The sequence below is a fragment of the Phascolarctos cinereus genome, unplaced genomic scaffold (genome assembly GCF_003287225.1).
Source record: "Phascolarctos cinereus isolate Bilbo 61053 unplaced genomic scaffold, phaCin_HiC Scaffold_3;HRSCAF=262, whole genome shotgun sequence".
Taxonomy (NCBI): Eukaryota; Metazoa; Chordata; class Mammalia; order Diprotodontia; family Phascolarctidae; genus Phascolarctos; species Phascolarctos cinereus.
The window spans coordinates 114113589-114257767 of NW_027555736.1; positions in this window are offsets into that span (position 1 = coordinate 114113589).

Sequence of the window (144179 nt, forward strand, 5' to 3'; positions counted from 1 at the left end):
TCTATCCACTGTGTCACCTAGCTGTCATCATGTGTGTGTGTGTGTGTGTGTGTGTGTGTGTGTGTGTGTGTGTGTGTATGTGTATCCCCTAACTCCTACTTACAAGCTTTTAATACTTTTAACTGATCATCTGAGGCTTTCCAATGTCACCATTTCCATTTTGTAGGTGTTATTGTAGAAATATAGAAAGTAGGCATACATTCAGGCAAAGATATAGTATAAATAAATCAATGGAAGAACAGGGATTTAAACTTCTATCCCTTTAATTTTTTCCCCTTAGATTATTGAGGTACACTGCTTTGTGGGTGTGTACGTGAACTGGATTTGATACTTGTCTTATAATATAGAATGGCCCATTTTTCTTCCTTTAAATAGTTGCCATTACCTTTCATTCAGGGTCAGGGAGAGGAAGATTTGAAAGGGAGGTAATAGGTTCCCTTGACTGGAGTTCTTCCTGTCCACTTACTTGGTATGTTGTAGATTATTTTCCAAGTATGAATTGGACTGGATGAGTTGCCTTCCTACTCTGAGATTCTTTTTGATTTCAAATACATTAGGTAGGTAAGTTAATAGCATGCAATGTACTTCAGATAGAAATTTCCTTTCAGTTCCCACCTGTTTCTTCATTTGACTAATTTCTATGATTATATCTTCTCTCTTGATTGTCCTTTATTCATAAAGCTATGGGAGAAAAGTTTCAGGAAAGGTCAATAAAGTTACATACCTAATATTGTCACTCAACCTTTTTTTCATTCAAGAAAGTGCAGGGGGGAATGTTAATGAACAAGTTCTGCAGAGTAAATTAAATTGGGGCATGCTATATTCTTGCAGAACTTGGGAAAGTCCCTGTTAGGGATTTCCTTCTCTCCAAGATCCCAAGGGGCTACTCCTAGCTTCAATTATTATGACAAAATTCCCTAACAATGGGGAAGGGGAAGAAAAAATTGGTGAGACTCAGTGTAGTTATGACATTTCTCCTTCTTGTTCTATGAGTCAGAAATCATCCATTGTTCCTTTGCTACCCTTCCACTTTGTACCTCTTGTGATACTTAGCACATTTAATTAATCAAGGATTTATTAAGCACCTGTTTTATGCCAGGTACGATCCTAGGCATTGGGGTTATAGTTATAAAGAATGAAATAATTAATACTTCCATGTGGGAAAATTGGAACACTAATGCATTGTTGGTGGAGTTGTGACCTGATCTAATCATTCTGGAGAGCAATTTGGAGCTATGCCCAAAGGGCTATAAAAAATGTGCATATCCTTTGACCCAGCAATAGCACTTCTAGGGCTGTATCCCAAAGAGATCACAAAAAAAGGGAAAAGGACCCACATGTACAAAAATATTTATAGCAGCTCTTTCTGTGGTGGGCAAGAATTGGAAATTGAAAGATGCCTATCAACTGAGGAATGGCTGAACAAGTTGTGGCATAGGAATGTAATGGAATACTATTGTTCCATAAGAAATTGTGAGCAGGCAGACTTCAGAGAAACCTGGAAAGATTTACACGAACTGATGCTGAGTGAAGTGAACAGAACCAAGAGAACACTGTAAACAGTAACAGCAACATTGTGAGAGATGACCAACTTTGTTAGACTTAACTCTTTTGAGCAATGCAATGATCTAAGACAATTCTGAAAGATTCATGATGGAAAATGCTATCCACATTCAGAGAAAGAACTATGAAGTCTGAATGCAGACTGAAGCTTACTCTTTTCACTTTCTTTTGTTGTTTTTTGTTGTTTATTTGTTTCTCATGGTTTTCTTCCCTTTTTTTCTGATTCTTCTTTCATGACATGACTAATGTGGAAATATGTTTAATATGACTATACATGTATAGCTTATATCAGATTGCATGCTGTCTTGGGGAAGGAGGTATGGACAGAGAGGGGGAAATTAGAACTCAATATCTTATAAAAACAAATGTAGAAAAATAAAAATTAATTCATTCATTTAAATAAACAAATGGTGCTTCCAAGGAGCTAACATCCTAATGCGGAAGACAATAAGTACACATATAAGTATATATCAAATAATTATAAACAGAATCAACACAAATAAATAAAAAGTTGTTAAAATAAGGTGGTTTGTGAGGGAAGGTAGAAATCAAGAAAGGCTTCATCTAGAAGATAATGCTTGAGTTCTGTTTTGAGGGAAGAAAGGAATTCCATGAGGCATAAATAAGGAGGTAATGAATTCCAAGTATATGAACTCTTTAAAATGTTTTTAAATGCATAGAGTACATAGAACCACAAAAGTAACCAACTATATTGAAATGCAATTATCAGCATATATGCATATATTTCACAGTTAAGAACTGTAAGTTAAGTTAAGAACCTTAGTTTTAAAAGAAAAGTTTATATTTTAGTTATAGTATAGTTATCTGTGTTTAATATTATATTTAATATTATTCAGCATCATTCATTATGACAATGAATCGTGGAATACCATGGTGATCTCAAATGAATCAATCTGCAGGTGTTGGTCCTGAGGCTCATTATTTCAGCTTCAATTCATGCTGGGATCCTGGATCCCAGAGAGTGATTAGCTATACCTCCACTCGCAGAGTTCTGGGGGTGGGGGTGTCATTTTCTAATAACATAGCCTATGAACCTTAAATGGTGTGCTTCTTCCCATGATTGTCATTTGATAACAATGAATCAGCTATACTCCACTAGCATTTAGAAAGATGTATTAAGGTGATATATGATGAAACAGTGGTACAAAAAATTCACAACTACCCTACCTCTTCTCTTAAGGTTGTGATACACTCTCCTACTAGTATATATAGAGTACCTGAGAAATAGGCTGGAGCTTAGAGAGCACATATGCCAAAGAGGTAACACTTACTGATTTCTAAAAGTCTTTCCCCTCCATTTGTGGAGTCTTTGCTATGTTCCCCTTAGATATGGTGTAGCTTTTTCCTGGACTCCTTATAAAATCATGAAACCATCTTTCTTCAGTATGTCTCTTTTGACCTTTTCTCCTAGTGTAGGCATTACTTTTAGCCGCTATTGTTGCTGTTCCAGGGACACCACTAAGTCCAAACAGAGACTGATAAGAGAGAGGGAAATTGAGGCTTTTCTCTTTCCCTACTCCCAGGTGATCTGCTCTGAGGGGTTTATCTAGAGCTCTTCTTTCCTCTAAGTTGCAAGTCACACAGATGCCTTAGTTCTTAACTAGTTTGCTATTTTATACAAAACTCAAACAATATGATTGATATACGTCAGGTTTAAAGCCTTTGATTGACTACAAATATTCTCACCTGACAAAGGTGTCAGAGTCAAGGTATGTGGCTAGTTACTTTAAGTGGAATAGGGGGTGATTAATGGACTAAATTGACCCTTACCTTTCCACCTGGTGTAAGTAACACATAGTATAAAACCAACAATGGCTTGCCTGTAAGAAGCAGTATAAAGTATATAAAAAAAAGATTAGAAGAGGAAATGGGAAAGTATTATAGTCAGAATGAAAAACAATGGATGCACAGCCTGGTTTCCAGATTGGTCAATACCTTTGAGACATTAAAAGGACTAGAAAAAGACTTTAGCATGTTGTTTGGTTCCTCTAAGAAGGATTTCTAAAAGGCATAGCTGAGAATTACACAAAATGATCTCATGGAGGTAGATGTGATTTTTACGGTGGAAGAAATAGACTTGTTCTGCTTCCGGGAGTCAAAGATGGCTGAGTAAAAAGGTAGTTGCTTTCATCCTCCCCTATAAACCTCTGAAAACCCAGAAAATATCACTCCCCCCCAAAAAAACCCTGAAACAGCTGAACTAGAAGAAAGACAGGGAACAGCACTGCAGCAGCCCAGCAATCGGGTCTCCCAGTGCCTCAGCAAAAATAAGGGAAGCAGCACTACAAAGGGCCCCAGGCAGCTAAGCACCCTGCAGCATTCATCCAAAAGGAGCCGAAGAAACCTAAAGGAAAGGAAAAGCAGGCAACCTAGAATTTCCTGAAAGTTCGAGCCTTGCTGATTCCAGGGCAACATAAGCTAAGCTGCCAGAACACTACAGCCTCCAATTGCCAGCATAAGAGGCCCCAGCATACAAAGCCAGGGACCAAGACCCATGCTCCCAACACAAGAAGCTTGGGTCAGTGCCCTCTGTTGCCCAGCAGGAGACCTCAATCTCTTTAAAGGCCAGGGAATAAAGAAATCATGAGTAAAAAGAAACATACCATAGATTCATATTACGAGAAGAGTGAAGATCAAGACAGAAATTCTGAGGAGGACAACATTGTCAACAAACCCAGGTCTGCAAGAACAAAAAGGAATATGAACTGGTCTGAAGCCCAAAAAGCCTTCTTAGAAGAGCTCAAGAAGGATTTTAATAGTCAAATGAGAGAGGTAGAAGAGTCCTTCAAAAATACAATTGGCCAGTTGGAAAAAAAATACACTGAAGAAAACAAGTCCCTAAAAAGCACAACTGGCAAACTGAAGAAGGAAGTACAAAAACTAACAGAAGAAAACAATCTGTTGAAAACTCGAATTGGACAAATGGAAACTACTGTCTCTATGAGAGAGCAAGAATAAGTCAAACAGAAACAAAAAAATGAAAAAATAGATGAAAACATAAAATGCCTCATCAGGAAAACAACCGACCAGGAAAATCAACTCAGGAGAGACAATTTAGAAAGTATTGGACTACCTGAAAATCATGATAAAAAAAAGACCCTGGACAGTATCTTCCAGGAAATCATAAAGGAAAACTGCCCAGAAGTCCTAGAACCAGAAGGGAAAATAACCATAGAAAGAATCCACTGATCACCACCTGAAAGAGATCCCAAATTGACCACACCAAGAAATATAATAGCAAAATTCCAAAATTACCAGATGAAAGAGAAGGTGCTGCAAGCAGCCAGAAAGAAAGAATTTAAATATCATGGAACCACAGTCAGGATTACACAGGACCTTGCAGCTTCTACATTAAAAGACTGCAGGGCATGGAACATGATATTCTGTAAGGCAAAGGAGCTTGGAATGCAGCCAAGGATCAATTACCAGCAAAAATGAGCATCATTTTTCAAGTGAGGAGGTGGATATTCAACGAAATATGAGACTTCCAAACTTTCCCGATAAAAAGAGCAGAGCTCAACAAAAAATTTGATCTTCAAGTACAGGACTCAAGAAGGACTTAAAATTATACACCAATTTCTCTAATTAATATAGATGCAAAAATTTTAAACAAAATACTAGCAAATAGATTGCAGCAACTTATCACAAGAATAATACACTACGACCAGGTAGGATTTATACCAGGAATGCAGGGTTGGTTCAATATTAGGAAAACTATCAGCATCATTGAGCATGTCAACACCAGAACCAACAGAAACCACATGATCATCTCAATAGATGCAGAAACAGCTTTTGATAAAATACAACACCCATTCCTATGAAAAACACTAGAAAGCATAGGTATAAATGGAGTCTTCCTTAAAATAATAAATAGCATATATCTAAAACCTTCAGCAAGTATTATATGTAATGGGGACAAGCTAGAAGCATTTCCAATAAAATCGGTGGTGAAACAAGGATGTCCATTATCACCACTATTATTCAATATTGTACTGGAAACCTTAGCTTTATCCATAAGAGAAGAAAAAGAAATTGAAGGCATTAGAATAGGCAAAGAAGAAACAAAGCTATCACTCTTTGCAGATGACATGATGATATACTTAGAGAATCCTAGAGAATCAAGTAAAAAACTACTTGAAATAATAAACAACTTTAGCAAAGTTGCAGGCTATAAAATAAACCCACATAAATCATCAGCATTTCTATATATTACCAACAAAGCCCAACAGCAAGAGATAGAAAGAGAAATCACATTTAAACTTACTGTAGACATCATAAAATATTTAGGAGTCTACCTATCGAAACAAAGTGAGGAACGCTATGAACACAATTACAAAACACTTTTCATACAAATAAAATCAGATCTAAATAATTGGAAAAACAACAGTTGCTCATGCATAGGTCCAGCTAATATAATAAAAATGCCAATTCTACCTAAGCTACTTTACTTATTCAGTGCCATATCAATCAAACTATCAAGAAATTATAGAGTTAGAAAAAATAATAACAAGACTTACTTGGAAAAATGAAAGGTCCAGAATATCAAAGGAACTAATGAAAAGAAATGCAGGGGAAGGTGGCCTAGCAATTCCAGATCTTAAATTGTATTATAAAGCAGCAATCATCAAAACTGCTTGGTACTGGCTAAGAAATAGGGTGGTGGATCAGTGGAATAGGTTAAATATGCAAGACACAGTAGTCAATGACTATAGTAATCTATTATTTGATAAACCCAAAGACCCAGCTTCTGGGATAAGAACCCACTCTTTGAAAAAAACTGCTGGGAAAACTGGAAAAGTATGGCAGAAACTAGGCATAGATGCAAATCTCACACCATATACCAAAATAAAGTCAAAATGGGTTCATGACTTAGATATAAAGGCTGATACCATAAGTAAACTGGGAGAACAAGGAATAGTTTACCTATCAGATCTATGGAGAACAGAAGAATTCATGACCAAACAGGAGATAGAGAACATTATGAAAAGCAAAATGGATAATTTTGATTACATTAAATTGAAAAGTTTTTGCACAAACAAAGCCAATGCAACTAAGATTAGAAGGAAGGTAGAAAATTGGGAAAGAATTTTTACAACCAGTCTCTCTGATAAAGGCCTCATTTCTAAAACATATAGAAAATTAAGACAAATTTATAAGAACACAAGCTATTCCCCAATTGATAAATGGTCAAAGGATATGAACAGACAGTTCTCAGATGAAGAAATTAAAGCCATCTATAGTCATATGAAAAAATGCTCTAAATCTTATTAGAGAAATGCAAATCAAAACAACTCTGAGGTACCACATCACACCTATCAGACTGGCCAACATGACAAAACAGGAAAATGATAAATGTTGGAGAAGATGTGGGAAAATTGGAACACTAATACATTGTTGGTGGAGTGGTGAAATGATTCCAACCATTTTGGAGAGCAATTTGGAACTATGCCTAAAGGGCTATAAAAATCTGTGTGCTCTTTGACCCAGCACTTCTAGGTCTATATCCCAAAGAGATAATAGAAATGGGAAAAGTACCCACATGTACAAAAATATTTATAGGAGATTCTTCTGTGGTGGCAAAGAATTGGAAATTGAGAGGATGCCCATCAATTGGGAAATGGCTGAGAAAGTTGTGGTATATGAATGTAATGGAATACTACTGTGCTATAAGAAATGATGAACAGGCTGACTTCAGAAAAACCTGGAAAGACTTATATGGTCTGATGCTGAGTGAAGTGAGCAGAACCAAGAGGACTTTGTACACAATAACAACCACATTATGCAATGACTAAGATTGTTAAACTGAACTCTTCTCAGCATTTCGAGTATCTAAGACATCTCCAGAGTTCTTGGGATGGAAAATGCTGTCTACATCCAAAGAAAGAACTATGGAAGTTGAATCGCTATCACTTATTTTTACCTTCTGTTGAGTTTTGTTTCATCTTTCTGATGGTTCTTCCTATTGGTTTTAATTTTTACTTATAACTTCACTAATGTGAAAATATGTTTAATGGGTATGTAAATGTAAAGCCTATATCAGATTGTGTGCAGTCTTGGGGAGGGTGGGGGGGAGGAAGGGGGAGAAAAATTTTCAGCTCAAAAGCATATGGAAGTCGTTGTTGATAGATCAAAATAAATTAATAAAATTTAAAAAAATAGAATTGGATGAATGGAAATTAATAACTCAATGAAAGATCAAGAAACAAACAAAATCAAAGCAATGAAAACAATAGAAGAAAATGTGAAAGTTCTCATTAGAAAAAAAAATAACCTAGAAAATAGATTGAGGAGAAAAAATTTAAGAATTATGTGACTACCAGGGAAGTATTACCAAAAAAAAAAAAGAACCTAGACATCACATTTCAAGAAATTATTAAGGTAAGCTACCCTGGTATTCTAGGACCAGAGAACAAAATAGAAATGGAATGAATTCATTGATCACCTAATGAAAGAGACTGCAAAATGAAAACTCCCAGGAATAGTATAGCCTGATCCAGAGCTCCAATGCCAAGGGGAAAATCCTACAAGTAGCCAGAAAGTAATGGTTCAAATATTGTGGAGGTATAGTCAGTATTAAATGGAATTTACTGACATCAACATTAAAGGATCAGAGTACTTGGAATATGATATTCTAAAAAGGAAAGGAGCTAGGATTACAACCAAAAACCTACTTATCTTTTCTAGGTTCCTTGTACAGAATACTAAGTTCTTGGTCCCAGGTATCAGCAACTTGGTTCTGTATTGTACATCCTGTTATACTCATCCTGGGTCCCTGGTAGCTTATTAAAGATGAAAATCATGCAGATGCTTTCTTGAATATGTACAACTATATTTGCTAAGAGCTTATCCTCCTAAGGGAAACTAATGTCTGAGTGTCTGCTTGCACCAGAGAAAAGAACAGATCAAAGTTCCTGCCTACAACAGTGGCTACAGAATAGGGACTTAGAGCAAGCCTGGTCTTAAAACAGGAAATGTCATTTAAATCACTGAGACCTGAGTTCTTCCAATTTAATAAGCAGCAGAATCCCTTAAATACACTGGCATTTGGAACTCTTCACAATTTTGTTCCCACCTAGCATTCTAGACCTTCCCCTCCCCTCAATGCCAGATCATTCCATTTCACTTATTCTATGTCTAAACTAATAAACTACCTGGCTCGCTTGCTGTTCCATGACATCAATATTCTATACCTGGAATGCGTTCTCTCTTCATCACAGGAAAATAAAAGGCTTCCTTTCCGGTTCGGTTCACGTACCACCTCCTACAAGAAGTCTTTAAATCCCTTCATTTAGTAATGTTCTCCCCCATGTAAACTCCTAAAAAAAATGTTATTTTATTTTTGTTACTAAATATTCTATCATAGTGCTGTGTCATAATAGGTACTTAATAGATGGTTATCTAATTCCATTAAAACACATCATAGAGTTTGGATCTATATGGGGCCTTAGTTGTCATCTGATCCCACTCTTTTAATTTACAGTGGAGGAAACAAACCCTGAGTGGTAAAGTGATCTAATTTCAAATAAGAAGTGGTAGAACTTACTATCTGGGAGGATGAGGAGGTTTACACACCGGCCCATATCCAGTGCTTTTTCTGCTATGCCATTTGTGTTGGGGGAACAAATATTGCCAGTGACATTGGCTATTAAGTATTAAGTTTCTGAATTAACATCGAGTGCCAATATTTATTGCTGCCTTAGGTATCTCTCAGACCCACCTTTGGTCTTTTGAACTATGGCCTAAATTGTAAATGACCAAGAATAAATTACTAAGCCAAGAATATATTAGCATGTTTGAATGATATTCCATATTTGTGCACCATTTTTGAGCTATTCACCCAATGATGGGTGACAATTCTATTTCTAGTTCTTTGCAATGAAAAAAAAAGTGCTATCATGACCATTTTCGTATATATATATAGGATTTTTATGGGGTTTTTTTATGTCCTTAAGGTATATGTCTGCCACATATATGTCTAGTTAGATAAACAGGTTTAGAGGTTTAGTCAATGGTTAAGCAAAATAGTTTTCCAGAAAAGTTGGAACAATTGACAGCCCAATCAATGTTTGTTAGTATGCCTGTCTTTCCACAATCCCTCCAACATTAACTATTCCCATCATTTTTCATCTTAGTTAATGTTATAGGTGTGAACTAAAACCTAATAATTGTCTTAATTTGTATAGTTAATGATTTAAGGCAATATTTCATGTACTTTTAAATACTTTTAATCCTTCCTTTGAGAATTATTTATATCCTTTGACAAGCACATGTACGTATATGTATATCACATATATAGATATATATTTGTATTGCATACAAAATAAAATTTATAAGATGCAAAATATGTTTTTCTCACTAGTAATTCCCTAGAATGCTGTGACATTTTGTGCTAACGTATCAATAAAAATGATTTCTGACGATATTCACTTTTTATAACACATGAAATCTATGGTACCATAACTGTACAGAAAATACAATTTTGAAAACGAAAACATTTTTTAACCTGAATCTTATCTTCCACTGTGTCAGATGACGGCATAAGGGCATTGTATTATATACTATACTGCTGTAAACCTCTTTACCTTGGCTAACCTATGAAAACCAAGTGAGAGGTTTCTGGAACTTTAGTCGCCACTCTTGGAAGACATAGAGACTGATGAAGTTTTGCCATCACTTTAGAGCCTAAAGACCCTGAACTATGCTTTGGGGCCATAATTGCACCACAAAACTTGAGTTTTAAAGACAAACAGTGACAATATGGAACAAATGCATGGATAGTTCTTTACAATGATAAGGTGAACTAGATCATGGAGGTGCCCAGTAAGATACCAGCTGCTACACACACTTATACACATTGTGCCTCTCATTTTTTTCTCTACTGTATGTAACCACAAAGGTGCATGCACAGTTGACAATGAGAAAGTGAAAATGTGGTTACTAGCAAAATCATACAGATGCTTGCTTGATGTTGTAAAAGTTAAACATGCAAATGTTGAAGATTGACTATATGCACACATATGCAAAATAGATTTTCATCTTACATTTTGTGTTAGCTCTTCATGTCTTGAGTATCATACTTCTGTCAGAGATATTTGATGCAAGATTTTTCTCTATTCAACAGCTTCTCTTCTTATACTAGTTGCATGTATTTTGTTCATATAAATGCTTTTGAATGCCATTTAATCAAAGTGATCTATTTTATTTTTTGTGGTCATCTCTTTCCCTTCTTGGGTTGAAAACACTCCCCCAGTGATAGCTGTAAAAGACACTTAATCTTATTTTCTCCTGATTTTTTAAAGTTATGTAACTGTTAACATTCAACTCTTGTTTTAGTTTTTTATAGCATATGGAATATAAGTAATTGATCTAAACCTAATTTCCAGCAAACCACTTTCCAGCTTTCCTAATAATTCTTGTCAAATAAAGAATTCTCCAAGTATTTATTGTCTCTAGTTTATTGACAGTTGGTTATCAAGTTCAATTGTTCCCTATCTAATCTGTTCCACCAGTCTACTTTTCTGTTTGTTAAAGAAAGCCAAATAGCTATGTTTTTCAGTAGTTACTTTGAATTGGGATATCTGTTACTACCTCTTTCTACTGGTTTTTATTACCAATTTATATGGAAAGATTGACCATTTGTGTGGGCTTATTTTATGTTCTACTACTTTACTAAAGGTGCTGATTGCCTTAATTAATTTTGAACAGAGTTTTTCCAACTTGTTACCCAGACCCTGAGATCATATAATCCATAGTTATAACTAGGTGCAAGCAGAAATTGAACAATGACCTGGTGGTATTTTTTTTTAAATAGCTGAGTATGTCAGTGGGACTGAGGGAAGGTTTCTGTTATTTTCTTTCAACAATCTTTCCTAGAGATACTATCTAATACCCAATTAAACTGTCCTATGTAACTGTTTTGTTTTATTCATTTTTAGGAGCATAGTCTTCCTTTAATTCTGCCCAATTCTGTGGGTATTCTACCCAAAGGAATATAAATTTTGATCCCTGAAACCTCACAAGCTATCTTAGGGTGTATGTGCCAGATTTAGATTTCCTTCTTAAGGACCATGTCTTAAACCTCAATCATTCTGGCTTTCATTGATTGGCCAACAATAAGTCCCAGCCCAAGCCTCACTAGGTCCTTGTTGGGATCCTAATGGCTCAGAATGAATATAAATGGCAATTGTTTTTTGTTCTGACCAGAAACCCTGAGGGTCTTTCCCTCCCAGATTGTTTTTTTTTTCCTTGACTAGGTAAAACAGGCCATTCTTTGCCTCATTTCTTACGTAGCCTTAATCACTGAATGGTGGTTGCCTCAGTCAAACTGAAACCTATCAAAGACATTAGCTTAAAAAGGCCAAGGTCTCCCACTGAATCCAGAGGCATCTCTAGTAGCCCTGATCAAAATCTTCCTAGTGGACCCAGATGACTCTGGAGAAGAAAGTGATGCTGGTGACTTTGCACAGCCCTACCTCACTTAAATTTAATTCACTTGCAAGTCATGGCATTGCCTTCTCTGGATGTGATGGTCCTCTTGGAGAAGGAAGGACAAATGCCAACAACAATTTTGCTTACCAGGCTCTATGAAAACTTCTTTAGCCTTCCCTTTTCAGAATATTATGCAAATGTTGACAAGTAGGACAGAAACACATGAACTAGACAAATGATTTGCAGTCATACTGAGGGATCTGTGAAAATGTTTCTCTACGACATGTAAGCCCTGCCCAGCACATCTTGTTGTTATTAGATTATAGGGCTTGGATTGTGCATCTTGGGCTAACTGAGTTCCTTTCTTTTTGGAAAGTTAAGTGGCACAGAGCCAAAGAGGGAAATATGTTCAGCTAAATAAGTGCAGACTGACATACGATCCTTGTATGTTGGATCCTCCCTCAAAGACAATGCTTCAGTCACAGAAAGTTTATGGCTTCCACATGTTTCACTGATCTCAGAATCTCAGTGCTGGGCTCACCTGCCTTCAAGAAATGAAAGAACTAGCCAAGATTTAGCATGATGAACCTGGTTCTACTGTAGCCTGACTTACTTCCTTTTGTCATGGCATTTGGAATTTCACTTCTCATTTTTTTTAGCGCATTTTGCCATGTAACTAGATAAATGATCCATCTTCTCTGAACTTCAGGAACTTCCTCTCAAATACTATAGAAACTGTATCATATTGCGAGTTAACCTAGCTTTTAATCTGGGATTTGCCACTAATTATTCACTTGACTTTAGGCAAATTACCTCAACTGTCTAGATTTCAGTTTCTTTATTTGTGAAATTAAGGGTGTCAAGTAAGTGATTTCTAAAGCCATTATTGCTCTAAAAGTCCACAGCTCTAAGATTCTTCTCTTTCCCAGATGTTCTAAGAATACTGACAACTTGCCAAATACCAACTGATACAAGAAGGCTTTTTCATGGTGATTCATAGTAAACTCACATTAGACAGTGAACTCCTTGAAAACAGGAACCATGTTTTATTTATCTTTATTCTTCAGAAACCCCATACCCTGGAATATACCACCTCCTCACCTCCATGTTTTTGAATCCCTAGCTTCCATCAACTTTCCATACAGGTACACAGCAATCAAAAGAAATATCCTTCCTAGTTTTATTGTTATTTAATTCATAAAATTACTTTGAAACCCCATTTTGAGTTAATGGGAGGTATAGTTTCTCCTACATGGTAGGGAGAGAAAAGGTATTTGGGGTGTGGAAGTTGAGTGATGAGCTCAGTGGTGAGCAAGCGAGCAAGCGAAGGGTGCTTTTTTGCTAAATTGAATCTAAACATGAACAGTGGAGCCCTCTCTGACTCACTGAACCTCTTAAGGAATAATATTCCTGGGGACAGCTAGATGATGCAGTGGATAGAGCACCAGTGGGGTCCAGAGAACCTGAGTTCAAATCTGACTTCTGATACTAACTAGCTGTGTGACCCTGGGCAAGACACTTAACCCCAATTGCCTTAAAAAAAAGAAGCAAAGTAATAATATTCTTGGACAAAACCGGCTTTTTATCTGAATATACCTGTTTTGTTTTACTGCAGGGACTTGATAAATGTGTCAACTCTCCCCTTCCTCCTTCTTCTATTCTAGCAAATCATTATTTTATAAAGTAGTATGTGTGGGAGGGAAATGACAAGGAAGGAAGAGAAAAGGGAATCTATGAGAATAATAGTCTTACACTTTGTGAGTCTTTAGGAAGACATCTCTGGTGACACAAAGTGGGGGTGGGGAGCATCAATATTTTTTATGTAGCCAACTGAACTTCAATCGTCCTTAGTTTTATTAAGGGCAGCATCATCATTCCAATCACCTAAGTTTACAATCTCAGTCATCCTTCATTTTCCATCTTACCCCCACCCTCACCCCATTCAATCAGTTGCTGAGCCTCATGTATTCTATATTTACAATATCTTTCAGCTTAATCACATTTTCTCCACTCAAATGGCTAGGATAATTCCTAGTTCAAGTCATTATCTTCTCTTACCTGAAATATTGTAACAGTTTCTTACTTTGATCCCTAGATTATAGTCTTTTCCCTTTGCAATCCATCCTCCACACAATCACCAAAATAAACTTTCTTAAAGTACAAGTCTGACCATGTCAATCCCTGTTCAAGAACCTTCAATAATTCCCTATTTTTTTCAGGATAAAATATAAATTTCTCAGCTTGATATTTAAAGTTCTTCATGATCTGGCTTCAGTTTTCCTTTCCAGGCTTATTGAACATTACTACCCTTTACGCACTCTATGTTTTAGCCAAACTGGGCTAGTTTTGTTCCTTTAACTTAGAACTTCATTTCTTGCCTCTATGCCTTTGATCATGTTTTTCTTCCTTAGATATAAGTGCTTAATATATTGAGAATTTTTTGTGATTCATCTCTTCCTTTTTTAATTTTTTTTTTGGTATAAAGGATAGCTATCAGTGTGGGAGAGTGGTAAAGTGTGTATTCAGAAAAGAGGATCATGCAAAACAAAATATATAAACATAATATCTTTTAAAGTCATTGTAAAAATATTATCTCAATTTAGTTGATTGATTTCCCTAGAAAAAGTCATTTATTTGAGTTAAGAAATTACTGCAATAAGTCAAGTATAAGGTGATTGAAACACGAACCATAATAGCAATAGTAGAAATGGAAAGGAAAGAACAGATGTGAGAGATGAAAAAAGGAAAAATGACCATGGTGATTGATAAGATATAAAAATTGAAAGAGAAAAGAGGAGCAAAAAATTACTCCAAAATTTTGAGCTGAGGTAACTGGAACAAAATTCATCTGGAGTAACAAAAAAGGTCAATAATTCCATGTGAATTAGTGGGAAAAAAGTGAAATCCAGTTCTCAAGATAAACAGGAAATAATACATAGAAGGAAGACACTAGAATTAAGATGAGCTTTGAAAGGCTTCCTGTAGAAGATTGAGATTTTAGTTAGGACTTAAAGAAAGCCAGGAGGTAGAGATGAAGAAGGAAAACCTTTCAGAGAAGGGAGACAGCCAGAAAAAATAGTTGGAGGTGAGAGATGGAATGTTGTTGTTGTTGCTGCTGCTGTTGCTGCTACTGCTGCTGCTGTTGTTATTTTTGTTTTGTACAACAGCAGGGGGGCTAGTGTAACTGGAAAGAGGAAGAAGTTATGACCAAATAAAAGAAAAAAAGGGTAACAGAAGGTAAAATGGACAAATTTGATTATGCAAATTGAGAAGTTTTTGCACAAATGAAACCAATGCAGCTAATATTAGAAAAGAAGCAGGAAATTGTGAGGGAAGAAAAATAAAGAAAGAAAAACTTTTCAACAAGTTTGGCTGATGAAGATCTCATTTCTAAAACATATGGATACCTCATTCAAATTTATAAGAATTAGAGCTATTGCCCAATTGCCAAATGATCAAAAGATATGCACAGTTTTCAGAGGAAAGAATTCTGCTATCAATAGCTCTGTGAGAAAAAAAAATACTCTGAGTCAATAATTAGAGAAATACATATTAAAGCAACTGGCAAAATGGCAGTGTTGACAGAAAAATGGTAAATTCTGGAAGATTTGTGGGAAAATAATTACATTAATGTGCCATTGCTTGAGCTCTGAATTGATCAAGCCATTCTGGAAAGCAATTTAGAATGACCAAAACATTATTAAATGGTATGTACATTTTCAATCAGCAATGCCACTACTAGAGAAAAAGGAGAAGGTAATGAGCATTTATTAAATAGCCATTATGTGACAGGAACTATGCTAAGAGCTTTACAAATATATTTTCATTTGCTTTTTACACAATCCTGGGAGATATGCAGTCTTACCATGCAATACCAATGAACACTAACAGAAACACCTTGGCTCAGATTCAAGACTATTGTATGTTATGAATTGTAGTGTATTTACTGTACATACAAAGTTTTCTGCTCCTACAGAAACATAATAGCTTAATTATGGAAAATAAAGACTTAATGTATCAAATTAGTATATCTTTGAATTATATTACGTTAGAATGTTTGACTTTAAAAATTTTTTGTTATCTCATTTTACTGAAACATAGGTGTTTAATTAAAGCAAGTAAAGCCAAAAACTCTTAAATAATATTTCTCCACCATCACCACCATGTGTGTATATAAGTGTGAATATCATTTTTTAAAAATTAAGCTCACTAAAGCTAGCATTTATTTGAGAAATTATTAGCAATATTTTTTTATATTTTAGGACAAATATTTTTCAGGTTTGGATAGGTAGCTAAATTTAGGCAGAGGAGGTAAAAATACTGATAACAATGCAGCAGAGTCTTTGCTCTGGTTGTAGCATACCCAAATTGACAAGAAAAAGAAAATATGTATTTACCTCTAATAATGATGATGGTGTGGAAAAGCCTCTTTGCTTAATGAAGTTTTGGCTGCAGAGAGCATAAAACCAGCCATACTAAAATGGCATCTTAATTCCAAGCATGCAGAGTACTGCAGTAAATCAAAGGAATATTTTGAATGAATTTTAAACTTTTCAAATAAAGAAAAATAGTGTTTTGAGAAATTTGTTACTGTCAATGAAAAGTATTTACTTGCATCCTACAAAACTTCTTATTTAATTACAAAAACTAAAAAGCCTATCTTGTGCTATCTGTTGCTATTAAAATGATAGCAATAGTTGATAGGGAAAAGTATGTGGATAAAATTCATAAAATTCTTTTATTAAATGATACTATTTCCAAAATAATTTCTAAAGATTAATAATGACTAATTCCAGCAGCTTATTACCAGGCTTAAAGGCAGTCCAAAGTTTGTAATTCAGTTAGATGAAACAATTGATCTTTCTAATATGACACTGTTGTTACTTTATGTAAGATATGTTTATGAAGGAAGCATACATGAGGAATTATTGTTTTTTCACCTTTTGGAAAGGCACACAAGAGGGGAAGATATACATGCATGCATACATACATACATACATACATACATACATATGTACATGTATATATATATATACACATATACATACATATATACATATATATCTTTAAGTTGATGAATTTTTCACAAATGAAGGTTAACAGTGGAAAACTTGCATTGGAGTTTGTACAGATGGTGGTGGAAGAATTGATGGGCAAGAATGTTGGATTTGCAAAAAAAAAAAATTAAAACTAGTGGTAATGAATATATCAGGTTTACCTACTGCATGATCCATTGGAAAGACCTTGTAGCCAAAAGAATATTACCAGAGTTAGATGTGCTTCATGACACTATCAAAATCTTTAACTTCATTAAAAGATGTGCCCTTAACAGTCATTCATTTTCAAACCTTTGGAAAGACATGGATTCCAATTATAAAAACTTAATACTGCATGCAGAGATAAGATGGCTCTGAAGAGGGCAAAGTTTAAACAGATTATTGAAATTGAAAGACGAAGTTGTTATATTTTTAACTGAGCCAAAATTCAGTTTTGTTATTTTTTTTCATAATAACTTATGGCTTTTGAAACTGTGTTATTTGTTGGCTACTTTTGAAAAAACTCAATGATTTAAAACTGGTGTTTCAAGGAAAAAAATGTAACATACTTATGTTAAAAGATAAAATTGAAAGTTTTACTAAAAAATTTAACATATGGAAAAATAGGGTGGGAAATAGTTCTTTGGAAATGTTTACAGCTACAGATGATTTAATAATTGAAAATAACCTTCCCAAAGAATTAATTGTAAGAGTTATAATTGGTCATCTGAAATGCCTAGAGACACAGTTTTAGAAATACTTCCCTTCAAATTTTTATTCTAAAAAACTAAGTTGGGATCATAAACCATACTCAATTGAAAAAAAAATCAGTCATCTGCCATTAAAAATTCAGGAAGAATTTGCTGAGTTATCAAGTGACAAAGGTTTAAAACTTGAGTTTCCTGGAGGCAGAGCCAAGATGGTAGAGGAAAGGCAGGGACTCATCTGAGCTTTTCCCCAAACACATCCAAATAATTTTTTAAAATTACTCTAAACAATTTCTAGTGTAGCAGAACCCATACAAAGATGGAGTGAAACAAATTTCCAGCCCAAGACACATGGAAGGTCAGTCGGAAAGGGCTGTTGCACCAAGATGAGAGAGGAGCACAGTCTAGCACAGACTGTACCAGTGCAGACCCAGCCCCAGCAGACCTGAAGAAGCAGGCCTCATGTTGACTAAATTTGTGGCAGCAGTGGTGACTTCCAGACCTTTCAGCCCACAGATTCCAAAGACAATTTAAAGGTCAGAAGGAAGAGTCAGTTGCATCTGGGTGAGAGTAGAATGCGAGTCCAGTGCAGGCTATGCTAGCACAGCCCTGGCCCAAGTAAACCAGGAGCAGTACTTGAGAGTGACAGAATGAGTAGTGGTGGCAGCAATGACTGCTTTTGGAGCTCTCAGCCCAGAGACAGTAAGGGGGGCAGATAACTGTTCAGAAGGAGATTACAGAGGTCTTTTTGCTAGCACTGAGGCAAGACTCTGTTGCTTTGCCCATACTCTGATCAGAGTTGCAGTCCTAGGCAGCAGTCTCAGGGCAAGGAGGAGCACCAGCATAACAGAGCTTGCAGCCACAGTGTAAAGGCACCCTCCTTACAATTCCAGGGCAGAAAAGAATGCATGTGGTTGCTTGCAGATTAGAGCACAGGTCAGGGGAGTAGTAAATACCTTTCCTTAGATCATACCATCTTGGAAGGACTGAAAAATTACAAGTGCCTAGAAGTACCTCTGAAAACACCTGCACAAAACCCCTGAAGATTTGGAAAGTGTGCCCTCCACCAGGGAAGCAGAGCCCTACTTTAACAAAGTGTTAAAAGTCAAGTAATAGGCTAGGAAAAACGAGCAAACAACAGAAAAAAAACCCTCTGACTATTGAAAGTTACTATGGTGACAAAGAAGATCAAAACATTCACTCAGAAGAAAATGACAAAATCAAAGCTCCTACATCCAATGCCCCCAAGAAAACTATGAAGTGGTCTAAAGCCATGGAAGAGCTCAAAAAAAGATTTTGAAAATCTAGTGAGAGGCAGAGGAAAAATTTGGAAGAGAAATGGGTGTGATGCAAGAAAATCATGAAATACAAGTCAACAGCTTGGTAAAGGGCACACACACACACACACACACACACACACACACACACACACACACACAGAGGAATACTGAAGAAAAGGCCGAATGGTAAAAAAGGTCCAAAAAGACAATGAGGAGAATGCCTTAAAAAACAGAATTACCCAACTGGAAAACGAGGTCCAAAAGCTCACTGAAGAAAATAATTCCTTAAAATTTAGAATGGAACAAATGGAAGTCAATGACCTTATGAGAAATCAAGAAATGATTAAAGAAAACCAAAAGAATGAAAAAAAAAAAAAGAAGACAGTGTGAAATGTTTCATTGGAAAAACAATTGACCTGGGAAATAGATCCAGGAGAGATAATTTAAAAATTATTTGACTACCTAAAAGAGCCTAGATATCATCTTTCAAGAAATTATCAAGGAAAACTGCTTTGATATTCTAGAAGCAGAATTAAAATGAAAACTCCCAGGAATATTATAGCCAAATCTCAGAATTCCCAGGTCAAAGAGAAAATATTGCAAGCAGCCAGAAAGAAACCATTCAAGTATCAGGGAGCCAGTCAGGATAACACAGTATTTAGCTGCTTCTACATTAAAAAATCATAGGGCTTGGAATATAATATTTCAGAGGGCAAAGGAGCTAGGAATACAACCAAGAATCATCTACCCAAAAAAACTGAGTATTATTGTTTGTTAAAAAATTGACATTCAATGAGATAGAGGACTTTCAAGCATTCTTGATGAAAAGACCAGAGCTGAATGGAAAATTTGGCTTTCAGATACAAGACTCAAGAAGCCTAAAAAAAGTAAACGTGAAAGGGAAATCATGAAAGACTTAATAAGGTTAAGCTGTTTACATTACTAGTGGGAAGATGATATTTATAACTCTTAACACATTTATCATTATTCGAGTATTTAGAAGGAGTATATATAAGACAGAAGGCAAAAATATGAGTTGAATATAAAAGGATGATATCTAAAAAATAAAATTAAGGGGTGAGAAAAAAATGCTGGGAGAAAGAGAAGGGGAGAGGTGGAATGGGGTAAATTATCTCACATAAAAGAGGTAAGAGAAAGGTTTTATAATGGAAGGGAAAAGGAGGGAGATGAAGAGCAGTGAGTGAACCTTACTGTCATTGGATTTGGCTTAAAGTGGGAATAACATACATGCTCAATTGAGTATAGAAATCTATCTTACCCTACAGGAAAATAGAAGGGGAAGGTAAAAGTGCATGATAGAAGGAAGGTGATATTGGGGAAGGGGGTGGTCAGAAGCAAAACAGTTTTGAGGAGGGACAGGGTGAAAAAAGAGAGAGAATAGAATAAATGGGAGGAAATTAGGAGGGAAATACAGTTAGCAACAGTAACTGTGAAAAAAAATTTTGAAGGAAGTTTCTCTGATAAAGGCCTCATTTCTCAATTCCCTAATTGATAAATGATCAAATCATACGATGAGTTTTCCAATGAAGCAATCAAAGCTATCTAGATTCCTATGAAAAAATACTCTCACTATTGATTGGAGAAATGCAAATTAAGACAATTCTGAGGGACTACCTTATACCTGGCTAATAGGACAGAAAAGGTAAATGATAAATGTTGGAGGGAGTGTGGGGAAAAAACACACTCTTGGTGGAGTTGTGAACTGATTCAACCATTCTGGAGAGCAATTTGGAACTATGCCAAAGGGCTATAAAACTGTGCATACCCTTGACCTAGCAATATCACTACTAGGTCTGTATCCCCAAAGAGATGAAAAAAAAAATGAAAAAGAAAAGGACCTATTCATACAAAAATATTTATAGGGCTCTTTTCTGGGGGCAAATAATTAGAAATTGAGGGGATGCCCATCAATCAGGGAATGGCTGAACAATTTGTGGTATGTGATTATGAGGGATATTATTGTACCATAAGAAATGATGAGCAGGGTACTCTCAGAAAAACCTGGAAACAATTGCATGGGCTGATGCAAAGTGAAAAATACCATGTGCAAAGCAACAGCAATATTGTACATGATCAGCTATGAATGACTTAGCTATTCTCAGCAACACAATGATCCAAAATGACTCAGAAAGATGGAAAATGCTATCCATGTCCAGAGAGAGAACTTATGATGTCGGAATACAGATTGAAGCACACTTTTTTTTGCTTTATTTTTCTTGAGGTTTTTTCTTTGTGTTTTCTTTCACAGCATGAGGAAGATGGAAATGTTTTGCATGACTGCACACGTTTAATCTATATTGAATTGCTTGCCTTCTCAATGGGAATGGGATGGGAAAGGAGAAAGGGAGAGAATTTGGAACTCAGAGTTTTTAAAATGAATGTCAAAAATTATTTTTACAAGTAACTGGGATAAAATAAAATACTAAGAAAAAAACTTGAGTTTCCTAAAAAAATGTTAAATGAATTTTGAGATTAGGACAGAATTTCCATTAATTTCTGAAATCACCCTAAACATATTTCTGCTATTTTGTACTATGTATTTATACAGAGCGGCATTCTCAGCATTGATGATTCAATCAAAGTATAGATCAATCTGAAAAATGCTGTACATCCTGAAGTATCAAATATTCCCCCAAGATTTAATTCTCTTTTTAAAAAATTTTTAAAAATTTTTTCATGTTTTTTTTTCCATATGCTTTTGAGTTGAAAATTTTTCTCCCTTTTCCTCCCCCCCACCCTCCCCAAGACGGCGCACAATCTGACATAGGCTTTACATTTACATACCCATTAAACATATTTTCATATTAGTAAAGTTGTAAGTAAAAATTAAAACCAATAGGAGGAACCATCAGAAAGATGAAACAAAACTCAACAGAAGGTAAAAAATAAGTGATAGCAATTCAACTTCCATAGTTCTTTCTTTGGATGTGGACAGCATTTTCCATCACCAGGCCTCTGGAGATGTCTTAGATCCACATAATGTTGAGAAGGGTTCAGTTTAACATTCTTAGTCATTGCATAATGTGGCTGTTATTGTGTACAAAGTCCTCTTGGTTCTGCTCACTTCACCCAGCATCAGATCATACAAGTCTTTCCAGGTTTTTCTGAAGTCAGCCTGTTCATTATTTCTTATAGCACAATAGTATTCCATTACATTCATATACCACAACATGCTCAGCCATTCCCCAATTGATGGGCATCCTCTCAATTTCCAATTCTTTGCCACCACAAAAAGAGCTGCTATGAATATTTTTGTACATGTGGGTCCTTTTCCCATTTGTTTGATCTCTTTGGGATATAGCCCTAGAAGTGCTAGTGCTGGATCAAAGGGTATGCACACTTTTGTAGCCCTTTGGGCATAATTCCAAATTGTTCTCCAAAATGGTTGGATCATTTCGCAACTCCACCAACAATGTATTAGTGTTCCAATTTTCCCACATCCTCTCCAACATTTATCATTTTCCTGTTTTGTCATGTTGGCCAATCTGATAGGTGTGATGTGGTACCTCAGAGTTGATTTAATTCTTTATACAAAAATAAACAAGCACACCCATCTCACTAGTATGTAAATTTGCCTTCATCTTTAATAAATGGCAAAATTACATGTATACCAAATAATTTTTAAAATAAATTTCTTTATGATTTATTATCAATATATATTTGATTTATATACCTATATCTATTTTATATACCTATATACCCAGGGTAGTTTAAAACTTTATTGGGCAAAAAGGGGTCATAAGTGGAAAAAGTTTAAGAAGCCCTGATCTCCTTAATTTACAAACGAAAAAAGTTCATGTCAAGAGAGGCAAAATCTATCAATCAATACACCTTTTTAACCTAATATGAGCCAGGCACTAAGCTAAGCACTAGGTATACAAAAGATGCAAAATTAGTCCTGGCCCTCAAGGAGCTTGAAATCTAATAGAAGTATACTTAGCTTTTGCTATCTGACTGATTCATATGTTTTTTAGTCTATCAACTAATCAACAAGCATTTATCAAATACCTACTATGCACCAGACTCTGTCATAGGTGCTAGAAATAAAAAAAAAGTTAAAAAATAAAATAATCCCCTAATCTCATAAAACCTACATCTATTTAGTGAAAGAACATTTATACATACCTCTTCTTCCCTCCTCTCTTCAAGTTGAGGATAGCTCCTTTTACTTTTCTGAAAAAAATATTTAAATTAATTTTAAATTTTATTTTTTAAATTGCACTGAAACTATCAGTACCAGTTACAATCATGACTGAATTATACAAGACATTAATAAAATGTGATGATAATCTATTTTCTAAAAAAATATTGTTTAAAAACAGAAAAAAAGATATCAGTCTACTCAATTTTTTTTAAGAGACAAAAATATGTCTCATATTTAGCTAGGAAAAGCGAAAGCAGAAAAAGTGGACTATGGAACAATAGTACTCATTAATATTAATGCAAAAATATAAAATAGATTATAAGCTTCTTGAGACCTTTTCTTGTTTACATTTGAATATACAATTCCTAGAACTATAATAGTTGCAGCTTAAATTTGACTAAATTTATGAATATCCCATATACATTCCTTGCAATAGCTCCTGCCCCAAATGTCCTTGTATATTATATAAACATTCTGCTGTCTTTTTATATGATTCCAGAAGTACTTTGCAATCTAGTCTCCTAATATCCAAAAATTAGAATGCAAACTTATTTTTGTTGAGGGACTTTCCTTCAAAAATCAAAATATCAGATATTAGTATGTCTTCTCTTTATTATTAAAGATATTCATATTTGTAGAAAATACACTTAAGGTATTGGAGACCTAATACTGAGACATAAAGCAGGGGACCTTTGAATTTTTATGAAGAGTCTTCCGTCATAGAAAGTTTAAGCCCATCTTTTCATTTTGTAGACCTGATATCCTATAGGCTCTGAAACAGGCAAAATTCAGCAGGGGCAAAAATGCAACTTCAATTTCAACTCTGATGATGGCACATTTCATCACCCTTAGAAAATGTCTTCATGTGAGATAAATGTACCATTTCTCTGCTTGGCAAAAGGGAAAACCAAAGAAGCATGGCCAACCATTTGATGATCTATTTGACAATAGAAATACAATGGGAGACTCATTCCCATTATGCTGTTGAACTGATAGAAGATAATTTCATGCACATGATTCTTTCTATACTTCCCATGACAATTTTTTACAGAGAAAGATTAGCCCTGTCTTCTTTAAGAAACAATGTCCCAACTGTAATTCTTCCATACTGCATTAGTAAGAGCAAAGAGTCATAACATTCATCTGAGACCTATGGCTCACACATACCACAAACATAATCCCAAGTGAAAGCTCCTTTTGAGAGACTAGAAAAGGGCTAAGGAGTTTTCCTCAGTTGTCTAGGATGTGTGTTTGCCGATGCCATTTTAGTTAGCTTTAAATATCTTTCAGGTAAGCACAATTTATCTGGCAGTTTCAAACTGGTTTAAATTCACAACATGGAAACTGATATCAGGGGGGAAATAGCATAATACAATCAACACTTCATTATGTGTGAGTAAATAAATTCTAAACCATATTTGTTTTGGAATACAATACTAATACTTTTGGCAACTGTAATTTTTTTTTTTGTATTTTGTGTGGCTTGAGCCAATGTTAAAAATAATTTTTGATAAAACATTAACTGCTGTATTCTGGGTAGAAGAAGACAAAGACCAATATGACTAATTTGAAAATATACTAGAAATCACAAAATATTTAAAATGGAAGATAGTTTAGGTATAATCTACTCCATGTCTTATACATGAGATTACTTACCATACCATACTATACACTTACTAACAACACTATATACTTACAGACTATACCAGGGGTGGGGAACCGGTGGCCTCAAGGCCACATATGGCCCTCTAGGTCCTCAAGTGGAGCCCTTTGACTGAATTCAAACTTAGCAGAACAAATCCCGTTAATAAAAGGATTTGTTCTGTAAAACTTGGACTCAGTCAAAAGGCCACATCCAAGGAATTAAAAGGCCACATGTGGTCTTGAGGCTGCATCTTTCCTGCCCCTGGAATATACTATAGCCAATTACTAGATTAGATTCCATAATCAATGCTATAACTAGAGCCAGGTGACCAGATCTTTACTCCAGTGTCCTCAAATTTAATAGGCACTGATAACAATTACAGTGTTTCATTAAGTAAAAACATCTGACAAGTAGGTGAATGCCTGGCATCTGTAGGATTTACTTCTTGCTGTCTATCAGTCTTCTGCTGGTCCATGCATACGTACTTGTTCCTTCCCTCAGGAACCCAAAATATGGCTCCTTCAATAGTTTCTTTGACATTATATTTACTCCAAGGACCTGCATATCCCCTACCTGAGCTATCCACTTTTACATTCTCACTATGACCTGGGATCGAGAGAGAGATGACTGTATCTGAGCCTTCCACCTTCCTTTCCTTATGGCTAGAGGGCCAAAATTCAATGGGACAGGCTGATAGGCCAGTGGTCTGTGTTTTTGGACAAAGACAGAAATAGGAAATATAAGATCACTGATTCTATTTTTCAAATACTTCATTATGGTGTGGAAGTGACCCTGGGTTCTCAAGGGCTATGCTTAAGGAAACATAATCTCTGATATAAGGATTTTGCTATAACAGAAAAGTTTTCACTACAGTCAAATGAATAAACTGTGTCAGCTTTCTGAGAACCCTTCATCAGAAAGCTAGTAACTTAGAATTCTTTGTCCATGGCTACTCATGAATTAATAGTGACAGAATAAACACCTTCAACATGCATGACATTTCACCAACATTCTCAATAATTCTTTAAATAAGGTAAGAAACAAAATACTCTCATATCTATTTTCTATTTGGGCACATTAAGCCACTTAGCAAATATGCAGCTTGCCTAAATACTGATTTCTTTATAGACTCAAGCACAGTCAAGTCAATAAGAATTTATTGAATAAGTGCTACGTGCCAGGCACTGTGTTAAGTGCTGGGGATACAAATACAAGCAAGAAGAGAGATGGTCCCTGCCCTAGAGAAGCTTAATTCTAATGGTGAAAGACAACACATGAAAGGGAGCAAAAAAAAAGTATGTGTATTGGGGTGGGAGTTACCCATTCAAGAGAATAATGCCAAAGTCCAGAGAATGAAGGATTACTGATCTGGGCACTTTCTGAAAATGGCGACATTTCCCAGTAAGTTCTGGGAAGAACTTCCATTTTTAGAAAGTGTTCAGATCCAGATCTCCAATGGGAGAAGGGTGCTGCAATGGGGTAGGGAAAGTCAGTGGACTCAGTATAAAAATAATGACCTTTCAGTCTAGTAACCCGTTAACTATAAGCACCTTGTCCCTGCTTCTCTGTAGGTCTAGTTAACTTTGCTCTTTCAATCCAAACACTCAGTAATACTTTTCTGCTATCTCTGACAAACTAATTTCCAGTCATACTGGTTGACAGGAGTTTAGAGGAAAGCTGCTACTATATCCTTGATGGCAATTAAGGGATGCTTAATGAGGATGGAAGATGCTAAAAAAAAATAATGTAGAACTGAAAAAATATAATCTTACTTCATAGCCAGTCATTATCCTTCACAGAATTCAAAAGGATTGAGATGTGGGGGCTCGTTAGGAAAATCAGTGAACACACTGTAGAGAAAATTGAGGACAATTTTTAAAAGAGTGATTAAAAGTTTTATTCCTCTGCTCTCTGCCAGTGGGATGCAGGGGAGGGTGGGAGGGTCAAGGGTGTACGGTGGCTAGACAGACCATTAAATTGGTATTAAACACTTTTCCATATGAAGGAAGTGTCTTTCTGCCAAAAGCCAGAAACTGAAAGATCAATTTCCACGCAAGTGCTGCTGGGAGAAAGCTGTATAAACTTTGAAAAATTTAAAGGTCAGTGGGTGAGAACACAGGACCCAAAGCTCGTCTGGCTTGCTTCCTTATAGACTGGAAGAAGCTGGCACTTAGGAACAGGATGATGTCCCATACAAACACATATACCCATTGATAATTTTTCCCATAAAACTTGCTCATTTAAATATATACATATATGTACACACATACACACATATGTGTATACATATATACATATATTATCTGTGTTATGTGTGTGGATGTGTGTATAAATGTATATATATATACATATATACATATATACATATATACACATATACATATGCATATACATATACATATACATATACATATACATATACATATACATATACATATACATATACATATACAGGTACACACACACACATCCATACATACATAGTAAGATAAAGCTGTCACCACAGAAGCCTCTAGAAGACTTCTTGTACCACATCCAGAGTAAAATGTGTTTGTGTGCAGAAGGGGGTAAGAGGGGATAAGGTAGGACACAACTTACTGCATAGATTCTTAAACAGTGGTTTCCTATACTGACCACAGCCTGACCCATTTCCAAAACCCAGATACAACAAAACCTTTATTGAGTGAATAGCATGAAACAGAAGTGTCTCTGAAATTTATATGAAGACTGAGATGTTCATATTCATGGTCAAATTGCAGTAATAGTAATACTGCTAGCTGGTATTTATTTAGTGCTTACAGTTTATGAAGCACTTAAGTTTTTTAAATTCAATTTTATTTTTATTTTTAACTCCAAATTCACTCCTTCCAACATCTATTTAGAAAACAAGAATTACAACACCCATTATGCATATGAAGTCACAAAATATGTTTCCATATTAATCATGCCCCCCAAAACAAAAGAAAGAGAAAAAAATATGGTTTAATCTGCACTCTGAATCCATCAGTTTTCTATCTAGAGGTGGATAGCTTTTTCATTGTCAGTCCTTTAGAATTATGGTGGATAATTTTATTGATCAGAGTTACTAAGTATTTCACAGTTGATCATCTTTAAAATATTTTAGTAACTGTGGAAATTCTTCTCCTAGATCTTCTCACTTTACTTTGCATCAGTTCACACAGATCCTCCCGGGTTTTCCTGAAACGATTCCCTTCATCATTTCTTACTGCAAAATAGTATTCCATGATATCCATATCCCATAACTTCTTTAGTCATTTCCCAATTCATGGATATTCCCTCAGTTTCTGATTCTTTTTCACAAAAAAAGCTACTACAAATATTTTTATATATGGCTTCCTTTCTTTTTTCTTTGGTCTCTTTGGTGTTTAGAACCAATAATGAATGGTATTGCTAGGCCAAAGGATATACAGAGTTTTTATCATTTTTTGGTCTAAGTTCCGAATTGCTCTCCAGTATGACTGAACTAGTTCAAAGCTTCAAGAACAGTATATTTGTGTACCCATTTTCCCCACATCCTCTCCATCATTTGTTATTTTCCTCTTCTATCATGTTACTAAGTCTGTTGGATGTAAGATGGTACCTCAGAGTTGCCTTACTTAGCATTTCTCAAATGATTAGTGATTTAGAACATTTTTTCATGTTGATATTGATAGTTTTGACATCTTCTGAAAACTGCTTGTTCATATTCCTTGACCACTTATGAATCAGGGAATGGCACTTTTTGTTATAAATTTGGGTCACTTCCCTATGTACATTTGAGAAACAAGACTTTTCTCAGAGAAACTTGCTGCAAAATCTTCCCCTCAATTTCCTGCTTTTCTTCCAATTTTAGCTGCATTGATTTTGTTTGCACAAAACCTTTTTAACTTTAGGCAATCAAAATTATCCATTTCACCTCTCATGAACTTCTTTATCTCTTGTTTGGCCATAAACACTTCCCCTATCCATAGACCTGACAAGTACTTTTTCCCATGCTTCTTTAATTTGTTTATGATATCAGACTTTAATTTTATATCACGTAGCGATTTTGAGGATATGTTGGTACGTGATATAAGATGCAGATCTGTGATTAGTTTCTACTGGACTACTTTCCAATTTTCCCACCAGTTTTTGTCAAAAACTAAGCTATTCCCTAATAACTGTGTTTATCAAATACTAGGTTTACTATTTTCATTTGCTTCTGTAGGTTATTGTTCAGTCATGTAAGAATCTTTATAACCCCATGGACCATATAGTTTATAGGGTTTTCTTGGCAAAGACACTGGACAGATTTGCCATTTCCTTCTGCAGTGCCTTAGCAAATAGAGGTTAAATGATTTGCCCAGGGTCACACAACTAGTAAGTGTCTGAGGCAGGATTTGAACTCAAATCTTCCTAACTCTAGGCTCAGCCCTCTAACCAGAGCCATCTAGTTGCTACTTGCTTCTGTATATTTTGTACTTTATATGTTCCATTGATCAAACATTTTATTTTTTTTGTATTGAAGTGTTTTATTACAGCTGTGTAGTGTAGTTTGAGATTTGGTACTGCTAGACATCCTTACTTAATTTTTTCCCATTGATTCCCTTGACATTTTTCACCTTTTATTGCTCCAAATGAATTATTATTATTTTGTCTAGCTCTATAAAGCAATTTTTGGTAGTCTGATGGGTGTGACACTGAATAAATAAATTGATCTACATAGTATTGTCATATTTTGTAATATTGGTGTAACCTACCCATAAGCAACTAAAATTTCTCAAGCTATTAGATGTGTTTTAGTTTGTATGAAGAATGTTTTATAATTGTGTTCAGAGAGTTCTTCTGTGTGTCTTGGTAGATAGACTTCTAATCATTTTGTACTGTCTGCTACATATTTCCATATAGGAATGTAAACAGTTTAAAATTATTGATCCCATTATGAGTTCTTCTTTATGCTTACTTTTTTCTGCTTCTCTTGAGTCTTGTTTTAATGTCATATTTTTCTATTCAATTCTTGTCTTTTCATTAAGAATGCTTGAAAGTCCTCTTATTTTGGGGCAGCTAGGTGGTGCAGTGGATAGAGCACCGGCCCTAGATTCAGGAGAAGCTGAGTTCAAATCTGGCCTCGGACACATAACACTTACTAGCTGTGTGATCCTGGGCAAGTCACTTAACCCCATTGCTTTACCCCCCCCAAAAAAAAGTCCTCTATTTCATTGAATAGTTCTTTCGTCCCAGAAGTATTACATCCAATTTTGATGGGTAGATTATTCTTAGTTATAATCCTAGCTCTTTTGCCTTCCAGAATGTCATATTCCAAACCCTCCACTCCTTTAATATGGAAGGTGCTAAATCTTGTGTGATCCTGGCTATCCTGACTTTAGCTCCATGACATTTGAATTGCTTCTTTCTGACTGTTTGCAATATTTTCTCCTTGACCTAGGAGCTCTGAATTTGACTAATAATCCCGGGAATTTTTATTTTGGGATGTCTTTCAGGAGGTGATCAGTGGATTCTTTCCATTTCTATTTTACTCTCTGGATCTAAGACATCAGGGCAATTTTCTCTGATTTTGAAATATGATGTCTAGTCTCTTTCCTTTTATCATGGCTTTCAGCTTTTCCAATATTTCTTAGGATGTCTCTCCTCAAATATTTTCCAGGTTTTTTTTCTTTCTGAAATTTTCTTCTTCTTCTTCTTCTCTTCTTCTTCTTCTTCTTCTTCTCTTCTTCTTCTTCTTCTTCTCTTCTTCTTCTTCTTCTTCTTTTCTCTCTCTGTCTCTGTCTCTCTCTCTCTCTCTCTCTCTCTCTCTCTCTGTCTCTGTCTCTCTCTCTCTCTCTCTCTCTCTCTCTCTCTCTCTCTCTCTCTCTTTCTCTTTCTCTGTCTCTCTCTCTCCATTGTTTTGACTCTGTCTTATTGTTTCTTGATGTCTCATGGGGTCATAGCTTCCACTTTAGCAATTCTAATTTTTAAGAAGTTATTCTTTTCAGTGATGTTTTGTAACTGTTTTACCATTTGACCAATTCTAATTTTAAGGAGCTCTTTTTTCAGTATTTTTTTGTTTTTTTGCCAAGCTGTTAAATCTCTTTTCATAAATTTCTTGCTTAGCTCTTCTTGTCCCAATTTGTACTTCATTGCTTTTGTTTTATGCCATATTCATTATTATTTCAGTATGGTCTATGTTCCCTTACAACTGTGATCACTCCTGTCCACCCTGGAACTGTCATCTGGAACTGAATGATGGGTAGCAGAGTTGCCAAATGACACCTGTTCTTGCTTCCATTGCTAGTATAAGAACCTCGGGCATCTCTTTCTGACCAGGTCCCATTACCATCCCTGGTGCTGGGATGCTCTCCTTGGCTGTTGACACTACCAGAATCTCATGCTGTCTCAACAGCTAGTCATATTTCTACCTCACTGTACTCTACCCCAGTGCCAGCAGACCTTGATTTCTGTATTCCTAAGCTGTCCTGGGCTGGAAAAATGACTCACTGTGACTTTTTTGTTAGCTTCTCTTCTTAGAATTTGTTTTGGAATCATGTTAGTGTGTGTTCTTTAGGGTATTTAGGGTGTGTTGGGGAGAGTTTTGAAAAAAAAAAACTAGCTTCACCCTGTGATCTTGACTCTGCACTTACAGAGCTCTTTAAATACATTATGATTTTGGTCCATATGAAAGTGTTATACAGTATGTATTTCAAAATTTAAAGATTCCAGGATTTCCTTGTGGTAGATACCACTCCAAAACCTACTACAACCCTTCTGGACTTAGTAAATATTAAATCTCCTTCATGTTACAAATGAAGAAACTGAAACTTAAAGTCACATGTGGCTGAAAATCATTGTACAGCCAACATGAAGTTGTAAGTCTGTCAGCAAAGCTGACCATGAAACTCTAGTTTTGGGAGGCCTATATTTTTAGCTTTTTTTTTTTAGTTTGGCAGAAATTGGAGAGTTTGCACTCTATTGTCATAGCCTTTGAGAAGCCAGAAGCCCCTTCATGGAATCATGAAGTATTGCCTTAGAATTTTAGTAAAGAGCAAGGTATATAGTGCAAACAATATCATTCCTGTTTTATGAGTGAGAAAACTAAGCCCCAGTGACCTTCTGAAGGCCATGCAGCTATTCAGTCAAAAAGCCCAGACCCAAATCTAACTTTTCTAACTTTAGAGGAAATGTCCTTTCTGTCATGTCACCCTTACCTCCTAAAAATGACCCCAATCTCCTCCAACCCTTTGGGTTTCCTATTTAGCATTTTATTGCCAACCACAGACCATCTCCTGTCTTATTAACCCAAGGAATCTAACAGGGACATCAACTTTGTAAATCAGTCTTAGACACACTAAAACCAAAGGAACAACAATAAAAGGTAACAATTTGCCAAGCCTAGACATTTTCCTCTACTATTTTGTGGACTGCTGAATAGCAGGTATCCTCTTATTTCCTGTGTATGATAGGATGTATACCTGGAAAGAACATTAGAGATCATCTAGTACAACCCCCTCATTTTGTAGATGAAGAAACTGAGGCTGGGAAACATTAAAGGATTTGTCTCAGTCATATAGGTAGCAAATAGCTAAGCCAGGATTAAACCCCAAACTTGTCTCACAAAGGAATTTGCTCACAGAAGGTACTTGGAAAATGTTTGTGTGTAATTTAAGTTTATTAAAACATTAAAATATATTCAAGGGTTGTTTTGTTGTTTTTATCTCATAAATGAAGATAATGCTATTGACCTATTTTCTGTAGGACATGTCTGAATTGTCATTTTATTCAACAGAAAGGAATTATGATGAGTTTCTTCCATGGAGCTTCCTAATAGAGATACACAAACCTAAAAGGTATCTATGACTGAAGCACTATAGTATCCATAAAATGTTAAAAAAGAAAAAAAAAGAATAACTAAAATTGATGGAGCATAGACTTTAATACTGAAAAATTAGCTACAGCTTTGAGATATGTTGGTTTGCAGATTTTGTACATTTCATTAAACTTGCAGATGAGCACTGTTTAGAAACAAATGATCACTGGACGTTCCATGAAAAGGATTACAAAATTAAAATATAACTGCAAAATCTAAAGAATCATTATAGTCAGAGATGCAATGAAATTAGCTAGTATTGGCTCAGCAGAGTTGATTGTTAAATTTTCAGTGTAATTATTTACATTTTGGAAATGGGCAGATGATGCAAACAGGGCTTGTTTTATTGTTTTGTTGATTAGACTTAAGAAAGTGATAGAAAAATGCTAATAATGCAGATTAAATGTAAAAGTGTATTTTTTTTCCTTTTTAAATATTTACTAGAAAATTGCTGATTAGACTGGAGTTTTTCATAGAAACTCAAATAATCTGGAGCCAAAAGGGACCTTAGAAATCACCTGGTCCATGGAAAAATAGGGCCATAAATATAGACCTGGAAGGGACTTCAAAGGTCATGTAGTACAATCTCTTCATTGCATAGATAAGAAACTGAGGTTACATCTTCATGCTGGCCACACAATGATTTTCAGCCACAGAAAGACTTGAATCTCACTTATTTCTCTGTGTGACTTTGAGTCTCCCTTTCCTCATTTATAACATGAGAGAGATTTAATATTTACTAAGTCCAGAAGGGTTGTAGTAGGTTTTGGAGTGATATCTACCACAAGGAAATCCTGGAAACTTTAAATTTTGAAGTACATAACTTATAACACTCTCATATGGACCAAAACCATAATGTATTTAAAGTAGGTGCTCAGTGAAGCTAGTTTTTTCCACACTCTCCCACATGCTCCCTAAATACCCTAAAGAACATACACTGACACGATTCCAAACCAAATTCTAAGAAGGGAAGCTAACAAAAAAGTCACAGTGAGTCATTTTTCCAGCCCAGGACAGCTTAGGAATACAGAAATCAAGGTCTGCTGGCATGGGGTAGAGTACAAGTGAGGTAGAAGTATGACTAGCTGTTGAGACAGCATGAGATTCTGGTAGTGTTAATAGCCAAGGAGAGCATCCCAGCACCAGGGATGGTAATGGGACCTGGTCAGAAAGAGATACCAGAGGTTTCTTATACTAGCAATGGAAGCAAGAACAGGTGTTGTTTGGCAACTCTGCTACCCATTACTCAGTTCCAGGTCTAGTGATATTTTAAAGAAATGTACTTGCACCAACTGAAATGACAGACTAAGCTTGGGAAGTGTCAGGTAAGAGAAAGAGATAGTATAAATGAAACACAACCTTACTTAAGTGTTCCTGGTTTTGTTTTGTTATTTTTTTTTTCTTGTCTGACTGGCTGGCTGTGGCTGTGAGTCTGACTCACAAAGAGTTAAAACCATGGTAGTTGCTACGGACTAAAACAGTTAAGATCCATCTTCCCCATGAGAAAGAAGCTGAATAACAACAATAACTCAATAGAGAAACTGCAAATGGAAGCACAATGAAGAACTAGATGATGCCACTACATCAGAAAATTAGCCTAATAGGTAATGCCAGCAACTTAAAACAGGGAGAAAGCAACAAATGGTATTATTAGATACAGAAATGGCTTCCCTCTAGGACATGGCTAGCCCTAGGAGAATGAGTTAGACTATGCATGTTCCCACTGAATATATCCTCTTCTGCTATGTGTGTTCCTCTCCCATAAGTGATGTGGTATTCTAGGGTAAGGAGAGCATAGCTCTGTGTGTATGGATATTTTTCTTACTATTTAACTTACTCCACTAGCTAATTACTTTTTATTATGGAAAAAAAAAGTGTCCTGTCTTTGGTCTGCTAAAAGAACTATCACCAGCAGCTCATGAACTGTGCTTTTTTTTCCTTTTAAACCAGGTGTGATGCAACGAATGTACCTTGATGGATAGCTTTCAGAGGGCCTACATTGGAGAAGTGTGGGGATGTGTTACACAATATTACATTTGCTTTTACTTGATAGATTTGACCTTGTAAGATCTTTCTTAGAGAAGTTTTTTTCTGGACATTGTGCCTGAATTTTGAGTACATGCCACCTATTCAAAAACACATTTGTATAGAGAGCAAAAATGTATTTAACAGGGATTTTATTACTCCATACCTTTTTTTACAATACTTTACTTTCTTGAGCTCTAATCTTGAAAGAAGTTCAAAATGTAATACCCATACAGAAGTGAGCAATACTTAGACTTCTTATACTTTATTTTATGAATTTACCTATGTTAAGACATTGTTTCTCTCAGGAACACTTTAGTATTTTGAAAAGTCCATTGTCTCCTCAGTATGGGTTCTCTTTCTATAAGTGACAGTACTAAGTAGTCCATATGTTCTCATCCTTCACATTTCTTACCTATTTCCTCCTATAAATTTTCTTTAGAGGATTCACTCATTATACTTTGTCCTTCTTCTGGGACTTTTAAAATTTATGGATATTGATGCAATGTTTGTTCTGTCTATATTTTATCCAGGGATGTTTTAAAAGTTAATCTAAAAGCTCTTAATCTTTCATATCTGTGTTTGTAGCTTACTATTAGGGCTTTATAAGCCAGGTTTCAGGGCTTAGTGGTCAATAACCAGGGAAAATTCTTAGCCAGTGTATGGTCTGAGTTTACACAGAGTCCAAACAATTGCCAGACATTCCTGTCTGGAAAAACAATTTTTCCCCTTGACAACAATTTTCTGTGGAGATATGTTACAATAGAAATCAGATCTTTATGGTATTTTTAACTTTCAACCCTACGTTGCTTGGAGGAAGGGGTAATGTACAAGTTTGTTAAGCTTTAAGAGATATTTGATGATTCAAAGTAAAGCCCTATTCTCACAAACATCCTTCCTTTTGGGAAATACCACTTAAGTCCTAGTTGATCTCTGGAGAAAATTGTTACCAAATTTGCTCTTGCATATCTTGCTGCCCTCCCCACCCACATCTACTTTTGTGCCCAGGTTCTATTAAATACCATTTTATAGAAGAGGAAACTGATTCTTCAAGTTTACTTAACTGGTCAGTGACAGAAACAGGTCTAGAACCCACATTTTCTGATTCCCAATCTAAGGCTTATTCTACCACAACAAATTGTCTTAAATATTTTAGTCTCTTATGGTTCACCTGTATTTTGTATGTCTTAATTTTATATTCTTAACTAAACTCGTTGGGATTGGGACCATTCCATTGACATACCATTGACATTCCCTCAGGGCTTAGTAGAATGTGATTCCTATAGTAGCTGCTCCATATTTTTTTTTTTATTTGACAAACCAATCACCTCACTTGTATTCAAGATTGTCCATTTGAATCTGCCTATTCAGTTGCAACTATTATTGCTTCTGGGTACCATGATCAGATCATTATGGAAAACAGAAGAATGCAAAGACATATTTCCCTCCAAGTCCTACTTTTAAATAATAAGTTTCATTAAGATCAATTTAAAATTGGCAACAGACAAAGTCTTTAGTAATCTCTGAAAAAGATTACTTGTAGAGGAGCTTCAGGTCTGGCAAATCCCACTCTGGCTCAGGCAACAAAAAAGAAAACATTTCCAAGGATCATCCAGTCTCTCTTCCTGTAATTTAAGGTAAGCATTCTGCAGAACAGATCCAAATATAATAAACTCCTTATACCAAAGTACATAGAATTACAGCTTACATAGCTTTGGAGTAGTAAATCTGGTGTTGCAAGAAGAGTATTATACTAGAAATAAAAAAAAACAGGTTGTAGTCCCAACTCTGTGATTTGGGGTGAGTTATTCCACCTTAATTTGCCTCATTTTGACCATCTGTAAAATTGTAAGGTTAGAGAAAACAATATTCAAATCCTCTTTAAACATATGCTGATATTATGTCTGTAGAGTTGCTCCCTAGTTGCTTTCTTTCCAGTTAGACATAGATGGGGCTTCAGAACCCATTCTCAGATACAGATCTATGTATTGGGCTAAGATTAACTCATCAACCCATTGCTGGTTCTCCTTTGCCTTGACTCCAACCCCACATAGGTGCACATAGAAAAGCAGAATCTTGGAAAGGAACTCCACTTTGTTTGAAGCAAGAATGATAACACCCTTATCCCCTAGAGCTGAACCCAAGATGTTAGCTGTGAAGTAAACACATGCTTAAAGCCATAGAATAAATTGGCCAACGTAGAGCCATAGAAACATTGAGCTGTGGGAGCAAATATGAGAAATGCAACTCAGATGTCATCTCACCTCCTCTCCAACATTCCAAATCAAGCAACTAGGTGAAGTTTACTAGTGTTGGATTCTCCACTCTTTTTTTTAAGTCAGTTGGGGTTAAGTGACTTGCCCAGGGTCACACAGCTAGTAAGTGTCAAGTGTTTGATCAGAGGTTGGATTTGAACTCAGGTCCTCCTGACTTCAGGGCTGGTGTTCTATCCACTGTGCCACCTAGCTGTTCCTTCTTCACTCTTTTTAAAGGTGGTCTATTATACTTTTGGACAGCTTCGATTATAAAAGAAGTTGTTTATATAAACTAGGCAGTTAAAATTTTTAGAAGCAGCTAAAGTCTTCTCTGCTACTTTTTAAAAGTTTTTCTTTCTCCTTTCTCCCTTTCCCTCGTCAATAAAGTTTTGCTTTTGACCACCGCCTCCCTCAATCTGCCCTCCATTCTATCAGCCCCTTCCCTTTTCTTTCCCCTTTATCCTCCTACTGCCTACAGGACAAGTTAGATTTCTATACCTAAGTACATTATTCCTTCCGTGAGCCAAATCCAATGATGCTTATCTCCCTCCCTTCTTTCCCTCTACTTTAATATGTCTTTGTTTCTTTCCATGTGATGTAATTTACCCTTCTCTTCCTCTTCCTTTCCTTTTCTCCCATTACAATTCCTTTTCACCACTTAATTAGAATTTTTTTTATCATCACATGAAAGTCAACTTAAACCCACCCCACTATCTATGGATATCTCTTCTAAACGTAGTAATGAGGATACAGTTGTCAAGAGTTACAAGTATCATCTTCCCATGTAGGGATGTAAACAGTTTGCCTTTATTGAATAACATGTTCCATTCCTCTTTATCTTTTTATGCCTCTCTTGAGTCTTGTATTTGAAGATCAAATTTTCTATAGAGCTCTGTTTTTTTTTTTATCAGGAAAGTCTGGAAGTCCCCTATTTCACTGAATGTTCATCTTCTCCCCTGAAAAATTATGTTCAGTTTCACTGAGTAGTTGGTCCTTGGTTGTAATCCAAGCTCCTTTGCCTTATGGAATATCATATTCAAAGCCCTCCAGTCTTTTAATGCAGAAGCTGTAAGGTCCTGCATAATCCTGACTGGATCCACAATATTTAAATTGTTTCTTTCTGGCTGCTTGCAGTATTTTCTCTTTGACCTGATAATTTTGGAATTTGTCTATAGTATTCCTTGGCATTTTCAATTTGGATCTCTTTCAGGAGGTGATTGGTGGATTCTTTTGATGACTATTTTACCCTTTGGTTCCAGGACCTTAGTGCAGTTTTACTTAATGATTTCTTTAAAAATGCTGTACAGGATCTTTTTGTTGTCATGGCTTTCAGGTAGACCAAAAATTCTTAAATTATCTCTCCTGGATTTATTTTCCAGGTAAGCTATTTTTCCAATTAGATATTTTACGTTTTCTTCTATTTTTTCATTCTTTTGATTTTGTTTGACTGATTCTTGATGTCTCGTAGAGTCATTAGCTTCTACTTAACCAATTCTAATTTTTAATTAATTGTTTTCTTCAATTAGATTTTGTACCTCCTCTTCCATTTGGACAATTCTGCTTTTTGATGAATTGTTTTCTTCAGTGTACTTTTTTTTCTATTGGCCAATTGTACTTTAAGGACTTGTTTTCTTTATTTTACTTTTTTAAAATGTGTTTATTTTTAGTTTTCAACATTCACTTTTATATGATTTTGAATTCTAAATTTTCCCCCTCCCTATTCTCCCTCCTCCACAGGATGGCATGCAATCTTATAAAGGCTATACATATACAATCATATTAAACATGTTTCTACATTAGTCATATTGTGAAAGAAGAATTAGAAAAAAGGGGGGGGACCACAAGAAAGAAAAAAAACAGAAAAAAGAGAGAAAATAGTATTTTTTGATCTGCCTTCAGACTCCATAGTTCTTTCTCTGGATGTGGATAGCATTTTCCATCATGAGTCTTTTGGAAGTGTCTCAGATCATTGCACTGCTGAGAAGATTTTAACAAAGTTGGTCATCACACAACATTGTTATTACTGTGTACGGTATTCTCCTGGTTCTGCTCAGTTCACTCAGCATCAGTTCACGTAAGTCCTTCCAGATTTTTCTGAAGTCTACTCCTTATATTTTCTTTTTTTTCTTTTTTTAAATTAATTTATTCTTAGCTTTCAATATTCACTTCCACAAGATTTTGAGTTCCAAATTTTCTCTGCCTTGTATCTGTGAGGAGGATTCCCTCTCTACCACCACCACAAGCTCTGCAGCATCACTGATCTTCCTTGCCCCAGGACTGTGAACCAGATTCAAGCATGGGCAAAGCAAGAGAATCCTGCCTCAGCACCAGCCAAGAGATCCTTGCAATCCCCCTCTGATCAGCTACTTGATCCCTTTACCATCTGTTTGCTGAGAGCTCCAGGAGTAGCTGCCACTGCCACCTCAGGGCTGCATCAGGGCTGGGGCCAGACTGGCAACTTTCTCACTGAGGTATGACAGACCATTCCTACTGACCTTCTAAGTTGTCTTTGGCATTAGTGGGTTGAGAAGTCTGTAAACCACCACAGATGCCCATGATTCAATCCCCTGAGGCCTGTTCCAGGTTTACTGGGGCCCCATCTTTGCCTGCACAGCACATGCTGAGCTGTGCTCCTCTCCCACCCTGGTGCAACAGACCTTTTACATCAACTTTCCAGGTTATCTTGTGCTGGAAAAAGTTTCCCCTTTTTTTTTTTGTGGTTTCTGCTGCTTTAGATTTGTTCAGAGTCATTTTTACAGGTATTTGGAGGGGTTTGGGGAAGAGCTCAAGAAAGTCACTCTTTAAGTCAGCCATCTTGGCTCTGCCTCTTAAGGACTTGTTTTCTACAGTCAATTTTATCCTTCCTTTTCCAAGCTATTCATTCCCTCTTGCATACCTCTCATTTCTTTTCCTGATTTTTCTTCTATCTCTCTTATTTTACTTTAAAAATCTTTCTTGATCTCTTCCAAGAAGGCTTTTTGGGCTTGAAACCAGTTCATATTCCCCTTTGAGACTTCAGATGTGGGTGTATTGATGATGTTGTCCTCTTCTGCATTTGAGTTTTGATCTTCCCTGTCCCCATTGTAAGAATCTATGATCATCGTCCATTTCAGCTTTTTGCTCATGGTGTTTGCCTATTTCCTGGCTTTTGAAGTTGAGCTCTCTTGCTGGAGTACAAGGGGCACCGACCCAGGCTTCTTGAGGTGGGGGCCAGGTCCCTGGCTTTCTGTGCTGGGGCCTCAGGTGCTGTCAGCTGGAGGGTCTAGGGGTCTGGCAGCTTACTGGGTGCTAAGCTGGGGTCAGCAACACTGAAGCTCTCGGAGTGGGGGTAGGGAATTTGGCCCCTAGAGGATGCCTGCTCACCTGAGCTGAGCTGCTTTGAAGCACTGGCATGTTTGGCTGCTAGAGGACACTTACCTGCTTGGAGCTGTGCCTCCTGGAGTCGGGCTTTCTGGAGTTGTGGTGAAGGACCAGAAGATTTGGCTGCTAGGAGACGTTTGCCTGCCAGCTACACACAGTGGTTTTCCAAGCTGGTGTCTACCAGTTCCCCTGCCTGTGCCAAGGCACTTGAAGATGCTAGTGTTGGCACTTGCTTGCTCCACCACCCTGGAGTTCAGGATATTCCCCTGTTTTGCTGAGGTGAGGCTTGCCACTGGCTTTCTGGGGTACCTCCCATCATGTACTACTCTCCTTCCACCAGTGTTGTTAATCCCCCAAGCTTCCTGGGCTACAAAACTACTGAACCCCATATTTCTGTTGATTCAGCTGTTCCAGAGTTCATCCCGGGGTGATATTTTCTGGGCTTTTAGAGGTTAATGAAGGAGAGTGAAAACAATTTACTTCTTAATGCACCATCTTGGCTCCTGGAAGTACTTCTCAGAGGGCCTTTTTCTAAGCTACAGAACTCCATAATTAATAAATATGGACAGCAGCAAAAAGATGTGGAGTCAGAAGACTTGGGTTCTGATCCCAATTTTGGTAGTTATAACTAAATTCTTAGACAAGTTATGTAACTTTTCTGAGTATGTTCTCATTTCTAAAATTGATTGGACTGAATGACCTCTAAGGTTCCTTCCAGTTCCAGTTGCCATTTTTGTTAGTGAAGGGGGCTACCCAAAAGGGTGAAATAATTGATATTGTTAAGTGTTATATTAAATACTGATGTAACTATGAGCTAGGATAAGAGAATGTTTAAAAAAAAAGCATGAGGCAGCTCCATAGGATGTCAGAGTTATAGAGATAAATAAGGAAGACAACTTTTGGGAATAGGACAAATAAAAGAGAAACATTATTTATCTTTTCCATAGAACATAAGGCTGATGGGGGAGCCATGATTGATAGATAATTGAATTTTCAATGGCTATTGGGACACTGACACATTTAATGCTAGGAATCCCTAATTCTATTGGGTATTCTCTTGGCTTTTCAGCAACTTAAAATTTTCTTTGAAATTTTTGATTTAATGCTAGAGAATATGATACTAATATACCCCTCACTGATGCACTATAGCATAGGCAGTGACAAAGTTGGCCCAGAGAGAGACATTTCTCAATAATAGATCACATTTTTGTGGTATTTAAAAAAAATTTTAAATATTGTAAACTTAATAACCTTTGATAAAAACAAACATATAAAGTAAGAGTCATAAAATCCTTCCTTGGATATTAACAGAAACAAGTAAATGACTCCACAAACAACAAATAAACAAAGAGCCTATTTTTGCATTTGTTAAATTCCAGGGGCCAGCACTGGATTCCATAATTTTTACAAATCATTTAACAAAAATGACTGAAATGCTAAAAGATTAACACTATTTTCTTATTTCCTTTCTCCTTTCCTTCCTTTTCTCCATCTCATATTCTCTTCCCTTCCCTTCTTCTGTCATCCTCTCTCTCTCTCTCTCTCTCTCTCTCTCTCTCTCTCTCTCTCTCTCTTCTTTCTTTGCTTCCTTCTTTCCCATCCCTCCTCTTTCATTTTATATAGTTGCATTCATTGTATATGCAATTATGATTCTGCTGATGTCACCCTGCATCACCTCATATAGGTAATTTTACATGTAACAAATGGCTGAAAACAGAAACTCTTGTGTTTTCATAGACTGGACTGAGTTTGGGAGTAGTCCATAAGCCATTTTTTTTTGGTTGGTGTCTTCATTCAGAATTTTCTCTAAAAAAATTCAGAAATGGAGTCATTTTGTATCCATCCAAGTTATTTACTAAAAACATCAAAATATAATTCATATTTAAATCTTATGGTAAGACCTTTAACTTCATAGAAGCATTCAGGTTAATGATACAATAAATACTATTCTGCATAAGTTTTATTTCATCTGAAAGAAAACACGAAACACTCAGGACTTTAAATGAGTTCATAAATACTCAAGATGATTCTCCTTAATCATGTTATGAAATTTCATCTTTCCTAAGGACTATCTTACGACTGAGTTTTTCTGCCCTTTTCAAGTATTTTATCTATGATTGTCTAACTTCTCTCTACTCTCTATTTTAAAGGCCAAGTCCAAGGGTGTGATTCAGATTTAGAACTAGTCACTACTCAATCAATCATTCTAAATGTGTTGTTAATGGGTTAAGGACAAAGATACTCTTGGTGTCAGTTGGAATATACGTTTTAGTGGGAGAAATTTTCAATGCCAGAAAAAAAGCCTATCCCTTTAATACTGTTAAATTTGACCAGGTTCCTTCTGGGCACACCCTATAAACAAATTTCCTTGTACGCTTTGTATTTATCATTTTTATGACAAAATAATATTCCACTACATTAATGTACTGTAATTTCTTTGGTTGTTGGCAGTATTAATAGAGTTTCTTTTTTTTCTTTTTTTTTTTTGGGGGGGGGTTTAGGCAATGGGTTAAGTGACTTGCCCAGGGTGACACAGCTAGTAAGTGTTATGTGTCTGAGGCTGGATTTGAACTCAGGTCCTCCTGAAACCTGGGCCGCTGCTCTATCCACTGCACCACCTACCTGCCCCCTAGAGTTTCTTTTCTTTTTTTTTTTTGCTTTTAGGCAATTGGGGTTAAGTGACTTGCCCAGGGTCACACAGCTAGGAAGTGTCAAGTGTTTGGTCTGAGGCTGGATTTGAACTCAGGTCTTCCTGACTTCAGGGCCAGTGCTCTATCCACTGCGACACCTCGCTGCCCCCCTAGAGTTTCTTTCAGAAGGAGTACATATCATTTCCGTTCTCTAGGATGGCTCTGACCTCTGGCCAATTCTTTCAAGGACATACTGATTTTCTACTCTTTTAAAATGAATCACAAAGTGGTTCATTATGTCTGGGCTGAACATTGTCTTTTTGAGAAGCTTAATCAACTTAAGAAATAATTAAAATATGTTTTTGAAGGCAGAAGACATAAATATATATTTGGTTAACTCCTCATGTAGTTTTATATGTGCACATGCTTATAATTAATATATATAATATATATATAATTTTTTTTCATTTTCTCTAAATAAATGTAAAAGAAATATTTTCTCTGCCATTATAAGTCATTTCTTCAAACTAATTTAATTATTTTATGTATATGTAGAAGTAAACTGCTTAATAGTATTGTAATCAAATAACTTGTATCAATGTTTTGGCTCCTCCATTTGCTGGCTTTGAATGCGAGCCTGGACAAGGCAGTTAGATTCTTTGTGCCTCTGTTCCTTCATCTTTAAAATGAAGATCAGAATACATAAACTACTTGCCTCATTGAGTTTTGCTATCAGTTTATGTAAGTCTTTCCAGGTTTTTCTGAAATCTGCCTGCTCATCATTTCTTGTAGCAAAATGGTATTACATTACAACCATATACAATAACGTGTTTGGCCATTCCCCAATAAATGGGCATCTCCTCAATTTCCAATTATTTGCCAATACAAAAAAGAGCCGTAAGAAATATTTTTGTACAAATAGGTCCTTTTCCTTTTTTTAATCTCTTTGGAACACACTCCTAGCAATGGCATCACTTGATCAAAGTGTATGCACAGTTTGATTGCCCTTTGGGCATAGTTCCATATGCTCTCCAGAATGGTTGGATCAGTTCACAACTCCACCAACAATGCATTAGTATTCTAATTTTCCCATATCCCCTCCAACACTGATTATTTTCCCTTTATATTACATTAGCCAATCTGATAGATATGAAGTTATACCTCAGAATTGTTTTAATTTGTGTTTCTCTAATTAATAGTGATTTAGAGCATTTCTTCATATGAATATAGATAGCTTTGATTTTTTCATTCGAAATCTACCTGCTCGTATCCTTTGACCACTTATCTATTGTGGAATGACTTGTATTCTCATATATTTGATTCAGTTCTCTATATATTTGAGAAATAAAGCCTTTATCAGAGACACTTGCTATAAAAACTGTTTCCCAGCTTTTTCCATTCCTTCTAATCTTGGTTGCATTAGTTTCATTAGTACAAAAACTTTTAAAATTTAACATAATCGAAATTGTCCATTAGGCATCTAGTAGTGCTCTCTATCTCTTGTTTGGTCATACATTCTTCCCTTCTCCATAGATCTGACAGGTAATCTATTCCTTGCTCTCCTAATTTGCTTATGATATCACCCCTTATATTTATATCATGTACCCATTTTGAATTTATCTTGGTATATGGTGTAAGATGTTGGTCTATATCTAGATTTTGCCATACTGTGTTCTAGTTTTCCCATTAGCTTTTGTCAAATAGTGAGTTCTTGTTCCAAAAGCTGGGGTCTTTGGATTTATCAAACACTAGATTACTATGGCCATTCACTAAGGTATATTGCATACCTAGTCTATTTCACTGATCTACCATTCTATTTCTTAGCCAGCACCAGATTGTGTTGGTGGTTACCACTTTATAATATAGTTTGAGATCTGGTATTGCTAGGCCACTTTTCCTTCACAATTGTTTTTATTAGTTCCCTTGATATTCTTGAGTATTTATTCTTTCAAATGAATTTTGTTATTATTTCTTCTAGTTCTACAGAGTAATTTTTGGTAGTTTGTGGTATGACATTGAATAAGTAAAATAATTTAAGTAAAATTTTCATTTTTATTATATTGGCTCAGCTTACCCATGAACAATTGATATTTTCTAATTGTTTAAATCTCATTTTATTTGGGTGAAAAATGTTTTGTAATTATGTTTATATGATTCCTGGGTTTGTCTTGGTAGGTAGACTCTGAAATATTTTATATTGTTTACTTTTTTGTTTTGTTTTGTTTTGTTTTTGTTTTGTTTTGCTTTTTGGTAAGTCAATTGGGCTTAATTGGCTCAGGTTCACACAGATAGCAAGTGTCAAGTGTCTGAGGCTGGATTTGAACTCAGGTCCTCCTGACTCCAAGACCTGAGCTCCATCCATTGCGCCTCTAGCTGTTTCTCTGTCTACAATTATTTTAAAAGGAATATCTCTTTCCATCTCTTGCTGCTGGACTTTGTTGGTAATATATAGAAATACTGATGATTTATGTGGGCTTGTTTTATATCCTGAAACTTTCTAAAGTTATTAATTATTTCAATTAGTTTGTAGTTTATTCTTTAGGCTTGTCTAAGTGTGTCATTATATCATCTGCAAAAACTGATAGTTTTGTATTGATAATGGTCATCTTTGCTTCACCCCTGATCTTTTTGAGAGGGCTTTTAGTTTCTCCTCATTATAAATAATGCTTGCTGATGGTTTTAGGTGGATACTACTTATCATTTTAAGAAAGCACCATTTATTCTTATGCTTTCTAATATTTTTAATAATGATAGGCATTGTATTTTTTAAAAGCTTTTTCTGCTTCTATTGAGATAATCATATGATTTCTGTTATTTTTCTTATTGATATGGCCAAATATATTGATAGTTTTCCTAATATTGAGCCAACCTTTCATTCGTGGTATAAATCACAGCTGGTCACAGTGTATGATTCTTATGATATGTTGCTGTAATCTTCTTGCTAGCATTTTATTTACATTTTCTGCATCAATAGTCATTGGTGAATTGGTCCATAGTTTCCTTTCTCTGTTTTTGCTTTTCTGGGTTTAATTGCCAGCACCATATTTGTGTCATAAAAATTGGTAGGACTCTACCTACTTTTCCAAATAGTTTATATAGTATTGGAATTAATTGTACTTTAAATATTTGATAGAATTTACTTGTGACTGCATCTGGTGCTGGAAATTTTTTCTTAGAGAGTTCATTGATGACTTGTTCAATATCTTTACCTAAGATAGATTTATTTAAGTATTCTATTCTTATATTATTCTGAATAATTTGCCTTTCTGTAAATTTTCATTAATTTCACTTAGATAGTCAGATTGGAAATTGAGGGGATGCCCTCAACTTGAGGATAGCTAAAAAAAAAAAGTAGTGATAAATGCATCCTTTCCAGACCATAATATAATTAAAAATTATATTCAGTAAAGAACTATAGAAGCATAGATTGAAATTAACTAACTTTTTTTTGGAACTAAGTAACATTTTTTCCAATTAAGTGTAAAAACAAGTTTTAGCATTTTTTTATGTGAATTCAAAATTCTCTCACTTCTATTAAAGAGAATGAAAACAATGAGACAAAATATCAAAACTTATGGGAGTTCAACCAAAGCAGTACTTAGGAGAAAATTTATATCTCTAAATGTTCATATCAACAAAATAAAGAATACGTCAATGAATTTGGCATGCAACTAAAAATCTAGGAAAAGAGCAAATTAAAAATCCTCAATTAAACCCCAAATTGGAAATACTGAAAATCAAAGAATAGATTAATACAATTGAAAGTAAGAAAACCGCTGGGGAAAAAAAGAAAAGAATGAAAAAAGTGTGCTAAATCTGCATTCAACTCCATCAATTCTTTCTCTAGAGGTGGAAAGCATTTTTTATCATGTCTTTTTCAGACTTGTGTTGGAACATCATTTTACTGAAAATTCTTCATCATACAGTATCACTGTTATTGTGTTCATTGTTCTCCCGGTTCTGCTCAGTTCACTTTGCATCATTTCATGTAAGTCTTTCCATGTTTTTCTGAAAGCATCCTGCACATTATTTCTGATAGCACCATAGTATTCCATCACAGTCATATACCACAACTTGTTTAGCCATTCCCTAACTGAGGGGCATGTACTCAATTTCTAAAAAGACAAAAAGACCTGCTACAAATATTTTTGTTCATGTACATCATTTGACTTTTTATCTAACTCTTTCAGATACATATCTATTAATGGATCAAAGTAGCTAGGTCAAATGGTATGCACGGTTTCATAGGCTTTGGGACTAGTTTCAAATTTCTCTCTAGGATGTTTGGATTAGTTCACACTACCACCAATAGTTCTTTAGTGTCTCAATTTTATCATATCCCCCTAACATTTGTCATTTTCCTTTTCTGTCATATTAGTCAATCTGGTAGGTTGAGGTGATATCTCAGAGTTTTTTTAATTTCTCTAATCAATAGTGATTTAAAGCATTTTTAATATGACTATATAGGTTTAATTTCTACTTCTGAAAATTACTTGTTCATATCCTTTGACCATTTGTGAATTGGGGAAAGACTTGAATTCTTTTTGTCTCAATTCTCTATATATTTGAGAAACAAATCCTTTATCAGAGAAACTTGTAATTTTTTTCACAATTACAATTATTAATTTTGTATTTTCTTCCATTCTTTTTTCCCATTTATCCTTTGCCCTATTTCCTTTCACCTTGTCCGTTCTCAAAAGTGTTTTGCTTCTTACCACTGCATCCCCTAATCTGCCCTTCTTCCTATCAGGCCCTCCCGTCTCTTATCCTTTTCCCCTTCTACTTCACTGTAGAGTAAGAGAGGTTCCCATACCCAGCTGAGTGTGTATGCTATTGCCTTTATGAGCCAATTCCAATGAGAATACAGTTCCAGCATTATTCATCATGCCCGCATCTTCCCCTCCACCCTATAAGTTCTTTCAGAGGTGAGAAGTTTCAGAAGGGATACAGTGGGAGAATGAGAATGGAAAGTTAGAATGTGGTAAAGTATCTCACATAAAAGAGGCATGAAAGAACTTATAGGGTGGAGGGGAAGATGCAGGCGTGATGAATAATGCTGGAACCATATATAATAAAATGATCTTGTCGTAATCATCTCATTCACATGCTCTCTGTCTATTGATACTCTTTCTAATTGTCCTAGTAATAAGAAAATTCTTAGGAGTTAAAAGGATCATCTTCCCATGTAGGAATGTAAACAGTTTAACTTTATTGAATCCCATATGACTCACATTTTTCTTTGAGGATTTGCCTATAGCTGATTTGATTTTTAACTTCATGTTAAATTTGGGTTCTTCTCCCAGGTTGTAGGGGGCATTGTCCCAAGCTTCAGGTTTTTTCTACTTTTGTTTTCAGATCTAGTTCTAGGTGTGTGTAAGTTTTCAGTTCTTCCAAGATGGAATGATCTCAGGAGAGATGTCACAGCTCCCTTGGCCTATGTTCTGGTGTGTGAGTGACCACAAGAACTCTTTTTGACACTGTAGCTGTAACAAGTGTCCCACTCTACTGTGGCCACATACTCTAGTGTGCTAATACTCCTTCTCACTGTAGGACTGTGGCCCAGGATAGCATCAGGGCAATGCAATAGAGTTTTACACCCAATGCCAGCAAAAGGTCCCCTATAATCTCCTTCTAACCAGTTGCCCAATCCCCTTACTATCTCTGGGCTGAGATTTCCAGAAGATGACACTGCTATCAATTTGGTCACCCCCAAGGCATATTTCTAGCTTGCCAGTGTATGGCCTGCACTCCGCTGCACTCTACTCTTACCCCAGTGACACAGTACTTTCCTACTGACCTTCTAAGCTATCTTGGGCTGGAAATTTTTTTCACCTCATCCTTTTGTTGGTTTTGCTGCTGCAGAATTCATTTTGAGGCATTTTTAAAAGTCTTTGGAGGGGAATTTTAGAGAGCTCAGGTAAGTAAGCCCCTGCCTTTTTTCTACCATCTTGGGTCCATCCCCTCCAGGAGTTCTTTTTTTCAGCGAATTTTAACCCCTTTTTTTCATTTGACCAGTTATATTTTTTAACACATTCTTATTTTTGTGCTCCTTTTGCCATTCATCCAATTCTTTTTATTATGGTGTTACTTTTTTCCAGTATTTTTTTGCACCTCATTTACCAAGCTATTGACTTTCTTTTCATGATTTTCTTATATCACACTTATTTCTTTTTCCAGGTTTTCCTCTACCTCTTTTTTTTTGATTTTTCAAATCCTTTTTGATCTCTTCCAGGAATTCTTGTGGGGTTTGTATCCAACTCACATCTTTAAATTTTTTCTTGTAACTGCTTTGAACCTGTTGTATTCTTCTGGGTTTGTGTCTTGATCTTCCCTGTCCCTGTAGTAACTTGTTATTATCAGGTTCTTTTGTTGTTATTGTTGCTGTTTGCTCCTTTTCCTAGTCTATTTCTTCACTTCTTTATGTTAAAGTTTGGCTCTACTCCAAGAATGGATGGGACACTGTCCCAAGCTTCACATTTTTCACACTGCTATTTTCAGAGCTATTTATGGTGGTCTATAGTTTCAGAGGAGAGGTGGGGTCACCGCTTTCCTAGCCTGTATTTTGGTTTTGCCCAGGAGGCAACCTTCTTACCCTAAAGCCACTAATGCTAAAACTCCTTCTATCCCTGGAACTGTGACCAGGTCCTCTATTCTCTTGCAGCAGTGATTGCTAGTGTTCCCCTTTGTCTTGGAATTGAGACGTAGTCCCTACTCCCCTGTGAGTGACCATAAACATCCTTCTCTACCCTGGAACTATGAACAGGGCCTCTGCTCCTCTGAGGTTGCGATTGCCATTTTTCCTTTTAGCCCCAGCACTATTGCCTGGAAGTTTGTATGGGCAATGCCACAGAGTCCTGAACCCAGTGCCACCAAAGTGTCCCCTGCAATATTCTTCTGACCAGTTGTCTGACTTCTCACCCTCCATGGGCTGAGAGCTGCTGAAGCTGCTGCCTCTGTCAAGGCAACCACCTAAGCCCTCTGCTGGCATAATGGGCAGGGCCTACGCTATGAGGTTTGCACTGTGCTCCAGGCTTGCCCACCACCCCCATAAGACAAAACTTTTTTTATGACCTCCTAAGTTGTCTTGGGCTAGAAAATTATTTCACCCAAGCTTTTATTGGTTTTGCCACTCCAAAATTCAGTTTGAGGTATGTTTTATAACTGTTTGGAGGTGAATTTGGGAAAGCTCAGGTGAGTATTTCTCTACATCAACTTGACTTACCTCCCATCACTCCACATACTTTGATTCAAAAACTGCATTATTGAGGCTATACCCCATACAAGATATTAATGAGAAGAAAATTCCCATATATTCCAAAAGATTTGTAGCATCACTTTTTTGGTGATAACTAAGAATTGGAAAGGAAGTAGGTGCCAGTTGAAATGGCTAAACACACCATGGTACATTAATATAATGGAATATTCTTGTGCTATACAATAAATGGTGTGTATGATGAATACAGAGGAGCATGGAAAAAAATCTGTGTAAACTGACCTAGAATGAAGTAAGCAGAGCCACAGAAACTATATACACAGTAACAACAGCATGGAAATTACTAAACACACAAAAAAATCAAAAGTATATGTAACACAATTATGAAGGTCCAATAAGACTAGAATAAAGAGATATGAAAGCATATCTCCATTATGCCCTTTCCTAAAGATAGAAGGTTTGCAGTTGTTATATACTGGACTATTTCAGAGTTTTTCAATGTTATAATCAGTTATGCTGAGGGTTTTTTCCTATAAATAGCATTTGTTGTGTAGGATGGCTCTCTGGGAGGAGGAGAGGGAGAGATACTTGGGATAACTATGATGATGTAAAAAACAGAAGATATTAATAAAAAACTTACTTTGTAAAAATGCTGATTGATAAATTTAACAACCAAACTTCTCTTTAAAAACTTCTATTGATTGGGAATTCATTGTCTCTTTAGAGAGGAAGTAGAAAACTTCTCTCTATTTTTCTTAAACCCTCAGTTCCTTAATAGCAACCATAGATAGTCATGGGAATCAACGCACTTTATGTGATAAATATAAAAAAAGTTCTTTAAAATAGCTCACTTCCATATTATGGTTAAATTGCTTCTTATTTCTTGCTAAGACATTCCTCTAGCATATTAACATGTAGGCATGTGATTATGTATTGTACGATTTCATAATTAGTGAACATTAGCTTCAAAATAAATATAAATCTCATTTTGCATAAAGGCTTACCAATTGCTTAGGGAACTCCACTAACATTTAGTTCACTGATATATTGCCATTTTGTGTTTTGGAAACCACAGGATGCACACTGGTTCTAACATTTTAAAGAGCCTTTTGTGCTGTATGGCAAATAATTTTACCATCCTAGCATCTGTACCCTACATTAAAATGTGGTGGGAAACACAATAATTTGATATAGTAGTATCTTGAGCTTCAAAACTCTAAACAGTAGATGGAATACATGCTTGATGGTAGGAGTGATCATATAATTTCAGGATTTCAGAATTTAAAAAAACCACTATAGAAAACGTGTTAGACATGGCATGCATAACAGTAGGGAACGCTATTTTGAATAAATTTGTAACTTTGAGTAATTTTAGGGTGTATAGGCATTTGGGGAAGACTAGTACTTCTGATATATGTTCTGCTGAACCCTTTTCAAGGCTACTTTCCATCTTTGTGATCCACTTGCCACCCTATCCTCACCTGGGTCTCCAGGAAGCTGTAGCATGCACAGCAGCCACATCCCAGTAAACTGTCTTGTCACATGGGATAAATTAGGTTGAGGGTAACTGACAGGCCTCAAACTCATCAGTGCATAAGGGGGTTGTCTATCTTAAGCATGTGGAAACTTCCCTGGCAAAATAGTGAATGTAAATGAGTTGTTTTAATGGGCCATTATGGCAGCAGAAGCAGGTGCTGTGGAGTCCTAAGAGATTGGTCAGATATTGAAGATGCCAAGGTTATCCACTGTACCCCAAATTGCTGCCAATTGTCTTGACTTTTTTCTTGACCCTGAACTTTGATGATTCTGGAAGAGAGAGTGAGGCCAATAACTTCAAGCAATTCTGCCTCACTTAAATCCAATTTATGTGCAACTCCAAAAACATCACCTATACCATTTTTCTATTTTTTCCTACTTTGAAGTCCTGTGGCAATGGGAAAGTGACAAAGCAGCAGGTGTGGATATGCTGGGAGCTACAGTTACAACTCTGCATATAGGCAGCCCAGGCCAAAGGTCATCTTCTCACCAGACTGAAGCAACAGTGAGATTTGGCAACTTCCTGGGTGTCTGAGCAGCCTTTTTGAAGGACCACATTGCTCATCCCCTGGCTTGAGGAAGGGGTTAGAAAATGTACCCTAAAAATTTTCTGCTTCCCCCAATCATGGCCTATTGCCACAGTAGACAAAGATCCCACTCTAAAGCTGTAACACACACACACATACACACACACAAAAAAAAAGTACAAAGGTTTTTTGTGTGTGAAGATGATTCTAGTCACCATTGGTATATGGAACGTGTGCATGCTTACGAACAGCATAAAAACAGTAGACCTGAAAGATGAAAAGCTCTTCTTGAAAGACTAGTCATTAGGTATCTCTTCTAAATAGCAGCCCTGAGTGAAATAAGGCTGGCAAATGAAGGTCACAAAAGTTGGAGCTGAATGCACATTTCTCTGGAGTGGCTGCAGTTATGGGGAGTGCTGTGAATCTTTAACAAGCTTGTATGCCTTCCAAAAAGGAGTGAATGAATGACAGGCTCATGATACAATTGCCACTTGCAGGAAAGCACCATGCCACCATCATCAGTGCATATGCTCCCACCATGATGAACCCTGATGAGATTAAATAAAAAATTTATGAAGACCTGGAGGACCTCACTATCAATGTGTCAAAAGTGGACAAACTTGTAATTCTGGGTGATTATGCACCAGAATAAGCACAGACTATCAGAGTAGCCTGAAGTCCTGGAGTTGGAAGTAGCAAGTTACTTACTATTGAAGACTTGTGCATTTCATGATTTTCTCATTACCAATATTGTCTCCTGTTGATCTAAACGCAATAAAACTGTATGGACACACCCTTGCAGCATTTAAATATTACCATTTAATAGACCATGTCATTGTAAAGGGAAGAGACAGACAGGATGTGAGAGTGGTGAAGGCAATGTGTGGCACAGAGAACTGGACCTATCATTGACTTATTGTCTCCAAGCTTAACACATAAATTCAATGAAAGTGGTGGTCCTAAGGCAAGATGACTACTGGAAGACTTAATATCAACAGAGTAGAGTGTTTCTTTGTGCATAAACAATGTGTTGCTAATTTGAAGGGAAAGCTGAGCCAATATATTCTTGGTAACAGTGGAGCAAAAATGGAGTGCACAGCTTTCAGTGCTGCATTTACTCATCTAGGTCAGAACACTTGCAAACATCAAGAAGGCTTAATGACAATGATGGTGAAATTCAGAAGCTACTAAATAAAAAATAATAACTGCACAGGGTTTACCAGCAAGATAGTTTGTCCATCTCTAAGAAGACAGCATTTAACTACATCAAAAGTAAGTTACAAGTGAAGTTTAGAGAAATGCAGGATTCTTGTCTTCAGTAAGAAGGCTGATGAAATTCAATTTTATACTGATAGTAATAATTCAAAACACTTTTACAACACCCTAAAGACTACTTATGGGCCAAAGAACTACGGTTCCTCTCAACTACTCAGAGCTGATGGAACAACATTGATTGGTGATAAGTACATGATCCTGGAGAGATGGGCTGAACAATTCCATAGCATTCTCAATGATATACCTCATGTTGAATCAATCTCTCTCTAGCTGAACTTCCAAGTGAAGGAGAAATGTTGAATGTCATTAGGCTCCTCTTATGTGGCAAGGTGCCTGGTGCTGCTTCTGTTCCAGCTGGGATTTACAATATAGGGGGTCCACTGCTCATACAAAAGCTGACTAAAATCTTTTGGATTATATGACAAGATAAGTTTATCACCCAAGAGTTCAAGGATTCCTCCGTTGTTCATCTCTATAAAGGAAAAATGATATAAGTTCTCCTATGACAATCACTATAGGAGTTTCTTGATCTTTGAAAGCAATATTCTTGCCAGACTCCTCCTTAATAGGTTGATCCTTCACCTGGAAGATGGTCATCTACTTGAGAGCCATTATGGCTTCAGAAAGGGCAGAGCATGGTTGATATGGTGTTTGTTGCCTGACAACTCCAGGAAAAATGCCAGGAGCAGAACAAAGCAGTACACAATGTCAATTGATTTGATCAAGGCCTCTAATACTGTCAGTTGTGAGGGTTCATGGAAGATTATGGTAAAAATTGGTTGCCCAGAGATGTTCATCAGTATGGTATGCCAGTTTGATGACAGCATATACACGTAAAAGAAGAGGTTGATGCACACATTGCCAGAACTAGCTCAATGTTTTGGGAGGCTCTGAAGGAAAGTATGGGAGAGAAGAATTATTTGGCTGCCTACCAAACTGAAAATCTACAGAGTCATTGGGCTGACTTCATTGTTGTATGCTTGTGAAAACTGGACAGTATATCAATGCCAATGAATTGCTTCCATTTGAATTGTCTTAGGAAGTTTCTGAAGATCATTTGACAAGATAAGCTATCAGACACTAAGGTCCTTTCTTGAGCTGAACTGCCAAACATTGAAACAATTGCAGAGTGCAACTCTGATGGGCTGGCCAAATGCCAGTTGTTCAAATGCCAAATGTTCATTTGCTTGAATTTTACAGAGAACTCGCACAAGGCAGGTGCTCACATGGTGGTCAGAAGAAGTGATGCAAGGATATTCTAAAGGTCTCTGAAGAACATTGGAATTGATTGTGAGATGTGGAAAATACTGGCACAAGGCCACTCAACATGGAATGCCTGCATCAAAGAAGGTGCTGTCCTTTATAAGCAAAGCAGAATTGCAGCAGCTCAAAAGAAATATTAGGTGCACAAAATTGGAGACACCTCCACTCCAAATGTTCATATGGGCTATTTGTGTCTGACTTGCGGTGGAGCCTTCTGAGCTAATGTTGTTCTGATCAGCCGCAGTTGGACGCACTGTACCTTGAACCAGACATAGTGATGTCATTTTGGTTTATTTCAAGCACCAAGGATAATAACCAACCATAGAAGAAGGAAATGCAATTTCTAGTAACATTCACATTAACTTCAATATCAATATAAACATTGCTTTGTATAAAGTTTTGCCAACAGTTTAGAAGAGGTCACCTGCATATATGTCATAGTTATTATCCTCTTCAGTAGTTGGGAAGCCACAGTCTGTTTATTGGCTCTAATATAGGTTTTGTTAACCTTGATTTCAGGGACAGATTTCAAGAGGTCTGTAAAATTGGATTGGAAAAGAAATCTTTATTTTCAAAAACTACTAACAAAAATTAATACTTCCTTCAATTATGAATTTTAAAAAACTCTGCTCTCAGAAGATAGACATAGGTTTTACCAAACTGCCAAAGGGACCAACAGCAGGTGTGTGTGGGAGGAAAGGTTAATGTCTAATATATTGAAAATTTCTTGTCAACCATTGTGGAGAACTGTTTGGAATTATGCCCAAAGGTCTAACAACAGTGCATACGAAATGCATACCAGCAATACACTACTAGATCTGTATCCCAAAATGACCAAAGGAAAAAGACTTTTGTACACAAAATAATTACAGAAACTCTTTTTGTGGTGGCAAAGACTTGGAAATTGAGAGGATACTCACCAATTGGAGAATGGATAAACAAGTTATCGCATATAATTCTGATGGAATACTATTGTGCTATGAGAAATGATGAACAGTATGGTTTCAGAAAAACCTGGGGAGACTTACATGAATGTATACAAGGTGAAGTAAACAGACCAGGAAAACGCTGTAAATAGTAACCACAGTATCATAAGGATAATCAACTGTGAAAGACTGCTACTATGATCAAGACAATGATCCTAGACAATTCCAAAGGACCCATGATAAAAACTGCTATTCACCTGCAGAAAGACAACTGATGAACTGAAAGCAGATTGAAGCACACTTTTTTAAACTTTATTTTTTATTGTTTCATTTTGTTTGTATTTTCTTTTGCAAGATGGCTAATATGAAAATATACTTTGCATCACTTCACATGTATAGTAGAAATCAAGTTGCTTGCCTTCTCAAGATGGGGGTGGTACATGGGGGTGGGGAGAGAATTTGGAACTCAAAAAGCTAACTATCACAGGTTCTGTCAGGCTACTGGGCTATTAGGTTATAGGCTATTGCTTCATAAAGAGTAAGATTTTGTCTCTTACAAAGAAGCAATGCCTTTCTGAATGTAAGCATATTGTTTCTGTGAGGTAGGTAGGCACTATCATGGATAGAGCACTAGACTTGGGGTCATTAAGATATGAGTTCAAATTCTGCCTTAGTCATGAAGTAGCTGAATGCTTCTTTGTAAATGATTTAATCTCACAGCTTCAGTTTGCTCTTGTGCAAAATGGGATTATAATAGCACATACTTCACAGAGTTATTGGGAGGATCAAGTGAGATAACATACAAAAAGAACTTTGAAAACCTTAAAGTATTCCTTAAATATGGACTATTAATATTCTTTATAGACACATTTAGCCTAGATCAGTGGAATGTAAGGTCCTTTAGACCAAGTACTGTTTCTTTTTGTCTTTGAATAACCATTCCCAGTGTTGTCCCTGCTATATAATGGCAATTTAATAAATAACCATTGAATTATTTAATTAAATTCAAATTAAATATGGCTTGTCTGTTTATACCTTTATTTTTCAATCGAAAGCCAGACAACATTATGGTGGTACAAAAATGGTGAGACATTTTCATAGTGAAAACTAAGGGGGACACTATTATAAACAAATTGTACAAGAATAGAACCCAATCATCTTGTTAGTGACTGAAAAAACACCAGGATAGAGTTTATTATGTCAATCTAACCATTGTTTATAGATAACAAACTGCAGATAATCACACTGAGAGACCTAGAAGTGCCAGAAGGGATTTTTCAAAAATCAAAGCAAAACAAAACAAAAAACTTACACAGGTAAACTAAAATCTTCAGTCTGAAAGAATGTTATTTATATCCATGTATCTAGGAGATCTGATCTAAGACCAGGTGAGTGATTGGGATATTGGGTAGACTTTACATGGGAATGAAATTTGTCATTTTGGTTTCTTGCTAGGTCAATTAACAAATAAATCTTTAGCATCTATCATATTTAGCATAGTGTTAACAAGTTATCAAGGAGAATACAGGGAACTTGGAGATCCAGTTCTTGCCCCTAGGGAATTTTAAATCTAGATGAAGAAATGTAGTTTCATAATTTTTAAATATACCTAATTCCTGGAACTATTTGCCTAGCAGGAATGCTATTTTAATGAACAAATAAGGATGATTTGTAATTACTATATAAAAGCATCAGTCTAAACAATGGTGGGCTCTCTTGTATTTTCTAAATAACAGTACATTGATTGCATGTAAATAGATGCTTATAAAATACTTGAAAATAATTTTGTTGCTTTTTTTTCTCTTGAGGATGCTACTTTTAACTCTGTTATACTATTCATTTACACAGCCAACTTCTTTTTTTCAGAAATAGTGTCAAGCAACATGTGCACAGACCCCATTCAAATTCCTTCTGAATTAAATCTAAATTAACAAAGCTTTGCTCTATGGATAATGAAATCCCCATCTGTAACATTAAGGAGCATTTAGTTTCTCATGCAGTTGAGAATTCAAATTGATTTTAAAGATTCACTATATCTTTCACATATGTGCCATATCTGTATTACAACTCAAGTTGTTAATTTTTAGCATTGTTCGATTTGTTTCTGCTTAGGATATGGTTCATAAAGGAAGCCTAGGGTAGTTTCAGGGGAGTACTAACCTAGATTTCTGGACACAGTGAAGGGTGGGAAGAAAGAAGATGGGTAGAAAAGAGTCCCTATGCATTCATTCATTCATTCATTCATTTCTTCAATAAGCATTTGTTAAGCATCTCCTCTGTGTGATACATTGTACTGAGCACTGGTGAAAAATAGGCCATTTAGAGAAGGTATAATCCCCTATGTCAGTGGCAACTCTAACACCAGCACTCTCTTAGTTCAGGTTTGATGTGAAGATGAAATGAGGCACCCATGAGTCATTAAATAATTTTTAACCTTAACCCAGGAAGTGTATGCAACAAGGATTAAGTGGTATTTAGCTTCTGTGAATGAGGCTCCCTTCCTTTATGTATGGAAATGTATCTGGTCATTGGGAAAAGATTTGGTGAAGGACATGATGACTCATGTGGCTTCAGAAATCCACTAAGTCAAAGGAACTCCAAATGCATGAGGGTGAGACTTTTATGCTGTTGGGTGATCAAGAAGTTATGTGAAATGAAACAGAGGCAATCAAGTACCCAAGACAGTTTTATTACCTTCAAAGAGAAACTTATCCCTGATCCTGTCCTCCCATCCATTCCCCAACTCCCCTACTGAATATTAAGAACTTCCATGAAAATGATAAAATATTACATAATAATATTTAGAAGGTACAAAGCTATGCAATGTGAGGGGTAAGGACCAAGGTAATTACTGCCAAGACAAATAAGAAAAGAATTAATATAATGAAGTGTTATTTCAGGTGATCTCTAAAGAATGAGTAGGAATTAAATAAAGAGGAGGAAGGGGATACTTTAAGCATAGGGAATGGCATGACAAAGGCATGGGGGTGGGAAAGTACATAATTTGTTCAGAGCTCATAAACAGTCCAGGTTGGCCATAGTTCATGGAAGGATTTAATACAGTAACATAAGTTAAGGATAGAACATTACAATCAAAGTGGTTCATATAAGGATTTAAATACTATAAAATACTATAAAAAGAAGCTTGAGTTTTACTCAACATGATGGATAAGTGATAGAGATTTTTGGAGCAAAGCAGTGACATGACTTGATATGTGCATAAGAAACATAGATCTAAGCACAGTCTGAGAAATTGATTAGATTTTTCTGTATGTGTTTTTTCAAGGTTATTCTGTGGTGAATGGGGTGTTTAGGAATACTAGCACCTCTAGTTTGAAGGTTTGCTGAGCCCTTTTCAGGGCTGCCCATCCACCTTTGGTGTCCACCTTCACCCAACTCTCATCTTTGGCTGCACAAAGCTGTAGCATGTGTAGCAGCCACACCCTGATAAACCATTTCAGCAGACAGGCTAAACCAGGTTGAGAGTAACCAACAGCCCGCAGATCTGTTGTTGAGTTAGCAGGATGTCTATCCCCCAGAATCCGAAGACTTTCCCTGGTGGATTGGGTACATGAGAACAATTTGTTCCAACAGACACAAAGGTGGCTGAAGCAACTACTATGGAGTACTTAGAGCTTGGTCAGACATCAAAGAAACCAAGGTCATCCACTGTATCCTGGGCCATGACCAGCCGTCTTGACTTTTGTCATGCCATTGGACTTCAGTAACTCAGGAAGAAATAGTAAGGCTGACAACTTTGTGCAACCCCGCTTCACTTGAATCCAATTAAGAGCAAGTCAAGACGTCACCCATAACAACATTGGTTCTCTTTGAAAACAAAGGCTGAGCAACAACAAACGCTACATAATCCATTGAGCTCTCCCACCACTACAGATTGCAAATGTAAATCAAAGCAACCATTTCACAAAATGTTCACCATGTTGAATGAGCAAAAGCATTGTCTCCATTATTCTTTTTCTTAGGATGTTATTCTTGGCAACATACTAGTATTTTAATTGAATAGTGTTATCAATCAATCAACAAACTTTCATTAAATAGCTACCATGGACGCTGCCTTTGGTATTGGGAATGCAAAGACAAAATGCTCCCTAGGAAGAAAAAATATCTTTCACTTTACCTGAGAGATCTAGTGCCATGCCACAAGTTTTGTGAAATAATTTTAGCCAATATCCACTCTAGAAAAGGTAGCAAAAGAGAGTTACTATTCAACATGAACACATACATAATAATTAATCAGCAGGTTAGAAAGCAATTACCCTCTCTACAAGGTCATATTATTTCCTTTAATGAAACACTTTTATGTAACTAAAACTATGGGAGCCATACTGGAATTTTATGGCATGAAAAGTGTCATCTTAAGGGGACTTTATGCCAAGTGATCATATTTTGGATAAAAATGATCTTCTAATAAAATAGTAACTCAAGGGTTTTAGGGAATGTACAGGTAGGGTTGAAATAGTTTAGTCAGCATAATATAGTGGAAAGGACACCGTATTTTGAAGGAAAAGGCTGAGTTTATATCCCAATTCTGCATTCTTGAGCAAGATATTTAGCTTCTCTGGACCTTAGTTTCTTTATGTGTAAAATAAAGAGGTTTGACTAAGTGACCTGTAAGGCCCCCTTTAGATCTAAGTCCTACAAATAATCACAAATGGAGAAACCTTACAAAATCACTACTTAAAAATACCTAATTTTGCCCACAGTACCCTGATAGCTCTAAATCAGATAGATATTGGATTCCCCTAAAAGACTTCTCATGTTCATGTAGTCATAACGAAACATCTATAAAGACAGGGTGTTTCCCTTGAGAGCCATCTGTCAAAATTATGCAATGCCTACTGATGGCGCTGTAAAGACCGAGTTCCTAAACAAACCATAGATAGCTTCAACTATGCTCTATTTGTGGTTACTAACAGCCCATTTCTCAAGTAAGCACTGTGTGACTAGGTCCTCAAGCAAAATACTGTATACAGGTTGTTTATTTGTGTATGAATTTTTTCCAAGTGGCATGACTTAAATGAAAGTCATCAGTGGAAAATTTTATCTAGCCAATGTTAATTTTTTTTTCTTTTTCTTTTTCTTTTTTTCTTGGCTAGGCAATGGGGTTAAGTGACTTGCCCAGGGTCACACAGCTAGTAAGTGTTATGTGTCTGAGGCTGTATTTGAACTCAGGTTCCCCTGAATCCAGGGCCGGTGCTCTATCCACTGTGCCACCTAGCTGCCCCTCAATGTTATATTTCTTGAGATTAGCAGGTGTTTTTACAGTAGTACAATTTAATTATGTTCATTTCCATCATTGAAGGCAGTTAATTAACCTATATCTATGGAGCTCCTAACTGATCTTTGATGTGACCTTCTCATTTGACCCCATTCATCTGGAAACATGCCACATGTCCTTCAAGTACAACTCCAACTAGTTCCTTCTCAAAGTATCATGCATATGTTTATTTATTTTTATTTTACCTCCCTTCCAATAGATGTTAAGTTCCTTGAGAATAGGGGCTGTTCTTTCTTTTGCCTTTTGATACTCTTATTCCTGTTTTTTAAAATATATAACAAATAAATGCTTATTGGATTGGATTAAGTTAAGGTATACATTCTAGATGAGTACAGGTAAAGGTAAGTTTCTTTCTTTCCAAAAGGGGGACAGTAACATAACTGCAAATCTCTGTAAATGCCCTGGCAAAATGCAGAGTAAAAGCTCTTCAGTGAATATAGCAAAAATGGCACAAAAATCTGTTCCTTTGATCATTCCTTTTATGAAACTGACCTTAAAATATTGCCTATTCTTACTCTGAAACTCATGCTTTTCTGTTTAATCTTCATGATTTATTTTTTTAAATTGCTTTGAACCTCATCTTCATTCTGAAAACCCTTGCAACAGCCTTTGGCCAAAAACCAATAAATTATGACAGGCCAGTAAATCCTATCAGAATGAGGATTCCTTCCTCAACCACTCTCCCCCTTCAAAGTATTAAAAATGATCTCTTTGAATTTATAACTGATATTTTGCTATAATCTTCAATGTCTGAAAGCCACATATAGCATAGCCATATTTACCTACCCCCAGGAGCACAGATTTAGAGATGAGAAAAATTTCAGAGATCACCTAGTCCAAGCCCCTCATTTTACTGATGAGGGAATTACCTCCCAAGGAGGTTAACTAATTTGTTTATAGTAACATGGCTAGTAAATGTATAGAAGGAAGAAAACAAACATTTATTAAATACCTACTCTGCCCTGGGCACTGTGCCATGCATTCTACAATTATCTCATTTGATTGTTACAAAGTAACCAACCTAAGTGACTTGTCCAGGGTCACATTGTTAATGAGTGTCTGGAGCTAGATTTGAACTCAGCTCTTCCTGACTCTAAGCCTAATGTTTTATCCACTGTACTACCTGGTTGCCTCTAGTAGAGAAAATGGGAGAAAAAACCATCAGTTCTTTTGACAACTTTACTACTAAGAAACCCATGTTGCTATAGGAAGTGAAAAAGAAAATTTACTGTTTGCACTCCAGAAAGGAGCACTTTTTTGCTCTAAATATTAAACATCACATAGTAGCCAGTGAAGGGAGGGATATAGGTTATACTACAACCCCAAATTAAAGGAGAAGGTCCTTTTTCAAGTTAATAGGAATTTATGCAACTTGTATGAGCTTAGCTTTCTATGGGAAATATTTCCCATAGAAAGAGCGCATGCTACAATCTGATCTGGATGAGGTTTTCTGGTGAGATTAGAGTGTCTTCCCAAATCTTACTAGCAGTCAAGTCAGTTTACAAGAGAATTTGGTAAGATCTGTACCCTTGAGAAGTCTATTCTGTCATGAAAATTTGATGGGCTAAAGAATAAGTGCTGGAATTGACAATTGCAATGAGAAGAATAAGGGTTTGATTATTCAGTACCATACCGATCAAACTACCAAACATTATTGTATAGAGCTAGAAAAAATAATAACATTTAGCTGGAAGACCAAAAGGTCCAGAAAATCAAGGGTCCTAATGAAAAGAAATGCTAAGAAAGGTAGCCTAGCTGTTCCAGATCTTCAATTGTATTATACAGCAGCAATCATCAAAACTACTTGATACTGACTAAGAAATAGAGTGGTGGATCAGTGGAATAGGTTAGGTATGCAAGACACAGTAGTCAATGACTATAGTAATCTACTGTTTGATAAAGCCAAAGACTCCAGCTTCTGGGATAAGAACTCACTATTTGATAAAACCTGATGGGAAAACTGGAAAATAATATGGCTGAAACTAGGCATAGTCCAACATCTTACATTGTATGCCAAAATAAAGTTAAAATGGGTAAGTGATCTAGATATAAAGCCTGATGCTATAAGCAAACTGGTAGAGCAAAGAATAGTATACATGTCAGATTTATGGAGAACAGAAGAATTTATGACTAACAAGAGATAGAGAACATTACGAAATGTAAAACGGATAATTTCAATTACATTTAATTGAAAAGTTTTTTGCACAAACAAAGCTAATGCAACCAAGATTAGGAGAGAAGCAGAAAAATGGGAAAGAATTTTTACAACTAGTGTCTCTGATAAGGGCCTCATTTCTAAAATATAAAGAGAACTAAGTCAAATTTATAAGAATACAAGTCATTCCCTAATTGATAAATGATGAAAGGATATGAACAGGAAGTTTTCAGATGAAGAGATTAAAGCTAACTATAAGCATATTAGAAAATGCTCCAAATCATTATTGATTAGAGAAATGCAAATCAAAACAACTCTGAGGTACCATATCACACCTATCAGATTGGCTAACATGACAAAACAGGAAAATGGTAGATGTTGGAGAAGATGTGGGAAAATTGGAACACTAATGCATTGTTAGTGGAGTTGTGAACTGATCCAACCATTTTCCAGAACAATTTGGAACTATGCCCAAAGAGCTCTAAAAATATGCATACCCTTTGACCTAGCAATAGCACTTCTTGGGCTATATTCCAAAGAGATCATACAAATGGGAAAAGGACACACATGTACAAAAATATTGATAGCAGCTCTTTGTGTGGTGGCAAAGAATTGGAAGTTGAGGTGATGCCCATCAATTAGGGAATGGCTGAACAAGTTGTGGTATATGAATATGATGGAAAATTATTGTGCTGTAAGAAATGATGTGCAAGCAGACTTCAGAAAAACCTGGAAAGACTTGTAAGGAGTGATGCTGAGTGAAGTGGGCAGAACCAGAGAACATTGTACACAGTAACAACCACATTGTGTGATGACTAACTTTGATATACTTAGCTCTTCCCAGCAATGCAAGAATCTAAAACATCTCCAAACGTTTCATAATGGGAAATGTTATCCACATCCAAAGAAAGAACTACGGAGTTTGAATGCAGATCGAAGCATACCATTTGCTCCTTTTTGTCTCTTCTTCTGTTTTGTTTTGTTTTGTTTCTTCTTTCTTGCGGTTCCTCATATTGGTTCTGATTCTTCTATACCACATGACTAATGTGAAAATATATTTTATAGGAATTTATATGTAGAGCCTATATCAGGTTACACACCATCTTGGGGAGGGAGGTAGGGAGGAAGGAGGAGAAAATTTAAAACTCAAAAGCTTATGGAAGTGAATGTTGAAAATTAAAAATAAATTAATATAAAAAGAGAAATTGGGGGGAAAAAAGAATAAGTGTTTGAAAGGAGAAAGGTCAGCCTTCTGGAAAAGTAAGATTTCCCCCCTGTTTCTCAATCACTCTCCAGGAAAGAGAGCAAAAATTTCCTAATGTGTTAACATTCCACTGGGCTTAGATGGTGCAGTGAATTGAGGACTAGGCTTGGAATCATTTAACTTCTGTCTTTTTCAGTTTCCTCAACTGAAAATGAGGATATTAATAGCATCTACTTCACAGTGTTATTGTGAGAATCAAATGAGATAATATTTATAAAACACTTAGTGTAGTACCTGACATATAATAGGTGCTTAATAAATGCTTGAACCTTTCTCTTCCCTCCTCTTGACCAATGAATGCTAAGTGACCAGTGAACACTAAGTCTCAGACCTTCAAATTTTTCTAGGTAAGTGCAATTATTATTTTCTTTGAAGATATGAAACCATAATGCATTAACTAACCACAATTGCTGAGCCATCAGCATGTGCTGTGTCAGATATTATGTGCCAAGTCTTAAAGCTAGATATAAGGAAAGACAAAAATACAGTCCACACACTCCAGGAGTCCACATCATACACATTGTAATCAATGAGACAACATGCAAATAACTATGTACATACAATACATACACACACACACACACACACACACACATATATATGTATATATAGTATAATACAGTATAAATGTATACTATAATGCAGAATATAAACTGTGTAATATAATATAGTAAAACTGTATCATGCAACACAGTATAACTGGAAGTTAATCCTGGAGGAAAAGAACTTGAGAGGAGAGATAGGACAAGTGGTGAAGGCTCTTTGTAGTAAGTCAGAGTTGAGCTGTGTCTCACAGAGAGCCAAAGAATCTAAGAATCAGAGGCCAGGAAGAAGGACATCACAGGGATGAGGAATTGATAGTGAAAATACATAATCAGGAGATAGACTGTCACATATGAGGAAAAGCCGATGTTATTGGAATACAGAGTGAGTGGGGAGGAGTAATTAATCCTACAGCTAGTAGGGAACCACTAAAATTTGTGGAAGTGATATCAGCAAAGGATTAATTTATCATCGGTATAGCAAAGGCTATGAGATCCCTTCTCTTTTGTACTAAAGGTACTGCCCTAGGAGTGCACTCTGAGAGCAATAGCATTGATATACCAAGGAGATATGAAAGGCCGCATGGCTTACTGCAATAACTACCACCCCATATATGAAAGTTTCATCCTGACTCAAGACACTGATCAGCATTAAATAACTATTCTGGAACTTGACCATATTATCATATCTAAATGATCTAAGTAGGGACCTGCCTTCCCTGCCAAGCACAAAGTGAATGGTCATATTTACTACCTTAATTAAATGTAAGAGAATTGTTCCTTACCTCAGAGCCTCCCTACAACGGGATAAAATAATTTATTAGCATTTGTGTTATAGATATAATCCTTAAAGTCTAACTTCATTAGATTACCTTATTTACTTCCTAAGCAAGTTTTGCCTCCCCCAAACCATAAATTCTTCTTCTCAATTCTTCTCCTGCTTTCAAATGAAATTGTTTTGAGTACACTTATATCAGTTTCCAGACAAATATTTTTTATTATGCTTTACAAATTGGCTTTTCACTGTTTCAGCCTGGAGATGAATGAAGATGTATAAACCAGAAGTACAAAAGTTCTTGCTTCCTTCCAATATCTGTTCATATTGCAACACATTCCCCAAGCAGAAGACTGATCATTCCGTCTTTCTTCTTGCTTTGAATACATCCAAAACAGTCTTCTTAAGCATCTTTTTATTATGGGTTTCAAATTCCCTCACACGATTTTTTGCAAATGTGTGCTACACTTTAAATTTACCCTTGGTTATATATCCCTGCTTTCATTTATCATACAGGTTATTTTAAAATGTGAGCTTATTAGATAGGCATGAGATAATTCTTTATGAAGTCACATTCATTTTTATATGAGCATCTCCCTTTATTAATATAATTTATAATTGTTTTGATGATTTATTTATTTCAATTTATTTTAAATTTTTTTCCAATGACATGTGAAGACAATTTTTAATTTTCACTTTTTGAGGCAGAGCCAAGATGGCAGAGTGAAAGTGATGGCTTGCTTGAGCTCTCCCCCAAACCCCTCCGAAAACCTATAAAAATGATTGTAGATGAATTCTAAGGCAGCAGAACCCACAAAAAGACAGAGTGAAACAAATTTACAGCCCAAGATAACCTGCATGGTTGATTGGAAAGGTATATCACACCATGCTGGTAGAGGAGTGCAGCTCCACATGGGTGTGCAGGACACAGCAAACCTGGAGCAGGCCTCAGAGGATTGAATCACAGGCAACTGTGGTGGTCTCCGGACTTCTCAACCCATGAACACCAAAGACAAATTAGAAGTCAGTGGAAAAAGTCTGTTTCTATGGTGGTGAGAGAGAAGCACAGTGGGATTTCAGTCCCAGTCCCCAAGCTTGGTCCTGGGTCAGTGGCTGCCTCCTGAGCTTCTGGCCCACAGACTGAGGGGGAATCAAGTGGCTGATCAGAGGTGAATTGCAGGGATCTCTCTGTTGGTGCAGGATTCTCTTGCTTTGCCCATCCTTGCATCTGGGTCACAGTTCTGGGTGGTGGTCCTGCTGTGAGGAGGAGCGGTGGCATGGTAGAGCTTGCAGTGGCTGTACAGAGGAAATCTTCCTCACAGTTCCAAGACAGAAAAGAATTCTTGTGGTCACTCATAGACCAGAGCACAGGCCAGGAAAGGAGTAAACACTTTGCTCTTGATCATACTACCTTGGAAGAGCTGAAAACTTACAAAACCCCTGATGCTTGAGACAGCTTTTCTCCACACTGGAAACAGACTCCTACCTTCACAGTTTATGACTCAAGTAATTGGCCAGGATCATGAGCAAGCAATGCAAAAAGAGTCTGACTATATTATCTTACTTTGGTGAGAAAGATCAAAACATACAACCAGAAGACAATGAAGCCAAATCTCCTACATCCAAAGACTGCAAGAAAAATATGAATTGGTCCCAGGCCATGGAAAAGCTCAAAAAGGATTTTGAGCAGTAAGTAAGAGAAGTAGAGCAAAAACTGAGAGTAATGCTAAAGGAGACTCAAAAAATACTGAAGAAAATAACACCTAAAAAAATAGCCTAACCCAAATGGCAACAGAGGTCCAAAAATCCAATGAGGAGAAGAATGCCCTAAAAAGCAAAATCGGCCAAATGGAAAAGGAAGTCCAACAGATTACTGAAGAAAATACTTCCTTAAAAATTAGAATGGAGCAATTGGAAGCTAGTGACAATTTGAGAAATCAAGGCACCATAGCATTAATCCAAAAGAATGAAAAAATAAAAGAGAATGTAAAATATCTCATCAGAAAAGCAACTGACCTGGAAAATAGATCCAGGAGAAAGAACTTAAAAAAAGCCTAGATGTCATCTTTCAAGAAATTATAAAGGAAAACTGCCTTCATATTTTAGAATCAGAGGGCAAAATAGAAATGGAAAGAATCCACCGATCATCTCCCGAAAGAGAAAGAGATCCCCAAAGGAAAACTAGGAACATTGTAGCCAAATTCCAGAATTCCCAGGTCAATGAGAAAATATTGCAGGCAGCCAGAAAGAAACAATTCAAGTATTGTGGAAACACAATCAGGATAACACAAGATTTAGCAGCTTCTACATTAAAGGTCCAGAGGGCATGGACTATGATATTCTAGAGGGCAAAGGAGATAGGACTACAACCAAGAATCACCTACACAGGAAAACTGAGTATAATCCTTCAGGGTAAAAAATGGTCTTCAATGAAATAGGGGACTTTCTAGCATTCCTGAGGAAAAGACCAGAGCTGAATAGAAAATTTGACTTTCAAATACAAGACTCAAGTGAAACACAAAGAGGTAAACGGGAAAGAGAAATCATAAGATACTTATTAAGGTTGAACTGTTTACATTCCTGCATGGAAAGATGATATTTGTAACTCATGACTCTTTTGTCAGAATTAGGGTAGCAGGAGGGAAAATATATATATGTATGTATGTATAGATTGATAGATGTAGAGCACAGGGTGAGTTGAAGATGAAGGGGTGATATCTGGAAAATAAAATTAAGGGGTGAGAGAAGATTATACTGGGAGAAGGAGAAAGGGAGAAGTAGAATGTGGTAAATTATCTCACATGAAACAGACAAGAAAAGGCTTTTACAGTGGAAGGGATTTGGGGGAAGGTGAGAGGGAATGAATGAATCTTATTCTCATAGGATTTGGCTTAAAGAGGGAATAACATACACAATGGGATATGGAAATCGATCTTACCCTACAGGAAAATAAGTGGGGAAGGTGACAAGAGAGCAGGGGGTTGATAGAGGGGAGGGCATATTGGAAGAGGGGATAATCAAAAGCAAACATTTCTGAGGAGGGAGAGTGTCAAAAGAAAGGATAGAATAGAGGGTAGGATAGGATGAAGGGAAATATATTTGGTTTTTCACAGCATGATTTCTGTGGACGTGTTTGCATGACTACACATCTATAACCTGTGTTAAGATGCTTGCCTTTTCAATGAGGGTGGATGAGGAGGGAGGAAGGGAGAAAATTTGTAACCCAAAGTTTTAAAAACACACGCTAAAAATGAAATAATAACAACAGTAACAAAATGCTTCAAAAAAAAGAAAAAAAAATTTAGAGAGGAAGATTAAGTCACTTGCCCATGATCACATAACTATTAAATGATAGAAGCAAAATTAGAACCAATAAATTTCTGAGTATAGAACATTTTTTATTCTGCCATGGTGTCTCTTGAGTTTATAAAACAAAAAAAACCCTTATTTAAGACTTTAGATTTATAAAGTTCTGAATGGATGTAAACATGATACCTATACTTAATAAATGAGTGTTGACTGTCAAAATTTTTTTTCACCTTTTAAAAATTTTAAGTTCCTGATCCAACCATTCTAGAGAACAATTTAGACCATTACATTGCTGAGAAGAGCTAAGTCTGTCATAGTTGATCATCACACAATGTTGCTGTTACTGAGTACAATTTTCTCCTGGTTCTGCTCACTTCACTCAGCATCAGTACACATAAGTCTTTCCAGGTTTTTCTCATTTATTTTTCAAACTTAAAAAGATTGATTTTCAAATTCTCTTTCTCTTTCCTGCCATCCCCTTTTCATTGAGGAGACAAACATATCAATTAGTTATATGAAGTCACGTAAAACATTTCTATATTAACTATGTTGCAAAAACAACAACAACAACAAGAAAAACAAGAAACAAAAAGTGGAAATGTAAGCTGCAATCTGCATGCAGAGTTCATCAGTTCTCTCTCTGGAATATTCTTTGGTAATTTCATTGGCATGTCACTAAACAAGTAAATCAATTTACGTAAAATTTTCATTTTTATTATGGTTGCTCAGCCATTCCATGAGCAATTTACTATTTCTCTGTTTGGATTTGTCTTTATTTTTGTGAAAAGTATTTTGGAATTTTCTTTATATAGTCCCTGCATTTGTCTTGGCAGGTAGATTCCCAATATTTTATAATGTTCAGAGTTATTTTAAATTGAATATCTCTATTTTCCCTGCTAGGTTTTGTTGGTAGTTTATACTGATGTTTTGTGTGGGTTTATTTTATATTACGCAACTTTGCTAAAGTTGTTAATTGTTTCAACATTTTTTTTAGTTGATACTCTAAGGTTCTCTAAGCACACCTTATATCATCTGCAAAGAGTAATAGTTTTGTTTTCTCACTGCCTATTTTTATTCCTCCAATTTCTTTTTCTTGTGTTATCACTATAGTAAGCATTTACAATAAAACGTTTAATAATAGTGGTAACAATGGATATCATTGATTTTGTTGGGAAGGCTTCTAGCTTATCCCCATTGCAGATAATGCTTGCTCTTGTTTTTAGATAGAGACTACTATTTTTTCTTAAGAAAGGCTCCATTTCTTTCTATGTTTTCTAGTGTTTTTAATAGGATGGGATTGGATTTCATTGAAAGCTTTTTCTGCATCTATTGATATAATAATATGATTTTTGTTGTTTTTGTTATTGATATTGTTATTGATGATTATAGTTTTCCTAATATTGAACCACCCTTGCATTCTTGGTGTCAATCTGACCTGGTCTTACATTATGATCTTGTAATATATTGCTGTAGTCTCCTTGCTAATATTTTTTGTAAAAAAATTAGCATCAACACTCATCACTAAAATTAGCCTATAATCTAAGACATCTCCAAAGGCCTCGTAATAGAAAATACTATCCACAAAGAAGAAAGAACTATGGAGTTTGAATGCAGATTGAAGCACACTATTAGCTATTTTTTTTTCTTCTGTTGTGTTTTGTTTCCTCTTTCTGGTGGTTCCTCCTATTGGTTCTTATTCTTACTTGCAACATCACTAATGTGAAAAAATGTTTAATAGGAATGTACATGTATAGCCTATATCAGATTGTGTGCTGTTTTGGGGAGGGAGGTGGGAAGGGAGGGGGAGAAAAATTTTAAACTCAAAATCTTATGGAAGTGATCGTTAATAATTCGAAATAAATTCAAAATAAATAAATAAACAAATTTGGTCTATAGTTTTTTTCTTTGTTTTTTTTGTTCTCTCCCTCATTTAGTTAGTGAAATCATATTTATGTCACAAAATTTGACAGGACTCCTTTACTACTTTTAAAAATACTAAATATATTTTAGAATTAATTGTTCCCTAAATGTTAGGATGAATTCACTTGTATATCCACCTGGTCCTGGAGATTTTTTTCTTGCGGAACACATTCATGGCTTATTCAATTTCTTTTTCAAGAATAGGATTATCTTAGCACTTCATTTCCTCTTCTGTTAATCTGAGCAATGTAAACATTCATCCATTTCACTTAGATTATCAGTTCTATTGGCATATATATATTGGGCAGAAAGAAAACCCTCTTAATTATTGCTTTTAATTTCATGTTCATTAATGGTGCATTCACCCTTTTCATTTTTGATACTCATTTGGTTTTCTTCTCTTTTTAAATAAAATTAACAAATGTTTGATCTATTGTTTCTTTTCATAAATCAAGCCCCAAGCCTTATTTATTAGTTCAATGTTTTATTTTCTTTCAATTGTATTATTGTCTCCTATGATTTTTAATACTTTTATTTTGGCATTTAATTGGGTATTTTTAATTTGCTCTTTTTCTAGTTTTTTAGTTGCATTCCCAACTCACACACACACACACACATATGCTTATGGAGCATAGCACCTTCTCTGATGTGGGTATGCCATGCTGAGCTGTCCTGTTCCAATGTCTTCCATGTCACATAATCAATTCCAAAGTTCTTAAGAGAGACCTTGAGAGTGTCTTTGTATTGCTTCTTCTGACCACCATGTGAATGCTAGCCCTGTGTGAGTTCTCCATAAAATAGTCTTTTTGGCAAGCATATATTTTGCCTTCAAATGACACAGCCAGCCCATCAGAGTTGTACTCTCTGCAGTAAAGTTTGAATGCTTGGCAGTTTAGTTCAAGAAAGAACCTCAGAGTCTGATATCTTATCCTGCCTGGTGATCTTCAAAATAATCCTAAGACAATTCAAATAACAGTGATTTGGTTTCCTGGCATGGTGCTGGTATACTGTCCATGTTTCACAGGCATAAGGCAATGGAGGTAAGCACAATAGCTCTGTAGACCTTCAGTTTGGCAGTCAGTTTAATACCTCTTCTCTCCTTCCATTGTTTCCTTCCACTTCTTCCTTTGTTTTCTAGTGTTTTTAATAGGAATGGGAGTTGTATTTTGTTGAAAGTTTTTTCTGCATCTATTAATGCAATAATATGATTTTTGTGCTTTTCATTACTGATGGGGTCAACCATGCTTATAGTTTTCCTAATATTGAACCAGCCTTGTATTCTTGGTATAAATCTCCCCTGGTCATACATTATGATCTTTGTAGTATATTGTTATAGTCTCCTTGCTAATATTTTTTTTTTGTAAAAATTTGCATCAACATTCATCACTAAAATTGGCTTACAGTTTTTTTTTTCTCTATTTTTTCCCCTCCTTCATTTAGGTATCAAAACCATATTTATGTCGCAAAATTTGATAAGACTCCTTTACTATTTTAAAACTAGTAAATGTAGGGGCAGCTAGGTGGCACAGTGGATAGAACAATGGCCCTGGAGTCAGGAGGACTTGAATTCAATTCCGCCCTCAGACACTTGACACTTACTAGTTTTGTGACCCTGGGTGAGTCATTTAACCCCATTGCCTAAACAAAAAAAAAGGAAGAAGAAGAAAAAGAACCCCCCACACACAAAAAAAACATTGGTCCAAAAATAGTAAAACTAGTTTTGAAACTCATTGTTCCTTAAATGTTAGGCTGAATTCCCTTGTATATCCATCTGGTCCTTGAGATGTTTTTTTTTCTTAGGGAATACATTTATGGCTTATTCAATGGCTCTCCAGGGCCTCCCAAACACTGAGCTAGATCTGACAATGCATGTGTCAACAACGTTATCAATGTAAGTATATGTGTATGTGTACACACACACTCAAGTATAGAAATCTGTCTTACCCAACCAAGATAAAAGAAAGGCATGATAGAAGGGCAAATTGAGGGAGCAATGGCCAGAGACAAAATAGACTTTTGAGGATAGACAGAATAAAAAGAGAGAGAAAAAAAAGATAAACAGAAGAAAATAAGATGGAGGGAAAGGCACAGTTAGTTATCATAATCATGAATGTGAATGGTATGAATACTCCCATAAAACAGAATTAGATAGCAGAATGGATGAGAAACCACAGTTCAACAATATATTATTTACAAGAAACACACTTGAAACAGAAAGACACACACAGAGTTAAAATCAGAGGGTGGAGCAGAATCTATTATACTTCAGCTGAAATACAAAAGGCAGAGGTAGCAATCATAATCAGGCAAATAAAAAGAAAAATGCATGTAATTAAAAGAGATAAGCAGGCAAACTATAGCTTGCTAAAAGGCACCATAAACAATGAAATAATATTAGTACTAAACATGTATGCACCAAGCAGCATAGCAATTGAATGTGTTTGTGTGTCTGTATTTCACTCTTGTATATACATATACATATATACACGCATGTGTGTGTGTCTATGCTCATGTATGTATGCATATGTATGTGCATATATGTGTATGTGTACATGTATATACATATATAATGTGTATATGCATGTATGTATGCATGTATATATCTTTCTTTTAACAAATTCATATGAAAGTGAGGTTGAAGTGTTGCCTGCTACCCTAACATTTTGCCCTCCACCATAAAAGTCCATCCTTGCATGTTTCTTTTCTGTAACATAATTTTCCCTATTTTTGCTCTCCCTTCTCTGTTTTCCCAGTGCATCCCTTTTCATTATGGTTCTATTTTTTTTAGATCATCCCAACATAATCAGCTCACTCCTGTGTCTTCTTTCTATGTTGTGTCCTTCTAACTGCCCTAATCATGATAAATTTCTTAGGAATTACATGTATCATCTTCCCATATAGGAATGCAAACAGTTTAACCTTAATGAGTCCCTTATGATTCCTCTTTCATGTTTATATTTTTATGTGTCTCTTGAGTCTTGTATTTAAAAGTCAAATTTTTATTCATCTCTATTCTTTTCATTAGAAAAGTTTGAAAGTACTCTCTTTCATTAAATATCCATTTTTACCTGAAGGATAATACTCTCTTCTGGGTAGGTTATTCTGGACTGTAATCCTGGCTCCTTTGTTGCCATAATACCATATTCCAAAGATTGTATATATATACACATACATACATACACACACACACACACACACACACACACACATATATGTACATATATATACACATATATGTGTGTGTATATGCATGCATATATACATACATATATGTATATATCTTTGAGAGAGATACAGACACATATTTACATGCACACAAACACACATACATATATATAAACACATACGCACATATACACATATACATGTGTGTATAATTGTGGATCTGACATGCCTGAAGCATGTAATAATGATATCTTTAGGGGGGTAGAGTCAAGATGGCAGAGTAAAAGCAGTAACTTGCTTGAGCTCTCCCCCAGACGCCTTCAAATACCAATGAAAAATGGCTCTATTCCTCAATTGATAAATGGTCAAAGGATATGAACAGACAGTTCTCAGATGAAGAAATTAAAGCCATCTATAGTCACATGAAAAAAATGCTCTAAATCATTATTGGTAAGAGAAATGCAAATCAAAACAACTCTGAGGTACCACATCACACTTATCAGATTAACATGATAAAACAGGAAAATGATAAATGTTGGAGAAGATGTGGGAAAATTAGAACACTAATGCATTGTTGGTGGAGTTGTGAAATGATCCAACCATTTTGGAGAGCAATTTGAAGCTGTGCCCAAAGAGCTATAAAAATGTGCATGCCCTTCTAGGGCTATATCCCAAAGAGATTAAACAAATGGGAAAAGGACCCACATGTACAAAAACATTCATAGCAGCTCTTTTCGTGCTGGCAAAGAATTGGAAATTGAGAGGATGCCCATCAATTGGGGAATGGCTGACCAAGTTGTGGTATGCAAATGTAATGGAATACTATTGTACTGTAAGAAATGATGAACAGGCTGACTTCAAAAAAAACAGGAAAGACGTATATGGTCTGATGCTGAGTGAAGTGAGCAGAACCAAGAGAATGTTGTACACAATAACAGCCACATTATGCGATGACTAATATTGATAAACTTACTGCTTCCCAGCAATATCAGGATTGCTATTTTTTTCTCTTGTGTTTCCTCTTTCTGATGGTTCCTCCTATTTGCTTGAATTTTTACTTACAACATCACTAATTTGAAAATATGTTTAATAGGAATATAAATGTATAGCCTATATCAGACTGTGTACCATCTTGGGGAGGGTAGTGGGGAAGAAGGGGAGAAAAATTTTAAACTCAAAAGCATATGGAAGTGATTATTGATAAATCAAAATAAATTAATAAAATTTTTTTAAAAAAAGAATAGGTCATTATGTTTTGATCATGTTTTGAACATTTTTAACATTTTCTCCTCCCTTAGCTTGATATATTTTGGTACATTAAAACATAAGATTAAGACCTGGATGGCACCTTAGTCTTCAACTAGTCCATCCTCCTCAAAAGGAAACAAGACCATGGCAGTGAGATGGCTTGATCTTTTCAAAGAGGTAGAAACGAATACGGACATTTCTCTTCTTATTCTTTAAGTCAATCGTTTGCAAATTCCTGGTTTTTTTTAATTGTTCTATGAAACATTATCAATAACACAACAATAACAATGAATACATCAACAAGAACTAAATGTATTAGGAGCACTCAGGATAATTTAATATGTTATTCATAATTATTCTTTTAAATTTATTCATTAAGTGTTTATAAAAAGTGGCTCTAAACAAATTCTATAGCAACAGAGCCCACAAAAAGACAGAATGAAACAAATTTCCAGCCCAAGACAACCAGGATGGTTGATTAGAAAGGTTATCATTCTGGGCTGGGCAAGGAACAAAGTTCAACATGGGCATACATGTGAAGAACAAGCCTCAGTGAACCTGGAGCAGGCAACAGAGGACTGCATCTCTGGCAGATGTTGCAGTTTCCCGACTTCTGAAACCATAAACACCAAAGACAACTTAGAAGGTCAGTAGGAAAAGTCTGGGACTGCAGTGAGAGAGAAACTCCATCCTGGCCCCAGTCCCCTCACATGGTTATGGGGCAGCAGCTGCTTCTAGAGTTTCCAAGCCACAGACTGAAGAGGAATCAAGTGGCTAATCAGAGGTGGATTGCAGGAATCTTTTCCTAGTGCTGAGGCAGAATTTTCTTGCCTTACATGTGCTTGGATCTGAGTCATAGTTCTGGGTGGCAGTCCTGGGGTGAGGAGGAGCACTGGCATGGTGGAACTTGTGGTTATGGTGAAGAGAGGGTCCTCCTCACAGTTCCAAGGCAGAAAAAAGTGCTTGTGGTCACTCATGGACCAGAGCATAGGCCAGGAAAGGAGTAAACAACTCGCCCTTGATCATACTACCTTGGAAGAGCTAAAAACTTACAGGTCCCTAGAAGTATCTCTGAAAACAGTTACACAAAACCCACAAAGCTTGGGACAAGTACATTCTTCACACTGGAAGTAGGTCCCTACCTCAATAAAGAATTTAAAACTCAAGTAATTGGCTGGGATCATGACCAAACAAAGGCACAAAAAAGTCTGACCATAGAATCTTACTTGGTGACAAAGAAGATCAAAACATACAACAAGAAGAAGACAACAAAGTCAAAGCTCCTACATCCAAAGGCTCCAAGAAAAACATGAATTGGTCCCAGGCCATGGAAGAGCTCAGAAAGGATTTTGAGAAGTGAGTAAGAGAAGTAGAGGAAAAACTGGGAAGAGAAATGTGAGTGATGCAAGAAAATCATGAAAAACAAGTCAACAGCTTGCTAAAGGGGTCTCAAAAAATACTGAAGAAAATAACACCTTAAAAAAAGCCTAACTGAAATGGAAAAAGAGGTCCAAAAAGCCAATGAGAAGAATTCCTTAAAAAGCAGAATTGGCCAAATGGAAAAAGAAGTCCAAAAGCTCGCTGAAGAAAATACTTCCTTAAAAATTAGAATAGCACAATTGTAAGCTAGTGATTTTATGAGAAATTAAGACACTAAAACAAAACCAAAAGAATTAAAAAATAGAAAACAGTGTGAAATATCTCATTGGAAAAACAACTGACCGGGAAAATAGAACCAGGACAGACAATTTAAAAATTATTGTACTATCTGAAAACCATGATAAAAAAAAGAGCCTAGACATCATTGTTTAAGAAATTATCAAGGAAAACTGCCCTGATATTTTGTAACCAGAGGATGAAATACAAATTGAAAGAATCCACAGATCACCTCCTGAAAGAGATCTCCAGAGGAAAACTCCAAAGAGTATTATACCCAAATTACAGAGTTTTCAGGTCAAGGCGAAAATATTGCAAGCAGCCAGAAAGAAACAATTCAAGTATTGTGGAAACACAATCAGGATAACACAGGATTTAGCAGCTTCTACATGAAAGGTCCAGAAGGCATGGAGTATGATATTCCAGAGGGCAAAGGAGATAGGACTACAACCAAGAATCACCTATCCAGCAAAACTGAGCATAATCGTTCAGGGGAAAAAATAGATATTCAGTGAAATAGAGGACTTTCAAGCATTCCTGATGAAAAGGCCAGAGCTGAATAGAAATTTTGAATTTCAAATACGAGACTCAGGAGAAACACAAAGAGGTAAACAAGAAAGAGAAATCATAAGAGACTTATTAAGATTGAACTGTTTACATTCCTGCATGGAAAGATGATATTTGTTGGAGGGAAAAATTATATTTATGTATGTATAGAGAGATGATAGATAGATAGATAGATAGATAGATAGATAGATAGATAGATAGATAGATAGATGGCACAGGGTGAGTTGAAGATGAAAAGATTATATCTGGAGAATAAAATTAAGGGGTGAGAGGGAATTATACTGGGAGAAGGAGAAAGGGAGAGGTAGAATAGGGCACATTATCTCACATGAAACACAAAAAAGGTTTTTACAGTGGAGAGGAAGTGGGGGAAGGTGAGAGGGAATGAGTAAATCTTATTCTCACTGGATTTGGCTTAAGGAGCGAATAACACACTCAACTGAGTATGGAAAGGTATCTTAACCTACAGGAAAATAGCTGGGAAGGAGATAAGAGAGCTGGAGGATGATAGAGGGAAGGGCAGACTGGGGGAGGTGGTAATCAGAAGCAAACACTTCCGAGGAGGGACAGGGTCAAAAGAGATAATAGAAAAAAAATGGAGGGTGGGATAGGATGAGGGGAAATATAGTTAGTTTTCCACAGAATAGCTACTATGGAAGTGTTTTGCATGACCACACAAGTATAACCTGTATCTAGTTGCTTGCCTTCTCAATGAGGGAAGGAGGAAGGCAAAAAATTTGGAACCCAAAGTTTTGAAAATAAATGTTAAAAAATTGTTTTCAAATACAACTGGCAAATAAGATACACAGGAAATGGTGTATAGGAATCCATCCTGTCCTACAGGAAAATATAATAGGAAGGAGATAAGAGAAGTGGGGGAAGCAGAATGAAGGGCAGGTTAGGGGAAAGGGTATTCAAAATGCATGCTATCTTGGAGTTGGGGAAGGGACAAGATGGGGAAAAAATGTGGAACTCAAAATCTTTTGCATGTGGATGTTGAAAACTAAAAATAAATAAATTAATGAGAAAAAAGGCATAGCTTTATCCTTCATGGACCATTTTCATGGAGGAAGCCCAAAATTTTGACTTCATGACTCTTTCAAAATGCAAATCTTCTTGTGAAATTCAAAAGTTGGATTGGTCCAGAATCCTTCATAAATATATACCATCATTCCTTACTATATAAATACATTCCATTCTGCCATGGCTTTTAAAAATAAAAATAAAAGCCAACAACATCCAATGTAGAAACCATTTTCATTCATTTTAATTAGGGAAAATTCTGCATCTGTTTGGGACCCCAAAGAAGTTACTCTCTTTTCACCCCAAAACTCTCAAAGTTGTGCTTAGCAAAAGGAAAAAGGAGCAGTGTGTGGATGGTGAGATGGTGAGAGGTAGCAAGGTCCCCTAGAAAAGGTTTTGGATTTGGGATCAGAGGACTTGGATTCAAATCCTGACATTTACCACCATTATGTGTGTAACCTTAGTTAAGACACTCTCTGGGCCTCAGCTTCCTCATCTGTAAAAGGAAGTTGGATTAGATGGGCTGCAAGTTTTCTTCCAATTCTTAACTAATGTTCCTATGTTCATTAGACGAGCCAGTTAACTGCTGGAGGTGAGGGAGAAACTAAAGCAAGATTAACTAATAGAGCAACAAAGAACTGCTAAAAATGCTTAATACATAAAATAAGATTGTCCTTTGTTCTTTTTTAATAGTATCTTATTTTTTCCAATTAGATATAAAGACAAATTTTGACATTCATTTTTAATCATTTGCAATGGTTTTGCTTTTCTTCTTAATAGTATTTTTTTCCAATTGCATGTAAAGATAGTTTTCAACATTCATTTTTGTGAGATTTTGAGTTCTAATATTTTCCTTCTCTCTCTTTCTTCACCTTTTCCCAAGACAGCGAGTAATCTGATATGTCATACCTGTACAATCATGTTAAACATATTTCCACATTAGTAATATTTTAACATTCTTTTTTTTTAATTTTTGAGTTCCCAATTGTCCCCCTTCCTCTGTCTTTCCTGTGCCTCCTCCCTCAAAAGATAAGAATTTTAAATAGGTTAGAAAGTATGGGAGAGACAAGGTATTAGACTGTATATCAGACTGAAGGTCTACAGAGCCATTGTGCTGACTCCACTGTTGTATACTTGTGAAACTTGGACAATCTACCAAAACCATGCCAGGAAACTGGATCACTTCAGTTTGAATTGCCTTAGAAAGATTCTGAAGATCATCTGGCAAGATAAGGTACCAGATTCTGAGGCCATTTCTAGAGCTAAACTGCCAAGCATTCAAACTCTACTACAGAGAGCACAACTCCAATGGACTAACCATGTTGTTCAAATGTGAAATGTATGTTTGCTAAAAGATTATTTTACAGAGAATTCATGCAAGGCAGGTATTCACATGGTGGTCAGAAGAAGCAATACAAGGACAAACTCAAGGTCTCTCAGAAGAACTTTGGAATCAATTTTGAGTAATGGGAGACACTGGCAAAAGACTATCCAGTATGGTGTGCCAGCATCAAAGAAGGTGCTTTGCTCTGTGAGCAATGCAGAATTGCAGTAACTCAAAATAAACGTGAGATGTGAAAATTTAGAGACACCTCCACTCCAAATGTTCATAAACACTGTTTGTGTCCAAACTATGGTAAAGCCTTCTCAACTCATATTGGTCTGATCAGCCACAATAAGGCATACTGTACCTTCACTCCAACATGGTGCTATCTTTTGGTCCTCTTCAGGAATGAAGGACAGCAACCAACAATATGTGCAATCGTGTAAGACATATTTCCATATTAGTCATGTATTGAAAGAAGAAACAGACCAAAAGGGGAAAAAAGGTGAAAAAGATAAAGAAAGTGAAAATAGTATGTTTCAATATTGATTTAGACTCCACTGGTTCTTTCTCTGAATGTGGATAGCATTTTCCATCATGAATACCTTTGGAATTGTCTTAGATCACTGTTTTGCTGAGAAGAGCTATTATTCATAGTTGATCATCACACAATGCTGTTGTTACTGTGTACAATGTTCTCCTGGCCCTACTCACTCCACTCAGCGTTAGTTCATGTAAGTCTTTCCAGGTTTTTCTGAAATTTGCCTGTTCACTATTTCTTATAGCACAATAGTATTCTATTATTCATATACCATAACTTGTTCAACCATTCCCCAACTGATAGGCATCCCCTCAATTTCCAATTCTTTGGCCCCACAATAAAGGAGCTGCTATAAATATTATGTATGTATAGATTGTTTTCCTTTTTCTCTGAGCTCCTACAGATCAAGACCTAACAATGGTATTTTTGGGCAAAAAGGTATGCAGAGTTTGACTGCCCTTTGGACATAGTTCCAAGTTGCTCTCCAGAATGGTAGGATCAGTTCACAAGCCCACCCAAAGTGTATTAGTGTCTGAATTTTCCCACATCCTCTCCAACATTTATCACTTTTCTTTTATTGTCATATTAGCAAATCTGATAGGTGTGAGGTGGTACCTCATAGTTATTTTAAATCACATTTCTCTAATCCATAGTGATTTAGAACATTTTCCATGTGACTAGATAGCTTTAATTTCTTTATCTGAAAACTGCCTGTTCATATCCTTGGAACATTTATGAATTAAGGAATGACTTATATGCCTTTTTAAAAATTTTATTAATTTATTTTTATTAACAATCATTTCCATATGCTTTTGAGTTGAAAATTTTTCTCCCCCTTCCTCCCCTCCACCCTCCCCAAGATGGCGCGCAATCTGATACATGCTATACATTTACATTCCTATTAAGCATATTTTCACATTAGTGAAGTCGTAAGTAAAAATTAAAACCAATAGGAGGAACCATCGGAAAGATGAAACAAAACTCAACAGAAGGTAAAAATAAGTGATAGTGATTCAACTTCCATAGTTCTTTCTTTGGATGTGGACAGCATTTTCCATCCTGAGGCCTCTGGAAATGTCTTAGATCCTTGTAATTCTGGGAAGGGTTCAGTTTAACAATATTAGTCATCACATAATGGGGCTGCTATTGTGTACAAAGTCCTCTTGGTTCAGCATCAGACCATATAAGTCTTTCCAGGTTTTCTGAAGTCAGCCTGTTCATCATTTCTTATAGCACATCAGTATTCCATTACATTCATATACCACAACTTGCTCAGCCATTCCCCAATTGATGGGCATCCTCTCAATTTCCAATTCTTTGCCACCACAAAAAGAGCTGCTATGAATTTTTGTACATGTGGGTCCTTTTCCCATTTGTTTGATCTCTTTGGGATATAGCCCTAGAAGTGCTATTGCTGGATCAAAGGGTATGCACATTTTTGTAGCCCTTTGGGCATATTCCAAATTGTTCTCCAAAATGGTTGGATCATTTCAGAACTCCACCAACAATGCATTAGTGTCTCAGTTTCCCCACATCTTCTCCAACACTTATCATTTTCCTGTTTTGTCATGTTGGCCAATCTGATAGGTGTGATGTGGTACCTCAGAGTTGTTTTGATTTGCATTTCTCTAATCAATAACAATTTAGAGCATTTTTTCATATGACTATAGATGGCTTTAATTTCTTCATCTGAGAACTGTCTGTTCATATCCTTTGACCATTTATCAATTGGGGAATGGCTTGTGTTCTTATAAATTTGTCTTAATTTATATATTTTAGAAATGAGGCCTTTATCAGAGAGACTGGTTGTAAAAATTCTTTCCCAATTTTCTACCTTCCTTCTAATCTTAGTTGCTTTGTTTGTGCAAAAGCTTTTCAATTTAATGTAATCAAAATTATCCATTTTGCTTTTCATAATGTTCTCTATCTCCTGTTTGGTCATGAATTCTTCTGTTCTCCATAGATCTGATAGGTAAACTATTCCTTGTTCTCCCAGTTTACTTATGGTATCAGCCTTTATATCTAAGTCATGAACCCATTTTGACTTTATTTGGTATATGGTGTGAGATTTGGGTATATGACTAGTTTTTTTGCCATGCTCTTTTTTTTCAGTTTTCCCAGCAGTTTTTTTTCAAAGAGTGGGTTCTTATCCCAGAAGCTGGGGTCTTTGGGTTTGTCAAATAATAGATTACTATAGTCATTGACTACTGTGTCTTGCATATTTAACCTATTCCACTGATCCACCTCCCTATTTCTTAGCCAGTACCAAGCAGTTTTGATGATTGCTGCTTTATAATACAATTTAAGATCTGGAATTGCTAAGCCACCTTCCCCTGCATTTCTTTTATTAGTTCCTTTGATATTCTGGACCTTTCGTTTTTCCAAATGAATCTTCTTATTATTTTTTCTAACTCTGTAAGATAATTTTTTGGTAGCTTGATTGGTATGGCACTGAATAAGTAAATTAGCTTGTCATTTTTATTATATTAGCTCAGCCTACCTATGAGCAACTGACGTTTTTCCAATTATTTAGATCTGATTTTATTTGTGTGAAAAGTGTTTTGTAATGGTGTTCATAGAGTTCCTCGGTTTGTTTCAGGAGGTAGACTGCTAAATATTGTATAATGTCTGCAATAAGTTTAAATGGGATTTCTTTTTCTATCTCTTGCTGTTGGGCTTTGTTGGTAATATATAGAAATGCTGATGATTTATGTGGGTTTATTTTATAGCCTGCAACTTTGCTAAAGTTGTTTATTATTTCAAGTAGTTTTTTACTTGATTCTCTAGGATTCTCTAAGTATGTCATCATGTCATCTGCAAAGAGTGATAGCTTTGTTTCTTCTTCGCCTATTCTAATGCCTTCAATTTCTTTTTCTTCTCTTATTGCTAAAGCTAAGGTTTCCAGTACAATATGAATAATAGTGGTGATAATGGACATCCTTGTTTCACCCCTGATCTTATTGGAAATGCTTCTAGCCTGTCCCCATTACATATAATGCTTGCTGAAGGTTTTAGATATATGCTATTTATTATTTTAAGGAAAACTCCATTTATCCCTATGCTTTCTAGTGTTTTTCACAGGAATGGGTGTTGTATTTTATCAAAGGCTTTTTCTGCAGCTATTGAGATGATCATGTGGTTTCTGTTGGTTTTGGTGTTGATATGCTCAATGATGCTGATAGTTTTCCTAATACTGAACCAACACTGCATTCCTGGTACGTGTCCTACCTGTTCATAGTGTATTATTCTCGTGATAAGTTGCTGCAATCAATTTGCCAGTATTTTGTTTAAAATTTTTGCATCTATGTCCATTAGAGAAGTTGGTCTATAATTTTCTTTCTCTGTTTTGACTCTTCCTGGTTTAGGTATCAACACCATGTTTGTATCATCAAAAGAATTTGGTAAGACTCCTTCACCTATTTTCCCAAATAGTCTATATAGTATTTAAATTAATTGTTCTTTAAATGTTTGATAGAATTCGCATGTAAATCCATCTGGCCCTGGAGATTTTTTCCTAGGGAGTTCATCAATGGCTTGTTCAATATCTTTTTCTGAAATGGGGCTATTTAAGTATTTTAGTTCCTCTTCAGTTAATCTGGGCAATTTATATTTTTGTAAACATGTATCCATTTCACTAAGATTGGAATGACTTATATTCTTATTAATTCGACTCTGATCTCTATACATTTGAGAAATGAAACCTTTATCAGACACTTGCTATAAAAATTGTTTCCCAGATTTCTGTTTTCCTTCTAATCTTAATTGCATTGCTTTAGTTTGTGCAAAATCTCTTTAATTTAATATAATCAAAATTATCCATTTTATATCTTGTTATGCTCTCTATCTCTTGTTTGGTCAAAAATTTTCCCTTCTCCATAGATTTGACAGATAAATTATTCCTTGCTTTCCTGATTGGCCTATGTTATCAGTTTCTATGTTTAAATCGTGTATCCATTTTGACCTTATCTTGGTATACAGTGTAAGATATTGGTCTATGCTTAGGTCCTTCCATATTGTTTCTCAATTTTCCCAGCAGTTTTTGTCAAATAGTAAGTTCTTATAACAGAAGCAGGAGTGTTTGCATTTATCAAATGCTAGATTACTATGGTCTTTTACTATTGTGTCTTTTCTACCTAATATATTTTACTGATACACCACTATTTCCTTTTCAAGTATTTATATATGTATTTATTATTAGTTTCCAACATTCACTTTTATAAGGTTTTAAGTTCTAAATTTTCCCTTCCCTCACCTCACCCCTACCCAAGACAGAATGAAATCTGATATAGACTGTACACATACAGTCATAGAAAACATAGTTCTACATTAGTCATGTTGTGAAAGAAGAATCATAACAAAAGGGAAAAATTATGAGAAATAAAAAAGAAAAAACAACAAAAAAAGAGAAAATGGTGGGCTTTGATCTACATTCAGACTCCTTAATTCTTTTTCTGGATGTGGATAGCATTTTCAATCATGAGTCTTTTGGAATTATCTTAGATCATTACATTGCCAAGAAGAGCTAAGTCCAACAAAGTCAGTCATTGCACAATGTTGATGTTACTTTGGTACAATATTCTCCTTGTTCTGCTCACTTTACTCAGAATCAGTTCATGCAAGTTTTTCCAGGTTTTTTCTGAAATCTGCCTGCTCAACATTTCTTATGGAACAATAGTATTCCATTACATTCATATGTCACAATTTGTTCAGCCATTCTCCAATTGATGGGCATCCCCTCAATTTCTAATTCTTTACCACCACAGCAAGAGCTGCTATAAATATTTTTATACATGTGGGTCCTTTCCCCCTTTTCTATGATTTCTTTGGATACAGACCTAGTAGGACCACTCTGTATCTTAGCCAGTGATAGAGAGTTTTGATGATCACTGCCAGCTTTATAGTACAGTTTGAGATCCAGTGAGGCTAGGCCACTGTCTTTTGCATTTTTTCCCATTAACTTCCTTGATGTTCTTGATCTTTTATCCTTCCAGATGAATTTTGTTATTATTTTTCTAGGTCTATAAAATAGTTTTTTGGCAGTTTGATTGGCATGGCACTGGAAAAGTAAATTAGGTTAGGCAGAATTGTTATTTTTATTATATTGTCTCAGCCTACCCATGAACAATTGGAATTTTTTCAATTGTTTAGATTTGACTTTATTTGTATGAAAAATGTTTTGTAATTGTGTTCCTCTAGTTCCTGGGTTTGTCTCGGGAGGTAAACTCCCAAGTATTTTATATTATCTGCAATTATTGTAAATGTAATTTCTCTTCTTAGCTCTTGCTACTGGACTTTATTGATAAAATACAGAAATGTTGATGATTTGGGTAGGTTTTTTATATCCTGAAACTTTGTTAAACTTATTATTTTAACAAGTTTTTTTTTATTTCGTTCTCTAGTGCTCTCTAGGTATACCATCATATCATCTACAAAGAATAATAGTTTTGTTTCTGCATTACCTATTTCAATTTCTTCAATGTAATTTTCTTTTTTTATTGCTATAGTTAGCATTTTTAGTACAACATTAAATGATAGTGGTGATAATAGGCATCCTTGCTTCACCTCTGATTTCATTGGAAAGGCATCTACCTTATCTCCATTACAGATAACCTTTGCTCATGTTTTTAAATAAATGCTAATTATGATTTTCAATAGAAATGGGTGTTGTATTTTGTCAAAAGCTATTTCTGCATCTATTGAAATAATCATACACTTTGTATTGGTTTTGTTATTGATACAGTCAGTTATGCTGATCGTTTCTCTAATATTGAACCAGCTTTGAATTCCTAGTATAAAATCTACCTGGTAATAGAGTTTGATCTTGGTCCTATTTTGCTGTAATCTCCTTGCTAGTATTTTATTTAAAAATTTTGCACCAATATTCCTTATTGGTCCAAAATTTTCCTTCTCTGTTTTGGCTTTTCCTGGTTTAGGTATCAGGACCATATTTTTGTCATAAAAGGAATTTGGTAGGACTCCTTCTTTGTCAATTTTTCCAAATAGTCTATATAGTATTGGAATTAATTGTTCTTTAAATATTTTGGTAGAATTCACTTGTGAATCCATCTGGCACTGGGGATTTTTTTCCTTTGGGAGTTCGTTGATGGCTTATTCATTTTTTATATAAAATGGGTTTACTTAAATATTCTATTTCCTCTTATATTATTCTTAATATTATTCTTATATTTAAATTTTTGTTAATATTGATCAATTTCACTTAGCTTGTCAGATTTATTGGTATATAGCCCCAAACCCCTCCAAATACCTGTAAAAAATGGCACTAAACAAATTCTAAAGCAGCAGAACCCACAAAAAGACAGAGTGAAACAAATTTACAGCCCAAGACAGCCTGGGTGGTTGATCAGAAAGGTATATCACACAGGGCAATGAGAGGAGCACAGCTTGGCATGGGTGCACAAGCAAAATAGGCCTCAGTGAACCTGGAACAGGCATCAGAGGACTGAATCATGGGCAGCTATGGCAGTTTCCAGACTTCTCAACCCTCGAATGCCAAAGACAACTTAAAAGGTCAGTGGGAAAAGTCTGAGACTGTGGTGAAGGCGCAGCCTGATCCTAGCCCCAGTCCCCAAGCACAGTCCTGGGGTGGTGGCTGCTTCCAGAGCTTCTGGACCACAGACTAAAGGGGAATTGAGTGGCTGATGAGAGGGGGATTGCAGGGATCTTCCTGCTGGTGCAGGATTCTCTTGCTTTGCCCATGCTTGGACCTGGGTCATAGTTCTGATTGTCAGTCCTAGGGTGAGGAGGAGCATTGATGTGGGGAAGCTTGTAGTGGTGGTGGAGAGAAAATGGAACATAATATTCCAGAGGGCAAAGGATATAGGAGTACAAACAAGAATCACCTACCCAGGAAAACTGAGCATAATTCTTCAGGGGGAAAAAAATGGGCATTCAGTAAGATAGTGGACTTTCAAGCATTCTTTATGAAAAGACCAGAGCTGAATAGAAAATTTGACTTTCAAATACAAGACTCAAGTGAAACATGAAGAGATAAACAGGAAAGAGAAATCATAAGGGACTTATCAAGGTTGAACTGTTTATACTCCTGCATGGAAAGATGATATTTGTAACTCATGAGACCTTTGTCAGTATTAAGGTAGTTGGAGGGAAAAATTATATGTATGTATGTAGATAGATAGATAGATAGATAGATAGATAGATAGATAGATAGATAGATAGATGGCACAGGGTGAGTTGAAGATGAAGGAGTGATATCTGGAGAATGAAATCAAGGGGTGAGAGAGGATTATACTGGGAGAAGGAGAAAGGGAGAGGTAGAATGGGGTGAATTATCTCAAATAAAACAGACAAGAAAAGGCTTTTACAGTGGAGGGGAAACAGGGGAAGGTGAGAGGGATTGAGTGATTCTTACTCAGAATGCATGCCATCTTCGGATGTGGGGATGGACAAGATGAGGAGAAAATCTGGAACTCAAAATCTTGTAGAAGTGCATGTTAACAAGCGAAAAATAAATAAAATAGTTTATTTAAAAAATTTTTAAAAAGATTTATTGGCATACAATTGGGCAAAATAGCTTTTAATTATTGCTTTTATTTCCTCTTCATTGGTTATGCTTTGTTTTGAAGAGGACCAATGACATTGTGAGAGTGATGTCTCGACTTGCACATAAATTTGATATAAGTGAGGCAGAGCTGCGCAGTCATTAGCTTCACTCTCTCCTCCAGGGTCATCAAAGTTCAGTAGAAGACAAAAGTCAAGACAAAATCTAAACAAAAAATTATGCACCAGGGAAAGGGTCTCCTGGTGTTGTATTCTTTCTGCCTCCATGACCTAATGCTGCATGGGTTGCAAAGCAAGGATTCAGGCACCACTCCTCTGACTTCAGATCCAATTCTCTTTCTGTCCTACTTCCCTGACCCTTTGGTAGGTTAGTCTCAAGTGACAGACAAGCAGAAGAGCCTTCAGTAAATATGTCTCCTATATCTGTTACAGTATATAAGATATCCTTCCATACCTGTATGTGCTCATTCTAGTTTTTTACAGAAGGATTTTTCCATAATGGGAAAAAGTCATCAGTGTGGCAAAAAAAAAAAAAGATACTGATCACTTTTATTGTTGTTTTTCAGTTGATTTGGTCTTGTCCAATTCTTTGTGAGCCCATTTGGGGTTTTCTTAGCAAAGATACTAAAGATTCCTTCTCCAGAACATTTTACAGATGAGAAAACTTAGGCAAACAGGTTTAATTGACTTGCCCATACAGTGAGTCATACAGCAAGTAAGTGTCTGAGGCCAGATTTGAGTTCAGGAAGTTGAGTCTTCCTGACTCCAGGCCTGACACTCTATCTACTGCCTCACGTACCTACCTGAATGCTACTCCTTACTGAACTAAAAAGAAAAATCCACATGTGACACTTAGCACCACTTTTTATTGCCTATTCCAATTCGTTGTCATTTATTTTCCTCTTAAATACTGTACTTCTAATTATGTTATTATGACACTGTGTCAACTCTATAATAGTTAATGGCACATGGTTCATACTTTTGGCTTCTGTTACAAGCATCCTTAATAAGAAAGAAGATATGTTATCCCTCTCAGAAATATAAAACTCTCATTCATTCATTTATTTATACTCATCTCACTTACTTTATTTCTTGATTTACCTCAGAATATTCCTCCTCTCTGAAGCCATGACCTCCTGCTCCCTCACATCCTAGTTGTTCTCAGGGGTTCCAACTGCTCCCCACATACACACGCTTTGAAAGGCCCCAGTTTTCCTTCAAAAACCATTTTTCTTATCTCATAGAAGACTCATGAATGGAATTCTCTTTTACCCTGAAAAAAAGCCCATTTCCTTCCCTCTTTTTATCATTCTACATTCCCCTCCTCCTCACAATCTTTTCTCTTACTGAGATCACAAGGGTCATCTTTCCATCCTTGCTAGACCTTTGACCCAGAGACATCAAACATTCTTTATCCACATTCTCCCATTTCCCCTTTCACTGTTACCTCTAATGTTGTAATGTAGTCCCACCCTCACCCCAAAAAACAATACAAAACCAAAAACCAAAACAAAATGATGCACCTTTAGGCAGGATATTTACCAAATCTGCTCATAATTCTCCAGGCTCCCCTCTTCAATATTACTTAAAAAGGACTTTTGCCTTCAAACTTGTCTGCTGCTGTGATTTTAAGACATCTCTTGCCAGTCTTTCTGTTGCTCTGTTGTTGTTGTAGTCTTTGGTTGCTGCCTTTATTTTCTCCTGCATTTTTGCTGTTTGGCATATCCAAGAAACACATAATCTCTTCAGGTCTGCTTTTCTTCCTAAAAATGTTTTAAATTCTCCTTGTATATCATGTCCATCTTTTTTCATTTACGGTTAAGTTCAACTTTGCCGGGCTATACCCTGAATTTCATTGTACTTCAAAACACATTATTACATTTCTTCCCAGATTATCTATTGGTTGTAGAATACCCTTACATTATTTGAATTTCTTCCTCTTTGTATTTCAAGGTCTTTCTAATAACTGCTTATAGAACTTGTTTCGGAATTGATTTGTTAAATTCAATGCCTATGTTCTTGGAGTTTGCAGATATAAGTTTTATTGTAGAGGTAATCTCCAATTTATTTCTATAGATATTTCATTTTCTGAGTAATTTTCATGTATTATTTTTAAATTTCTGATTTTCAGATTTTCTAATTTGTCATTTTATTCTGGGAGACCTATATTCCTTAGGTTATAACTATGCATAGTCAATATGTTCTGCTTGAATAGATAGTATGGTTTTTTTTCTATGCCTTTTGATTTTCTGCTTGCAGATTATCCTTCACTTCTGTGTATTTTTATTACCAATCAGTTCTCTTCTCTTTTAATTCCTTCTTGAAACTTTCTATCACAAATAGAAATTTTTCTAGTCTTCAAAGTATTTTTTCTTTTCTAGGAAATTTATTCTGGGAATAAGTTATGCTTTCAACATTCTCATTTATCTTTTAAAACAGTAGGAACAACATGTTGTGTCTTGAAGTTCCATACTCTTCTATATCATCATATATTAATATTTCTCCTTTCTTTTGTAGTGTTTATTCATAGAGGCCTGAATACTTTTATCAGAATGAAAGATCTTGTCTCTTTTTGTCATTAAAGTTTTACTGATTGATTTATCTGCATATGTTCAAGGTCTTTGAGTTTTCTACCTCCTGACATTATTTGCCATTTCAATTTTGTTTTCCCTTATTGTCCACTTTTTGACTCTTTTCCCTTTGATAATGGTTTCCATGAGGGTTGGATCTCAAATACATCAGTCAGCCTCCTCCCACACTGGGCAAGAAATAAACTCCCTAAAAAAATCTATGGGAAAAATGGACCTTTAGTGACAGAGAATTTCCAAGCATTTCCAGAGAAAAGGCCAGAACTGTATAGAGACTTGTTTTCTCTACCTCTCTTCATTCTTGACTTCCTCTACCATATCCCATATCTTTATCCTGGAGCTTTACTCTAACTTTGAATTCACACCTTGGAACACTAAAACCTTTAAAACTGTTGAATATAAATAATACTATTAAAATTTAAAGATTTTTAGGAGACAATTCTTAGAAAAAGAGTTAAGTAAAAAAATAATTAGGAACATTTTGTAATCTCTTTAAATATGTTGAAATAACTTTTTACTGCTATTTCAAAAACTTATATTTTATGTAGATATGTGTTCAAGTGTTACATTGTAGGGTAAAGACTGTTTAAATGAGAGAATAAAAGTATGTAGTACATTGTGTTCTGGTTAAAAAGAATTATATTAGACATAAACTAAGTTCCAAAAGGAAAGAAAAAAAATTAGTAGGGTGTCTAGGAAACTGCTTTTTGATTGAGCAATGGCTATCATGCAGATTAGCATTATCTTCCTATTCTATAATTTTTCTGCTTTACCACAAGGAAAGAAAAAATGCAAAAGGGGTAAGCAGACATAGTTGAGATATGCTAGCTTATAGAGAAATGAAGAAATAGTAAAGAAGCCATCCCTCTGTAATGACGTCAAGTCACTATGGGTTGCACATGTGATAATTTTTGTCTTCTATTGCCTTTCAATGTAATAGGACTTGCCAACTGCTTGACTTTGGTGCCAATATTGGCCGAGGCAAGGGAACTCACTCTTGATGGAAATTGTAGGATGTCAGAATCTTATGTGATTTGTTCCTGGATACAGGGATTGTTTCAGGATTATCAGCTTGCTTTTGAAGAATAAATGAGCAATACATGATTATTGCAGCTATGCCTCCTGATGAGCCATGGAGCATGGGAACCAATGTTTTGAACAAAGAGAAAAAGGAGGGGCTTTTGTCTAGAACAAGGAGAAAGTAGGGATTACATGTACAAGTCTACAGCAACATCCCTCAACCCAGCATTTCTAGATACTCAAGAGTCAGAAAAGCAAATGAATATACCCAAGAAGCACCTGAAGATTTCCATGCTGGCTACTAAGACTGATCTGTGAGGAGACAGGGAACAAATAATACATTCTTAAGTCAGTACCTTAGCACATAAAAGGTATAGTTTTGTCACAACAAAGTGACTTTCTTTATGAATTGCATGTTCATTTATATCTATTGAATTATAACCATTCTTGTGTGGATTTGGCTTAGTGAATGACAATTATTGTGTTGACTATTTGTTTTCCTATACTTTTCCTTTTGTCATTGTTCAGTTGTTTTTAGTTGTTTCCAATTTTTGTGACCCCCATTTGGGGTTTTCTTGGCAAAGATATTGGAATGGTTTGCCATTTATTTCTCCTGCTCATTTTACAGATGAGGAAACTGAGGCAAACAGGGTTAAATGTCTTAACCCTGGGTTTAAGGGTTAAGGGTACCAGAGCTTGTAAGTGTCTGAGGCCAGATTTAAACTCAGAAAGATGAGACTTCCTGACTCTAGCCCTGGGACTTTATACACTGTTCCATCGAGCTGCCTAATAATTTACCTTTGTACTATATTAATTAAATATTTCACTATTTGATTTGTAGCTCCTCCATTTTCTTTTTAAAAAATAATTTGTTTTAGACTTTTTTGTAGCTTTTTTTTACATTATTGTCTTCTGAGTTTATGTCTTGGTTTTTTTTTTCTTGCCACCATAGTAGCTTTTTATGGTTTAATTATTTTGTTAATGGTTTGTTCGCTAATTTTCTTTCCTATTTCTTCACTTTGAATTTTATGTTACATTTGGTCTTTGCTCACCTGGGGGTTAAGAGCTTGATTGAGGCTTTTTGTGCTGCTGTTTTCAAAGCTAGTTCTTGGGGTCTGCAAATTTTTTGCTTCTTTCAAGGTGGTGTTATTCTGGGATAGGTGTACTTACTGCTCTCTTGGTCTGCTCCCTGGTCATTACCATTGAAGGGCCCCTGTCCCTTGAATCCACAAGCATTAGTGCCCCTATTCTTTCCACCCTGGAACTTAAACCTAGCACTATCTATGGGAAGTAGAGTTGCAAATCAGTGACAGCTGTACCCAGTGACAACAAATGGTTTTTTGTAATCTCTTTCTGACCAATCATCCAGCCTCCTTACTGTCCCTGGGCTAAGAGCTCCCAAAGCTGCTGCTGCTACTGCTGCTGCTGTGGCTTCAGCTGCTATTGCTGTGCCAACCCCCCATATTTGGGCTCTGCACAGGCTTCTACCCCAGCACCATAATCTTCTCCTGCTGACCTGTTTTCTTAGGCCAGGAAAAGTGTCTCATTCTTACCTTTTGTTGGCTCTGCTGCTCAAAAATTTGATTTGAGGTGTTATTTTAAAGTTGTTTTGGAGGGGAATGATGAGAGACTTCAGCCTGGTTTCCTCTAATGTTCCATCTTGATTCCTTCTCCATTTCCTATGAACAGAGAATGCAGTGGATGAAGACTTGAATTTTAATATTCATCATAGGTGCTTAGGTGGCACAGTGAAGAGAGTGTTGAGACTGTAGTTAAGAAGACCTGAGTTCAAGTCCAGCTTAGCATTTAGTAGCTGTGTTACCTTGGAAAAGCCATTTAAACTCTGTCTGCCTCAGTTTCCTCATCTTTAAAATGAATATAAAAATGGTACCTAATTCTCAGGGTTGGTAGAAGGATAAAATTGCATAATGTTTGTAAAACTCTTTGCAAACCTTAAAAAGCTGCATAAATGCTAAGTGTTGTTGTTCTTATTGATCATATTAAATGTTCCACACTGAACCTGAAAGTAGCTAATGGCCTCAGAGTATGTGCCTGCAGTTTAATTCATGACTGGATGCTGCTCTTGTGTCATTTTTGTACAACTGCCTATCATACAATCCTTCCCATCAGCAAAGTAAATTAAAAATAGATCTCAGCTTCTCTATCTGTAAAATAAGAGGTTTGTATTAGATGATCACTGGGATTATGTCATGACAATGGGTGCCATAAGCCATCCTGTGTCCCTATAGATAATTTCTTTCTGGAACAGAAAACAATTCAGAAAGCCACTATTCATATGTACTAGATATGGCACAATATGGTATTAGAGCGTTTTGTCAGCAACCTCTGTTTATGTCTGCCATGAGTGAAGTGGGAAACTAGCAAACACGTCATAACCCTCTACTAAACACAATTTTCCTCACACGAGAGACAGTTTACCCTGTCACACTATGACTCACTTTCTCATTCTCCCATTTATAATACTCATTCCCTATCTGACATTCAACTGCTGATGCCAACTTACAATTAACTCATTCTCCAAACTACTCTATCATTCACTCACACTGTAAAATATAACTAGAGTCATTCTCATCCCATTTGCTAACTATCCTTCCATACTCCTTGAATCAATATTTCCAAGCTGTCCTCTGAACCTGCAAATCAATGAACATGAGCCTCATTTAAAATGCTCTTATACCTGTGAAATCAAGGGCATTTTGATACTGTAAGCAAACTGAGAGAGCAAGGAATAGTTTACCTATCAGATCTATAGAGAACAGAAGAATTCACGACCAAACAAGAGATAGAGAACATTATGAAAACAAAATGGATAATTTTGATTACATTAAATTAAAAAGCTTTTGCACATACAAAACCAATGCAACTAAAATTAGAAGGAAGGTAGAAAATTGGGAAAGAATTTTTCAACCAGTCTCTCTGATAAGGGCCTCATTTCTAAAATATATAGAGAACTAAGTCAAATTAATAAGAATACAAGCCATTCCCCAATTGATCAATGGTCAGAGGATATGAAAAAACAGTTCTCAGATGAAGAAATTAAAGCCATCTATAGTCATATGAAAAATTGCTCTAAATCATTATTGATTAGAGAAATGCAAATCAAAATAACTCTAAGGTACCACATGACACCTATCAGATTGGCCAACATGACAAAACAGGAAAATGATAAATGTTGGAGAAGATGTGGGAAAATTGGAACACTAATGCATTGTTGGTGGAGTTCTGAAATGATCCAACCATTTTGGAGAACAATTTGGAATTATGCCCAAAGGGCTACAAAAATGTGCATACCCTTTGATTCAGCAATAGCACTTCTAGGGCTGTATCCCAAAGAGATTAAACAAATGGGAAAAGGACCCACATGTACAAAGATATTCATAGCAGCTCTTTTTGTGGTGGCAAAGAATTGGAAATTGGGAGGATGCCTGTCAATTGGGGAATGGCTAAGCAAGTTGTGGTATATGAATGTAATGGAATACTATTGTGCTGTAAGAAATGATGAACAGGCAGACTTCAGAAAAACCAGGAAAGACTTGTATGGTCTGCTGCTGAGTGAAATGAGCAAAACCAAGAGAAAATTGTACACAATGACAGCCACATTGTGCGGTGACTAATATTGATAAACTTAACCCTTCCCAGCAATACAAGGATCTAAGACATCTCCAGAGGCCTTGTGATGGAAAATGCTATCCATGTCCAAAGAAAGAACTATGAAAGTTGAATTGCTATTTTTTTCTCTTCTGTTGAGTTTTGTTTCCTCTTTCTGATGGCTCCTCCTCTTGCTTTTAATTTTTACTTGCAAAACCACTAATGTGAAAATATGTTTAATAGGAATGTAAATGTATAGCGTATATCAGATTGTGCGCTGTCTTGGGGAGGGTGGTGGGGAGGAAGGGGGAGAAAAAATTTAAACTCAAAAGCATATGGAAGTGATTATTGATAAATCAAAATAAATTAATAAAATTTAAAAAAATAAAGTAACCAAAATAAAAGAAAAAAGAAATGAAGGGCATTTTTATCACCTTGAAACCTCTAGGTCAAACCTCACTTTCTCTTTTCCACTCTCAGTCTCACTATTCCAAGCTTCTAATAGTTTTCAACTCTAATATTTTGTGTTTCTGATTCCAAGTAATGTTTTCTGAGAAAAAAAATTTTTTATTACCCAAATCTAACTTTATGACTTAGATAATTAGTTCCTAAGGCATATCTAAATCAGAACTATTCCTTTGGTCAAATATTTGAAGCAAAGATAAAGATATCTCCTTGAAATAGGAACAAAACCTTCCTAAATTCTCTCAACAAATCCCTTGATACTCTCAGAGCTAAGGTAGAACCAAGGCATTGGTCATAATCCTTTCTTTCCCTTTGTCAGTCCCTGATTCTGGCTACGGTTTTGGAGTGTCACAAGAGGCAATAAAGCAGGCTTAGACAAAAAAGCCCAAGAGTTATTTTTAATTCCTTTAATTTTTTTTTTTTAACAAATACTAGCTACCTTTGATATTACTGCTTTATGGGACAATTTAAAATCTAGTCATTTAAGAAATTAGTTCTTTTAAAATATAATTTAAAGGCTTCATCTTTTGCATTTCTTTATATATTTCACCATTTGATGAAATATTTGATTATTCTTTCCTTAAATCTATAAATTAATTTTTCTGGCCCAGGACTAAGTTAATCCAATATAAAATGGGCAAGGCTTAAGGGTTAAAACACAATGAGGAACTTGTGGACTGGAACATGCAATTAAATTCACTTTACCAATAAAGAGAGTTTAAGAATCAACTTCAAAGTTTAAAATGAATCAAATGCTATTTCTCTCTGCCCACATAGTCACCAGGACAGGATGTTAGGAGAAATATCACAGGCAAACTAAAGGAGCTCAGATGAGTTCTCTGGCTCAATGCCTTTCTCCTCCTCCTTCCTCTCCTTCCCTTGCTTCCCCTTTCCCACATCAGCATCTTGGCTATTGTACTTCAAGTGTCCATGCCCTTAAATGATAAGCCCAGTTTACCTGATGCAAAAGCCACTTTCCAAGATGTTGTATAGGGCTACACATAAAAACAAAAGAGGAAGAAATGGTCAAGGTAGAGGAGGCTAAAGGGAATAGAGAGAGAAAGGGCTCCAGCTGCAACAAGGCTGGGGCACAAACATGACTCTGTCCCCAAGGTGCATGAGTACAACATCCTAGTCTCTCCTTCCTTTATGGACACAATTCTGTTATCTCCACATTAATGAAATCCAATTTTCTTTCCTTTTTTAGACTTCTTTGTAGTCTGTAGCTTCTTTCTCATTTATTTTTCTTTGAACTGGTGTTGTTATTGTTATTGTTCATCCTTTGTTCTTGAAGTGGACCAATAACATCGTGAAGGTGGTCTTGACTTTTGCATGAATTGTATTTAAGTGAGGCACAGCTGCACAAGGTCATCGGCCTTACCCTCTCCTCTAGAGTCTTCTCTAGAGAATCCAGTGGCAAGACAAAAGCCAAAATGACTGACGATGACCTAGCTCGTTTGAATTTGCTTGTTCTTTCACTGGCATATTGAGTTCCGCTTTTTTCTATCTCTTTTTTAGTAGCTGTTATATTTTGCAAGTAAATTTAGTTCTTTACCAAAGCTATAACTGTTAAATTTGACTTAACATATACCATTCTTTGTTATGTTATTGTTTTCATTAGAAGAAAATGTAATCTTCGTTGGATCACTATTTGTAATCCTTTCTCAATATAAACACAAAGAACACCAAGCAAATGTCATATATTATTCTGTAAGTTTTGGGTAAATTGTCTTCTCTATCCTCTCCCCTTTTATTTTACATATGATTTTTCCAACTACCTGCCTGCCATAGAAATTGCCTTGCTTCTTTATTCAGACCATTCTCTTGCCAATGAACAAATCCAATTTGTTCCTTTCCTGTATCTTTCCTTTAGTTTGTTCTCCTCCTTGTATCCTTGGATCTTTTAATATAATTCAGTAATTAACCAAAACAATACTGTTGTTGAGTCATTCCCAACTCTTTGTGACCATTCTGCCCATGAGGTTTTCTTGACAAAAATGCTGGAGTGGTTTGCCATTTCCTTCTTCAGTGGAGTAAAGCAAATAGAGGTTAAATGCCTTGCCCAAGTTCACACTGCTAGTAAGTGTCTGAGGCCACATTTAAACTCAAGTCTTCCTGACTCCAGTTCCAGCACTATCTAATGGGATATCTGGGGAGCTCCCAAGCTAGCTGGATGGCTCTAAGCAGTTAGTTGGTTTAATGGATAGAACACTGGGTCTGGAGGCAGGAAGTGAGTTCAAAACAATATTATAATTGTTTTAACCATTTCTAGGGTGATCTTAAGATATCACTGATATCTAGATAATGACTAAATAATCAAAGTTGTCAGATACTTATTGATTAAAATATATAAGTACCCCGATATTTTTTATTTTGAATACAAAAGTTTTACTAAGGTTAGACTTTCTCCTAAAATCTATCCCAAATTATGCATGTTTTTCAATGACCATCTTTTTTTTTAATTGTTTAGGTTCTCTGGGAAGCGGATTTCTCAAGTTTTGCTAATAATATTTTTTATTACTACAACTTCTTATTTTTATGGATTTTTTTGTGAAATCCAAATGGATTTTTTTTTTTGATGCATGATACATTTTTGTTTGACTGCTTGGAAAATCCTTTCCTGATTTTAATAGTCTTGGAGGTTTAAATGATTTATCTAGGAAAAGTGAATTTGGGGTCCATTCAATTTAGCATTCTGTGAATGCTGTGATTTGTAATATGCCCTTAGTTTTCAAAAATTATAGGCTTTTTTAATTTCCTGAAATATAATAGGCAACTTCTTTTATTCTTTTTAATTTTTAGGAATCATTTTTAAATATAAATTTATTCATTTTTAGTTTTCAATATTCACTTCCACAAGGTTTTGAGTTCCAAATTTCTCACCCCTTCCCCCACCCCAAGATGGAATGCATTCTGAATACTCCTTCCCCTGGTCTGCCTTCTCTTCTATCTCTCCCTCCTCCCTTCTCTTATCCCCTTCCCCTTCTATTTTCCTGTAGAACAGGATAGACTTCTGTACCCCATTTCCTGTATTTCTTATTTCCCAGTAGCATGTGAAAACATTTTTTTTAAACATGTGTTTTTAAAACTTTGAATTCCAAATTTTCTACCTTCCTCCCTCCCCACCCACCCTCATTGAAAAGGCAAACAACTCAATATAGGTTGTACATGTGCAGTTATGCAAAACACTTCCTTAGTACACATGTTGTGAAAAACTAATTCTATTTCCCTTAATCCTATCCTGCCCTCCCATTTATTCTATTCTTTCTTTTGACCCTGTCCCTCCTCAGAAGTATTTGCTTCTGATTACCCTCTTTCCCAATCTGCCCTCCTCTCTATCACCCCCTGCTCTCTTGTCCCCTTCTCCCCTATTTTCCTGTAGGGTAAGACAGATTTCCATACCCAATTGAATGTGTATGTTATTCTCTCCTTAAGCCAAATCCTATGAGAATAAGATTCCCTCATTCCCTCTCACCTTCCCCTGTTTCCCCTCCACTGTGAGAGACTTTTCTTTTCTGTTTTTTTTGTGAGATAATTTACCCCATTCTACCTCTCCCTTTCTTCTCCGAGTATCATCCTCTCTCATCCCTTAATTTTATTCTCCAGATATGACCCCTTAATCTTCAACTCACCCTGTGCCCTCTATCTATCTATATATACATACATACATACAATTTTTTTCCTTCAACTACCCTAATACTGACAAAGTTCTCATGAGTTACAAATATCATCTTTCCATGCAGGAATGTAAACAGTTCAATCTTAATAAGTCTCTTATGATTTCTCTTTCCTGTTTACCTCTTCATGTTCCACTGGAGTCCTGTATTTGAAAGTCAAATTTTCTGTTTAGCTCTGGTCTTTTCATCAGGAATGCTTGAAAGTCCTCTATTTCACTGAATGACCATTTTTTCCCCTGAAGGATTATACTCAGTTTTGCTGGGTAGGTGATTCTTGGTTGTAATCCTATCTCCTTTGCCCTCCGGAATATTATATTCCATGCCCTGCGGTCCTTTAATGTAGAAGCTGCTAAATCTTGTGTTATCCTGATTGTGTTTCCACAGTACTTGAATTGTTTCCTTCTGGCAGCTTGTAATATTTTCTCCTTGACCTGGGAACTCTGGAATTTGGCTACAATATTCCTAGGAGTTTTCCTTTGGGGATCTCTTTCAGGAGGAGATCTGTGGATTCTTTCAATTTCTATTTTGCCCTCTGGTTCTAATATATCAGGCAGTTTTCCTTGATAATTTCTTGAAAGATGATGTCTAGGCTTTTTTTTTTGATCATGGCTTTCAGATAGTCCAATAATTTTTAAATTCTCTCTCCTGGATCTATTTTCCAGGTCAGTTGTTTTTCCAATGAGATATTTCACATTGTTTTCTAATTTTTCATTCTTTTGGATTTGTTTCACAGTGTTTTGATTTCTCATAAAGTCACTGTCTTCCAATTGCTCTATTCTAATTTTTAAGGAAGTATTTTCTTCAGTAATCTTTTGGACTTCCTTTTCCATTTGGCCAATTTTTCTTTTTAGGGCATTTTTCTCCTCATTGGCTTTTTGGACTCTTTTGCCATTTGGGTTAGGCTGTTTTTTAAGGTGTTATTTTCTTCAGTATTTTTTTGGGTCTCCTTTAGCAAGCTGTTGACTTTTTTCATGATTTTCTTGCATCACTCTCATTTCTCTTTCCAGTTTTTCCTCTACTTCCCTTACTTGCTTCTCAAAATCCCTTTTGAGCTCTTCCAAGGCCTGGGACTGATTCATATTTTTCTTGGAGGCTTTAGATGTAGGAGCTTTGATTTTGTTGTCTTCTTCTGGTTGTATATTTTGATCTTCTTTTCACCAAAGTAAGATAATATAGTCTGACTTTTTGTGCTGCTTGCTCATGATCCCAGCCAATTACTTGAGTTTTAAACTCTTTGTTAAGGTAAGAATCTACTTCCAATGTGGAAAGTGTACTGTCCCAAGCTTCAGGGGTTTGTGTAGCTGTTTTCAGAGATACCTGTAGGGACCTGTAAATTTTCAGTTCTTCCAAGGTGGTATGATAAGGGGCGAGGTGTTTACTCCTTTCCTGGCCTGTGACCACAAGTATTCCTTTCTGTCCCATAACTGTGAGGAGGGGTTTCTCTTCACAGCCACTACAAGCTCTACCATGCCAGCGCTCCTCCTCACCCCAGCACTGCCACCCAGAACTGTGACCCAGATCCACACACCGGCAAAGCAAGACATTCCTGCCTCAGCACTAACAAAGAGATCCCTGCAGTCCCTCTCTGGTCAGGCCAGAAGCTCAGGAAGCAGCTGCCCTCCCCCCGCCCCCCCGCCCCCGGGCCAAGCTCTTGGGGAATGGAGCTGAAACCCTGCCTTCCTCTCTGACCACGGACAGAAACATACTTTTCCTACTGACCTTCTAAATTGTGTTTGGCATTCGTGGATTGAGGAGTCTGGATACCTCCACAGCTGCCCGCAATTCAGTCCTCTGAGGCTTGCTCCAGTTTTGCTGAGGTCTGTGCACCCTTGGTGCACTGCGCTCCCAGCCCAGCGCGATACACCTTTCTGATCAATCATCCAGGTTGTCTTGTCTGGAAATTTGCTTCACTCTGTCTTTTTGTGGGTTCTGCTGCTTCAGAATTTGTTTAGAGCCATTTTTTATAAGTATTTGGAGGAGTTTGGGGGAGAGCTCAAGCAAGTCACTGCTTTCACTCCGCCATCTTGGCTCCACCCCCAATTTTTAGGAATCTTAATATTTCTTAAATATTCTCTAATTATTCCACTCTCCAAATTTGTCACTTTTATTGACAGTGCTTCCAAATCTTTTTCTAGCTGAGAAATGTCTGAATTACTTTTTTCTACTTTCTCTGTTTTCTTCTATTCTCTCCTCCAGTTAAAAAAAATCCTGATTTTAGTAAAAGCTTTTATTTTGTTGATTTTTTTCATGGATATTTCTAACGCATTAAATTTTGTTGTGATCTGTAATACATAACAATGGCTGGAAAAGTATTACTGCATAGTGTACAGAGTTGGCATTGTAGTCAATAAGATCAAGGTTCAAGTCCTGCCTCTGATGTATATCAGCTGGATGACTCAGGGCAAGTAACTTAATGTCTCTGTCCAAGGCAACAATTGTCATTGTGTTTTGGTATATAGGGTTTCATCATGGGGAAATCCCTGTAGCAAGGAAATCACAGGTCTTGTGCCAAATCAATTAATTAACTAATGGATGCTATTTATATACTAGTATTTTAAGATTGGTAAATGACAATACTAACATTATCTCCTTCATTTCTCACCACAGCTGTATGAGATATGTATTACAGGTATTATCTCCATTTTATAGATGAGGAAACACAGCTTCAGAGCTATTAAGTGATTTATCCATGGTCACAACTAGTAAGTTGGAAAGGTAGACTTGAATCCAGGTTTCTTCTGATTAATTTTCCACTTCTCTTTCAACTGATTTGCCTCAGTTTATATAAATTATTGTACTTATGAAACAGATCACAGGGAATAAACAACATAATCCAAATGACTTGTTCTACCATGCAGCTAAGCACCATAAATTCAATAAATAGAACGAACAAGACTGAAAAAGAACTTCCAGAGATCTTTGTTCTTGTCTCCTTTCTTTGTGACTGAAACTATTCTAGCCATGTCTCCAATATTGGAGTTATTTTTAATGAGTACAGAGGACTACAGTGTCCTTGGGTAACCTATTCTAATTCTAAACCACTGTTGCCATATAAGTGGTGACTAAACTTGAATCAATTAGTTCTTCCCTCTGAAGAAGACAGAGCTAACCAAATTTTCCATCCACATTCTTTTTGGTCAATGTTTCATGAAAAGTTGCCTTCAAAAATAATAATGTTTTCCTAAGCCTCCCATAAAATAAATTATTTAAAATATAATTTAAAATATTTATACGCAAGTCATGTGAACCAGCCATATTCTAGACAGAACTTCCTTAGTTAAGATAGCTTATCAGATTTCTTTTCTCTTCTTTTTCCTAGAAACCCACACCTCAGCCACTCTTTGTCTGTTTCAAAGTAGCTGCTCAGCAATATACACTCCTTCAAAATAAATTAGCTGCCTCAGTCTTTGTTAGCTAAGGCATTTAATATTTTGACCATATTTTATTATTTTTGCTAACCCTTGAGTGGATCAAACTGACCATTTTTCATGTGAGAACATTTCAAGTAAATGATGAAGTCATAAATGTTAAATGGGGGAGTTTGAGCTAATCCATCTTCGAACTGAATATTTTCTGCCAACTACCTTAGGAACCATGGGAATGTTTCACCTCATCACCTCAGAGGAAATTCTTTTGTTTCCTTACTTTTAGGTCTTGATCCCACATCCAGGGGTGGTTTGTTATGGATAATTTTTATGATTTTATTTTGTGTTTGCTAGCTAAGCATTTTCTTTTTTCAGCCTTTAATGTCTTAGTTAACATTTTGAAAGACATTAAAATGTCTTTCCTAAAGTAAGTAAAATCCAATGAGTTCTGTATCTGATTACCCACCAGATCCCTTTATTATCCCACTTGTTCTTTTTGATTTTTTTATCCCCAAAATAATTGGGTCTAATAGCTCTTCCTCTGACCCTAACAAGTACCTTAGAGAGCAGTAAAATATTCACCTCAGAGTTTTGTCCTGTGTCTTTACCTGCTTTCTTTTCCTTTGACAGCCATAGGTTATGTTGAGAGTTTTACTATTTTACCTTCTGTTACTTCCAAGCTTTTTCTGTTACCTTGGAATTCCTAACCAGGTCTATTTAATATCTTCCCATCTCAGTAGCTTCCCATCTCAGTACCCCAAACCTTTCACTATATTCCTTTATGGTATGAAGCTTTGGCCATGCCTGTCACAACCCGAAACTTGATCCATTTAATGCATTTTCCAATGGTTTTATCTGTTTCATTTGTGATTCCTCAAGGATTTACAACTCACTTCTGTAAGCCTTGGTTTTACATTTGAATCACATTGATTTTACATTGATTCACAAATATTTAATTTAGAGCATCTCTGGTTTTCCTCATTTGACACTTGAACTTTTTCCATAATAGAATGCCACACAATTAGTTCTTCCATTCCTTCTTCATCCTATAAGTTAAAACTTAAGTTACTCACTTTTCTTGCTGTTCTTTCTGTCCAGACACTCTGGGTATAGAAATTTACTCCTTTATTGATGGCAACTGCTTATAACTTAGCGCCTTAGAGAGTTCTCTATGATGTTGATAGTGCAAGCTAATTGACTATACCATCACAGACAGTATGTGTCAGAAGTGGGACTTGAAACAACTTTGTTTCAAGTCTTCTTGACTACAGGTCCAGGTCTTTATGTGCCACAATACACATCTCACTGCTAATCACACATAGAAAAATTGTCTTCATTTAAAAAAAATCTTATTTTATTTGTCATTTTGATTTTACTTCATGTTTATTTCTGAATACATCCTTCATTTTTATGCTACCAAATGAATCATCCTTTATAACAAAGATGAAAAGGAAGGAGGAAAAAAAAGCAGTTCATCAAAATTAAAACATCAGCCAAGTATGCCAGTCTACTCACCAGCAAGATACTAGACTAGACATTTTCTTCCACCTTCATTAATTCACACACACACACACACACACACACACACACACCCCAAGAGAAATTATGCAACAGATATAGAACAATTGCAAATGAATCCATAAGACAAAAAAAGGTACCCAGACAAAGTAAAAGCCTTCTGAATTCATATCAAGAAATCCAATCCTGATTCAGCACCCCTTCTCCTACATTCCTCTATGATCCAGGAAGGAGACAGAATATGATACAAACTGGTAAATTATATTGAGCCTGGGACTCACAATGGGATTTCTTCCTGTTGCATAAACTTCTGGTACATTTCACCTCCCCATCTCCCAAAAGCAACAATATCTGCTCAGATGTGTGAAGAGGAGAGTGGGTTCAGTCCCTAGAAGATGCAAAGAGTTTCTCTAGAACAAAGTTCTTGCACTCCTCCAATCCCAAGAGAAGCAGCAGCCAATAGCTGATTCAACCCAGGCACACAAGGGGAGGATGAAAGCTGAGAGAGACATGGAAAGAAGGGAGATATCATTAGTGGCTATGCCAGACCTGAAGGAAAAAGGACTGCAACCCAATTTGGACCAGTATTGTCTCATCATGAGCTATTTAGGGTAGGGACCCCTGTAGCGAGCTTTGAATTCTTAAATGAGAGATGATAGTTAGGCAACTGTTCAGTTCAATCCCAAGGGTATACCTACCATCAAAGGAAGAAGAATGCAAAAGTGAGTAATATAGGTATGCTTTTTTTAAAAATTAAGCATAAAAGATTTTAAGAGGAAGAAAATTCACCAAGAACCTAGAACACAAACATATAAATCAACAGAAAAGAACGTAAATTTAGAAGGAAGGATGAATAATAAACTCTCAAAGAGATTTGAAAGCTCTCAAAAAATACTGTAAGATGAAAGAAAGTGAATCAATGCCTGATGAAAAAGGTAACATGTGGGATCTCAAGAAAGCATGGAACAGAAATAAGTAATTCCAGGATGATCAAAAGGAGAAATGAAATCCATAAGAGAAGAAATTATAAGAGGATTGGACTATATGGTCTCTTAGATCCCTTGCAGCTCTAAGTGCATGCTCCTATTATTCTATGGCATGAAAGCTCCTATTAATCTTCATTATTAATATTTTCAACACTTTCTTAAGTCTAGATAATCAGCAAAACAATAAATCAAGTCTTTATTTGTAGCATTTAGTGATTCCTGAAGTATAAATGCTTATAAGAGAAATTTAACAATCAACTATCTTGAGCTGAATAAGCTGCTCCCTGAAACCTTCTCCAGTCTCTAACCTTCACCCCCACCCAACACCAACACAATGGAGAAGGGGAAGCAAATTTCCTTAGCTCTTTCCTGAGACCAAGATTAGTTATTGTAATTTCAAAATATTCACTTTTTTTATTATATCATGATGTTAACATCACTGTAGTTATTGTGTAAGTTGTTTTCCTGTGTCTGCCAACTTCAAGCATATGTCTTCCCATGCTACTCTGAATTAAAATTTTAAATGTCTCTTTTTTTTTCACATTACGAATGCTTTCAGATTGCCTACCCACATTCCCTGACAGGTAAGTAAAATAATTAGTTAAAATTAATGATCAGGGAAGATCCAAGATGGCAGAGTAAAGGCATGGAATCACTTGAGTTCTCCAAAATTCTCCTGCAATCAACTTTAAAATAATATCTCAAAATGAATTGTGGAGTGATGAAACCAACAAAAAATCAAGTGAAACAATTTTCCATTGGAAAATAACTTAGGAAGTCATCAGGAAAGGTCTGTCTCACTGGGGTGAGGATGGAGTGCAGTCCAGAACAGACTGTGCCCCAGCAAACCAGCAGCAGATCTTGGTACTTGCTACTGAATCAGTAGCAGCAGCTTCAAGAGCTCTCAGCCCACAGATGGTAAGAGGCTTGGACAACTGTTCAGAAAGAGATTACAGGGAAGCTTTTGGTGGCCCTGGTTGCAGGACTCTATTGAATTGACCATACACTATTCTGGGTTGCAGTCCCAGGGTGAGGAGGAGCACTAAAACAATAGAGCATGAAGCCAGAGGGGACTAGGGACCCTATGCATAGTTCCAGGGAGAAAAAGAGCACTTTTGGTTACTCACAGGCCAGACAAGCAGTGATCACACCTCTCCTTGAACAACTCAATCCTTGGAAGACTCAAAAACGTACAGACCTCCAGAACTAGCTCTGAAAATGGGAGCATGAAAAATCTGTGGTTTTGGACAGTGCCTCCTCTACCTTGAGAGCAGACTCAACTTTAACATGAAGTTAAAAGTCAAGAAACAGGCTGGAAAAAGAAAATGTATAAACAAGCAGCAAACAAACAAAAAAAACATGACCATAGAAAGTTACTATGGTGACAGAGAATATCAAAGCAAAAACTCAAAAGAAGACAACAAAGTTAAAACAGCTACAGGCAAAGCCCCAATGAAAAATATGAATTTGTCTCAAGACTCCCTCAAAAAGTTTCCTGGGAAAGCTAAACAGGATTTTAAAAATCAAATAAGAAAGGTAAAATGAAAAAACAGGAAAATAAATTAGAATGATGGAAAAAAAAACACGAAAAAAGAGTCAACAGTTTGGTGAAGGAAGCACTAAAATACTGAAAAAAACTAACACTTTAAAAAACAGAATGGGCCAAATTATAAAAGAGGCACAAAAATTCACTGAAGAGAAGTCCTTAAAAAGTAGAATTGACCAAATGGAAAAGGAAGTACAAAAACTCAGTAAAGAAAATAATGCCTTAAAAATAAGAAATGAGCAAGTGGAAGCTAATGATGCAATGCAACACCAAGAAATAATAAAATAAAATCAGAAGAATGAAAAAAATAGAAGAAAATGTGAAACATTTCATAGGAAAAAATATCTGAACTGAAAAATACATAGATAATTTAATAATTATTGGACTACCTGAAACCTATGACAAAAAGAGTGTAGCTATTATCTTTCTCTATTTTTTTATTTTTAATTTTTAAAAATTTACTTATTTTTAGTTTTCAACATTCACTTCCACAAGATTTTGAGCTCCAAATTTTCTCCCCATCTTGTCCCTCCACAACAATATGGCATGCATTCTGAATACCCCTTCCCCTAATCTGCCTTCCCTTATATCTCTCCTCCCCCCTTCTCTGATCCCCATCCTCTTCTGTTTCCTGTAGGCAGGATAGATTTCTGTATCCCATTTACTGTATTTCTTATTTCCCAGTTGTATGTGAAAACAATTTTTTAAACATGTGTTTTTAAAACTTTGGATTCCAAATTTCCTCTTTTTTCTTCTCTCCCCACTCACCCTCATTGAAAAGGCAAACAACTTGATACAGGCTATACATGTGTAGTTATGCAACACACTTCCAAAGTAGTCATGTTGTGAAAAACTACCTATATTTCCCTTCATCCTATCCCACCACCTCATTTGTTCTATTCTTTCTTTTGACTCTGTCCCTCCTCAGAAATGTTTGCTTCTGATTACTCTCCCCTCTATCATAACCCTGTTCTCTTGTCCTCTTCCCCCCTATTTTCCTATAGGATAAGATAGATTTCCATACCCAGTTAAGTGTGTATGTTGTTCCCTCCTTAAGCTAAATCCTATGAGAATAATATTCATTCATTCCCTCTCACCTTCCCCTGTTTCCCCTCCACTGTAAGAGCCTTTTCTTTTCTGGGTTTTTTGTTTTTTATGAGATAATTTACCCTGTTGTACCTCTTCCTCTCTCCTTCTCCTAGTATAATCCTCTTACCCCTTGATTTTATTCTCCAGATATGACCCCTTCATTTCAACTCATCCTGTGTCCTCTATCTATCTATGTATATCTATATCAATATCTATCTATATACATACATGTAATTTTTTCCCTCTAACTACCTTCATACTGACAAAGGTCTCATGAGTTATAAATATTATCTTTCCATGCAGGAATGTAAACAGTTCAACCTTAATAAGTCCCTTATTATCTCTCTTTCTTGTTTACCTCTTCATGCTTCTCTTGAGTCTTATATTTGAAAGACAAATTTTCTATTCAGCTCTGGTCTTTTCATCAAAAAGTGCTTGAAAGTCCTCTATTTCACCGAATTTCCATTTTTCCCCCTGAAGGATTATACTCAGTTTTGCTGGGTAGGTGATTCTTGGCTGTAATCCTATCTCCTTTGACCTCTGGAATATTATATTACAAGCCCTCCAGTCCCTTAATGTAGAAGCTCCTAAATCTTGTGTTATCCTGATTGTGTTTCCAAAATACTCGAATTGTTTCTTTGTGGCTGCTTGTAATGTTTTCTCCTTGTCCTGGGAACTCTGGAATTTGTCTACAATATTCCTAGGAGTTTTCCTTTGGGGATCTCTTTCATCAGGAGATCAGTGGATTCTTTGAACTTCTATTTTGCCTTCTGGCTCTAAAATATCAGGGCAGGTTTCCTCTATAATTTCTTGAATATGATGTCTAGGTTGTTTTTTTGATCATGGCTTTCAGATAGTCCAATAATTTTTAAATTATTTCCCCTGGATCTGTTTTCCAGATCAGTTGTTTTTCCAGTAAGATATTTCACATTGTCTTCTATTTTTTCATTCTTTTGGTTTTGTTTTACACTGTCTTAATTTCTCATAAACTCACTAGCTTCCATTTCCTCCATTCTAATTTTTAAGGAAGTATTTTCTTCAGTGAGCTTTTGGGCTACTATGATTTCCCCAAAGGAAAACTCCCAGGCATATCATAGACAAATTCCAGAGTTCTGAGGTGAAGGAGAAAATATTGCAAGCAGCCAGAAAGAAACAATTTAAGTACTGTGGAAACAGAATCAGGATAACACAAGATTTAGCAGCTTCTACATTAAGGGACTGGAGGGCTTGTAATATAATATTCCAGAGGTCAAAGGAGATAGGATTGCAGCCAAGAATCTCCTACCCAGCAAAACTGAGTATAAACCTTCAGGGGAAAAATGGATATTCGGTGAAATAGAGGACTTTCAAGCATTTTTGAAGAAAAGACCAGAGCTGAATAGAAAATTTGACTTTCAAATATAAGACTCAAGAGAAGCATGAAGGGGTAAACAAGAAAGAGAGATAATAAGGGGCTTATTAAGGTTGAACTGTTTACTTTCCTATATGGAAAGATGATATTTGTAACTCATGAGACCTTTGTGAGTATTAGAGTAATCGGAGGGGAAAATTATATGTATGTATGTATGATAGATAGATAGATAGATAGATAGATAGATAGATAGATAGATAGATAGATAGACAGATAGATAGAGGGCACAAAATGAATTTAAGATGAAGGGGTGATATCTGGAGAATAAAATTAAGGGATGAGAGAGGATTATACTGGGAGAAGGAGAAAGGGGGAGGTAGAATGGGGTAAATTAGCTCACATAAAATAGACAAGAAAAGGCTTTTACAGTGGAGGGGAAGTGGGGGAAGGTGAAAGGGAATGAGTGAATCTTATTCTCTTTGGATTTGGTTTAAGGAAGGAATAACATACACACTCAATTGGGTATGGAAATCTATCTTACCCTACAGGAAAATGGGGTAAGGAGATAAGAGAGTGGGGTTATGATAGCAGGGAGGGTAGATTGGGCGAAGGGGTAATCAGAAGCAAGCACTTCTGAGGAGGGACAGGGTCAAAAAAGAGAGTAGAATAAATGGAAGGTGGGATAGGACGAGGGGGAATATAGTTATTCACAACATGACTACTATGGAAGTGTTTTGCATGACTACACATGTATAACCTATATTGAGTTGCTTGCCTTCTCAATGAGGGTGGGTGGTGAGGGAGGAAGGGAGAAAATTTGGAACCCAAAGTTTTGAAAACAAATGTTAAAAATTGTTTTCACATGCAACTGGAAAATAAGATATACCAGCAATGGGTTATAGAAATCTATCCTGTCCTACAGGAAAATAGAAGAGGAGGGAGATAGGAGAAGGGGGGGTGAGATAGAAGAGAGGGAAGATTAGGGGAAGGGGTATTCAGAATGCAAGGTGAAGGATGAGATCAGGGAAAATTTGGAACTCAAAATCTTGTGGAAGTGAATGTTGAAAACTAAAAATAAATTAATAAATGAAATTTTTAAAAATTAAAAAAAAATTAATCTTTGATAGAATTTGCTTGTAAATCCATCTGGCCCGGGAGATTTTTTTCCTGGGGAGTTCATTGATGGCTTGTTTATGATAACTTATTTCTTACCTTCTCAAGGTGTAGGGGAGAGGCAAGAGGGTAGGAAAACTTTAAAATTAAAAAAAAATTGAATGAATTTTATGTTTTTGAAGTACAATTGGGAAATATTTAAAAAATAAGTAAAAATATACTTTAAACAAACTAGAAACAGTCTAAAAGTTTATGTATTTTTACTTATCTATAGCAATCCCTACCTCTTTATATTTTTAAATTAGTAAAAATCTCTTATATCTCACTTCTACCTTTCATTTAATTTTTAAAAAAGAGACCAATTTGCTCTAACAGATATATATATATATATATATATATACATATGATATTATATAGATAACATATATACAGTATGTATATATGCACACGTGTGTGTGTGTGTGTGTGTGTGTGTGTGTGTATGACCAAAATCCATGCATTTCTAATGAATACCATGTTTTATCATTGGTCCTCTTATATCATGGAAGGTTATTTAATTCATAATATTTTTTGAAGTCTCATAAATTATTTTTTACACTGTTGACAAATTGTTCTCCTGGTTCTACTCATTTGAGTTTTCACTATTTTATAAAAGTCTTTAAACTTCCTCATTTTTATAAAATTGACATTTCTTCTGATACAACTTCATTCTTCATCAATTCATAATAAGTCTTTAAATATATTTTAGAAATAATCTGTTTTCTCATTTCTTACTATAGTACCCTTTTACATTCATATAGGATAACTTATTCAGCAATTCCCCAATTGACAGGCATCCCTTTAGACATCAGGATGTGTGTGTCTGTGTGTATACATATATATACACACATATATGGATGTATGTATGTGTATGTATATATATTATATATATCTATATCTGTCTGTCTAACTATTTGCACCACAAAATGTCTTTTAGGTATAGGCCTAGCTGTAGAAAATTGGTCAAAGGGCATGCACTCTTCAGTAATTTTTTTTCTATAATTCCAAATTGCTCTCTAGGATGATTGTACCCATTCATAGGTCCACCAACAGTGTATCAACATGCTTGCTTTCTTCCAGAATCTCTAATATTTTTCATTTTCCCTTTTTGTCATCTTTGTCATTCTGATGGGTATAAGGTGGAATTTCAGAATTGCCAGAGTTTGCATTTCTCTAATTAGTTGGTAGTGATTTAAAGTACTTTTTCAATATACCTATAGATAGCCTTGATTTCCTCCATTAAGAATTGAATGAAATGGTATATTCCATTATATTAATGGCATACAATTTTTTGAACCACTCTACCTTTCATTTGGGGAGCTTAAAGGATCTTGAGTAGAATGTTAGTACAGTCTATTTTCATACCTTTTTCTGTAGCAATAGCAGTATTTACTTGATTACTATTCTTAAAGAAAGAGATGGAAGTCAGGGATAGCAGAAGGAGAGAGCAGCAGGATCATAGGGTAACATTGAGAGCTGGATAAAATCTTAAAGGATAATAGGATTTAACCCCCATATTATTGTAAATGAAGATACTATGAGAAGAAGTAGGAGGATGAAGTGACCTGCCCAGGATCATATAGTTAGTAGGTATCTGAGATGGCATTTGAAAACAGGTCTGTTGTGGGTAGGCTCTAGTTTCATGGCTGGATAGGACACAAAACAGTCTGGAATTGGTTAGATGTAATGAGTCAAGAGTTTTCACTCAAGCATTCACCAATCAGGATAAATTGGCTCCAAGTCAGGAACAAAGAGGAATAAATAAACTCTTCCAGAGTGGGAAGACATATCTTCTGGAGTTTCATGTCAAGAAAGTCACTGTAATTGTTGGGGAGAAAGGAGCCATGATATGCGGCAGCTAGGTGGTGTAGTGGATAGAGCACCGGCCCTGGAGTCAGGAGGACTGGAGTTCAGCTCCAGCCTCAGACCAAACACTTTACACTTATTAGCTGTGTGACCCTGGACAAGTCACTTAACCCCAACTGCCTAAAAATTAAAAAAAAAAAGCAAGGAGCAATGAAGGTCAAAGTCCTGAAGCCAATATGAGTCTCTGGCTCAGTATCAATGCTCATATGACTGGTTCTATCCTTTATCTATTCCCCAGATGCGTTGCTTAAGATCTGACTCCTGTGCTTTAGACACTTTTTGCCAAGTTTCTTGACCTCTTGTGACCTCCCCTTCCTGTGATTCCCAGTTCGTAACATGCAGATGGTCTTTCTGGCTTCTATACCATTAAAAAATACCTTAATCTTCATGTAAGACTCATTTTGACACAGTTCCTATGCTCAGACCTTTTGCATTTCTATCTGACCCATTCCAAACTGCTCTCCTAGTTTCAGATCATGGATGAACCTCATCATCCTCCAGGCCTGAGACCTCATCCCTTAATTCTTGCCACAGGCTTTCCAGGTCTCACCCCTCACCTTTCATCTACAGCTTTCTCAGATTAATGCCTCAGGGAGGAAGGGCTGACCAGTTCTCAAAAGAAGCACATCCTGTCTCTTCCAACCATTATACAGTGAATAAATAAAGTCTTGGCATAGTATGACTCCTGCACTAGATCATGATGCTATTCTTTTTTAGCATATTGAGTGAGCCAGACTTCTCTTAACATCTACTACTTTACGCTTGTATATTACAAATTATCTTGGAAAAAATTAAAGATTCCATAATATCACTGAAATAAGATTTATTCTTTATTAAACCATTGAGGCTAATTTTATCAGCTCATATTTCTCCAGCTGGTTTATGATCTCATCCCTTTTTAATGTCTCTGGGACCTTGCCTATCACCAAGGTCAAATTTACTCATCCATAATTCCCCCGTCTCTCTTTCTTAGTAATTGAGGCTGTGTTAGCTTCCCTGAATTCAGAGGGCACCTCCCTTCTCTCCAAAGGACTATTATAAATCTCATGGATCCACATCTTCTGCTATTTCATTCAAGATTCTTCTCTGTAATTTGTTATCTACCCTGAACTGAGTTTCTGGAGCCTTTTATCAGGTCTTAATGTTTTACAAAACCTCTTGTCCTAGCATAAAGGATACTCCTCTTAATTTTTACTCATTCTCTACTGAAAATGTATTTCCACTTCTAGTAATGGCTTTCCTTCCAGATTCTACCCCCTCACCCTGTCCTCTAAATTACATTCCTTTAAAACTTCAGTCACTTCTGTAATCAATCTTTTTCCCTTTAGATTGAAAAAAAAATTCTGAGTTTCCAGTTACATTTTGGGTTATTTTTCTTTCTGACAGCTTGAGCTTCTCAGTCCAATTTTAACCTCTTTAAGACTTCTATACTGCTCTCTTTAGCAGTAAAGTACTTTCACCCTGCTCGCTGACATGAGGCAAATATTTCTAATCTTGTGGTTTTTTGACGTAAGCTCCTCCCCCTTAAACAACATTAAAGAAAATGTTAAATATGACATAGTATCACAGAATCTGAGGACTGAAAGAATTACCTGAAGCGATAGGAAATTTGATGTCTCTGATCTAGTTGTGGAGATTTTGTCTTTCTTCTATTTTAGGGTCAATTTCCAATATGGCTCTACGACAGTTCAATGATTGTATATGATAGATCGCAGAAGGTTCAGGAGCTAAAATGAGACTTTAGAGATCTATTACCTAAATTTTTACTTTTCTTTACAGACTTATTAATTTGATTACATATTTATCACAACAAAAGACAAAGACATGCATTATGACTGGGAATGGGGGGGTGTCAATGTTAAATTTCAGAATTAGACAAACAACCTCATTTCCCAAATAAGGAAATTTAGTCTTAGAGTTTAAGTAACTTGCTTTAGGAACTACAGATGGATACAAGATACAAGACACATCTTAATGCCATCTTTTGTCTGGAAATCTCTTTTAATATGGAAAAAAAAGAGTTGGAAACAAGTATTTAGATGTAATAGAGTGCTGGGCCAGGCAGGTCACATCACTTAATTCTGTTTGCCTCAGTTTCCTCAACTGTAAAATGAGCTGGAGAGGGAAATGGCAAAGCACTCCAGTATCTTTCCCAAGGAAACCCCATGAACAGTGTGGTACATGGGGTGACAATGAGTTGGACATGGCTGAAAGACAATAATAACTGAGTAAGCACCTAGTCTGGTAAATCTTGTGATAATAAGTTTGGTTTTGAGAAGCAGACAAATAAGTACAAAATTGGGTTTTGGGGGAAGTATGTAGACATGTTCCTTTTATGTACACACTTTAAAATTAATGGCTATATTTTGTTAGGTTTTGATCATTCAGAAATATTTTTTAAAGATTTAGAAATAAGAAAAAAAGGTTTGAAGATTCCTTTAAAGCATCCAGTATGAGCAAGTTATCAGTACTTGGAACTAAAGAGTAGTTAAATAGTAACATAGAAAGACTCTATGAGTCAAAGAAAATAAAAAAGACATAGGAATCCAGTGTTGCTGTGGAAACTTAAGGGAAAACATACAAAGTGTCCCAAAAGTCCTAATGCAGTTTTAAGTTTTAATACCTGAAAGTATAGATAGGTTTAGTTTTAGTAACTTAAAACTGAACTACAACCTTTGGAACACCCTGTAGTAGGTCTTTCCTGATGGGGTAGACCCGTTATGGGGGTGATCGAGGGATAGGAGCAGAATCCATGTAGTCCTACAAGTTCATATGTTGAGTTTCAAAATAGAGCCTAAAGGCCAAGTAACTTTTCCCAGTTCTGTTTGGTAAGCAAAGCAGCATCCTAAACCAGGTAAGAACAACCTGGGAGAGACTTTATTACAGATCATCTTGAAATACAGTAGTGAAACAGATTTCTGTCTAGAAGGTCAGGGGTGAGTCATGACACCTGCTATTAAGAGTTCCTAAGTGTTTCCTTCTGAGCATGTTTTCTTGAGCAAAGCCAGAAAAAAAATGCCTGATCCTGAGAGATGCCCTGCATGAGGATGCAGTTTGCCCCAAGTTCCAATGGGCTTACTAAGCATTTATAAAACACCTAGAATGTGCCAAGGGCACTGTGCTAGGTGCTGAGGTTACAAATAAAAGTAACAGTCCTTGACTTCAAGGGATTTACATTCTAGCGGAAGAAATTACATGGATAACAAATGCAAAATTCATACAACATAAATAAAAGTAATTGTGGTGGGGGTAGGTGGACACTAATAGGGAGAAACCGGGAAAAGAATTGTGTATGAGGTGGCACTGAACCTTAAAAAAGATTGAGGGCTTCCAAGAGGAGGAGGTACAGAGAGACTATCCCATGGTTAGGGTTGGAGGAAGAGATGAACAATCTATACAAAAAGAAATAGAGGCAAAGAGTAGAATACCTTATTTAGGGAACAGCCAATAGACCAGTTTGGCTAGGACTATATACGTAGAAGGGGTCCATAATGTGAAATCAGCCTGAAAAGGTATGTTGGAGCCAGATTATGAAAGGCTTTTAATGCCAACCAGAAGAGTTTGTATTTTATCCTAGAAACAATAGGTAACCACTCAAAGATCTTGAGCAAAGGAATGAGATGATCAGGCCTGGGCTTTACAAATATTGATTTGGCAGTTGTATGGAAAATTGTTTGGAGAGGGAAAAGGCTGGATTCAGTGGGACTGATAAGGAGAATATCAGATGAACTGCTTTGAAAGGTAATGAGTTTTTATTGGAAGTCTTTAAGCAAAAACTAAGTTGTCACATTGGTAGGTTATAGTGAGGATTCCACATGGCTAGATTTTTTTCTTAAGGACCATCCCTAAAACCCAAATCACTCTGGTTCTCATTGATTGGCCAACAATAGGTCCCAGGCCAAGTCCCATTTGGTCATTGTTTGGGCCCTGATTGGCTCAGAATGAATGTAAATAGCAATTGTTTCTGTTTTGGTCAGAAATCCTGAGAGTCTTCCCCTTCCAGATTGATTTTTTTTTTGGACTAAGTAAAAGGCCTTAATCACTGATTGGGTGTTGCCTCAATCAAACTGACACCTGTTAAAGACCTTAGCTTAAAAAGGCCAATGTCTCCCATTGCATCCAGGGCCATCTCCAATGTTCTTATCTATATCTTGCCACAAGACCCAGATGGCTCAGGAGGAAAAAGTGAGGCTGGTGAATGCATAGCCTTTCCTCACTTAAATCCAATTCACTCACATGTCATGACGTCACCTCCCTCACGTCATGGTCCTCTTTGAGAATGAAGGACAAACAACGACAACATTTCAGGTGTGGGTTGAAAAAGATGACTGCTGAGATTCCTTCTAGTTTTGAAATTCTGAGTGTCTGGGATTCCATTAAAAAGCCATTAAATGATTTCAAGCAAGAAGAATATAATGAAAAGTAGTGTTTTAGAAAGATTGATCTGCTAAGTGTAGACCTTCCAGAGGGGAGAAGCTGACACTAGGATACCAATTAATGCTATTGCAAGATAAATCTCCAGGTAAAATCTTTTGCTGGAAGGTAGAGCCTAAAGTAATAGAATTTAGAGCTGGAAAGGAATACCATTATTTTAGAAATAAGAAAGAGAAGTCTGGAAAGAAAAAGTGGGGTTTTAAGTAGATAAATCAGTGATATTATAAGATGTACTTAATAGCTGAGATTCTTAACCATTTTATTATCATGGACTTTTATGACAGTGAAGCCTCTGGACTCTTTCCTCAGAATTATGTTTTCAAATTAATAAAATAAAATAAAAAATTACTAGTATATATATATTCATATATATATGTATATATATTATATATACTGTATATGTTTCTATATACATATATATGTGTATATATATTATATATACATATAATATACATGTGTATTATATATATATATATATTCATGGATCTCAAGTTAAGAAGCTCTGCTTTAGAAAAATTAGCTTGAAACTTTCACAATTCACATGAAAATCCATAATCAGCTTGTCTATTCTTTGAAACACTTAAATGTGTGAAAAATTCAGTGAAGGAATGGACAGTTATGATAAGACAAAAATCTTTCTAATTCTAAAACTACTGTGGTTGTTATTCTAGTTGCAATAGATTGTTTTTCCACCCTAAAATACAGAAGGAATTGAATGTGATTCATTTCTCTACTTACATACACGGCAGCTAATAATACTATGTCCTTGTCTGGCTTAGGCTATGTGTAAAAATATGCACATAGTTGCCCAGTTTTGATTGTTCATTTTAATGTGTGTGAGGTATATATAAGGAATATAATATAATATAATATAATATAATATAATATAATATAATATAATATAATATAATATAATGTAATGTAATATAATGTAATATAATATGGCATATACTAATATATGCTAATAATATATAATAACGTATATACTTGACATACACGTATAAACATGTTATTTTTACATTTAATGTTAAGAAATTCACACTGCTCATCTATTCTCACTATCATCTATTTGCATTGCTCATATATATTGTATGTTATATACACATTTAAGAGAAGCAAATTAGAATTGTACATTCATGACCCATATATTATGTCTATGTCTTTCTCCCCTCACTCATTGTCCTGTTTTAATGATTTGCTTAGCGTTATATGCTTAGGGTTTGAGGCAGATTTTTAATAGATTTTCCTTCTTCTAAGAAAAATGCCCAATCCACTCTTATATTGAATTTTATAACAAGGTGTGGTATGAATATATGTGTATACACATGTCTGACTTTTACTACAGTATCATAGTATAGTATCATAGGAAATAGCTATAATGCATGAATAAACAGAGTAGTAGAGATTCCTGGAAATTCACAGGAGATAAAATCCAAGAAAGAAGCTAGTAGAACACCAAACATCTCTAATGCACAAAGTGTGGTTATCAAGCAAGATAAAGAGGACAGCAATCAGCATTGCAAAGAGTCTTGACTTCATGCTTTAAGAAGATATTTTAACTTGGATATGTTGGAGCTGGATATGTTGATCCTGGAGAACAGAAGACAGAGGAAGGAACGTGACAGCTTCCTTCTAATGATGGTCTGTTACATGCAATAGGATTTGTTTAGGAAAATATCTGGAAGAGACTTGTTCTACTGTTTCTTGGGTGAAGTGGGGTGGGGTAAGGGAGGTTGGAAGAGGAAACTAGGACGAATGAATACAAGTTATTAAAAAGGCAAAATTTTTGATAACAAAGAAAAAAGTTCCTAAACATTAGATTTTTCTTGAAGTGGAATAGGTACTGTGTTTCTCCTTACTGGAAGTCTTCAGTGATTCGTTCAATCCTGTTATATCTATGTTCTATCTATTCCTGTTATAGAAAGCTTTTATTCAAATATGAGTAGTATTGGAAGAGGTCTGAAGTTCATTTCAGCTCTGAGATTCAGTGATCTTATGACTCAAGCTTTCAGTAATGTTACATGGATGGTGGCGAATGGGGTAGAAAAACCCATGCAAGAAACCAGCAAAGCGGAAACAATTTCTTTTTCTCACTCATTTTTCAACTGTAAGCTTTCCTAGTCTTAGAGTCCATTAATCTTCTTTAATTAATTATTTTTTCCCACCTAGAATGACCTCAAATGTAAGGTTCATCCCATGTTTTATTTTACTCCCAGGAATCAATTCACATAGTTATCCTTTGTAGATAATGGGGCAAATAAGTCATTTTCATTTTTTTCACTGCCAATTTCCTCTGTTGCTAAATTACTCCTGTCTCTCTAAAAGCTCTACTAACATGTCATTTGGGTGTGCTCCAATGTTGCATTATTATGGGTCTGAGATAAAAGGACAGCTTTATAGTTCATTTTCTATCCCCCTTCTCTTATATTTCCTTTCATTCTTTAGTGATTTTTTTACAATATTTTCCTGTACCCTGATATTTGATTATTAGTAATTCCATATACACAGATAATACTCTCATATTTAATTGCTTTTAAAATTATATTTTAAGTGTTCCTATACTGTACTTTAAATCATTTGGGATAGCACAGAATCTCAAAGTGGTTATTTCTTTTATATCTCCTTCATTCAGAGAGTTACTAGAAGAGGAAGTATCAGGTGTAACATGCCCTCATGAGACATAGGACAACTGAAAACAATCTAACCTTAATTTTAAAATCTATGTATAGCCAAGCACTTATTGCTTAGTGAATTATTTGTCTTTATGTTTTTATTAGCTTTTTTAAAATACTGTAGTATTTCAATGCTTCAAAGATGTTATTCCATCAGTGTTGGCATTTTGCCACTGATACTAAGTCTAATCCCTCCATGCCTTGGTAATCATTCTTCATGAGTTACTATGAGAAAAATGAATAGATACATGATAGATAAAGACAGAAAAAGAAAGAGAGAACAAGAAAGCAAGAGAGAAAGTGGGAAAGGAAGGAAGAGAAGACAGAGACAGAGAGAGGATCAGCATAGTGCAAAAGGATCTAAGGTTGACTCTTTTTTACATGGACTAGGTTATTCCACAGAGACAGATATTCATATATCATCCAGACTCTGTTTAGCTTGTTAAACATAGCTTTTGAGAATCACGGGCTAATTTTATGCCAAGATAAAGCATCAGAGTCAGATCTTAATTGTTTTAATGCTTAATAGGATAAAAAAAAAAGAACAACACTTGAAATAAAACAAAATTTGAAAGCCTGAGTGCCCCTACTTCTGTTTATGGTTATATATTTGCAAATACACCTAATATTGTTTTGGATGATGATTAGACTTAATAATAATAGCTAGCATATATGTTGTACTTTAAAGCCTACAAAATGCTTCACATATGTTATCTCATTTAGTCCTTAGTATATCCATGTGAGTTAGGTGTCATTATTATTGTTGTTCTTGTTGTTGTTTTATGATTATTATTTTCATTTAACAGATGAACAAACCGAGGCTAAAAGAGGTTAAGTTACCTAAGGTCACACGGCTAAGTGAATATTGAAGGCAGCATTTAAACTGAGGTCTTTTATGACTCTAAGTCCCACATGCTACCCAATGTACCACTTAATTGCCTTCTAAATCCTACTGGATTATGGTAACCTCTAAATTCTGTGGAGTTCTAAGAAATAAGTCTCCCTAAGATGTTTCACAACTTGCTTCCATGAAGGCAGCTAACGCTCAGCACTGTCAAATCAAACCGTAACTTTATATAGTCTACTCATTTTCCTTCCTTTCGAAATGTGTTAGTTTGAAAGTCATAACAATTCAATTTTTATATACAGGTAATTATATGCAGATTAGTGAGGAGAGATTAAGGCAAAATATGAAAACACTCCCCTTTGTCTGCACCCTTATTAATTTTGGCAGATATTTGAAATGTTAAAGAGAGCTAAAACTTTGTCAGTTTCACCTGTTCAATTCTATAGAGGGCAATGATCAACAAGAGTATGTAAGCAAATATAGGAAGGAGGAGAAAAGAGCTTAATCACAAAGCCATAGAAAATTATAGCTGGAAGGGACCCTAGGAAGTGTTTAACTCAACCTCTGTGTTTTTGGCTAAGGGAATTAAGTAACTTGCCTGAAATCACACAACCAAATTAATGGAAAAGCTGGGAGTGGAGGGCCCAGACCTCTATTAGCAAGTCAGCATTTTTTCTGACTTTTTTTCATGTTACTTTCATGACTTTCATAACTTTCATGTTACTTCCTTTATAGTCTGTAGGGCAGTTTTATCTGAGGGAAATAAAAGAAAAATCCTCAAGAAAATAGTTTATGTACTTCTGTGCTTGCATAAATCAGATAGCAGACCTACCCTTTTCTGTCCATAGAATAACAACTGAAACTTTTTTCGTCCCTCAAAAGAAAAAAAATAGTTCATTTACTAATGCTGTGCTTTCTTGAAGAATGTCATCTACTTAAATTAGAAATACCTGTTACTAGAGTTAATATTTAATTTTTTTCTTATGTTAGGTCCTTTCTAAAAGACATATATACATATATATATATGTGTGTGTGTGTGTATATATAGTATGCATAATGTGTGTGTATATGCGTGAGTGTATATATATATATATATATATATATATACATATACATAATGTAATTATATATATTATATATTTCTTGTTCTGACAGGTGAGGATTGTAACATCTCATTATACAGATGGGAATTTTATCCATACAGATCAATGTATGAGAGCTTTAGTATAGTGCTGCTAAAACCTTTTAAAAAACAGGAAATGTGTTGTTAACATATTTTCAACCATCAGCACAAATATGAAATGTACACATCTTCCAGCCATCATGCAGTTGAGTATGTGGTTGATGGTAGTACCCAAGTGATTTTTTTAGTGTATCCTAAAATACATTTGATTTTTCTGGAGGTGAAAAAAAAATACCTTCTTATGGGGAGAAGTGTGTGTGGGGCAAATAACTGTTACTCTGCCAGATGGCAAGATGTAGAAAAATCTATTCTCCTTCATTTATATTTTATATGTACTAACTTCAAAAGACTGTTCTCTTTAAATCTTTTCTAATTCATCTAGAAAGAATGGGAATATGTAAAGAGCTTAAAGCAATGTGACGAACAGAGATACTGGAAATAATTACCATAATTTTCAGTTAAAGGATTTTAGATATAGAAAGAGGAAATACTTTTACATATTTCTATTTGCACTAGTTTAGAGAGAAGAAGCCTGCAATAAAACTTATATCTCCTGTTTCTGAGTTCTTTGTCCTCTTGGCCCTCACTAAGGCCTATTCCCAAATCAGTCATGTTAATACAATTTAATTCTGGGTTTGGAAGCCAGAAGCCTTTACCATCTTTACACAAGCTTACTTTGAGAGCCCATGATTTGGTAAGCTCTATACAATATTCTGAAACCATGTTGAAATCATCTTCTGACAGATGTCACCTAATGATTTCCCTTGCAAAAGAAACAGATGATCATCACAGGACTACTGAAGGTCTGGAAAAACATTTAGTTTATTGACAGAATCCATATTTGCTGTTTCACCTTTTAAGGAAAGAGCAAGGAACATTTCTAATAGAATTCCTGCACAGCACATTTTCTGCATGAGACAATGTCATCCTGCACCACTTCACAATGAATGGAAAACAGATATCTGACTTTATGGAAACTAAATAAGCAGGATGTTGCCAAGTTATGTTCCAGGCATGTAACTCTTGCACTGATGGCTTCAAATGAAAAATATTACCTAATGGATTTATATCATTAAACTACATGATGCACTACCTCTTCACTAACATATTTATATTGGAGGGTAGAGGCATAGATAATACTTTAAAGTGAATAATACTATGACTTCATAAAGGTGAACACTTTCTAGGCATGGATGCTTATCCAACTACTGCTTCTCACCCTGTGAACTTCTTGTCATCATCTTTCTTCCACAGGGGATCTACCAAGTGCACTGGAGGTCTTTCTCTGGTTGTCTGAATATTTTATGGAAAGCATAATTGTACTTAAATGGTCCATATGCTAGGCTTCCTTCTTGTTTGATGTTCAACCAACCTCCATTTCCCCTGTAATGTATTTTTTTGCTCATGTGTAAGTAATTCTTGATAATATTCTGCTCTCTACTTTCACAGTAACGTGTCTTTCCTTTTGATCTATGGTTTACGTGCAGTTATCATTCTTCTCTAATCATAATTGTAATGGCGCGGGCAGGATAGGGGGAGTGGACAATGACCACCCAATCCTTGGAGTACACTTCTATATGCTCTCCTTGATGGGTTATACAGAATATCCTCTGCCTGCTGACAATCCAAAACATAGAACTTCCAAAACTAGTTTCAGTTATGATGAATGATAAGTATGTATCATGACAAACAGTCCTCTGGTTGGTTGAGGAACCATAAGGCCTGATGACACACTAGAGGATGAGACCAAAGTGAGCGTGCATACATAAAGTTCAAGCAGTTGATCTCTCTGTATCTGTCTCTGTCTCTCTCTGTCTCTCTGTCTGTCTCTCTCCCTCTGTGTGTGTGTGTGTGTGTGTGTGTGTGTGTGTGTGTGTGTGACTATACTAAGCTTCCAAGGGCAGGGAGAGCCAACAGCTGTCTTATATCTATGTGTAACCAGCATGTATCTGTGAGCACACGGTTCCACATTTTTTAGTGTTTATTGTTCCCTAATCCTAATTAGGTGAATACATTTCATGATATGGCATTGACCAAGTTACAATTATGTGAGCTTTAAAAGGTCAGATATCCCCTTAGCAGCTGAAGTCAGTAGCATAGACCACTGCATCCATTAGTATCCATAACTAATTCCACAAAGAGGCAGCCTAGCTGAACAAAGGAGTGGCTTGCATGCTGCTAGCGCCTTATCTTGAAATGAAAATAATTGGAATTCTGTAAGATGAGGAAAAGACACCTAGGACCAGGAGTTCTGAGGTAGTCCTCAACTCCACATATTCCCTACACATACAGGTTGAGCCCATTCTTCCTAGGGAACTTAGTTATGCAAGAAGAGAGTGTGTTCCAGGTCTGGAGGAACATTTTGATAATGCTTGTCCTTGCTATGCCTTCTCAGTAAGGGGCCCAATTAACTGATCAATTAGTTTATATCAACACTGGGTACCACAGCAGATAGGAGGTTATGAATGATAGTACAAGTAATAATAGCTTCTCAGTGTTATTCTTTGAATTATAATGAGAAGAATGGGTCCCCTCTTTGGGGACCCAAACTATCAGTGAAAGTTGGGATTTGGGAGAGTGAGCCCGGAGTGAATGCTACATAGTGTTTCATAATTTGTAGCTATGTAACATCACTGGAAACATATTGTTGAAAAGATAGACTCTTAATACAGTAAATATTGAAAGTACTGCCTACTATTTTCAGTCTATTAACCTACAGCAGGGACTGGGGATATAATGATGAAATGCTACAAAGTTCCTCTCAAGGAGTATAAAATCTAGTAAGAGGTAGGATAAGAGAAGATGATAAGACATATCTATAAATTATAATAATGCAAGTTAGAAAATGATTGTGTACGTAAGAGACATGAACAGAAGGGCAGCAGGTGAGGGAAGAGAACCAGAGGATAATAGATTTAGAGCTTGAAGGGTCCTTAGAGATCATTTCTCTTACAGATGAGAAACCTGAGGTCACAGAAGGTTGTTGCTTTCTCAAAGTCCTACAGGCAAGTAGTAAGTCCCAAAAGTGCTCTAATTCTCAAGCCATACATAAAGACTTTTGTATGGATATTTGAAATTGAGATTCTTATGGAATATACAATAGGCACTTGATATGGGACTGGAACTAAGGTGAAGATTGGATATACAGCTTTGGGAGTCATCTCTATAGATATAATACCTGAACCCATAGTATAATGGGTTTTCTTCAGAGTTTAGAAACAGATGACTATTAACAAACTTGGACAGATTTGGAGACAAGGAAAATTTTGGAGGGAAAATTATTCAGTTCAATGTAAGGGACTACTGTGAGAACCTGAAAATTCAAAGACAAAATAAAACAGTTCTTATCATCAAGGAATTAACATTCTAATCAATGGATTCAACAAATATAAATTTAAATGGAAAATGCTTTAAGGACAATGGAACAGGTTGCCAAGTGTTTCATGTCTACTTCATGTGATTCTTACAAAAACAATGGGAGAATGGTGCTATTATTATCCCTATTTTACAGGTAATGAAACTTAGTCTGAGAGAGATCAAGTGACTCACCCAGGACGGGAATCAGAAAATGATTCATAGAGGAAGTGACCTCTGAACTGAGCTTTGAAGAAAGACCAGGATTCTGAGAAATAGAAATGGAGAAAAGTGGCATTCCAGGCATAGGGGACAATGGATGTGAATACATGGAAGTGGGTGGTGGAGCAATGAGTTTAGACTCCAATTTGAAGTCTATATTGATGGGAACATAGAATTCATTGAAGGGGACTGGTATGAAATAATTCTGGGGGAAAAATAAGTAGAAGGTAGATTATTCAATTTTGATAGTAGTATAGAAGAAGAGAAGGGAAGGCAGAAAAGAAGATTGGGATCTGGAGAAAGAGGATGAGTGACCTAGAAGCTGGTATATCATAAAGCATCAAAGATGCTGACAAGTTGCTATAGACAGAAGCAGTGATTTAAAGGGTAAGAAATTGCAGAATAATAGTGCCAGGGGCAGGAAATGGTAATAGCAACCAAGAAGGATTCCAACTTCTCTTCCTGGCTGTGTTTGCCAGGGGAAATAGGAGAAGGAGCAGTGAATATTGGATAAGGTATCCAGTGATTCAGTGTCATCCAGAGAAAGTCATGTTTCTCTGAATATAAGATAGTGAAAAGATTGTGGAAAGAAGAGATCCAGGAGAAAGGGAGTACAAAGGGCATAGCAGAAAAAGAGAGCAGAGGAGGAAAGAGACTAGGGAGAGATAGGGTTGAGTTGAATGAAAAATTAGAGTATAGAGAAAGGAAGCAAGAAAGGATTTTTTTTTTTGCTTCAGATAACAATGACTATGAATCATGAGGATTAGAGAATCAGACCTGATTTTGATAGTCACAGGATTAGGGAGTTTACCGTTCAAGGTCCTATGATGTTGGAGGGCAGAGTTGACACAAAGTTTCCATTTCTAAATACCAGGGAACTGATGGGGAGTTTGGGTCAATAACAGGTCCCTGGATACTAATAATAACAACAAAAATGATTAGCATTTAATATGCTGTTTTAAGCTTTTTTTGATGTTTTAAGTTTTGCAAAGTATTTTATGTTACCTATGAGATAGGTGCTATTAATATCTCCATTTTAAAGATTAGTAAAGTGACACTAAGAGGGATCATCAGGACCACACAGCTAGTAACTTTCAGAGACAGGATTTTAACTTAGGTTTTCCTGACACTACTGAACTCACACATAATGCCAAATGTGCAGCTGCATCTCAAGATGGCAAAGGAGGAGACATACTTAGAAAGGAGATAAAGTGTGATGCAGTGGGAATAGTATTGAACTTGGTGTGTGAGGACTTGAGGACCCCATTTGGTTCAAATCCTAGCTAGGTACTTAACTGTGATCTTGGGCAAGGTAATCTCTCCATTTTTCAATTTCCCCATTTGTAAAATGGAAGAATTCATATTTGATCATAGAGGAAATAGGGAACCACTAACCATAGCTTCTTTCTACAAAAAAAGAAAGGATTGGATAAGATGACCTTTTAATTCTCTTCTAGTTCTAAATTTATGAGATTAAGATATTCTATATATCTGCATTTGTCTCAGTCTCAAGTCTATCATGCTATGTCCTGGCCCTTTTTGGCACTAAGTATGGTGTCTCAAATCTTCTTCAGGACAGCACCAAACCTCTGACTGAGGTCCCAGTCTTTTTGGTGTCAGAAGTCTCCCAACCCTAAGGTGGCCTTATGCCTTTTTGTCTGAATTCCTTGACATAGCAGGTGATCAAACACAGGCAATCCTGCTAAGCAATATGAGCTTCTTCATTATGATAAGCCCTGTCCCACTTCACAGGACAGCAGAGAGGAGTCATGATTGCCTTGTTATGAATGTACATTTTATTCTCTCGTCTGAGGAAACTGTGTCTCCATGAAATAGGTGATCTGGTGAAATACCATGCAGTGAGGATAAATATTGTGTAGATACATGCATATGTAGCAGTAATTTATTTCTGTATCTCTGCTTCTGAATGTCCTTGACCTCTCATGAGATCCTGTGAACACATATCATTTCTAAGTTTGGTCTTTCAAGATATAAGCATCACATTAGAAATACCCCCAAAAATTATCTCTTTGCTAGGTTCATAAACATACAAGCTCAGGCCTATGAACCATGGAATCTTTTGCTTAGGCTATGATTGCAATTTTTTTTTAAATTAATGTTTTATTTTTACATCACCTTCATTTTTAAATTTAACCTTCTACCTTCCCCATTCATAAAGCCCATCCTTATATTAAGGAATAAAAAGGAAAAAAAGGGGGAAAAAAGGATCATTCAGAAAAACTGGCCTAACATTATATAAAGTATCTTCTCAAAAAACTCATTATCCTCCGTCTCGGCATAATTATAGGTAGCCACATTCTCATCTCTCTTCTGTGGGGCCACATTTAGTCATTATAATCATACAATATTCAGACTTTATTTGTTGGTGGTCTTTCCATATAGGCTGGTATACTCATTGTGTATTTTTTTTTCTCCTGGCTCTATTTAATTTACTTTGCATTAGTCTTCCATTACATTCATGTACCACACCTTGCTTAGCTGCACCCCACCCCAATCAATGAGCATCTATTTTTTCCAATTTGCAAAAGTTTGTATTTAATATTTTCATGCCTGCATTTCTTTTTGGAACATACACATATCTGCTGTTTTATATGTCGTTATGTAGCTGATATCTCGTGTTACTCTTTTTAGAGTATTGGAAGGACTTCTCTGAGTCTCCTTAAAAGACATGATTTCCTTCAGCTTTCCCCACTGTGCGTTGATTCTAAAAGATCACACAAAGTCAGAACTAGAATGAATCTTAGAAGTTATTTCTTTATCTTTCTCCCTTCTCCAAATGTCTCTGTTTTTGGTTCAGGTTACTACTACCCTCCTTCTACTCACCAAGTGTTAGGAGTGACATTTCAGTCTCCCTCACTCACCATACCCAATTGGTTGCCAAGTCTCCATCACATCCCTCACCCTCAGTCTCTTTGCACTCACATCGTTACCTCCATAGTTCAGAGGCAGTAGTCTCCTAGTTGGTCTCCCTGCATCAAGTTTCTCCCCTCTTTAATTCATCCTTTCACCATTGCCACATTGATACTCCTCAAGTACGAGCCTGATGATATCAGCCCTCTGTGTAATAAACTCTAGCGGCTCCCAATTACTTCTAGAACCAAATATGAGCTCTTCTGTTTGGCATTTAAAGCCCTCCACAATCTTGCTCCAACCCACCTTTCCAGACACATAATTTACCACCTTTCCCACATGCTGCAGTGCAGTCAAACTGGCTTTCTTACTTTCCTTCTCACTTAATATTCTATTTCTGGGCCTTTAAACAGGTGACAGCTCCTATACTTGGAATGGTGTTCTTCACCAATGTCTTTTAAAATCCTTAATTTCCTTCAAGATTCAGTTGGATCTTTATTTACCATGTGGTCTTCACTTCCTAATAGGCCTTTCCCGATTTCCCTCCAAGCTGCCAGTGTGCCCTCTAAGGTAATACCTGCTAATGAGGAATGTCCTCCAGGCCTCTAGGGTTCCTGGTCCTTTTTCTCTTATCTCTCCATACCCTTTCAGATGGTAATCTCATTAACTCCTGTAGATTCAATTATTATCACTCTGCTGATGATTCTTAAATTTATTTACCCAGCTGTAACCCTACTTTTGACCTCCAGTCTCATATCTGCAACTGCTTACTGAACATTTCAAACTGTATACTCTGTAATTAAACTAAAAACATATCCCAAAATGAGTTCATTATATTTCCATCAAAACTCTGCCCCCTTCCTAACTTCCATTTTACTGTTGAATATACCATGGTTGTCTAAGTTACCCAGGCTCACAACTTGTGTCATCCTCAACTCCTTGCTCTCTCTTATCTGCATTTCCAACTTGATGCCAAGCACTATCGATTTTACATTCATAATGCCTCTTGTGTATGTCCTATTTTCACCCTAGTTCAGTCCCTTATCACCTCATAAGTGGACTTCTACAATGATCTTTTGGTTAATCTCTCTGTCTCATGTTTCTCCCCACTCCAGTCCATTTTCTACTCCTCCATTTGTGTCACACCCTCTGTTCAATAAACTCCAGTGGCTCCCTAAAACCTCTAGGATCCAATATAAAATCCTTTGTTTGGCATTCAAAGCCCTCTATCCCCTGTCCTCTTCCTACCTTTCCACTTCTTACTTTTACTCACTCCCAGCTACTCCTTTATTCTAGTAACACTGGTCTCCTTTCCATTCTTTACAAATGAGAATCCAGTTCCTGACTGTAGGTGTTTTCATGGACTGGGACCCCCACTTCTGGTATTCTGTTCCTCCTGGTCTCTCCCTCCTGGCTTCTCAAGCTTTGTTCAAGTTCTATCTGAAATTCTATCTTTTACAAGAAGCCTTTCTTTGTCTCCTTTATTTCTAGTGTCTTATCTCTTGCTCATTATTTCCAATTTATCCTGCATGCAGCTTGCCAGTTCATAGTTGTTTGAGTGTTGTCTCCCCTATTAAACTGAGAGGACAGGATTTGTCTTTGCCTTTCTTTGTATCCACCAGAGCTTAGCAGAATGTCTTGCACCATGTAGGTGCTTAATTAAATGTTTATTAACTGACTGCCCCCAAATGATCTTGTATTATGTTATACTTTTTACATATATGTATATATAGATATATAGATATAGATATAGTATATGGGGATCATAATAACTCTAGTATGTACTGTATGTGATTGTTAAAAGGACCAAATGATTTATAGGACGTCCCAAAAGTCTTAGCACAGTTTACTACACTAAGACTTTTGAGACACCCTGTATGTTAATACATCAAGGACTTGTGATTTCCTTGGTTTGGGAAAAGAACTGTCCTTATAGTTACAGATGAAAATCTATATTTAATTTGTAGTCTTACATAAGGCCTGTAGCTCAGAGAAGTTAAGTGACTTGTCTGTGGCCACCTAGCTAATAGGGGAAAGGAATAACATGTATATAGCATCTACTATGTATCAGATATCATGCTAAGCACTTTACAAATATTATCTCATTTTACCAATACAACACTCAGTGGGGATAGATACTGTTATTCCCATTTTATAGTTGAGGAAACTGAGGCAAACAGATCAATTGACTTGACCCGTGTCTCATAGCCAGTAAATGTCTAAGGCTGAATTTGAACTTGGATCTTTAGACAGTGCCATCTGGTGGCCTTACTAATAAGTTTCAGAGGTGACTTAAACCCAGATCTTCCTAAGTCTAAAATTAGCATAGTGCCTACCAATTAATAATAATAGCTTAACTTGCAAGCTATTTTAACATTTGCATAGTACATTTCACATATTTCATATATATATGTATATATGTGTGTATGTGTGTGTATTATCATATATCAAATAAGAATGTATATACATTTTGGGTTTTGTTTTTGTTTTTGTTTTTTTGTAAAGTCTAAGGTGCTGTGTTTTCCGGAACACCTTCATCATCACCGTGTATATTACTATATGCCAAATATGATGATAAAATGTCTAAACATCTGGATAAAATATTAATGATCTGGATACTTTTTTTTCCCATAAGCAATGCTAATCATCAAGTAATATCCAAATGGCCAGATATTTGATGTCATTTCAATGAAGTTCTCAGACCTTTGACCGGAATACCTGTTCTCTATACAGACATCTCAGGACCATGTCCACTTGAGCCTGAAGAAGAAAGGCCACATTCAAAAATAACATGATCCTAGAAAAGCCACATAAATGATGACAATAATGAAAGAATAAATTTGTCTAATTCACTGTATGATAGACATGCTGCAAGCACTAACCAAGGCCTGGATCTGGGCATGAGGAAGGAAACGATGTGTTCTTGCCCTACCTTAAGTTTCTCATGAACTGAAGATTTGTATTCTCAGGGATTGCTTCAGGCATTCTCTCTACCTGCCTAACACAGAAGTTTCCAATAGCCTCTAAATCCCATGTAATCCTAGTCTCTACACCTGTTTCTTTTCTCCTATGTTGTCTCACATTGATTTAAACACCACATTTCTTCCATAATAATCATAATAGCTGATATTTATACAGTGCTCCTTGGTTCACAGAACACTTTATGAAGGCAATGCACCTCTTCTTATAAAATTCCTTTCTATGGCATGCTCAGCAGCTTTCCACTGACATGATTTTATCAAACTTCCTATATCCTGGCAACTACTTTAAAAAAATAATTAATTTTTAGTTTTCACCATTTGCTTTTATAAGATTTGAGTCTTAAATTTCCCCCCTCCCTCCAAGTCCTCCTCCCCAAGATCACATGCAATCTGATATAGGCTATACATACATTATATTAAACATATTTTCACATTAGTCGTGTTGTGAAAGAAGAATCAGAAGAAAAGGGAAAAACCATGGGAAAGAAAAAACAAAAGCAATAAAAGAAAGAGAAAATAGCATCCTTCCATTTGCATTTGAACTCCTTAGTTCTTTCTCTGGATGTGGATAGCATTTTACATCACGAGTCTGTCTTGCATCATTACATTGCTCAGAAGAGCTAAGTCTAACAAAGTTGGTCATGCTGGAAACCACCTTGAATGATCATCTTGTGTTATGGATAAAGAATGAGACATTATGCTCACATGACAATATAATTAATATTCAATGTAGGGGCCAAGGGGAAGGAATCAATGTAGTTGCTTTACACAGTAAAAAAAATAGCCAAAAAATTAACTGTTTAAATTTTTAACTATTAATTTTAAACAATATCATTTTAAGTCAATTAATTAGTTGATCTAATCAAAATGCTGGCTAAAATCAACTTCCAACTTCCAAATATTGTTATGTGACCGAAGACATCAGAGAAGGAGACAGAGTTGAGCTCAGTAAGAAACAGACAGAATTGGTGGTTGTAGGTTTTTGAACTTGTAAAGGATTTTACAGACTGAATTTAGGGAGAGGGAATTTGGGAAGACGCAAAGACCAATTTAAGGGGTCTGCCATAACTGAAGGGAAAGAAGGGCTCAATCTCCAAGGAGAATCAATGTGGAGGAGAAAGATGGAGGTAGAGGGCATGTAAGAAAACGTAAAAGAGAAAACAGTTGTTAAGACTAAGAAAAAATAAGTAAAACAAAATTGTGAGACAAGGTAAAATTTTAGTAGAATAAATAACAACAATTTAGGTGTGGTTATCAAGTACCCTCCTTCAGTTTGCAGAAATTTTCTCTTAGATTTTTGCCAAAGTGTTTGACATTGACATTGCCACCTTAAGTGAAAGTCTTTCAATGAGTTTTCACACTTTAACAGGTGATTTTCTGGAATCACATCTGAAAGTTCCTCCAGGAAGGACCCTAGAAAATAATTAATCTGCACCTGAATACTTTTAATATTCACTTAGCAATTCATCTGGACCTGGAGATTAGAACTCACTTAAATTGGGAGTGTGTTTCCTTAATATCATCTCAACTATTTTAGGCAGCAATTCTTTTCTTTTTTAAGGCTGCAATTCTTTATAAATATTATCTCATCTCATCCTCACAACTAACCTAGGAGATAGATACTATCATTATCTCCATTTTATAAATAAGGAAACTAAGTAGTTTCATAGTCCAGAGTCATATAGCTAATGTCTAAGGGCAAATTTGAACTGAAGTCCAGTGCTCTGTCCACTGCATCACTTAGCTACCTTATGCCTTTTCTTCCAAGTTTTAGAGTTTTAAGATCAATAAGTTTACCTCAGAAGATGAAAGCAAAACAGATTCTGTAGTTCTGCATTCTCTTTTTCATGTGTTAAAACTGAAGTGGCAATTCCAAACAGTTGGGCCTATACTTTTTTTTATGCTTTTTATTTTGAGAATAATGCAGAACAGAAAGTTAATCATAACATCACAGATTTAGAACTGGAAAGGTCTTTACATTATCCAGCCTTCCCCTTGGAGTAGAGTTTCTTAACCTCAGGACATGAACTTGCTTTTTTAATATTTTGATAACTCTCTTTAAGTCAATGGTTTCCTTTGTAATCTTATGGATTTTGTCTAATGTATTTAAAAATGCTGTTTTGAGAAGTTAAAAGGCTTCACTGAAAAGCATTGTTCTTAGGAGTCTACAGTCATCACCAGACTACCAAAGGGTCCAGGACACAGAAAAAGGTTAGAAGGCTGCGACCTAAACTAAATCTAGGAAACTGAGTTCCATAAGGGTGAAGTAACTTGCCTGAGGTTACAGCAGTAGTAAGAAACAAAAATCAGGATTCAGACACAAGTTTGTTTGTTTTTTTTACTTAAAAAAGGACATCTTTTCTTCTTTTTTCAAGAAAGGGAGCAAAAGATGCCAATGCCAACATAGGCTACTTCACAAATGTGCCATATCTGAATTGCCTATAGCTCACACTTACATGCTTCTGAATAATTCACACAGAAGGGGAAAATTTTAAGGAAGTAATCATTATTGAATAGTGAAACTGCCAGCCATTTATTTGGCAGACTCTCATTCCTTCACATTCAATAAAATAGCCAAAGGCAATGAGAGCTAATGACCAAGAAATAGACTCCTGTTTTGGAAAGTTCAGGCTTTTGTTCATTTATGGGAGACTAAAACAACAGAGACTCCAAAGCCCTTCCCTTCTCTCTGCCATTCAAAATGGGCTTATTAGAAATGAAACAAATTGTACTAAAATTGTTTTGCTTAAAAAAAGAAAAAAAAACAATTCCCAAGTCTATTCTCTTCTCAAACTCCAACATCAACTTGAGTTATATTGAGTTCACTTGAGTTATAATTCTCTGAAAACTAGACTTTGGAAGAGAGTGTGTTTCCTTCATCAGATTCTTGGAAAGTAAGTGGTACTCAAAGAAATCTGTTAGCAGGTATTTTCAATATTTACCTAATGAGAGGTTTTAAACCGAAATCTAGATAATCAGCTTGGCTCAAGGCTTTTATGTGCTGTCTATGAATCCTAGCACCTATTCTTTAATTATAATTTGTTTTTCAAATGAATGGATGAAAAAAAGGCAAATTAAAAGTATGACATGATGTAAGAAGGTGGACAGTTTAAGTGCAAAAGCAAAATATCCAGAAGCATTTTGAGTTATATCCACCAAATAACAAATACAATTTATCTTAAAGTGTCTTCTGTTTCTTACTGTAGTATCTTGAAGTAGAAGTGACCTTGTTCTGTCATTTTTCAGTCATGTCCAAGTTTTCATGACCCCTTTTGGGCTTTTCTTGGCAAAAATATTGGAGCAGTTTGCCATTTCCGTCTCCAGCTCATTTTACAGATGAGAAAACTAAGGTAAACATGGTTAAGTGACTTGTCCATGGTCATATAGCTAGAAAACGTCTGAAGCCAGATTTGAATTCAGGAAGATGAGTCTTTCCAACTCCAGGCCTGGCACTGTATCCTCCGTGCCACCTAGCGACTTGGAAGTGGCCTTAGAAACCATTTAAACCTTCTTAATACATATGAAGAAACAAAGGCCCAGAAAGGCAGAAGTGATTTCCCAAAATCATATTACTATTAAGTAGGAGATCAAAGATTTGAAGATAAATCTTTTCCACCTAAGTTCATTTAACTTTTTTTCTATACTATACTCTTACCCCCAAAGCTACACTGTTTTGCACTGTCTTGGGCTATATTGACTCAATTTTTTAAACTTATCATTCTGGATTTATGTTTATAAAAGTCTACCTGAATCTATAAGATGAACATAATTAAACGTGATTCATTAATTAAATTATACCATTTAATTTAAACCAAGAAACATTTGTTCCATACCTACTATGTGCAAGTCACTATGTTGGGTACTGTAGACACAAAGACAAAACTGAAATAGTCAATGAACTTAATTTCTACTAGAAAGATAGGACTTGTACACAGATAACTACACTAAATTATAGAAAGTGAACTGAGACAAAAGAGAAATAAGCCAAAACTGCTTTAAGAAAATTTGAGGGGTTGAGTTAGAGAGTAAGGAGTGGTAGTGAGATAAGGCCTCCCATAGGATATAGTACCCAAGAAACTTAAGGAAATAAGGAATCTGAAAATTGGATATGGAAAGGGAAGGTATTCAGCAATGAAACATGGTTTAATGCAAATACATGAAGGTGGTAGACAGCATGTCAAAATATGGGGAAATTGCTGGACAGTGAAGATATCCTTTCTGTACCTTGAGGGCTACTGAGAACAATGAGACCACTCATTAATTAGGATTGTAAGGATTTAAGGATGGGATTTCTGGTGTTGAAAGGGGTAAATTCTAGGGGTCATTTTTAACCAGTAATGAATAAAGCAATAGGCTTTTCATTATGATATGTTTTATTCACCCAAGAGAAAGCATACACTTTAACTTGAGGTCTGCCTCCCTCCACCCCCCTGGGACTAGGACATAGAAGAACTGTAACAAACATAGCAAAGTTCAGGGGAAAGGATTCCATTAGCCTTCACTCTCTAGAGGGATTGGTGATTGGACCTCAGGTCTAATAATCTTTAGGCAATAGCAGAACGAAAGGAAAGGGTTTTAGCAATAATTCTGAGAGAAGGTCAGACTGGCATATCCAGTTTGTGCCAACCTCTTGTCATATCTCTCAGTTAATGTGTAGGGATACCTGGGTCATCATATTTCCTATTTTTTATTTCTCCTATATGTAGTTTGCTTTGTGTATGTTTGTATGTTGTCTCCCTCATTAGATTATAAGCCCTTTAATTGCAAGGACTGTCTTTTTCTTCCTTTTGCATTCCCAGCACAGGGCCTGGCATATAGTAGCTGCTTAATATGTATTTATTCATTAATTAAGTCCTCACTATTTCTTACCTGGATAGTTCAAATACTGTAGAAAAGAGTCAAGGCTTTTATAGAAATAGGAAATCAAACCTTTCTTCTTCCTTGCTTTAGTCATCACAGGTAGGAGATGTAGTCAGGTGCCAATAAATTGCTAATCCCCATTTCTGACTTCATAAGTGGAGAGCCGTTTCCAATAGGTCGGTAAATATACATAAAAGTGAACCCTGAAAGATGTTTACTAAAAGGCACAGTATTGGGCACTTCTGAGGATAGAGAAGAGGAAGCATTTAACTGAGTTTTCTCAATGTTCCCCTCCAAACAACTTTAAAATAATGCCACTAATTGAATTCTAGAGTGACAAATGCAACAAAAAGGGCAGTCAAACATTCTTCCAGCCCAATACAACTTAGGAGACTGGAAAGAGAGTTCTGTGAAAACAGGGGTGGAAATTGCCCCAGAACTCCCACCAGTGGTGGGACTTGGTGGCAACATAAACAGCAGTAGCTTCAGGACCTTTCAAGCCAGAGATGGTAGGAAGATCTGGGAACTCATCATAAAGAGATTACAGGTGAACCCATGCTAGCACTGGATGCAGGATCAAATAGTATTTGTCAACTCCATTGTCTATACTCACTTCACAGACATAGTTCAAAGGCAGACAGGAATACTTTCAGTCAAGAGGAAGCAGCAGCTGAAGAGCAGTGTAATTCCTTTTGGAAGGGAGCAAGTACCCTGAGGATCAATATTGATTGCTATCTCAAGTGGTCAGGGACCCCTTCTGGATAAAGAGCAGAGTGCAGACCAGGAGAGCAATAATCACACCTCTCACTAGATCACACCACCTTGGAAGCACCCAAAACTTCCAACCCTCCCAGAGCAAGAATTGAAAATATCGGTGCAAAAAGCCTTAAGCTTAGGACAGTGCCCCTCCCCCACACAGCAGGAACAGATTTCAACTTTAACATGAAGTTCAAAATTAAGAAATAGGGTGGAAAAACAAGCAAATATAAAAAATAAAGAACCTGACCATAAAAACCTACTATGGTGACAGAAAAGATTAAGACACAAACTCAGAAGAAAACAACAATGTCAAATGAAAAAACTAAAAAAAAAAATGCAAATTGGACACAAGTCCAACAAAAATTCCTAGAAGATCAAAATCAAAGAAAAGTGGTAGAAAGAAAGAGTAGGTAAACAAATGAGAGCAAAGGAAAAAAAAACTGTGAAAAGGCAATTACCAGCTTGATAAAAGTCACAAAAAATACTGAAGAAAATAACACAATCAAAAAGACAATTGGTCAAAAAAGAGAAAAAAAAGGTAAAAAGCTTAAAAGAAGAAAATTGTTCTTTAAAAAGCAGAATTTGACACAATGGAAAAAAAGAGATACAAAAGTTTGCTAAAAAAAACTCATTCCTTATAAATTAGAATTGGGCAACTGAAAGTTAATGATTCCATGAGACGTTAGAAAAAAAAAACAGTTGAAAGAAAAAAAAATAGAAGGAAATGTGAAATATCTCATTGAAAAAACAACTAACCTGGAAAATTGAGGAGAGATAATTTAAGAATAGTCAGACTAACTAAAAGCCATTATCAAAGAAAGATCCTAGGTATCGTTTTTAAGAATTATTTTTAAAAAAGCTTCCCCAATATCCTAGAACCACAAAGTAAAATAGAAATCGACAGAATCTACTGATCAGGTGAAAGAGATCCCAAAATGGTATATCCCAGGAACATTACATCAAAATTCTAGAACTCTTAGGTCAAAGAGAAAATACATCAAACAGCAAGAAGGAAATCATTCAAATATCTTGGAGCCAAAGTCAGGATTACAAAAGATTTAGCAGCTAAAAAGTTAAAAGATTGGAGAGATTAGAATAATATTCTGGAAGGTAAAAGAGCTAGGATCATGACTAAGAATAACCTACCCAGAAAACTTGGGTAGAATCCTTCAAGAGAAAAATAGATATTTAATGAAATAAAGGACTTTCAAATATTTCTGATGAGAAGAACAAAACTTAATAGAAAATTTGACTTTCAAATGAAAGACTCAAGAAATGCATAAAAAGATAAACATAAGAGTAATCATAAGAGACTAAATGACATCTAAATGTCAAAATTTCCATGTGGGAAGAGGATATGCATGTGTGTGTGTGCACCTGTATAAATTTATACACACTCACACACACACACACACACACATATACATATATACATATATATATATATGTATATATATATATATATATATATATACACACACACACACACATATACATGCATAATCTTCTAAGAATCTCATTATTGGAGCAGTTAGAAGAATTCTGTGTAAACAGAGTATGTGGGACTGAGTCAATCACAATAGGATGATACAAAAAAAATGAATGGGCAAGTAAGAGGGATACCTTGGGATAAGGGGGGAGGAAAGGGAAGAATGGAGAAAACTATCTTACATAAAGAGGCACACAAGGAAGAACTTTTACAAGTGGATGGGAAAATGGGGGGAGGGGGATGGATAGCACTGAAACCTTCTTCACATCCGAATTGGTTCAAAGAGGAAAAAATATACACATACATTCATTTGGTTATAGAAATCCATCTAACCCAAAAGGGAAGAAGGAGAGGAAGGGGAAAAGAAAAGGAGGGTTGGGATAAAAGAGAGGATAGATAGAAGAAGATAGTGGTTAGAAACAAAACAGACTTACTAGGAGAGACAGCGTAAAAAGAGAAAAATAAACAGAAGAAAATAGAATGGAAAGAAACCCATAGTTATGAATCATAATTGTGAATGCTAATGGGATGAACTCACCCATAAAACAGAAGTATATAGGAGAACAGATTAGATCATTACTCTCCCTTCTATAACACATTAGGAACTGAAGTGTAGGATTTAAATATGGTGATTTCTCTATCACTGATATTAAAAATAGACCATTATAGAAATGATGAAACATTTAGTACATTTTCTGTCTATTTGCTTTTGCTAACTTTATCTATGACTGCTCGGGATGGTATGGTTTAGATGAGCCTTATGACAAGCTTTTTTTTTTTAACAGAGAATTTTTTGATTATGTATATAGTGATAGTCAGCAATATTCCACCATCCTCTTCCACAATGTGCTAAAAATCAGTCTGGATTCTAAATCCATGTTGCCCTTTGCTGATAAACCTTTCTATTTGGCAAGATCAAACACTTTCTGGCTAAAGCATCTCTTGAGCTCTTTTGTCCTTCTTACTATGGCAACTGTTTTTCATTGACTAAATTTTTATAAGAAATGGTGATATTTAAAGCCAATAAGACCTAATCAGGTCCAGATCCAGACATGGTTTCACTGCAGTCATCTTCTACCCTACCTCTGTATTTGTACCTGCTGCAACTGTGATGCTTGACAGATCTGGGAACTATAATCAAATCAACCCTACTATTTCTTTTATAAAGATGATGTCAATCAACTGCCTTATTCTTGCATAATCCCTGGGACTTCCTCAATCAAAATACCCTTTCTTGGCCACTACTTACTACACATCTTATTTCCTTCTATTCAGATGAAAGCTGATAGGCTCAAGGAGAGGAACAGTCTAGCTTTTTATATTTTGTATACTCAGTGCTTAGGATAGTGTGTGGCAAAATAATGATCACTTAATATTTTTTTCACTGATCTCTTCATTAATTTGTATATTGATTCATTTCTGTGATCAATGATTTGATAATAACTACTCATTTGAAGAGAGAAGGGAAAAGGGCCTAAGGGAGTAAGCATTTATATAGCACCAACTACATGCCAGGCACTTTAGAAATATTATCTCATTTGATTCTCGCAATAATCGTGTGAAGAAGTTGCTGTCATTATCCACATTTTATGGTTGAGGAAACTGAGCTAAATAGAGGTTAAGTGACTTGTCCAGAGTCACATCACTACTAAGTACCTGATTCCAGATTTGAACTCAACTCTTTCCGATGCCGGGCCTAGCATTCTTAGCCTCTGTCCCGTGTAGCTTTCTTGAATAGGTCAGGTTGTAAATATAGTAATTGTGTCATCTTTTAATTTTGTTCTTTCTTCTAATATTATGTTGATTTTATTCTTTGCTTTAGCTAGTCTATAATCTGAATACATACAGACAGCTGATTCTGATATAATTCCAACATCAATTATATTTAATAAACATTTATTAAGCACCTGCTATAATATAGGTACCATACTTAGAGCTAGGGATAAAAATAAGAAAAAGAAAGACAACCCCTGCCCTCAAGGAGTTTACAATCCAATGAAGTAAGCAACACACTAAAGGAGACCCAGAAGCAGGGGAGGGAAGAGCCACGGGGTACCTGGCATGGGATCATGATGTTTCATGGAGTCGAAACCAAACTGAGCTGCTGATGGAAAATGGAAAGTTAACTCAATATTAAAATGTTTGCTCTCTGTTAAGATAGAGTCAATTTCATTTTCTGTGAGGTTGTTTGGTGCCTGCTATTTCCAGCAGGCAACTTCCGACTCCCTTTTGGAAGGAAATATTGTGTATGGGAATATTCATTATATGTATCAGCATGGAGTATCTGAATAGAATACAAGTCATAGGCCTTTAATTTTTTCAACCTTGAGTTATATATTTCCAATATATTGTCCCCACCCTCCACCTTCATGTTAAAGTTACTTCATATGAAAGTATATGCTGATTTGGTTTGTAAAAAATTGTGAAGACCTTGGTAGAATTTCGCTATTTATCCTCTGCAGTAGCAATTATCTTCATGGTGGTCATTTTGTTGATGTTAATTATGAAAATGAAAGCCAATGCCCTAGTGTCCTATGAACAGATTTTTGTTGTTGTTGTTTTTGTTGCATTTGAGCACATTATAAAACCAATTTTTCAACTCCTTTGCCTCTGAAGAAAATTTATGATCAATCCTATTTATCTGTAATTTCATGATTTATTTCATTTATACAGAAAAGACAAGGTTATGCTGAAACTGTAATTTACCTGACAGGTAATAAAGAGTGCCAAAAATATATATACTATAAATGTGCTATCAGTTGACTTTCTGTTCACTTAATATGAAAGTCTGGATTTCTACTTGATAGTCTGAAAGGAAAATAAGAGAATCAATGGGCTGTTTTGCTTGCACCTGGAAGCAAATACAATTAAGTTTTTCTTTAAGAGTGGCTTTCTGACAACATCATTTTTCATTCTGGCTTATTCATTTACTTGGGATGGCCAGTGCCAAGTAACTGAAAAGAGCAAGAGATGTGTTGTCTTTGGATTCATGTGTAAAAAAATACTCTGTGAGGGGAGGAGAAAGTTGAAATGGAGCATGTGTCTTCTCAGATACTGAAGGAAGCTTTCATAATTATGGTCTCTTGTAGACCTGTCAAATGCCAACTTGATGTATTGCTGATTTCAAGGAAAACTTCTCATTTTTCAGGGACCCTGATCTGAATTTTATGCTGATCATAGCAGAGTTTTTCTCAGTGCCTAGAAAGTTCGTGGTTTGAGAGGAAAAATCTGTTCTATTTAACTGTTTGGCCTGAGGAAAGAACAAAGCAGCTATCCTTGGAGGGAGATCCATCATGTCTTGAACTCAGATAGTGTGGGATAGTAGCTGAAACAGCAGCTTGAGTATTCAGGAGATGTGCTTTACTTGTGTGTTTCTGGGCTTGTAAGGGCTGATGTCCTAAGCTCTTCCCCCTCCAATCACCATCACCAGTAAGCTACCATTAAGCCCCCAGAGGATGCAGAAGAAAATTTTACCCAGGGCTGAGAACATTATTTTAAACAATTTGACTAATTGAGTATCTAGACATATCTATATCTGTATGTATGTACACATACATACTACATATGTGTATAGGTATGCTGTTTATGTACTATATAGGTATGTATGTATGTATGTGTGTGTATTATATACATACATACATACATACATGCATGTGGAGTTTTTCCAAGTGATCATGATTTTTATTCATGAATAATCATTTCCAAACTACAATTAGTATATTTAATAAAGAAGATCATGCAAACAAAAAATAAGAGATTTAAGAAAAAAAAAGAAAACCAATATTAGTAATTTATTTATCATTCTTGTTTCTTTTAATTGCAGATATTGTTTGACATTCAATGGCCTTTACACTTCATACTAGTTGTTTTCTGATAAAAGAAAACAATCTCCTTCTTACAAATATATACATATGTGAATATATATATATATATATATATATATATGTTTATATGTATTGTGTGTGTATGTATGGATACATCTATGTATATGTGTGTGTGTGTGTTTCTCTAGGTCCAAATCTCAGCTATACTATGATGAGCAGACTGCTAGGATAAGGGAAACTTTTATCTTCCACCACTTGTTGAAACTGTAGGTACCTCAAATGTATTTGGGTTTAAAACTCCTAGGACCTTTAAGCCTTGATCATTGAATGCCTGCAACACAAAACCCCAGAAAATAAATACTTTTTCATTTTTCTGGAGAAAGATTTAGACACAATTTTAAGTATGGTGTCTGTAAGAGAATTATTAGCTCAGTAATTAGCATACAGGTTTATCATTAATTATTCCTATATAATGACAATAAAAAATATTTGGCAATCATCCTAGATATAGAAATAGTGGAATTATTAATATCTCTCCTGATCCCTATAGGGTCTGCCTAGATGCAAAGCCAAGTGAGTTTCACAATTCCTAGGAGAGAGAGAGAGAGAGAGAGAGAGAGAAAGAGAGATTTTTTTGGCTTGCCAGAAGGCCAGCTTTTCTAGGTTTCCCTATTGCTTCATCTTTTGGCAGAGAAGGAACTCAGGACACAAAGTGGGTTCAGAATATTATTCCCTCATCACTAACTGGAAAGTTAAGATCAAACAAAGGTCAGTGGCAATACTAGGAAGTTAAGGCAGTGTTCTCATTTGGTAATTTAACCAATATTATTTCACCCACAGAATTTACAAAATGCAATCCCTGTCATTGCAATCCATAGCACAGACAAAAAGAAGAAAATAAGAGGGCAGGAATGATAGAATGAAGGACAAGGAAAAGAAACAAGAGACTCAGATGATAAAGAGGAAAATGTAGACTTAATTCATCTGTTATTCCTGTCTCTTGTTTTACTCTCCCTTACTCAATTCATCTTCCATTGTGTCCCCTGGGATGACCCTATCTTAAGTTTTTGGTCCCTTGCTTACTCTCTTAACTAGAACATAAGGAGTCTAGATTTGAACTAAGCCAGTCATTCTAAGGGACCTTTTTCTTTGCTCCTTGAAAAGAACTTGGCTCTGGGACCAATCTTTCCCTAAGTGGAACATGGTTGGTTTATTTTGGTTGGCATGGTTGACAAACAAACCAGGTATGTTTGTATTGTTTGGAAAAGGCAAAGGGGAGAGCAAGCTGGGAATGTTAAGAAATCTCTTTCTTTAGGCTGGGAGGAATGAAAAGGACTCCAGCAATCTGACAAGAGCATTAATTTCCAGTCTGATCTATCACTGACAAGACATCCAGCTCTAAGTCTGCTGCTCCCTTGCCCTGTACCAAATCATTCAATAAATACTATTCAATTATGTGAATTCTCATTCTGGTAAAAGTCGAATCAGTTGTGTGTGTAGATTAAGCCTTATTGTGTTTTTTTTTTCATCTTTAAAATGGAAGTGATACCAACAATTTAGAGATTTAATGAGAACCAATGCAATCACTCATAAAAGGCTTGATATTTAAAGTTGGGACAGGTTTCCTATAAATACAGTATAGATATTATAATTTTATTATTGCAGCATTGCTCTTCATAAAACCCAGAATGCATTTGGCCATGGCCCCTTTGTCTTGCCTTTTTAAAACACATGTATTTTGAGGCCCATTATATTCCATATGTTTCTGATTCCTTGGCACACAATTCATCAAACCATTGGGTTGTAAGTGGTCTTTGAAGTCCAGGATCCATTTGAGTCTTTTTATGTGACATTTTATGGAACCTTTTAAGCCTTTTTTCCCCCTTAGATACAGGAAGTTGTGTTTTACCAAAAGTAAACAGAGTTTAAAACTGAAAAGTTCAACTTTGTTTCAAAGCTCTGAATCATGAGGTTTAAGTTAGGTAGAAAATTAGCAAAATGTGTTGCCCACTGATTCCCCTTCAGATTCAGGAATCTGGGCTGAGGCCATTTTTGTGCATTGCAAGTTTTATACAAATCCAATTTACCAAAACCTTATTTTCTTCACATGAATTTCTTCCATCCCAGAGTTGAAGGAAATTTAGGGGCAATCTAGTCCAACCTGTCTCCATATACAGCAATCTTCTATAGCATTGCTAGTAGGTGGTCATCTAACTTCTGCATAAGTATTTCTAGTGATAGGAAATTCAGTATTGTATAAAGCAGATCATCACATTGTTGGACAGCTCTGGTTACAGGGGAGCTCTTTCTTTTATTTGTTTGAAATATGTCTCATAACTTCAGGCCATTGGTCCTGGTTTTACTCTTTGGAACTACTACTACTACTATGATTAGTCACCAGAAATTACTGATGGATTCCTCTTAAAGTG